Below are 144,179 nucleotides of genomic sequence, written 5' to 3'. Positions count from 1 at the left end.
AATTTTCCTGTAACCAATCATCCTCCACAAAAATTCTATCTAATCGACTTCTCCTGTTACTCGGACCAAACCAAATAAATTTCCTCCCCGCTAGTGGCATATCAAATAAATTGTAATTTCTATAAATTTATTAAAAGCTTCGATCTCAGTCTTATTGAAATGACATCCACTTCTCTCGCTCAGATTTCTAATAGTGTTAAAATCTCCAGCCATAAACCACCTATTCATATCTGTTCTCTTTTCCCACTCAATCGCATTCCACAACATGTATTGATCTCTACCTTCACATGGAGTGTAACCCCCCAGACCCGGTCTGTATGTTAGACCCAAACCTAAGTGGTCACATATCCCATTCAGAGGTTTTTTTTACAACTTATAGAACATTAAATATAATATAGAACAAAATATTAATAATACAGATATATCCAAAACGATAGCAAATACATGTCACCAGATACAACGGAAAACATATAGAGATATATGTTCGTACAAAATAAGTAGTTGATCTCCCCTCATGCCAAATCTGCTAGCTTATAGTCTGCTGTTATCTGAAAAAGGGTAAAAACTATAGAATGAGCTAAAAAGCTCAGTGTGCTCCAACAGTGTATTAAAAACATATGAATAAAATATTCCAGTAAAAACAATTTATCAAACCTGTTTGTTTTATTTTAAAATATAAACACTACCCCATCCGTCACGTACCAAATGTGTAGGTTCCCCGGAACCATACACCCCGTTACGTCCAGTAAGGCCCTGAGCACACAACCGATGAGCCTTCAGGTATACTTCCTCCAACATTACCCCCCAATAAAACATTTTCCGTTCATAACGAATATTTATATCAAACATTAAAACATAATTCAAGTCAAGTAGCAGATCAGATTCCATGTCAAGTATCATATCAAAATCCACGTCAAAAATCAAATAAACTATTTATGTGATAGTTTAAAACAGTAAGATAACACTGTCAGTAAACACACTTGTAACAGTTTGAGAAATTAGATAGGGAAACCTATCACTGGGTTTGTCGATCACGCTCTACTGCAGCGCTAGATCCTACGAATTGGAAAAATCCATATTGGAATCCTAATATAAATAATCTTTATTTAAATAATATACGGAAACCTACGGATAATTCTTGTAGTACGCGATCCAAGCTGATCTGACGAACGAACAACTCCAGACCTCACTGATCCTATTTCAGGTGAAACACGGGTACCTTTATAAAATATTTTACTGAATCAATTCTTTAACCAATTCTCAAATAAATAATCAAAATACTAAGCCTTTTTGGGTTCACATGCTTGATTCGGGGATTTCGGGTTTGAATTTGACAAAACAGACTTCGGAATCAGATTCAGGACGTCGAAAAACATAAAGTATGACCTTCCAAAATCCTGAATTCTTGGTCAAAATCAAAGTTAACGGGTTTGACTGACGATTCAAAGAGTTTCGGGTTTGAATTTTGTGAAACCGACCCCAAAAACGGATTCGGAACGTCGAAAAATGTCAGGATAGGTATTCTCGAAAAAGATTAACGGTTGTTTAATGGCCGGTCAAAGCCGGTGAAGGTCAACAAACTGTCAATAATTTTACAGAAATAACACTTTTTTTTAAATAATTACCAAAATAGCACCCTTTTTGAAATAATTCCCAAAATAGCACCGTTTTGAATTAAATTCCCAAAATATCACTTTTTTGAATTAAATTCCCAAAATAGCACCTTTTTCGAATTAAATTCTTAAAATAGCACCCATTTCGAATTAATTCCTAAAATATCACCTGTTCAACGGGTCGGGCCGGGTCGGAACCGGTCAAACACATTGAAAAACCGGTTAAACCGGTCATTTTAGCCTTCCCACGCGCAGTGGCGGCGCGTGGGGGCTCTCCTGGCTGCGTAAAATTCACGGAAAAATTTCTAAAAAATATTTTGAGCGATTTTGAGATACTTATAAAGATCGGTTCAAATTTTTGAACGGCGGAGAGCTCGGTTTCATCAAATCGGAAACTTTGACCGCTTCACAACCACACACGTCGCCGCCGCCAGAGAAAAAAGAGGATGCTGGTGGACTCTAAACGGCACAAGGATCACGATGGTGCCGGAGGTGTCGTAGACGGAGAAACGATCGGCTATGAATTTAAGATTTTCTCGGCGATTGAGCTAAAAACAACGTCGAGGCTTTGACTGGAAATTCCTGGCGTTTGGCAGTTTTTCGCTTCAATTAATTTAAGGGAATTGTTACTCACTCGATAACGAACACGATTGTGGTTTCAAAACGACGATCAAAATTCGGACGGCGTCGGGATCGTGGTTGGAAAATGAGCTTTGGGAAGGGAATTTGGGATGAATTGGTTTCTGATTTTCAGAAACCAATTCACGCATATAATACCACATACCTAACATTTTAGGGTAAATTCAGGGCTTGGTCCCTGAATTTCCTTTAACTCTAAAACAAGCTACGAATTTTTAAAATCTTTTAATTTAGTCCCCTAATTTCACCAAATTACTTAATTAAATCCTAAAATTACAAATATTTTTTTTTCAAATTTTCGGGTTGTTACATGGAGCATACACATTTACTATTGAAATTGCCGAGTTATCCACCATATCCTTCCCACTTATCAGTATGAATCTGTAGTTAATGATATTGCTTTCCACTTTGAATCTGTTTTTATCCCAAATTGACAGTAGTCCCCCAGATTTCCCAATAGCTTTTGAAAATCTAAATTTAAATTCATCGTCACTCTACATACACCCTATTTCAACTTCATTAAAAACCTCTTTCTTCTTCTGAATCAACGCAAATTCAATCTTATGAAACCTAATAATCCTCCTAAGTTCAGAGATTTTAACTATAAAACCCATACCTCTTATATTCCAGGATATAATCTTCATCCTGGTCCCTCCCCCTCCAATATCAATTTAAAAGGTAATGGAAAGCGATTGAGAGACGTCTTCCGATTCCTCCGCTGCTACAATCTCCCGCACTAAAATTTCTTCAGAACCTTCAAACTCTATTCCCATAGCTCTTCCAATCTACAAAGTTTTCTTTGCTTCCCTCTTTTGTCTCTGCCATCTAGCTTGAAGATCGAAATTTGATAAAGAACTTCCTTCTATTTCAGTCCATTCTTCCTCCCATGTAATATTCTTCTTGTTATTCTTTCCACGATTGCTTCTGCTCTTCCTTGGATTATTTGTTAAAATGTCTTCAATACTTTGTAAAGAAACATACTTTTTATTTCTCCCGACCCTCGCTCTTGTATTTTGTCTGTTTTTATTCATCTCAAAATCCTCACCCAACTGCATAGGGACATTTTTCCTCTAGACCCGATCCTTCCCTTCATCCTCCGAATTGGGCTTCACTATAATTCGATCTGTTAGCATCACATCCTCAATATCTCCTTCCATCTTATTTGAATCTTTAGCATAATTAGTTTTCAGGCCCATACCCATAATATCCTCCATTATCCTATCATTACATTTACCCTCCCAAATAGATAAATCTTCATAATTTCCTCCCTCCTCCACGTTGACACACGAGATATCATTTAAAAACCTTTTATCATTAACATCAGCTTTCTCCACGTTTTCAGCCTCCCTATTTATTTCCCTTTGCATCTTTCCAATGTCAACATCATGCGTTCTCAGCCCCGAGATTATTTCTTCTCCGATATTCCTTTCTCCCAAAACCTCACCCGACAAATAGCCGCCTCCTGATAGGTTTCCCATGCAACATAATTGGTCTTCATCTTCCCTAAACCACTTTTCTATAGTATCTTCCTCCGATGAAGTCTTACTTTTTCCAGCCGACGACAGAGAATCACCGGCCATCTGAAACTCTTTTTTATCTCTCGTACGAATTCTCGTTTCACTACTGGCGATTATCTGCTCCACAATTCTAACTTTAAACACCTCTCGACCCGCTTCCAATTCAATTACATCATCGATTGTTCCTTTCCTATCTGTGGCAATGAGGATTGTTACCTCGTCGTATCCCATCTCTTGCAAGGCATTTTAGTTAATAGTCGGTAGTTTAGTTAAAACCATATTAAAAGTTTAATGATAGAACTGAATTTTTTACTGATCTATAGTTTAGTGACTTCCAAGATAATTTACCCTTAAATGAATTAGGAAATAATATTTTTTTAATTACATTTATTTTTAGTTTAAGCCCATATTTATCTTACACATAATATAGGAATGGACATGAGGTGAGACATATTGAATTTTTAGTTGCTCTGACCCAAGCTAAGAAAAGACCATTTACATTTTCCATCATTTCGTCTCGAGTGATTGTGGTATTCCATCTGTCTCAAAATTTGAGGTGGGTGTCCGCCCTTAACCCAAGCAATTTCTAGATATTTCTTTTTTCTTTCAAACATGAATCGTAGTTGTTATCTATTGTCACTACCGTCGTTGCTCTAGTGACTTTAGCTAATAGCTTTCACCATTAAACGACTCATCTTCTCCTCTTCTATCTTTTTGTTCTATCAAATTTCCAAAACTCCAATTGAAAAGCTTATGCACAATCGACATTGTTGTAGACCACCTTCATCGATGGTATTCTTCAGTTGACTATGACTACAAGAGCAATCACCTATTCTTCCTCTACAATTCATTAGTTTAGTTTTTTTAGAAACGTCTCAAGAACTATGAAATCAACTCAAACCTTTCGATTTTCTTCATTGTTGATATGAGAAACCAACTATTGAATCATGACGATTTTAAAATATGTGATATCACTTGTTGTCTTCTCCCCCACTGTTCAAATTTTAAAAATGGTTCTCCAATCACTTGGAAACCCCCAAAGCTACATAAGAAAAAGAAAGGGAGAGGGTGAAAAGAAGTAATATAAAAATGAAACAAAAGACCCTAAACCTAACATACATTATATATAATGGGTATTATGGTAATTATCTTGAGACAAGTCGATGTGAGTACACCTTAACTTAATTCTATTCTGACATCTAATTCGAAAAATCCAGCCGATTTGATTTTTTTTTAAATCCTAATCCGATAAAATTAGGTCGAAATTCGACAGGTATAGTTTTTTCCCTCATGTATGGTACATATATATTAATATTACATATATATTGTGTATATAACCTTTTTGTATTACCTAGGGAAACAACCAGGAACCAAGCTAGGAATCGAGTGGTTAATGGTATTTAGATTTAGAACCAGCTGACCCCTTGCCTTTGAGCAAGATTGATAATGTAACACCTTCAGATAAATACGGGTGATTCGTTTCAATTCGATCCGATCTGAGGTGTCACATTAGGGCCACCGGAGCGACCCAGACTGAAAATCCTGGAAAATTTAAAACTTTTGTTAATCCATTCAAGACTGTAAAATAATTTATAGATAAAATACAAATTCAGAAAATCATTTATATATTAAAAATAGAATTCAATAATATCCAATAATAAAACAAGTTTCAGAATCGATTATAAAAACATAATACAACCTACATGCCCCCTAATTACATGCATTGTATTCTACAAGCAATGCTGGTGGAACTTCTTCACTGATATCGATAAAAGCACAGGATTGGAGCAGGAATGGCCGAAAGAAATTAAGAAAGATATGTGGATTAATGCCTTTCGAAATCTACAAAGCAATGACATTGTTTGGCGAGCCCCGTGGCAAATCCAAAGGGAATTCTTTTACAAATGTGGAGATTACAACTGGATAATGATGCTCGGATTAAGGGGAGGAATTGGATATGCACCACTTCTGGTCATAAGACAATATGAAGGTCGTCAATTTGTACCTGTCACTACTGGATTACAGTCGTCTGAGTTCGCATTCCACAGCAAAAATTATAAAAGAAATATCATGGAAGCCGTTACAGCTTGGAAAACAACTTTTCGTATCCGAGCTAAAGCAGCAAAAGAAATGCTAACTCCTGATTATGAAGAATGGAGATCAGCCAGAAAAAATGAAAATATTCCTCTACCAGATCAAAATGAGGACATTTCTATGGAAGATCGCATTAAGGTGGTTCCATCAGAGATTGAAATCCTGAGAGCTGAGTTTGAAGCAGAAAGAGAAGGCTGGTCGAAAGAATTAGAGCAAATGAGACAAGATAAAGCTATGTTGGGTGTTGACATTGACTTTCATTCATCACAATGTGCAATGTTGAGAAAAGATAAAGAAAAAGTTGATGATGAATTCAGAGCATTACAGAAAAATTATCAGGAGTTATATAAATCCCGGAAAGCATCAGGATCAAGCCAATCAACGGTACAGATGACTAGAGAGTTGAACATCGAGAAAAGTCGAGTTAAAGATCTGAAAGGAAAGAATAGCTGTCTACTCAAAAGCCTTGAGAAAGGAAAGCAAAAAATGGAAGATTTTGAAGTCGACAGAAGAGAGCGAATTATAAAACACAAGGCTGAACACCGTGAGATCATGAATGAAATGCGAAGAGAAAGGGATCGAGCCAAAGATTTAGAAGAGATGAAGAATGACGTCGTTGATAAATTTGAAGGTGAGAAAAATATCATGTTCAAAGGATTTGAATCTGAAATGAACCAGCTGATTGCTGAACTTGAAGTTAGAGGCCAAATGATGGAAGAATACAATATTGAAAAAGAAAAATGGGAGCTAGAAAGAAAAAATTTCAACACCAGACTTGAGGTAGAGCAGGAAGTGGCTAGCAATTGGATGCAAAGATGCAGAAACAAGGATGTTCAAATCCAGAAGCTTAATCAAAGAACGCAAGAAGCACGAACAAAACTTGAAGAAGATCTGGATCAGTCTAGAAACAAAAACTCAGAGTTTAACGCTTACATTTTGCAACTTGAAGAATCATTATTTCACGAAAAGGTTCGTCTAGGGCCTAATGATCTCAAAGAAAGTAATGAGGAAAGTGCTTCACTGCGAAGACGCATTAGAGATCTTGAAAAAATTCTGCACAATTGTCAAGTCAGAATCACTGAGTTAGAGCAAACTCTTGAAGGAACGAATGAACAATGGCAAAAGTCAACAGATTTCTATGTTGAAAGAAGTGAAGAAAGAAGTAATATGGTGTTCGAGGCCATGGTACAAATGAGCGAAGTTGCTAGATATGTTGGGGAACTAGCTGTTGAAGCCAAAATAATTGAGCATCAAGTTGATCCAGTTTCTAAGTACGGAAAGAAGGTGTCATGGTTAATGAAGAAATATAGAGCTTAATAGGAAAGCTACGCTTATCTGTAGTTATGAACTATTTAAAGAAACTTTTGTATGCCGATGAAAGTTGTTCTATGACAGTTAACTTTTTGGGATCAATACCTTTTTGCATACATACATTTTGCATACATTCATCATTCATTTCATGATTTTCTTTATGAATAATTTTTATTATTAAGATAAAATTCATTAATTAAAAATTGAAAAAATAATATTAAAAGATTTTCAATCGCAGTTATTCTGGCCAAAAGAGAAATACAACATCACTACGGTACTAGACAAGCTACTAAGAGAATTATGGAGGATAAAATACAACGTATTGAGGAACAACATAATAAAGAACAAGCAGAAATGAGAATGAAGCTGGAGAAAATTGAAGCCAATATTGCAAATTCACAAGACAGCATGATGAAGAAAATAGAGGACATGTTTAAGAGACAGGCTATCATTGGAAAAATACATGAAAATCATGTATCTTTCGACCAAGAACCTATATATCCTCTAGGTTTTCCACCAGAACCAATTTATCATTCTGGTACTACACCTATACAAATCAATGCTCGTACATCAGCATTTCAAGAAGCCAAACCACATGAAAACCAACAAGTGGATCCTGCATCTTCAAGCAAAAATCCGCTTATATCATATGTGAAAATAGGGGATTTTAATACTGAGCATTTGATCCCAGATTTGAATGAGCTAAATGAGAAACAAAAAGTAAATAAAGAATTGACCAGACATATCAAGAGCTTAGAAGAACGAATGAAATCCGTGGAAATAACTGAATCATTCTATGGGTTTGACGCTAGTGAGTTGAGTTTGGTTCCAGACTTAATCCTCCCTATCAAGTTCAAAGCTCCCGAATTTGATAAATATGACGGTACTACATGCCCTTCATCCCACATTACTATGTTTTGTCGCAGAATGGCAGGATATGTGAAGGACGAGAAATTGTTAATTCACTGCTTTCAGGATAGTTTGACAGGACCGGCTTTAAAATGGTATACTCAATTGACCAAAGCCAACATTAGATCCTGGAAAGATCTGGCTAAAGCATTTTTAGAGCAGTATCGCCACGTAACAGACATGGTTCCTGATAGATGGACTCTCCAAAATTTGGAGAAAAAGAATAATGAAACATTCAGACAGTATGCCCAGAGATGGCGTGATACCGCAGCCCAAGTTCAACCACCTTTGTCAGAAAAAGAGGCTACAGTAATATTTGTCCATACATTGAAAGCTCCTTATTTAAATCATCTAATGGGGAATGCAACCAGAAATTTTGCAGATTTGGTCATTTCTGGAGAACTCATTGAAAATGTCTTGAAAAGTGGCAAAATTGAATCAAATGAGGGGTCTAGTTCCAAAAGACCCATGTACCGGAAAAAAGAGAATGAAGTTAACAATGCAAACTCTTACAACAAAGATTCATCAAAAAGTGTTACAATAACCCAGCCAAGGGTTAAGAAAGAGGAAACAAACACAAATCGAACAGAGTCCAGAGGATCTCGAAAGGAAAATGAAAGGTTGTCGTTTACACCTTTACCAGTACCATATGCGGAGATATATGATTCGCTGTTAAAAGCAGATGTCATACGACCCTATCCTTTGGTTCCCATGCAACCACCATTCCCTCCTTGGTATGATACAAAGGCACACTGTGTTTACCATGAAGGAATCACGGGTCATTCTATTGAAAACTGTTTGGCATTCAAAAGGGTGGTTCAAAATTTGATCAACACTGGAAAGTTGGAATTCAATACACCATCTGCATCAAATCATCCATTGCCAAATCATGGAGATAAAAACGTGAATGCAATTCAGGAAGAGAACAGAAAGAAAGCAAAAACTGACATTTCTGAAATTAAATCTCCGTTTGTTTGGGTATTCCAACAACTCTCTTTAGCCGGTATAATTCCACAACAATTCAGGCCAAAGCAGAATGAAGGCAAGAATTATTGTGAATATCATCAGGAGAAGGGCATAAATTCAACTATGTCCTGAATTTAGGGATTGGTGCAAAAATTGATGAACAACAGAGAAATAGAATTCTTTGAAGAAGAACCAAGGAATAAAGAAGATGATATTTGCTCATCAGAGGATTCTAAACCTAGTCAAAGAATAAATGATCCTGTGATCATTAATGTGAATCATCTACGTGATTCCTGCACCAATAAGCCGAAAGTAGTTATCACCACTCCTCTACCATTTCCATACAAAGATACCCGCAGGGTACCTTGGAATTACTACCAATGTTTCAATGGTAGGAGGATCTGTTTCTCTAGAAAAAATAGAAGAGAAAATACAGAGTCTGAGTACAACATCGACGTCTGAAGCAATAAGCGAAGTCGGTTTCTTTACAAGAAGTGGGAGATGTTACTCTCCCGAAACATCCAATGCTTCAGAATAAGTGAAAGCAAAAGGAAAAGCCATGGCAATACCTCAGAAGGTATTTGATGATGAATCCCCTCCAGCATTCAATGAGCCTGTGACAGAAAAACAAGCTCAAGATTTTAAAATTCTTGAAACATAGTGAGTATAGTGTGGTTGAACAACTACACAAACAACAAGCGAGAATTTCTATTCTTGATCTATTGATGAATTCAGAAGCACATAGAAATGTTTTGATGAAATTCTCAATCAAACATTCATCCCTGAAGATATATCCCTCAATAACTTGACAGAATTGTGGGACATATAGCCGCTGACAATTACATAACATTCACGGATGATGAAATCCGGAAGGCGGAATGGGTCAGTAAAAGCTTGAACATCACGACACATTGTCATGGTCATGTGTTGCCAGGAGTATTGATTGACATGGATCCGCTCTCAACTTGATGCCTCTAGTCACACTTCAAGAATGCCTGTGGATCAATCACACATAAGAGTTATCAGAATGTAGTGCGAGCATTTGATGGTACTCAAAAGAAGTGCTTGGAAAATGGAAATACCGTTGTTAATTGGACCAGTCGTGTACATATTGACTTTGTGTGATGGACATCCACCCTACATATAATTGTCTATTAGGGAGGCCATGGATTCATTCAGCAGGAGCCGTTCCTTCTTCATTACATCAGAAATTGAAATTTGTTGTTGATGGACAACTAATATGCGTAGGAGCTGAAGAAGAAATCATTGCGTCGGTAACATGATGTTCCATATATCGACACCAATGATGATGCTCTTGAATGCTCTTTCCGAGCTCTTGAATTTGTAAATGCAACCTTTATTGCAGAAGGAAGTAAAATTCCATATCCCAGATTGTCTGATTGCACCAAGATGACGGTACAACAAACTTTAGGCATCGGAGCTAAAACTGGGAAAGGTTTAGGAAAGAATCTTCAAGGGATTTCATTTCCTGTCAATATACAGATGAAGAAGGATCGTTTTGGGCTTGGATTTAAGCCCAATTTTCAGCAAAAGAACAAAGAGATGAAAAGAAGATGTGAAGACAGAAAGGCAAAATTGAAAGGGGAGAAATCCTTTGGGAACACATGTCTTCCCACAGTTGAAGACCATATTAGATCAGGAGAACAATTAATGTAGAACGGCTTGTTGAAGCCTTTAAAGAAGAAAGTTGACAAAGATCAAGACATAGTTGAAAAAGCTATGAATGGATTATTTATCAACATGATCATGAATGACAACAAGACTGGCAAATACTTGGATAGGATTCGCCCATGTTTTCCTGGAGAAACACTCAATAATTGGACCACTAAAGATCTTCCTATAGTTTTTAATATTAACGCAGAGTAATATTCAGAACTAATCTTTATGTTTAGCTCAAAAATATGAAAACTTTTTATCTTGTAAAGGAAATTATGTTAATATAAGAAATTTTCTTTAAAATTGTCAGATGGCAATCATTCTTTACATTTTCTTACATTTTTACATTTATTTATTTCATAAATTCACTATTCTTTCGGAAATATGTCAGACTTAAATTTGCAGGTGTCACCGTGTTAATAGCATGTTTATTCCTAAATTAATCAAGAGATAAATTTAGAGCAACCTATATGTCTGGAAGAAATCAATGGGTGTGAGGATGAACTGGAATGTGATGTTCCTACTGAACTATTAAGATTGGTAGAAAAGAAGACAAACAAATTCTACCCCCAAAAGAGATCGAGACTGTGATTTGGGAACAGATGAAGAAATGAAAGAGGTGAAAATTGGTACTACTCTGACAGTCCAGATAAAACAAAAATTGATAAATCTCCTTCAAGAGTTCAAAGATATCTTTGCCTGGTCTTATCAAGATATGCATGGTTTAAGCACAGATATAGTGATACACAAGCTTCCAATCAATCCAGAATATAAACCGGTCCAACAAAAGCTCAGACGAATGAGGCCAGAAATGTTGTTGCAGATCAAAGAGGAGTGATGAAACAGATCAATGCAGGTTTCCTCCAGGCAGCTAAATACCCAGAATGGTAGCCAACATGTTCCCGTACCAAAGAAAATGGAAAGTTCGAATGTGTGTGGATTACAGAGATCTCAACAAATCTAGTCCGAAAGATAGTTTTCCATTACCCCACATAGACACATTGGTGGACAATACTGCAGGGCACGCATGGTTTTCATTTATGGATGGCTTTTCAGGATATAATCAGATAAAAATGAATCCTGAAGACATGGAAAAAACAACATTTATAACCAGGTGGGGCACATTCTGTTATAAAGTGATGCCATTTGGATTGAAAAATGCAGGGGCAACATATCAAAGAGCCATGGTAACTTTGTTTCATGACATGATGCACAAAGAGACTGAAGTATATGTAGATGATATTGTTGCCAAATCCCAAACTGAAGAAGAACATATTCAAAATCTGAGAAAAATTTTCAAGAGATTGAGGAAGTATCAATTAAAGCTTAACCCCGCAAAATGCACTTTTGGGGTAACTTCCGGGAAACTTTTGGGATTTGTGGTCAGCAAAAAAGGAATCGAGATTGATCCAGATAAAGTAAAAGCAATTCAAGATCTTCCACCACCCAATACAAAAAAGAAGTTCGAGGCTTTTTGGGAAGATTAAATTATATATCTCGGTTCATTTCTCAATTAACTGACAAATGTGATCCAGTGTTCAAATTACTTCGAAAGAACAACCCTGAAGTCTGGAATGAAGAATGTCAGGAAACTTTGGATATTATTAAGAAATATTTATCCAATGCCCCAATTTTAGTATCACCAATGCCTGATAGACCATTAATTCTCTACTTAACGGTCTTCGAAAATTCGATGGATGTACTAGGACAGCATGATGAATCTGGAAGAAAAGAAAAAGCTATTTATTATCTGAGCAAGAAATTTACTGATTGTGAAATTCGATATCCACCAATACAAAAATTATGTTGTGCCTTGGTGTGGGCTACTCGAAGACTCAGACAATATATGTTATACCATACTACTTGGTTGATATCCAAACTTGATCCTTTGAAATTCTTAATGGAATCACCAGCTTTGACAGGCAGAATGGCTAGATGGCAGATGTTATTATCTGAGTTTGATATTGTATATGTCAACCAAAAAGCAATAAAAGGAAGTGTAATAGCTGATTTTCTGGCCAGTCGTGTATCAAATGATTATAAGCCTTTGAGCTTCAATTTTCCTGATGAAGATTTGTTATGTATATCCATGAATGAGAAGTTAGAACAAATGTCACATCTGCATCTTGGAAGCTTTACTTTGACGGAGCATCTAATACCTTGGGACGAGGAATCGGGGCAGTGTTAATTTCTCCAGAAAATGTTTATTATCCCTTTACAAGTAGACTGGAGTTCTTTTGCACCAATAACATGGCAGAATATGAAGCTTGTGTCATGGGATTGAAAGCAGCTATAGAAAGAAAAATCAAATGTCTCAAAATATATGGAGATTCATCGTTAGTGGTGTATCAATTGCGAGGAGAATGGGAAACAAAAGATCCCAAATTGTTGGAATATCGAAATTTTACCCTCGAATTAGTGAAAGAATTTGAGAAAGTTACCTTCAATTATCTCCCTCGAGAAGAAAATCAAATGGCAGATGCTTTGGCTACATTAGCTGCTATGTTTCAGGCAACTAGGAAGTTGATATGATGCCAATCAAAATGCAAGTATATGAAATTCCTGCACATTGTTATAGTGTGGAAGAAGAGGTAGATGGTAAACCATGGTATCATGATATTCTACAATATATCAAAAATCAAGTTATCCACCAATGCATCGGAAATTGATAAAAGAACCTTGAGAAGAATGGTTGCTGGATATTTTCTTGATGGCGAGATTATGTATAGAAGAAGCAATGATCAAATGCTATTGAGATGTTTAAATACCAGCGAAGCTCGAAGCATCATTGAAGAAGTACACAGTGGAATATGTGGAACACATGCAAATGGTCTTTCCATGGCCAGAAAAATAATGAGATATGGATACTATTGGGCTACCATGCACACAGATTGCATTGATTATGCAAGGAAATGTCATAAATGCCAGATATATGCAGACAAGATTCATGTACCCCCATCTCCTTTACATGTAATGACAGCACCCTGGCCATTTTCTATGTGGGGAATAGATGTCATTGGTGCAATCACACCTAAAGCATCGAATGGACATTGTTTCATCCTTGTGCAATTGATTATTTTACCAAATGGTTTGAAGCTGCTTCATATGCCAATATTAAGAGGTCCACAGTCTGCAAATTCATAAGAAAGAGATAGTTTGCCGGTATGGCCTACCAGAAAGGATCATTACAGATAATGCTCTGAACTTGAACAACAAATGATAACCGAACTTTGTGCACAGTTTAAGATCAAACATGCAAACTCAGTGGCATATCGTCCAAAGATGAATGGGGCAGTTGAAGCAGCAAATAAGAACATCAAGAGAATCATTACAAAGACCACTGAAACTTACAAAGATTGGCACGAGAAGTTGCCTTTTGCTTTATATGCATACCGAACTACTGTCGAACATCTACTGGGCAATACCGTTTTCTTTAGTTTACGGGATGGAAGCAGTCTTACCAATTGAAGTTGAGATTCCATCGCTTCGAATATTGAGAGAAATAAATTGGATGAATCTGAATGGATCCAGCTAGATTTGACCAATTGAACCTTATTGAGAGAAAAGATTGAAAGCTATTTGCCATGGACAGATGTATCAAAACGGATGATGAAGTCTCATGAAAAAAAGTACATCCAAGAGTTCCAAGAGGGTGATCTAATATTAAAAAGATCTTGCCTATACATAAAGATTTCCACGGGAAATGGATGCCTAATTGGGAAGGGCCTACGTTGTGAAAAGGCCTTTTCCGGAGGAGCATTGATCTTGGCAGAAATGGATGGAAAAATTCTGAGAAATCCAATAAATTCGGATTCTGTCAAAAATATTATGCTGAAGAAAAAAAAGAAAGAAACAAAAAAAAAAAAAAAAAAAGAAAAAAAAAGAGAAAAAGAGAAAAAGAAAAAAGAAAAAGGGGAGGTCAAGGTGAAAACTCGCAAAGAGCATCTTGTAACCAAAAGGAAGGATTTGAGTTGAAAACCTGAAAAGGCGGCTCAAATGCAGGTTGATATTAGGCATCTGGCAATTGAACCCTCTTAAGATTTTGACAGTTTGGAAGAAACTTCACATCTACAAGCATGTTGACAACGTTTGAGATCTTCCAGACAAAAGCTTACATCATTTCTCTAAATTGTGTCAACTTGATTAATTTAGAAATACTTATGCTAATAATTTGTTGAGACATTTGAATTTTTATCAATCTTATGTTTGTCAGAACTTTGAATACAATTCTATCTATTTCAAGTTCAATTTATTTGAGATTCAATTTATTTTTGAAAATTCAATTTACTTTTATATTAATTAACATAATTTTGAAATAATTTAAAGATTTCTGAATATCACTTTATGTTAATACTTTTAAATACATGGAATACAAAGTAAGCAAATCATCACCATCTTAAAGCCATGAACATCAAGATTGTTACACGGGATGCTACCGACAACAAGGTTGAATCCGCCAAATCTACTCATCAATTGCTCCAACCGATCACCATTCAGTTCTTGCACATCTATTTTCAAAGATATACTAAGACAGTAGAAGGCGATCTTTGCAGCACTGATTCCAGCAAAAAGAAACAAGACATTGATATCACTGTGAAACATGTCTCTATACAGATCATTGTGTATGGTTTTTAAGAAAACCTAGAAGTATTTCCACCTCATCAAGTTCAAGTGGAGCAACTTTATTCATTCCAACCCATACTAGATTTCATTTTCAGCACTCATTAAGAACATACTTCTGGACACTCGAAGGAAGGCCATCATTTCTTTGTCAATGGAAAAGCATCAGCACATGGAGGAAGCAGAATAAAGAGAAAATCTGTTCTTAATTGGCAGAATTATGAATATAACCCTTGTCAGTGTAGTAGCATGAAAATGTTTCGAATCTACAAATTATGGCTTTACATCTAATAAGTACTGTGATATCCCAGTCCAAACCTTAACTGGAAGATGAATGTGCTCATAGCATCTTCTGGAAGTGTTCTTTGAGTTATCTGATCTGATTTGGCAGAACCAATCATTGAATTTGGAAGATGAATTTGCTAATAGCATCTTCTGGAAGTGTTATTTGAGTTATCTGATCTAGTTTGGCAGAACCAATCATTGAATTTAGAAGATGAATTTGCTCATAGCATCTTCTGGAAGTGTTCTTTGAGTTATCTGATCTGGTTTGGTAGGAACTACAGAACCAATCATTGGAATTAAAAGATGAACTGCATGATCGTCTTCATTAAGAAGCTTCTTTTCAAGCTTCTTTTTCTTATTCCTTTCCAAAAAAATCATAGCCCAGGTTTCGCCTTTTCTTGTAATTGGGATCATCACATAATGGCTTCCCATCTTTTACCGGAAGAAGTGCGTCAGCATCTTTAGTCATTTGAGCAGCACATATAAAATCTATCAATTTTGCAATTGATGAATCTGGACCACATTTCTCCAGGGCTATTTGAATTTTCAGCCTCTGAGAATCCTATTTTTGTCAAGAATAACAGTTTATTCTCCTCATCAGAATCAGAATTCAAGATTTCTTGGTATTAAAAGAACTATCGATATCTGTGAAATCATCTTAAAAAGACATTTCATAATCAGATGAGTTGTTATTAGAATCAACATGTCACATGAAGGCAAGCTTTTCAAGAGCCTATACTATTGAGTTTTATTCTCAAGAAGTTTTGTATCTACATCTACATTTGTCAAAGATGACAGTTTATCTGATTTGAAGAAGAAAGATTTATTGGGTTTTTTACAATTGAAGAAATACTCAATTCACCAATATGAAATCAAATAACTTAACATTCATGCATCATATTTAGGTGTTTGCAAAAATAGGTGCATTTTCATTCATTTTAATCTATGTTGAATTTTTAACAGGAATTTCAAAGATTTTAGCAAAGATTCAAATCTATCATTTGATAGATTGACATTTCCAGAGAAAGTTCATAATGAGAAGAACTCATCTGAAAAAAGGAAGAAGAAGTTCATAATGAGAAGAATTTGTTCAACCTTTTGTTCAAATCCATCACTTGATGGATCAGCTTTTCCAGAGGAAGTTCATAATAAGAAGAACTCATCTGAAGAAGGAATAAGAAGTTCATAATGAGAAGAATTTGTTTAACCTTTTGTTTAAATCCATCATTTGATGGATCAGCTTTTCCAGAGAAAGTTCATAATGAGAAGAACTCATCTGAAGAAGGAAGAATAAGTTCATAATGAGAAGAATTTGTTCAACCTTTTGTTTAAATTCATCATTTGATGGATTAACATTGCCAGGTAGAGTTCATAATGAGAAGAACTCGTCATCTGAAGAAGAAGAAGTTCATAATAAGAAGAGCTTGTTCAACTTTTTGCATAATTCTATCACAGAAGGAGATAGATTAGCATCAGCCTTTTCTAGAGAAAGTTCATAATGAGAAGAACTCATCGAAAGAAGGATGAAGAAGTTCATAATGAGAAGAACTCATCAAGAGCTTATTCAACCTTTTGAATGACTCTATCACAAAAAGAAAGAGGTCAACATCATCCCCAGTGGAAAGTTCATAATGAGAAGAACTCATTTGAAAGAAAGAGAAGAAGTTATTCAATTCTCCATGCATAATCAAGTAAAGCCAAATGGATAAAAAATTTTATTATCTTTTCATCTTTGCCCTATTCTTGTTAATACAAGAATGAGCAAAGAGGGGCAGCTGAAGATACTAATTTTTTACCCATATTAATTTATTATTATTATAATTATAATTATAATTATCATTATTATAATTATTATAAATATTATTATTATTATTATTATTATTAAATACATTAAATATTATAAATAATAATAAAAAAATACAAGCCAGATTTCCGGCCCAAATCAAACTGAAACCCAAAACATTTAGGGTTTTAGTTAGGGTTTCCTAACTCTAATCCCGTGTGCCGCCGCCTCAATGGTTTCCAGCCGCCTCAACAGCTTCCAGCCGCCTCTGCTGCCAGTGCCACGCCTCCATCGAAGCCTCCAGAAGACCCAGATGGCCACCCACGTTGCTACTCTAGCAGTGAGTCACCACTGGTAGTCCGGTGACTCACCGAATGGTAGTCTATTACCCGGTCCGATGACCACACCGGTGATGGCTATAAAGCCATCACCCCATATGCGAGCAAGAGACAGAGAACAACAGACCCCAGAGAGACAAAACCGAGAGCAAAAGATACAAAAATAGATACCAAATCACAACAACCAGCAACCAAAAATAGAAGAAAAGGGAGGAGAGAAGCTTACCGAGGAAGCCACGACCACCAGAACCCTCCAAACGTCACCAACAACCTTCGAAAACCGAAGGTATTTTCCTAAATTTGCTCCGATTGGGAGCTTTTTAGAAGGAAAGAGCACCGGAACCGTCCTTAGGACGGTCCGATCTATTTAATGGTGGAAAAATAAAATTTTTCGGCCACCGGATACGGTGGTCGGCGGTGACAGTCACGGCGGCACACGGTTGCCGTCCGGTAACCGGCTTCCCTCCGATGAGGGAAGCTAGAGAGAAGCGAGAGAAAAATTTTTTTCTCTCAGTTTAGAGAGAGAGAGGAGAATGAGAAATGAAGGCTGGCCCTTCGGGCCAGCCGTTTTGGACCTTATATAGTCCTTCCTGAACGACGTCGTTTCAGGAAGGACTATATGTGCAAATTAATAATAGTTAAATCCTTTCCGCAGTCCTCCAAATTTGTAAACTTTACATTTTAGTCACTAAATCGAATTTATAATCCTTTTAATTTGATCTCTAAATTTTAATTTCATTTATTTTAGTCCTTTATATTAAAATAATATATTTAGGATAAATAACAGATTTAATCCCTTAATTTTAATAAATAATATTTTAATCCCTAGTTTATATTTTTAATTTATTTTAATCTTATATTCGAATTTTAGATAAGTTTATTTTAGTCACTAAATTATTAAATAAGAAAATAGCATATTTAATCCCTATAATTCTGATTAATTATGAATTAGGTTTTTAATTTTAATTTCACTATAATTTAGTCATTTATTTTAAGTTTTTTTATTGCTTTTAAATATATAGTTATAATTGTATTTTTTTTAATTTTACTTGTTTATATATTTAAATGTTTTTATAAATATATAATAAATAAATATTTATTTTAAATAAATTATTTTAATATTTATTTTTCAATATAGAAGAAAAGGACAGTCTTAATACAACTGGATGTCCTATTCTGGTATTTTAAAATTAAAAATTATAAAAAAATATTATTTAATTTAAATTAATATTTATCAATATCAAAGAAAAGAGCTGTCTTAAGGCACCTAGAAGTCATTTTCAGATATTTTTAAATTTTTTAAATTTATTTTATATATATAATTTTGAAATAATAGAATTATAAATTAAATATGTTTTGATTTTTTTTAATTTTTAATAATAGAGACAATTTATAATTAAAAAGTACCAATTTTGGGCGTTGTAGGGGTGCTAATCCTTCCCTAAACGTAATCGACCACGAATCCCTTTTTATTATTAAAAAGAGCGAATTTTTGGTTATAAACGCAGATCAGTTCATTTTTTTATTAGTGTTTTCTTAAAACTCTTTTAAAAAAAATAATTTTTAGGTATTCGACCTACCTGACCCAAAAGGCCAATGGCGACTCCCAAAATTTTTTAAAAAACATTTATTCACATAAATTTTCCCGCCAAATTTAAAATTTCGTGCCCGGACGAAAACCGGTTACGACACATACTTTGTTATTTACTTCTGATCTGATCTTCTAGTAATTGTGTTATCTTTGCCACTCTTATTTATGCTCTTCTTATTTCTTGGTACCTACGTATAAACCACTTACACGCTAAGTCATAAACTTAGTGAGGCATAAACATAATAATGATGCATTTCTCATAAATATAAATATGCAATCTATAAATGCAATCATTTCACATATGATTTCCGTATACATGATAACAACATAATAACATATATATCATTTCACAACAGAGCATACATAGTATCATATCAATTGATTTATTTACTCTCTTTGAAGACCATGTATTAGCCCATGTATACTTTTGAGAACTTAAGATATGTGAGTACACTGAGGTTGTGCACCACTATGCTGTCACCACAACTCGTATAAATGTCCCGAATGACCGGTCCATAGATTCTGAAGAACCTAGGTAATCAGTCCATATGTCCCGAAGAACATAGGTAAAACCTTGACCCTTGGTATGTCAACTATACCCCTAGCTCTCATATCACATAACATGGGCATTATCATTTATAACAGTTCACATTACTTAATCATATCATTTCTCTTATAAACACATATCTTTTTTTTTCAGTCACGTATCACATGCACGTGTAATCATTGATCTTATAATCACATGTTCCTTCTCTTCTGTAACATACCACATGTATGTGTAAACATATATCTAATATCATATAACACGTATCACAAATGCATGTATTCACATAGATCATTTCATATGTATTAATGCACACATAGTAATCATATAACATTTTATAAGTTACTTTTTACCATAGTAACTCAATTATTGGCTCATTGTAAGCCAATGCTTGATCAATCACATAAGTACAATTTAAATTGCACTCACCTTAACCTTGATTTGATTCAATCCTAATCCTTTGATTATTCTGAAACTTGTTTAGGCTCAATATCTACATAAATATAACATTTCAAAACAATTATCAGAAGCCTAAACCATAAACTTAATGTTAATCCCTTAAGCCAGTTTAATGAACCAAAATTCCATTTTTCATTTAGGGGGAATCTGTTCCCCCTGCACAATATGGAATTTACGTTCAAGCCCAAAAATCACTGTTAATTGCACGAAAATTCTATATTTTCACTTTAATTCTTCATATTTCATCCCCTTTCATATTCTTAACTCAAATATACATACTTAAACTAATTTATATCCATTTATTTCATCTTAAACCTCAAAATTCTATTCTCCATATAGAAATCAATAATCATACCAAATTTTCCATGTTATCCAAACTTAATTCTAACACTTCTAACTTCTTATTCTCATAGATGACAAGTCAAATTCAGCTTAAAATTCAACTTATCAACTCTATTTCAAGATTTCATTCAAGAACTCAAAATCTTTAATCTCTTCTATACCTTTCATCTTGTTGTTTTAGGACAAATTAAGCTTTCCTTAAGCTTAATTATCATCTAATGATCAAAACCCAACCTTTAATTCAACAAATAATCAACAAAATAGAAAACTCTTACCTTTGTCTGCTTCTACGGTTGGAGAAGAAAATGAAGAAGAGAAAGAAAAAGATAACTATTCCCTCACGTGATTCATTCATATAAGGGAAAAAATATCTTTCTTATCAAATGACCATTTTACCCTTTAATTCTTTGGATAATTACTAAAAACTTTCACGAAATATCCACAAATAAATCATTGAACTATTCAACTATTCTGCTTTAATCACCAAATTCTTAAATTTTACAATTTGGTCACTAACCCGTAATTTGGGATGTTACAAGTCGGGTTTCGTTCGTAGGTCACCAGTGAACACGACAGTTTGATTTTCACGGGAGAGAAAGACTAAAAAGTTGGCCTGGTATATTTGAAATATATCATATATTTGTGCAATAAATATTTAATTGCATCCTAGTTTGAACAGCTAGGGCATATGTTTACTTGCCAGAAGATGTGGGTTCTAATCCTTAGAACAACACGTTATAATTTCTTGCTTTCGTCATTTTTTTACTAATCAAAGAATAATGAGTAAATTTAAGGCCAAGTCCCTGAATTTTTCTTCAGTTAGTGTAATATTTTTACGTAAAGTGCTAAATTGTCCTCAAATTTCATTAAGGAAATATCGTAATTAACCCGAAAAAAATTGAGGTGTGACAGATAATCTACCTTACTTCAAAGCTTAATTCTAATTTGTATTCGGTGCTAATTAAATGGATGTAATGATAATTTTTCTTCAATTGTTCCAAGATGCAACCAAATTGAAGGAGATTATTTGTAGTTTCAGCTTTTAAGTAGTTAAATTGACTAAGTCTGAAATTCTAAAGAAAAGGGAGTTTGAGGATGATAAAGATGGAGTATAGTTCAAGACTGATAAAGATGGTGTTTCTTCGGCAAATATGTCCGTGGATTTGTTGGAGGCATCTGCGTTGGGAAGTTCAGATGACAAGATAGGGTCTTCCATACCCTGTGGCAGAACTTTTGATGTAGCATGCTATGGTGAAAGCCTTGGATATTGTATTAAGGATAGTGCTGGGAAATCGATCGAGGTCGGTTGTTTTTCGAATAAGGTAGGGAGAGAGTTGGTTTTCAAATTCTCGATCATTCTAATCATGCGGGGTTTCAAGGAATAGATGTTGATGGGGTTACAAGGATGGAGGATAAAGTGTTGGAGGTAGGGGTTGTTGAAGGCTATCCAAAAACTGGGTTTCCTCAAGGGATGGGCTTATCGGTCGAAGCTTCATTGGATTTAAATAGAGATAGTCAGGTGGCTTCAGGGGGGGAATGTGATGGAATCAATTTGGGTTCATTTAACTCAAGTGAAAAAGATTTGTCCATTAGAAAAAATAAGAAGAAAAAAATTCGATCCCTATTGGATATTCAGGAAAAAGTCCTATCGAAAGCTAAAAGAAAAAGAAGAGATCGGGCGTTGAAGAGATTCAATTTGATGAAGTCAAATCTAATCTCCTTTGAATTATCAGGTAGATCTCCTTCAGATTCAGATTTGAAGAAAAGGTGGGCTGCTGCTTTTGTTGAAGGGGAGAGTTAACTGTCATTAAGTAAGAAACTTGGTTTTAAGTTTGTTGGTTCTGAAAGTGATGTTCTCAAGGATTTAGTGTCTCCAGAATATTGTTGAGTTTGGTGCATGACTGTCAGGGGTTACGGAGGTCTAAGGTTTTGGTCTTGAGGTTTTTGACCGTGGTTTTACGAAGAGCTGGAGTATATTATTATTGTTAGTCTAATTATTGATACTTTCTGTTGTGTTACTTGTTCTCGATAGTTCACAGCCAATGTTGGATTTTTCGTTCAATTTCTTAGTTGTTATCTCCTCGGGTCTGTGTATTTGCCATCATGCAGCGTTTGTTGTTACCTTCTATTATTTTTGAGTGACTTCAAGTTAGCCTCGGAAAGTTTTAGTTTCTGATTGTTATGTTTATTGAGGAGCATCAAATATTTTCCTTGCCAGATGATTTGGTCCAGCTGATAAGACTTCTGTTGTTCGATCCCTGGAATTATGTTTCTGTCCTTGCTCGAGATTTGTGATAACTTCTGCAATCTTGGTGCTGATTCCACTAGAAGTCTTGCAAGCTTTCGATTATTTCTCATTGTTTGAAAGTCTGCAACCTCTTAAGATCTCCGTGCTTCTTCACAATTCTTCTTCAATGGATCAGATTCATTAAGTGAGTATATCTAGTTCACAGTGCTTGGCATCGTTTAAGTTCAGGTTACTGTTGCTAGTTCGTTTTTGATGTTATGTCCTTTACATTAGTTTAGCTGGTTTTTTAATAGTTTGTCTATGTTCGTTTTTTAATGAGTTGGGTTCGGGTTTTTGGTACGGCGGGGCCATGGGCTGTCTGATGTAATAATTTTTGTGTATTAGATCCTTACCACCTCAAGGTTCACTCTTTTTTCTCTATTTAGAGTTAGGGAGGTTTTTTAATGAGGTTCTTGAGGTGGTGTACTTTGTAATTCTTTCTAATACAAATCTTTTTTTTAAAAAAAATTAACATCAAATTCATTTATATGCATTAGGGAATCACGCAAACCAAGAGCCAATTGCATTTGGATGTTGTCGGGGAAAAATATCAATGTTGCTCTCGCTTTCTAGTCTGTGGTATCTAAGCTTGCAGCGTCATGACTCCATTTATTCCCCATTGTACTGATTACCTTAGAAAACACTTAGATAAAGGCAGTCAATTGCATATGATCATTGAATCCTTATTTGTGGCCCTAGTTATAAGTAGATAGAGGCCGATCTAAATGTCTTTTGAGTCTAATAGTAAATAAATCGATTATTGAAGAAAAAGACTCGAAACACGAAGTGGAATTATTTCGCTTGCACAAATAATGGGTTACATACATACAACCCCACCTCTTTAGCTAGAAGAAAGGATAAGGAAAGAGAAAAGAAAAGAAAGAGGGTCATGTCTTTGTTTTTTCTAGCTAGTTTGCTTATCTTATATCTACCTGTTTCTGCAAATCTCCACTACTAGAATTGCTCCAACCACTAATAGACAAATAACATTCCCTAACATTTGCCACAAGAGAAAACCTTTTAGCCTGTCTTTTCCAGCTCCATTGATGATGGAACTTCCAAGCTTTTACTGCCTCCACTTCAACTACTGTGTTTCTTCTTTCTCTCTCTCTCTTTCGCTCCCTTAGGGTGGCTGACGAGTCTCCCCCATTTCTCTCTATCTTTCTGGAACATTCTAGGTTTAGGTCTTTCTTTGTCTAAATAGGGTTGTCTGGATTGATGAATTCTTGAATCTCTCTCTTTCACAAACTCATGAATTGAAAAGAAAATTGAGAATCTCTAGTGCAGAACAGTGTTCTGATAGGGTACTATATGTTTTTGGCTGATATGTCTTTATAGTGGAATATTATGGAGAAGTAGCAGGTTTAGGGCTTTGTTTCTTTCTCCTCCAGCATCTGGCCAAAGTTTCATATAAATTTCCTTTTAGTTTTACAGGTATGGAGAATTTAATAGATCCCATGGAAAATGGTGTATTTAAGCTGGAGCTTTAGCTTAAAGAAATGGTATCAAAAGGACCCTAAGCAAACTATTTTCATAGTATTAAATTGTAGCGCAACGCAGTGTAATGATCGTATCGTAATTTTTTTAAGGTTACCGCAACATCGCAAATCGTTTCCGCAACATAAAACGTAGTTATTTTTAGGAAAATATTACACCATAACGTCCGCGACACTCGCAACCGCAGTTTGACGCTACTACTTTTTTCAAAGAAATAGGTAAGTATATAGAAAAGGTTTCGCTTTGGGAATTTTTTAAGGTTTCCAGGTCTTTCTGCACTTCACCTCACTTAAGTAGATGCAGGTCTCTGAAGATTGTTCTCACTGTTGTACAGCATACCCCTTGCCTTTGGCCTTTGGATCTCAATGGAAGCTACTGCTTTCTCTTTCTAAGTTGTACCTTGTAGACATTGTAAGGTTATGGACATGGAGATTTGGACTTTGCATCTAAATAATTTTAACCAAAATTATTACGATATATTATTAGATTCATAATTAAAATAAATCTTAAAAAAATTTTGCACATACTCTCTATATGCAAACCTACCTCTAAAGAACAACATTAATATAAAATTATAATTCAACGACTCTCCTCTCCCAAAAGATATGAAGAAGGCATATTTTATTCTATTACAGTCCCTATATTTTCTATATGCCTGCTTGTGCACCTTATCTAACCAGGATAAAGTATTTGATTGGCATGTTGAAATATATCCTCTTAGGTAATGTATAGACTTTGAAAAACAAACATGGAGCTTGAAAGTGGAAAAAACTTTAATGGAAGGGCTAAAGTGGATTATCCATGCATGTATTTCAATCATTTCCTAAAAGTTATCCTGTTTTTTTAATGCACTTAATGAACTAACTTCATCACCCCACTAGAGAGTAAAATATAAATGATGCAAAAATAAAATAGAATTCTAAAGAGAATTCACATGTTTCACTTCTAAATCAATTGCTCAATCAGTTATTGTTAGGATTGTTTAAGGTTTATAAACAATAAAAAAAAAAGTATCAAGAGGGGTGAATTGGTCTTTTAAAAAATATGGGTGTGAAAGAAAAATAATAGGAAAATTTGTACAACGATTCATAGTGGTTTCACTTCTAACCAATTATATATCCACTACCTTAACTCCACACTAGGAATTTCTAACAAACTAATTACTAATTTATTTTTTAGTCTCAAGAGCAACCTTTACAATTTCCAAATTTTTCAAAGGCTAAACTATAACTACTCCCTTTTTACAAATGATAAGAAATGTAAATAAGAAAATCTCACAAGGTAGGTGTTTACAAGATTTAAGTTCACAACAAAAAAAATCCTAAAAATTTACAATTAAACACAAAACACTTATGTACAAAACACAAAAAGGAAAATAAGAGTGAAATGATTTGTCTCTTGATCTCTTTTGCTTGGATAGGTATTGTAACATTCTCCAATTGTTATTGACTTTGTTATATGTTGGAATGAGCTTGTGGTTGTTTCTAGATTTGGGGCTATTCGGGAATTAATTTCTACAAAATAAAACTGCCCAACACATGGAGTATCAATACTCGAGTTTAGAGTATATGTAGTTCCTTTGTTATATTTAAAAATCTAGTCGTTAATGATTGTTGGGCTTGACCAATATTTATACTAGAATTTCGCAATATCGGTACTACTGTGTAAAGTAGTATCGATACTCCTAGAGTATCAATACAAATTTTACATTCTAGAATTTCAACAACTTTGAAAACCATAGGTAATATCGATATTATCATGAGAGAGTATCGACACTTCTCTTACTTTTGGTATCGATACCACACAAACAGTATCAACACTACTAACCCAAAATATTATTTTGTTTTTCAAATTCTTATTTAATTGATTTTTAATTAATTTTAAAAGTTTTGAACAAATTCAATCAAGATAAAAATATTTTACCCTTATTTGTTATATTAAAATATAGGTTGAACAGTTTTCTCTTGTCTCCTCCCCTGGGATACCTTGAGTTTAACATTGATGGTGTTGATAATAAGCAGGATCTGTGACATTTTGGGAAATGATAAAAGGCTAGTATTACTTTTCTTTTTCTTTCTAAATTTGAGGGTTGTGTTGCTCCGACTCTGACTGAAACCCTTGCAATTAGAGAAGTTTTTATAGTATTTATTGTCTCAATGTAGGTCAACAGCTTTCCATTCATCATTGGAAGTGATTGCAATGCAGTAGTTGTTTGGTTTTCTGATGTCTCTAAAGCACCTCAACCCTACAATATCACGACCTTGAATATTTCCAGACTCATCCCTTCTAATATCAACTCACATTCAACATTGAGGTTAGTCAAAGAAAGAATTCTCAGAGTTAGGGGTTTCATTAATTGAATTATAGTTTAATCAAGTTATGAGGAAATTTTTAATGAACCCCTATACCTAAATTACTTGTAACATAAACAATGAAAAGCTTAAACATCTCATGATAATTTCATAAACAACAACCATTGACTCTAAAGTCCACAAGAAAATTCCAAATAGACTAAAAGAAGAGGGGGGAAAAGCATGACTTTAGTACAGAAAGCAAGCAAGCAATACATAGTATGCCTCTAATATTTATTGTTCATAGATCGAAATAAAATAGAAAAACCCACGTTTGTTTATAGATTTTTATTGTTCCAGGCCTCCCATGGTTTGCCAAAGGACTGGGCGTGTGAGCTGGTGCTTCTGAAGCAAAAAAATATATAGGTTTATCAGAATTTGAAGCATTTTGTTATAAGATATTGATTAATGGCAAGATTTTCCTCCCGCGCCCCGGAGGGGGGGGGGTTTACCTCTTGGTTAATTCCAGTGTTTTGTAGACAATTGAAAATCGAATCCGGCCACCACTTATTCATAATTGCCAAGGATTCATCAATCATCTGATCCCCATGAGTCTTTGTGTTGTCGGCCTGCGAGAAAGGACTATTCCTGTTGTGAACTTGAACCCCATATTCTTTTCCAGTCTCTAAGTAACTCCAAGAACCGAACTTGTTCAGATTATTGTACCTTGGAGACGACATGCTCTTTGCTTTTGTCCTTGCCCTTGCCCTTTCTCTTGCCTTTTCTCTCGAATCCCTTGCCAGGGGGCGGAAACTGGTTCTACGTTGTCGTCCTTCCTTTTTCTCTTTTTTAAAATGTTTCCCCTCAGAGATGCTTCCTTCAATGGCAGCGTTGTCGTCGATTCCGGACACCACTTCGGCCTCGGAAGTCGAAGATGAACTCTTTGAAGCCACAAAGCTGAAGCTGTTGTTATTGATTAGCTTCTGGATTTGGGGCTTTGACTGTATGAGCAACCATTCAATGGTCCTACTGGCCTTATCATACCCCAACATATCTTGAAGTCCAAAGAACTCTCGAGCAACATCGAGAGACAATCTCATCCTTCGATCTCTCGGTCCATTCGCCGTGTTAATCTTACTGTGCCGATCCGTCTTTGATCCCCTCCTCGGCATCTGCTGCAGGCGATGATCGGTCGTATTATTACCACAACCTTCAGGCATGTTGATAATAGTCTCCGAGACTGAATTCTCAGTCACCAAATTTTTCTGAAGAAGAAACTGCTCATCGTCATCACGGTGTTGGCTCACAAAAACATCATGGTCTTCGAGCTCTAGCTCCCATTGACTATAACAAGGAGAAGGGAAATGAAAAAAAGAAAGAGGGAGATCATCTGGTTTGATATAAGGGGTGGTACCATCAGTACAAAAATGCCTGTTGAGAATCGAATGGTCGATATAAACGATTGGGTCATTGTTACCATTGCTATTTGAAGGAAACATATTTTGAGAGAGTAGTTTGAAAATTTAAAGAACCCTAGCCTCAGGTAAACCTAGGTAGATGGTGGGACTAGGAAAACTGAGAACGACACTCGAGAAACAGCTCCAGCGGGTTCCATGTTTCATACCAGTTTACATATCTGCAGACAAAAGGAATATATATATATATATATATACAAGTGGTTTTGTAAGAAAATTAATGCAAAACCCGAAGTGTGTTATGTTAATGTCATTTTTAGGTAAGGCAGCCAAAAATCAGAGAGAAAAGAAAGCGGGAGAGTTACCCTTTGCAAGCAAGGACGATTTTGAGTTCAGCTTGAGAAAGACGGCAAAGCTGATGTGCTGGATCCCTATGGGTTCTGCATCTGTGAGAGAAAGAGGGTATTGAATAACAAGACTTGTGAGGAGCTAGAGTACCCAAAGCCGAATTTATAGGGTACAAAGCACCACTCAAATTACACTATTCTATATGAAATAAAAACAATTGAATTATTGAACAAAAGTTAAATCTTCAATTTATACATAATATAAAAAATTGTTTTAAATTTAACATTATTTCAATTGTTGCTAGCCTCTATTCTTATATTTTCATTTCTTTTACAATAAGATGATAATTTTGTTGAATTATTTCAAATAGAATATATAATTTTGAGTTTAAAATCATTATTATATTATATATTGTCACCATTTTCATTAAATCAACGATCAAACTTAACCCTCAAGGATCAAAATAAAAAAATCTAACATAATAAACAATTTGATCAAAGAAAAATACTTAGATTTCCAAAACAAAATTACAATAATATATAATGTACTAAATAGATAATTTATTCTGTTAAAATATCACGTAAAAATTTGACATTTTATCTTTTTAAAAATATTTTTATATAGTGATGTTGAGATATTTAATTTTAAATTAATTTTTTTTAAACATGAACCAATCGACTTCGGTGGTAAATGAATTGTTGATATTTCCTGAGGTCTTGGGGTTTAAACACCATGAATGTCATGGGTATGAGTGTTCAATGTCTAATGGTTAATAGTTATTTTTTGACATATACTACCTTGTACTAATACCATATTAATAAAAAATGATTATTTAAATTAAGATTTTTTGGGATAAATATTATCCATGAAAGGAAGAGAAATTTTTGTTTTTAATGAATAATGAACATACAATCTAAAGAAAAGGAAAAGTGTCATCGGAGAACTTTTAGTTATTTAATCCAAATATTATTAACCATTTAGAATAAGATCAATGGATTAAAAATGACTAAATTCATAACTTAGCATACAATACAATACAATATAAATAGTAAGAGAAGAAACATATGTAAAAGAGAGATCTTTTTCTTAATCTTTTTATGGAATAGGAAGGAGCATTAACTTAAAACTCTGAAAATGAAAGGAATAAGTGGTTGTGGGTATTGACTAATACGAAAGATATTAGAGATTGCGTAAAATTTTATTTTAAGAAACGAAATTATAAAATTTTAGGAGAATAAAAAATAAATTATCAATAAAATGTATATAAAAATTTTTAAAATATATAAAAATTTAGAATTTGTAAGGAATTACTGCTCTTATCCCAGAGATAGAGAGCATCTCTATGAGGGAAACGTCGCTTTCCACAAAAAGTGGAGCCATTATGGTTGTTTTCGTTGGTCTTCACTCTTCCACGCGTGCTTACCCCTTTAGCTTTTCTGTCTTCTGATTTGATGCTTATGTTATGTACCCTAAATTATGCATTATTTTCCATTTAAAGGTTAAAATTACGTGTAATTTAAGTATCATAAGTTATAAAAGCCATTTAATAATTTTAACTGGATATTTTTGGATAATTAATTAATTAATTTAATATCTATATTTAGTAAAGTTTGCACATTTTATGATTTCTATTTACAATGATTTGATATTTTAACGATTAATAATATATGTTAAAATTATTAAATTAAGGTATCGGATTGATAAAATGTATTAAAATCATATATATATAAAATTAATTTATGTAAATAAACCTATACAATTTTGAAATTATAAAAAAATATACATTTAAATATGAATATAAGATGATCTTTCAAAAAAATATATATGAATATAAGATTGACTTATATGATTACACACTCCATATTCACGATCTGGGCTAACAGGGGTAGTTCAGCGGTGCGGCGTCTAAAAATCGGTTAAACAAGTGACCGGTTAAAATTTAGATCGATTATGTTATATTATTTAACCGAAAATATTATAAAGTACAATAACATATTAGGTAGCGCTTATATAATGTAATAGGTAGCGCTTATATTGACCTATTTTATAAGTAAACCGGTATATTTATACTGATAACATTGTAAATTTACCTATTACATTATAATATGTTGAAAGTGTCTATACTTTTTTATAAAAAGGATCGATACTTTTTTTAAAGTTATGTAATTTATGTTTCAATTTTTTAATAGTGTTTCATGTTTTCCACAATATTAATTTAATAATTTCATTTGCACAAAAAATTATTTGATTGTTTTAATATTTTATAAAATAATATTTAGAATTTAAATTTAACAATATTAACCAAAGATAATAATAAATATGTAATATATATGTTTATTGTTTTTAATTTAATGATAATATATATCGTAACATAAAAATAAATCATTAGATATATATAATTACTAAATTGATATCTTAAAACTCACTCAAAAGATAACCTTAAATTAATATTTTCTACAGTGAAATAAGTATGGACACTTTTATAAAAAGGATAGATATTTTACAATATAAGCACTACCTATTATATTATATAAACGCTACCTATTACATTATATAAACACTACCTATTACATCATATTTTTACCTATTATATTGAAAGTGTCCATACTTTTTATAAAAAGGATCGATACTTTTTTTAAAGTTATGTAATTTATGTTTCAATTTTTTTTAATAGTGTTTCATGTTTTCCACATACAATATTAATTTAATAATTTCATTTGCACAAAAAATTATTTGATTGTTTTGATATTTTATAAAATAATATTTAGAATTTAAATTTAACAATATTAACCAAAGATAATAATAAATATGTAATATATATGTTTATTTTTTTAATTTAATAATAATATATATCGTAACGTAAAAAATAAATCATTAGACGCCTATAATTACTAAATTAATATCTTAAAACTCACTCAAAAGATAACCTTAAATTAATATTTTCCACAGTGAAAAAAGTATGGACACTTTTATAAAAAGGATAAATACTTTACAATATAAGCACTACTTATTACATTATATAAACGCTACCTATTACATTATATAAGCGCTACCTATTACATCATATTTTTACCTATTATATTGAAAGTGTTCATACTTTTTATAAAAAGGATCGATACTTTTTTTAAAGTTATGTAATTTATGTTTCAATTTTTTTTAATAGTGTTTCATGTTTTCCACCTACAATATTAATTTAATAATTTCATTTACACAAAAAATATTTGATTGTTTTGATATTTTATAAAATATTATTTAGATTTTAAATTTAACAATATTAACCAAAGATAATAATAAATATGTAATATATATGTTTATTGTTTTTAATTTAATAATAATATATACCGTAACGTAAAAAATAAATCATTAGACGCCTATAATTACTAAATTAATATCTTAAAACTCACTCAAAAGATAACCTTAAATTAATGTTTTTCACAGTGAAAAAAGTATGGACACTTTTATAAAAATGATAGATACTTTACAATATAAGCACTACCTATTACATTATATAAACGCTACCTATTACATTATATAAACGCTACCTATTACATCATATTTTTACATATTATATTGAAAGTGTCCATACTTTTTATAAAAAAGATCGATACTTTTTTTAAAGTTATGTAATTTATGTTTCAATTTTTTTAATAGTGTTTCATGTTTTCCACCTACAATATTAATTTAATAATTTCATTTACACAAAAAATTATTTGATTGTTTTGATATTTTATAAAATAATATTAATTTGGGTCGATACTTGTTACATTGTTAATTTACCTATTACATTATAATTATTGGTTTTGATGTTTTTTGGGTCGATACTTGTAGTTATTGTACATACCTAAATATGTACTGCGAATTTAATGTTGTACCCACCCTTTAACTACCACTACCAATACCACATCCTATTGAAAGCAGCACGACTGAAACATGTTCAAAATGAACCTTTGCTTACATCTCCATCAACTCTTGGACCACTGAACTTGCACAACAAAATTTTTGCCATGGATAATACTGATGTAGACAATGTTAAGCCAACCGAGGAATGCCATGAAGTACATAATGTTGATGAATCTGATAGATTGGTTGGTCAGCTCTTCTATTCACGTGATCAAGCTTGGTACTTTTATAAGGGATTCGCACGGGAACATGGGTTTAGTGCACGTAAGGGAACAACACGGCTTGACGTGGAAGGGAATGTGAAGACACAAGAATTTTGTTGTTCCAAAGAAGGGTTTCGAGTATCAAAAGTCAATACTGTTGATCATCAACATGCTCATACGCCAGTAACAAGAACATAATGTAAGGCTAGAGTCGTAGTTACAGCAACAAATACAAACGATAAGTGGGTTATAAGTAAGTCTGATCAGAAACATAATCATGCATTGTGCACACCTGCTATGACACCATTTATGCGTTCTAATAGAGCTGTAAGTAAGGCTGATATCGATGAGGCAACAACATTGAAAGAGGTCGGTGTTGGCACGTCACAAGTAATGAACTATTTAACGCAGCAGGCAGGGGGCTATCATAATGTTGGATTTACACATAAAGACCTCTACAATGCACTTCAAAGAGGTAAAGCAAAGGAAATCGTCGATGGGGATGTGAATGCGCTTATTGCCTACTTTGATTATAAGAAACATGATGATCCTGGGTTTTTTATGACATACTCGGTAGATGAATCGGGGGCATTGTATAATCTTATTTGGTCGGATTCTACATCGAGATCGGATTACACATGCTTCGGTGATGTAATTGCGTTCGACACAACGTACAAAGATAATTTGTATGGTCGACCAATTATGCCTATTGTTGGTGTTAATCATCACCATAACACAATTGTGTTTGCCACTGCCATAATCGCTGACGAGTCGTCTCAATCTTTTGAGTGGGTGCTACATAATTTTTTAGAAGCCATGATGAATAAATCACCTATTTCAGTTGTCACCGATGGGGATAGGGCAATGCAGAGGGCTATCAAATCTGTTATCCCTTATGCTAAGCACAGATTATGTTCTTGGCATCTTTCTCGCAATGCACAAGCTAACATTGGTGACCCAAAGTTTACAGCAGCATTCTCAAAATGCATGGCTTCCTGGTGGACAACCAAGGAATTTGATATTCAATGGCGTTCGGTTGTTTCAGAATTCAACGTCCAAAAGCATCCATGGGTGATTGAGAAGGGAAATACACAACACTTATGGGCACAAGCATATCTAACCGGTCATTTCTTTACCAATATTCGCTCAACACAAAGGTGCGAGTCTATGAATGCTTCACTAGCTATTGCACTGAAACACAAGAAGACATATTTAGATGTTGTTCGTGTAATTGAAGATGGAATTAGTAGAATGCGTATGAACGAGTTGAAAGCGGATTACTTAAGTTCCCATACGAAGCCCTTCCAGATCACAAAACTGGTCAACATTGAAAGCCATGTCGCTGCGATTTTTACCCGCGAATCTTTTCGTGTGTTCCAAGATGAACTTATACGGGAGACATTGTACCGGATTGAGGCAGAGATTAAGTCCTTATCAGATGAATGTCAACATTATATTTTGTCAAAGTACGCAGAAAAAAATAGGAAATTTGAAATTAGTTTTGATTCTCGTACGAAAACTCTAATTTGCTCCTGCAAAAAATTCGAGACCGTTGGACTTCCGTGTTGCCATCAACTTCACATTTTGAAGCACTTGGACTACACATATTTGCCCGGGACTTTGATTCAAAGTAGGTAGACTAATGATGCGAAGGCTTCTGCACCCAGTTATGTTGATTTGAATGTGTCTCCAGAAGTGATGCAAATGGCAAGGTTCGCTGCTCTACGTTCAACGTCAAGTAGGTTATGCTACATTGCATCAAAGACAGACGAGTCTTTCAAAACCGCAAGAGATGATATGAAAAAACTAATAGAAGAATTAGAAAACTCGTTTGGTTTGAATGATTCAGTCAACCAGAGCATTGTAGTAAACAACATCCGTGACCCTCAACGAAAACAACGCAAGTGAAAAGAAGTGCCGAAGAACAAGGTCGAGAAGAAAATTAGGCGATGTGGGTACTGCAACGGTGAGGGACATAACAAACTAACATGTCCTCAAGTCAAGCTCAGTTTGAGTACAAGCACACAGCCTACATCAACTGATTTTTTCGAAGACGGAATGGAATGACAACGATCTCCATATATCGTAAGTATCAACATGACTCCTATTGTGTATAAGAAACATGTACATATAAATATTTTAAATGAAGGAAGAAAAATCGCGTTACTTAAAATTAGCGAAACAATATTAAAAAGTGTCGATATAGGTTGTAGACCTATTTGCTCATAAAACCGATATATTTATACCGGTTATATTATAAAATTATCTATTACATTATAATTCTGGGTTCCGATGTGTAAATGTCGACACTTTTTTGACAATGTATCGACACATTTTTCTTCCATTCTGGACATAAAGTACCGACACAATATTAAAAAGTGTCGACATAGGTTGTAGACCTATTCGCTAATAAAACCGGTATACTTATACCGGTTATATTACAAAATTATCTAGTACATTATAATTCTTGACATAAAGTACCGACACAAAATTAAAAAGTGTCGATATAGGTTGTAGACCTATTCGCTCATAAAATCGGTATATTTATACCGGTTATATTACAAAATTATCTATTACATTATAATTATGGGTTCCGATGTGTAAATGTCGACACTTTTTGACAAGGTATCGACACATTTTTCTTCCATTCTGGACATAAAGTACCGACACAATATTAAAAAGTGTCGACATAGGTTGTAGACCTATTCGCTAATAAAACCGGTATACTTATACCGGTTATATTACAAAATTATCTAGTACATTATAATTCTTGACATAAAGTACCGACACAAAATTAAAAAGTGTCGATATAGGTTGTAGACCTATTCGATCATAAAACCGGTATATTTATACCGGTTATATTACAAAATTATCTATTACATTATAATTCTGGGTTCCGATGTTCAAATGTCGACACTTTTTGACAAGGTATCGACACATTTTTCTTCCATTCTGGACATAAAGTACCGAAACAATATTAAAAAGTGTCGATATAGGTTGTAGACCTATTCGCTCATAAAACCGGTATATTTATACCGGTTATATTACAAAATTATCTATTACATTATAATTCTGGACATAAAGTACCGACACAATATTAAAAAGTGTCGATATAGGTTGTAGACCTATTCGCTCATAAAACCGGTATATTTATACCGGTTACATTGCAAAATTATCTATTACATTATAATTTTGGGTTCCGATGTGTAAATGTCGACACTTTTTGACAAGGTATCGACACAGTTTTCTTCCATTCTGAACATAAAGTACCGACACAATATTAAAAAGTGTCGATATAGGTTGTAGACCTATTCGCTCATAAAATGGTATATTTATACCGGTTATATTATAAAATTATCTATTATATTATAATTCTGGGTTTCGATGTGTAAATGTCGACACTTTTTGACAAGGTATCGACACATTTTTCTTCCATTCTGGACATAAAGTGCCGATACAATATTAAAAAGTGTGAAAACTTTGTTGTGGATATCATGGAAAACAATGATATAGTAATGTGTTTCGATACATTTGCAAGCAGATGTAAAATACATTAATAACTAGTATTGATATTTCAACAATCCTCAAATGTATATGTATATAGAGAAGCAAATATGGAATAATTAATGAAAATATACACACAATATAATCACACCAAAATATACATACACAAGAATGTTCAAATAATGTACAGACAAACGAAATTAATCCGATGAAAAAGGGTTATTTCTAACGAAGTCCGGAACATTAGAGGCCTTCAACAAATTTTCCAAATACTCTCGTATGTTTCCGCCTTTTTCTGAGGACATACATAAATAATTTCAATTATCAAACTAACGAGGTGCAATTTTACTAACAATAAACTAAATTCGCATAAGCATGAATAAATTTGTGTCATACCTAGAGCATTGTCGTTCGAATGGGAAGCAGCGTCAAAGGTATGCGGACATATGTAATTGTATTTCTATATAAACACATAAGTTGTTAAAATAATTAATGTCTGAACACCTGTTCAACTGGAAAAACATATTGCATAAATGCAACTTACCGGATTATAAATCATTTTTTCCGTTGAATCATCGACCAAAAGTGTATTTAGCTCGTTAAAATTTGGACACGCGTTCCAAACATCATTGAGATCTTTACAGTAGGTAACAGTATCGTATGTTTTGCATTTTGCTTGATCATGTTCACAAACAGTCGAACATAAATATGTAGGAATCATAGACAACGAAAAGTCAGCAAACTGTAATGACATTCATCTTACCCACACGAATAGAAAATGCTCAGAAAATAAATGTAGTTTCTCAAGTACACGGTCGACGTTATGCCTGATATTGTAATCAAGTTTGAATGTTAACATTCAAATATATATTAACGATTTTGACTATAGTAATTCAATTGCTCCAAACATGTTCTAACCTCAGCTTTGAAGACCAAAGGGCAACAACAAAATTGTCGACACAAAATTGCATAAATTCAAATAATCCTGTTCTGAGGACAACATCTACAACATGAAGAAAATGAGATTAAAGTTCTATGCTTATATGTTAAAATAATGGATACAAAAGAATATAATTAAAACCTGCAGGCCATCTTGGGATGTAGGCAAGGACACCATTGAGATCAAAAATTAAAAGTTTTCTTGAAGGCGGCGTTGCAGACACGATATACTTGTTTGGATCATCATCATCATCATCGTCAGCTTCATCTTCATTGACCGCTTGGTTGTCCACATCTGTTAAAAGAAAATAAAATACAGTTCAGAACGTGTAAATGTTTAGAAACATAAATAATGAATTACCTAACTCGTTTGATGTCGTTGACGTAATTCGTCACGCAACATGGAGACTTCATGTTTCAATGATGAAATATCGGATCGCATTCCACTCACAAGGGAATCAATATGCTCCCGAAAATTGACCATGTATTCCATCACGGTCTTAATTATGACATCCTCTGCAACTGGAGCTTCTTCCATCATTGCGTCTCCACTTGGTTGCTCTTCTTCATGGCCAACGGGATCCATTTCCTCCCTCTCTTGATCTAATCCGACCTCCTTGACACGCTTTCAACCGAGTTTTTCAACAAAATCATATCCCGCTTTTTTAATAAATACCATGTCAATCTTGCGGGTTAATCTAACAGGGCGTCATGCGAAAAATCAACTTCCTTCTTCTTCAATAGATGGGTGATGACATATGGTAGTGTAGTTGAAATTGTTGCTCCCTTTGTGATCATATATACAATTGTATTAAATATGAGTTTTGCAATGTTTGGAGCCGTTTTGGATTTGGATTTATACTTTGCTATCCACCAATAATCGCTGTCTCGAAGCGTTGAATATTTTCCCCCACTAGGCCGGATATACCATGTGAGCATTTTGTGAAACACTCTCGACTCTACATCGAGGTGAATTGGGCTATTTCTAGCAACCTGTTTAATTGTAGACCAATCTACACCATTTTCATCTGAATCCCCTTTATTCGCTACACCTAAACCCTCCGCAATAGTTTCCGGAGATATATATATATCCTTCCCCATGACATGTGTATTAATTCCTATTATATTAGTCTTATTAGGCTCGTGCTGTAAGGAAGCATTGTTGTAGAAGACTCTAACTAGGTTGGGATAATATCTTGGTTCTACACCAAGGAATTCAAGCCAACCCCAAGATATAAATGTGGATTTAAAACTAAATGCATATTTATCATCAAACAAGAAACCCATGTCAATGACACGTTTGGGACGAATCTTCTTTACTTTAAAACTCGTGTGCCATCTTTGTTTCTCCATATCGGATCTAAAGTTCAGAGTTTCGAAGGACCTGATTTCCTCAGAAGAATCGTTTGTTTCAGAAGGAGATTGTGGTTGAGAAGAACTGGGTTGAGAAGAGCTTTGAGAAAGACCGCGCTTCTGACGCTGACGTTTTGGAGCTATTTTGGTTGGATGCTATTACAATGGAACACAAACACATTCAGGAAAAAAACTCCAATATAGAAATCAATCAAACCCATAAAATATCGATAAATTTACCTGAATATATGATCGTCACTGTTATGATAACGCTAGTATTCTTCGGAGAGGAAGAGTTATCTTCTGCCTGCTTGTCTTTATGTTTAGGGTTTTTCGATTTTAGAGTACTATATATAATGAACAGTGGAAAAACACTTGATATTTAAATTAGTATCGACAAAATATTAAATAGTGTCGATATATTATTTAGACCTATTCTCTCATAACACCGGTATACTTGTACCGGTTAGATTGAAAAATTACCTAATACATTATACTTATGGGTTTAGATGTTTATGGGATCGACACTTTTTATATATGGATCGACACTTTATGGTTGCACCCTGTTTGCCATTCAATCTGGACCAAAAATATCGACATAAACTACAAAAGTGTCGACACATTATTTAGACCTATTCTCTCATAAAACCGGTATACTTGTACCGGTTAGATTGAAAAATTACCTATTACATTATACTTATGGGTTTCGATGTTTATGGGATCGACACTTTTTATATATGGATCGACACTTTATTGTTGCACCTTGTTTGCCATTCATTCTGGACCAAAAATATCGACACAAACTAAAAAAGTGTTGAAACATTATTTAGACCTATTCTCTTATAAAACCGGTATACTTGTACCGGTTAGATTGAAAAATTACCTATTACATTATACTTATGGGTTTCGATGTTTATCGGATCGACACTTTTTATATATGGATCGACACTTTATTGTTGCACCCTGTTTGCCATTCATTATGGACCAAAAATATCGGCACAAACTACAAAAGTGTCGATACATTATTTAGACATATTCTCTCATAAAACCGGTATACTTGTACCGGTTAGATTGAAAAATTACCTATTACATTATACTTATGGGTTCGATGTTTATCGGATCGACACTTTTTATATATGGATCGACACTTTATTGTTGCACCCTGTTTGCCATTCATTCTGGACCAAAAATATAGACACAAACTACAAAAGTGTCGATACATTATTTAGACCTATTCTCTCATAAAACCGGTATACTTGCACCGATTAGATTGAAAAATTACCTATTACATTATACTTTTGGGTTTCGATGTTTATGGGATCGATACTCTTTATATATGGATCGACACTTTATGGTTGCACCCTGTTTGCCATTCATTTTGGACCAAAAATATCGACACAAACTACAAAAGTGTCGATACATTATTTAGACCTATTCTCTCATAAAACCGGTATATTTGTACCGATTAGATTGAAAAATTACCTATTACATTATACTTTTGGGTTTCGATGTTTATGGGATCGACACTTTATGGTTGCACCCTGTTTGCCATATTATAAATTTGCCTTTTACTTTAAAGTGAATTTTGTAGTTATTGTACATACCCTCAATATATATGGAATGGCCATTCATTCTCGCACATGATGACAATTATGATGACATTTGGTATAATACAGACAACAATCTCCATATATCGTAAGTATCAACATGATCCTTAATGTGTATAAGAAACATGTACAACAACATACTGCTAACTTTTCTCATCTCATTCATAATTATATTCACATACAAAATTATAAATCGTATACAAAATTATAAATCTTATACAAAATTAACCCTACATTTACATCATTGCATCCTTTTGTTATTCTTATGTATCATGGAAGCTTTTGTTATCTCCTGTCTTCGTTGATTTTGATTGTGGCTTACGAGATCGTTTAATATTCACGATCGATCTCACTCTCCAATAACCTATATTCAAATTGTCAGAACGTTAAGTATTGTAAACTATAGCATTCAATCTATGACTTTTAACAATTTTACCACAAACGAATTTTTCTTTCCACTTACAAAATCACCAGTTGCCCCTGTAGAACCGATCGATTCCATCCACATCATCACATACATGCCGCAATCATGTCTGTTACAAAATTTGAAAACCACACATGTCAATTATGATGAATACTGCATAAATTAAGCTTTCTATTTGTGATAACATCTCATACCCATTCAATTGCTTATTCTTCTTATGCTCCACAAATTTGAAATTTTTCAAGGGATACTTTCCTAAAGATCCACAGGATTCAACCCAAATGCGTTTCTTATTATAAAAATATAATATTTTAATCTGCATTAAAATAGAAGAAGTTATGATCCAAAAAAATTATGCATTATAATTTACATAATGTCCTTTCATACATACATACATACTAATCTCTTAGCATCCTTCACTCTATGTTTAGCTGCTTCAGTTGTAAACATACTATCATATATTGTTGCAACACGATCTACCATATCCAACACCAAAAAAAATTCAACATTCTATATCTGAAAACATCATTTGCAATTGGTATGGTGTCTTACCTTCTCACAGTCGGTGAATTTCACATAGTTATTCAATATGGGACCCCAGAAGGTAGCAATACTCTCAACACTTTCTTTGTTGTTGGCATCCAACGCCTGCTGCTGCAATTACACAACAAACATTATTAATTTACCGTCTATAACACTACTTATCTCCATTTATTAATTTAACTCACCGCTAAGTGGTATGGAAGGTAGCCAATCCTCCGGAGTGACTTCTGAGAATCGTAGCATACTGTCCAAGCGAGCAAATCAATAACCTAAAAAAATTAATTACACAATCAGAACATATTCAATAAGTTTTAACATTTTCTACTTTCTACTTACCACACCGTCAACCCATTCCGTAGGCTTCAACGTTGCAACGTCGTATACACTAGCGAATTGATTTCCCATTGAGATTACAGAATATCTGTATGAATCATTAGGATTAATATGTTGTCATGAAATATTTAAATATAACTCACAAAGCAATATATTTCACTTACTCCGATTCTAACTCACTATTCCATAAATAATCACAAATTGCAGCTTCGATGTCATCAATTCCGCTTGGAATATCCGCTTTTTCAACCTACAATTTTGCATACAAATTTTTGTCACAACAACATAATAAAAATCAAATTAAGTTTTCTTTTATTCAACTTACCTTCTGCTTCTTCTTCTGGGGTGCAGGACATTCCGAATCCAAATCTGTTGCTATAACACTCTCCGGTGTATAAACGACATCGACTTCCTTCCTCCTCATTTCTTCCATCTCTTCTTCTTCCTCCTCCCTCTTTTCTACTTCATATTTTTTCAGTTCATCGTATTTTTTTTCTACATAGCTCTTCATCTCTTTTATTTCACCCTTCAATTGATCTCCTTCATCCAAGTATTTATCAACCACCCCTTTCACCCCCGTAAGTTCACTCCTCAATTCCACAACCTCCTTCACCACTCCCTCAAATTTTTCACCCGTCACCATCTTAATATCACCCCTTAACACCCCAACTTCTTTCACACTTCACCCCTCAAACCTCTACTTCTTTCACCACTCCATCTATTTTTCCTTCCACTACCCCCTTATGCCTCTCAAGTGTATCTTCGACTCTCTCAAGTTTCTCTTCGACTCTCTCAAGTTTCTCTTCGACTCTATCAAGTTTCTCTTCGACTCTTGATTGTCTTTGCATGATATCAAATTGGATTTTTTTGATATCAGCCAATTCAGACATCAAAATGTCGAAGTTACTATGTTTTCCCTCACCGTCGTCCCACTCACCGTCATCCCCCAATACAACCATCTCTCATTTCTTCTCCTCTGCTCCACTGCCTCCTCTACATCCTTGCCAATAACCTTCAAAATTAAATTACAATATTAAGACATTGATTATATTCTTAATATTATTTAATTACATTTATTACTCTTTCTTGCTTCTTCGCTCTATCCAACTTCAACTTCACCATCACTCTAACCACCTCTTCCTTCCCCCATGCACGGATGTGTGCCACTCCGGGTTCTTTCATAAGCCGGCACTGCCTCACAGCCCGACCAAAAATTTGAACAGTGTAACCTGCATTTATAATAAAATTTATATTTTATATAAAAACACAAAAAAGTTCTTCAACTCATTTACCTCTAAGATTGCTATGCACCCTTTGAGGTATCTCTGGCTGCCCTTTTTAAAGGTGATTATTGATTCAATCAATCTCGAATGGATATATTCAGCCCAATTGAATTCACCCTTCAAGCCTTCATCGCAAATGAGCTTCATATGTTCCTTGTTCGTTGACGTATGACCCGTTGGACAAAGAAAGATACCGACAAGGTATAATAGAACTCTGGCCTTCAGCTCATCCCCAACGTAAGATCCACTTTTTATTTCCTCTTCAATTTTAGCATATGTCACCTTCTACTTCAAACCATATTTGGAGGCAAGTGCTTTCCAGTCCTTACTCTTACAGACTTCTACAACACTTTTGCCTTCATTTTCTACCCCCAATACGGCTGCAGCACATGGGATCCCGAGAGGAAATGAAAAATCACCATACTTAGCAATACATTGTCTGACATCAAATTGCGCCATCAAGGATCGACACAATTCCCTTCGAATAGGTCGATCCCTTACTCCTACCAACGATCCAAAACCTATTTCTCCCAGCACATTCAACTGACCCTTCTCCTTAAGGTGTTTAATTAATGAATTCACCCTTTTAATACTGCATCTTGTTGACACTTCCTACATTTTTTAACAATATATAATGTTATAGTTCTTATATATTTTGTATCAACGTATTTACAAGTTTAATGAATACCTTATTTTCATGTGCTTTCCTCCGTTTTTTGTATTCTTTACTATCATTCCTTGACTGTGTGATGTAAGGTTCCTTTTCAGCATCACTCATTGAATTCCATTTGGACCTCACATCTTTTGTCACCTAATATTAAACATAAACGTTTCTTAATCAATACATTAACACTAAATACTACTCAATGTCAATTTCATTTTACATACCGAACCGCTCTGTGTGTCATCTTCCTTCATCCTTTTGCATTCGGCCATACTGTCAACATTTAAAATTTGTAATCAATTTAAAGTTTATCGATACTTTAATCCAATTACCATTTCAACAATAATAACAAAAAGACATTGATACTTACTAGAAGTACATATATCCACCCTTTGGTTGCTTTCGAGTCTTGGCCTCAATTTCAAAGTCATCTGCGCCACCAACAATTTTTCCACCCATTGACTCCATTTTTCCTTCATATATCAGTTTACGCAAATCAAATCAAATACTTGTTACGTACACTTTATTCAATATACAAATATAGATAACTACTCTTGTGGTAAAACGGTTTTCTTCAAAAGAATTTGAATGGCCACTACAAAATGTGTCGGCACATTTATACAACCTATAATATCATTTTTTACCTATAATATTTAATAAAAGTATCGACATTTATATTTTACCTTGAATATCACTTTCTACCTGTAATCTTTCTCAAATGCTTCTTTACTCTAAAACCCCAAACAACACATAAAAACCCTATTTCCTATTACTGTAATAATTAAAAACTAGGGTTTCAACAACATACTTTTCGATTCGACTGCAGCAACAAACAAACAAACTTCGCTTTAGAAACGCCTTCTGATATGCAGCAACAATTACGCTTCGATTTCAAAAACTCGTCCGTTCTATATATTTTCAGAGGATATTTAGATATGGCCTTTATATTTTCATCGGATATGTTATTTATATTTAATCGATACAAATACAAAAGTGTCGATACTTTTATATCAGGTGTCGATACTTTCGAAAGGATATTTACCTATTTCTTTGAAAGTGTCGATAATTTATTACACGTACTTACGAAAGTATCGACACTTTCAAAATATCCGGTATCATTTTATCGGTTTTATCATTTTGGTACCGGTTTTATCATATTTTTACCTGTTATACCGTTGTGGATCGATATATTTTTTTAAAGTATCGACACATTATAGGCGCTAAAACTGCTTCTCTTTTAAATTCACAAAGTGTCGATCCTTATATAAAGTATCGACACTTTCAATATATCCGGTAACGTTTTACCGGTTTTATCATATTTTTACCTGGTATATCGTTTTGGATCGATACATTTTTTAAAAGTATCGACACTTTATAGGATTTAAAACTGCTTCTCTTTTAAATTCACGAAGTGTCGATCCTTATATTAAAGTACCGACACTTTAAATGTATCCGGTAGCGCTTTACCGGTTTTATCATTTCAATACCGGTTTTGTCATAGTTTTACCTGTTATATCGTTTTGGATCGACACGAACCGACAAGTTAAGTTTGCTGGTTGCACAATTTTTTAATATTTCTTCATGACTTAGACCTACTACATTATTATTAGTCAACATTTCCGGTAGCGCTAAACCGAATTTGTTAAATATCTTTTAATGTATCCAGTAACGCCGTATATTAGCCGTATATTAACCCGCCTTTCCTGAGACAATCCCGGCCAACAGACACATTTTGCTCGCAAGAAGTTGGATTGGCCTAAATAGGTATAATCAACCCAAAAAAGATTGATATAATTTTTAGGGTAAACTACTTCAATGGTCACTAAAGTTTTGGTAAGTTTTCGTTTTTACCACTGATGTTTCAAAAGTTACAAATCGGTCACTAACGTTATCGTTTGTTACAAATTGATCACTCGCCGTTAACAGGCATGATGGAAAACACACGTGGCCTGTTAACAGCAGTTAACATGCTTACCTATATGGTATAATTACACAAATAGTCTATGTTATTTATATATTCTTTCAATTTGATCATAGTTTTAATAAATTAAAATATATTTATTTTTAATTCTTATAAATAATGATATACTTTTAAAAAAAAGGAAATAAAAATTTAAAATTAGTTATAAAAGCAAAAAATTAACGTTTTTTTTAATGTTAGGGTAAACTAATAAAAACAAAAAAACTAACGTTTTTTTAATAAAATTAACATTTCCCCAAAACTTTTTTTAAAATAAATACTAATATTAAAATCTTGTTTGTAAAGAAAAACATTTCACTCGGTACATAAAATGTTTTTAAAATTAATTTTATTAAGTCTTTCATTGAACAGTCTTATAATTTAATTTGTCATTAAATCTTTTAAATTAAATTTTATCACAACATAAATCTTTTTGTCCATTCCCTAAACAAGCATTAGAAATCGAAGTGTCGTTTTTAAATTAAGTCAGCAAGGAGTTTAATGCCCAGCTGATGCGAACTTTACTTCAAGTCGAAGTGTCGATTCTAAAAGTTATAGTGGAAGCTGTATCGAGTTTCTGCAATTTTTATACTATTATGATGATACTACTATTTAACATTTACATTAATTATAGTAACATATGATCACCAATGTTTTCTCCTCGGCAGTTTCGAATTATTGTCGTTGAGGAGTTTGTTAAGCAGAATTCTTGGTCGGAACTTGTGCCTAAGCTGCGATCCTCTATTCAAAGCAGTAATGTCATAGGCAATGGTGCAAACATGAATGGAGTACCATCAATGCCCTTACGGTTCTTCATGCCTTTGTTAGACCTTTCCAGATACTTTTTTCCCCTCAATACTATGGAAATTTATTACAGTATAATTTTATGCTTAAGGTTTACTATCACGAGTTTCTTTATTGAAGTAAATGTGGCATAAGCTCAAAGGTAGCTTGAAGTAACATATTTTGAGTTCAAGTTATTTCTCTTTCCTTTCTTATGACAGTACTTTTTTAATCCTAAAGTTGCTAAGGAGCCAGTATTGCCGCAGCTGGAACTATTTGCAAAAGAAATTCTTGAACCTTTGCTGACATTGTTTCAACATTTCGTTGAAAAGGTTGTTGTTTCTAAACTCCTTTTTTTCCCATCCTAATTCTCCAGTGTCTGTTTAAGAACATATATCTGAATCTCCATCATAAAAGATATTTGGTCTGTAATACAGGCTACAGCTACTCATAGTAAAAAAGAGCTGGAAACTGAGAAGATCCTTCTCCTTATATGCAAATGCTTATATTTTGCGGTGAGGGATATCTTTTATCCCTTTTAACTCAGGCAGCATTGGATGAATTTGATTAATGCCTTTTTAAAAACTAGTTTCATCACTATGTGGCTATACAGACTTCAGAAGTTTAATGATCTGATTAAGAATCTACATGTATTTTAAAACGATTTACCTATTGTCATGTTGTTTAGGGAATGGACAAAAAATTTATGTTGTGATAAAATTTAATTTAAAAGATTTAATGACAAATTAAATTATAAGATTATTTAGAAAATGAAAGACTTAATAAAATCAATTTTAAAAAAATTTATGCACCGAGTGAAAAAAATTTCTTCACAAATGTTAATTTTTTTTGTTTTTATTAGTTTACCCTAACATTAAAAAAAAGTTAATTTTTTTGTTTTTATAACTAATTTTAAATTTTTGATATCCTTTTTTAAAAAATATCATTATTTATAAGAATTAAAAATAAATATATTTTAATTTATTAAAACTAGGATCAAATTAAAAGAATATATAAATAACATGGACTATTTGTGTAATTATACCATCCAAGTAAGCCTGCTAACTACTGTTAACAGGCCACGTGTGTTTTCCGTCACGCCTGCTAATGGCGTGTGACTAATTTGTAACAAACGATAATGTTAGTGACCGATTTGTAACTTTTGAAACATTAATGGTGAAAACGAAAACTTACCCAAACATTAGTGACCATTGGAGTAGTTTACTCTTTTTTTATTTAACCACCAATATCTGATCTTTTGATCGAATATTTTATATAGAATTTTGCAAAGACCCATTATAGAAGTGACCCTCCTAATCATGTTGGCTCCATACACAAATGTTAATTTTTAAATTCTTGGTCTTACTTAAAAGATATAATATATCATCTCATTATATCGATTATTGTTGATGATATAAAAATTTATTGATTATTTATTTTATTCTCGTGATATTATTTAATCATTTCCTTTAAAAGTTATTATTATCGTATATAAAAATATAAAAAGATAACAAAAAATTTTATAATAATATTTATTATTAAAATAAGAAATTTTAATTGAATTCATTATTAGACAAAAATCTTTATAATAAAGTTTATTATTAAAACCATACTAGAACAAACTTTTATTATTTTAAATTAACTTTTTAGCATTATAATTATAAGAATACTAAAAAAAATGAATGAAACATAATTTAATATGCTTTTCAAAGATCAGAACTTGAACTTTAAAATTAATTTATTTATTTTAAGGTAAATTATAAATTTGGTAACTTAACTTTACCCTCTCTCCTATTTACTCACTATACTTTAAATCTTTTTAATTTTCTTATTGACTTAATACATTGAGTTGTTTTGGTCACTCAGTCGTTTTCTCAATAAAGACTATAAATAAATTGTTATATAGATGCAAAACGGTGACATTTTGGTGAATTTTTTTTAAACCAACGTCATTTTAACATCATGAACTATTTAATGTCAAATGACCAAAAAACTCATATATTAAGTTTAGTGAAGAAATTAAAAACTTCTAAAGTTAAATGAGTAAAATAGGATAGATAATAAAGTTTAATAGTGAAATTTGTAATTTACCCTTTATTTTATCACCATAAGATTACCTCCTTCCTTACCTTTTGCGATTCCCAGCGTGGGAAGCAGCACAAACTCAGTATCGAAGAAAGAGAGACGTTAAAATTTCGGTCTAAAATATTACCGGAATTAGATTATCTGTTCCAAACCGCCATTGCACTGTTTCAGTATTTTACCAAAGTTAGGCTAATGTAGTTTATACCTTTCCGGAATTGGGAATTTTTGGTACGGTTTACGAAGCAAAACAAAATCAAATCTTAAAAAAAGCTCGTATTTTTCTTCAGAATTAACCATTAACGGCTACCCATTTGTTGTTGCCCAATCGAAATTTCGTAGCTCCTCCGATCCAGATTATATCTTCGACAACTATTTATGGGTTCTTCTATTTTGGTAAGTTTCAATTACCCATTTTTTAGATCCTTGTTATTTTTGCTCGTTGAGTCCTTTTTTACTTTGTTTTTGGTTCAATTATTTGTTTGGGATGCAATTATGACACTGAAACTAGCCCAATTTTTACAATTTGGTTGCTTTAGTTTTCCCCTATTTTTTTAGTAACGAGATAAACATCTACTGTAAATCTGTTTCTTTTTTTCTTTCTTTCTTTTTGATTACAGGAGTTTTGAAAGAAGAGAACTGTTTTTAATTGAGTAATTTGGTATTTAAGGGTTTAACTTTCATGGAATTTATAATGGAAATGGTGGCCGAAGACGATTAAGATTTGGCCTTTTTGATTAATGAGGGAAGCTGTTGAAAAAGCACTAGGAAATGAGTCGATCCCCTTCGTTTTCTGTGAACTCGGAGCTTAGTTTAAAAGCTAATCCGGATGCTTTGCAACGATGGGTTGTTGCCTTTTGTATCATTAGATTTGATCTCGAACAAGGTCAGCTCATAGAAGAGTGTTATCCACCTGGTTGTCTCACTCAAGAAGAGGAACTTGAGGTTGCTTTTAGTTCATTTCCAGATTCCGTTTCGCAGCACAAGAATCGCTCGAGCATCCACGATTGCATCTTCTTTTTCAGATTCCGAAGGCAGAATCATTCAAAGCAGGGTAACGTTACTTCATCTGAAATAACTGAAATTGATGATAATGAAACAACCTCAACACCAGACGAGGAGAAATTGATTCGGAGATCAAGAAGTATTGGTATTAGTAAAAGTTCAAAATACTTGTATGGTTATGTATTCAATAGGCAAAGGCATGACGAGAGGCTAAAACGTGGTGGGGAACAAAAATCCGTAGTAATTTTGTCTCATGGCCCTTACTCTAGCGTGTTTCGACCTTTGTTACAAATCATGGGTCCTCTTTACTTTGATATAGGAAGAAAAGCTATTGAGCATATTGCTGGTTACGTTTCCTTGTGGCCTAGTCCTGTACCTGGTAAGTTAATGGAACTTCCGATTGGGAATGCAATGCTCAAAGTTAACTTGCCACCTGCTCACAGCTTACCTTTGGAGAGTGGAATGTCATATTTAGAATCTGCTTCATCTATGGCTCCTTTTCTTCCCAATAATCAATCAGTGCCTCAAGGTCTATTTCATGATTCTGATATCTTCGGAACATTCAAAGGGCTTTTATTGCAACTTTGGTTATTGTGGGAGTTGTTACTTATTGGTGAGCCAATTCTTATAATAGCAGCAACTCCTCCACAATGCTGTGAGGCTGTTGCGAGTCTCGTAAGCTTAGTTGCACCTTTACTTTGTAGCGTTGACTTTAGGCCATATTTTACCATCCATGATCCTGAATTTGCTCAATTGAACGCACTTCAAGAAGGGGACAAATATCCACCTATGGTTTTGGGTGTCACAAATCTATTTTTCCTTAAAGCTCTTCGCAATATCCCACACATTGTGTCAGTTGGAAGCCCTGCACCGAGCTCAAGTAGGGTAACCATTGCAAGTAGGTCCACCGAAAGAATTCCTGGTAAACCAGAAGGGTTTGGTCTCCAACAGCTTTCCTTGAAGAAGTTCTCTCCTTCTAGTTTGTTGAATGCTGTGAAGCTGAGGAGAGATGGTCCTCTCTGTCTCATGACTGAACATAAGGAGGCCATTTGGAGCACTTATGTCGCGACTACAAAGCCAGACACTTCTATCTTGAATAGGCTTATTGATGCTGGAATGTCACCAAGGGTTGAGGAATCTATGTCTGTTGTTAATAATGAGATATTACGTCGACATTTCTTGGAGCTCACCACCAACTTTTTGGCTCCATTTGGACCATATTTTAGGGCTACTACTCCTTCTGAAGGATCTTCTCCATTTGCTGACCCCCCTCCTCTACCTCCATTTAATGCTGATGATTTTCTTATGAGCTTATCAGCAAGAGGGGTGGGCAAGTTTCTCTCCAAGCGTATGAGATCTAACTGGCTGGATCTTTATAGGTAATATGAATGTTTGCTTCCACTTCTCAGCTTTATTAGTTGTTTTTTTATGTGTATTGCCTTTGCATGTTAATTTTGTCATCCAGCTTTTGCATGCAATATTTGGTTACTGCAGTCTATTAATTATTATACATTTGAGCTAGAGATGCATTCTCTTTTCATTCAGGCGTTTTCTTAAAGGACCCAACTTTATGCCATGGTTTCAAAGGCGGCTTGCTGTTGCGGAAAATGAACAAAATAGATTGTGGAGGCAGGCAAGAATGAAGACTGACATATATCTCCTTATATCTAGACTGCCTGAATTGGAAATTGTTGACTGCTGTAATGCAATTGAGAGGCATCTTCTTAGAGAAATACAGGTAATTTTACCCTTTTTCAGGATGATATTAGATGTTTGCGACTGATATTGACTGTTTCAATGCTATTAAGAGTAATCTGCTTGGAGAAATGTTAATTAGTCCGAGAGAAGCTGTTAGTCTTACATTACATGCTCCTGATACATGTTGACACATAGACCTTGTTCTCCTTTCCACTTTTTCTTTCCTTCAATTCCTCTCCTGTTCTTCTTTCAAGTATCCAAGACTTACACTCTCAAATCTTCATGATTTTTTTTTTTTTTTCATAATAGTTCTCTCTATGTTAACCTTGTTAGTTTTCCTTCCCTGTATTTTTTCTCTCCAATGTTATAACTCTGCTACCATCAATTCTGTAGTGCCAGAAACTATTGACCTGAAATCAGAAAATTAGGAGTCTCACTGAATAAGAAATTTTATTGCTAGATGCCAAACAACCTTGAATCCAAATATTAATGCTTCATTTTATATCTTTAATATGATGGTTGCTGAGGTATAAAATCAGTAAAATTCAAAGAGTTAGCAGAATCACCAGTCACATTTCCTTGAATACATTTTTTTGGGGCCGGAGGTGGGGGGTGGGGTGTTCTTATTCTTTTTATCCTTTATCTCAACATTTTTATACAATAAAAGAGAGTGAAATATGAGATAATGAGAGAAAGAAGGAAATTTAAGGACACACAGAAAGTGATATTCTAGAGTAGTACTAGCAATAATTAAATACCAGAGATGAAAACAGAAAAGAAAGAAAGTGGAGAATATTTCAATGTCTCGATGAATAATTTGGAGCGAGTAATTAAGTGATGTTGGATTACATAGTTCGACATTTATTAAACTAGGCTTGCAATTGTCCATGCACACCTATTGGCTTTAAGCCTAACTGGGCTTGACAAAACATATGTGATTGCCAGTTCTTTTAAATGTTTCAACTTTAGCGGTCTAACTTTGCTGCTGTTTCACCTTTCCATTTGATATAAGCAAAAGCAAGCTGGATATAACAAACAATATTTGGCCAAAAATGAGCAGATAGTTCAAAGAAAACTTCAAATTCATATAAACGATGGTTCGTGGAATTAAAATGGCATGCCTTTTTTTTGTTTTGGAAGCATAAAATCGGCAAAAGCATAGAGCAACGAACAAAAGTAACTACCAAAAAAGTGTAAATTTTCACTAGACTTGATGTCTTGGTTGAAGAAGCTTATGCACAACATTTTTTGATGATATTTTCCTGTTCTCTGGGTTTTGAATGATTCATTTCACCTTTGATCTCATCCTAACTGTGTCTTCTGCTAACAGCTCTAGCTTACTGACCATCAATTTTGCAATCAAACTTCCTTTTTTGTCATTTGTTCTTCAGTGATCAGCCATAATGTAGCAACTCCTGGCTTCATTATTAGTATTACACTATTACTATTGTTAAACAGATAATCGTTCAGCATGCACATTGCATATTCGCATAAAAAAACTGCCTGTGCGAGAGAGATGATTTGGCCATGTGCAAGTAACTTTCATTGTTACTGCCTCATGGCATGAAAGTATTCTCTTTTACTTTATTTTTCCCCTTATGTTGTATATGTTACAAATAACCGCAAAAAAACTGAGAATTCTAGTGAAGTGGTAAGTGGAGAAAACGGACCATTGCAATAATTATTTTCTTGTTCATCATCATAATAATTTTGTTTGATCATTCAAGTTATGGAACAAATTTGTTGTTTGAAATCATAGTATAATTTAAGTTCCCTTTTCGTTTAGAAGGATGGTAAGATATGCTATTTGGAAAATTCTTAGTGCTTTATCATATGCGATCTGTTGCAATATTTATTACATAACGTACTTTTAGCTAACTATTAGAATTGTACCGATGTAATCTTCAGCTGCAGCAATCTGGAAAGGCCGTATCAGACTCTGCAGCATTGTGCCAGAAATTGAATGGTGATCTACAGGCAGTGTTCAACGTGCTTCCAAACGACATGCAGCAGCTTTTGCTTTTAAACCCCCAGAGAGCAGCCCTTCTACAGGGAAGTTCAAGTCCAGAACTGACAAAACTTCCCGGTCGGCCTTCGATTCAAGTTGGGTTCTATCATCCAGTTCACCAAGATGACAAAAAGTATGGCTCCGTGATTCTCTTGTAGCTTCGTCTCCATATTTGGATGGAGATTCCCCCGACTTTTGGCGTAATTGTTCATATAGGTGGGACTAAATACAATTGCAACTCTGTTTTCTGTACAATCATTGTGTTATGCAATTCCTTAGAATGTTTTATCTTTATTTTTTATTTCCTCAGTTGTTTGAGAATGAGAAACAAGTCTTGAATCCACCCTGCCCTTGAAGCATATCTGAGATTGATTTATTTGCAGAACATACAAAAGAATTTGAAAGAGTTCATGGATATTATTGCTACTCTTTTGGTTTTCAGGCCACAGCTCTCACGATTATTTTGATAAGGGGAAATGGATGTTAGTGATCGAATTTGACAATGTTTCTCATTCAGTCCTTTTGATGGTGTGGTATTATCAAAATGATAAAAAAAATTCAAGCTCAAGGACTAATCTGGATTAAAGTAAAATTCAGGGATCAAAACTTTTTCCCTTTTTAGTTTCACCATTGTTTATCTTATAAGTGCCTTGAGCAGATATTACATGCTGAAGGATGATCTGTTTAACAATAATAATACTACTAATAATGATGATTCTTTTCTGCATTTAAGAATTCATTCTTTACATCATTGTGACATTTAAACACAAAAAAGTTCAACCTTGTTGTGGGTAAGGGTAAAGTAAATAAATGGTCCCAATTATGGGTATTATTTTGCTGAGTTTTCCGACTATTAAAAGTAACAAAATAATCTTTTGATTATAGGGTGTTATTTTGTTGAGTCTAACGATTATTAAAAGTTATAAAATGGTCATCCGATTATTCATTATGTTCCAAACTTATTTTTTTCTGGTTAAAAATTTAACGAGTGTCCGAGCTAAACGTAAACATACTGACTGAGATATGTTAGTCGTTTGAGATTATGAGATCATATTTTATCATATATCAGTTAGTAGATTAACATCTAATTAAGATCATCATCATTTTTTAACAGAAAATGACGTGTTTATAACATAATAAATAGGCGGATGATCATTTTATAATTTTTAATAGTCGATGATCTCAACAAAATAACGTCCTATAATCGGAAGATTATTTTGTAACTTTTAATAGCCGAGAGCTCAATAAAATAACGCTCTATAGTCATGAGACCATTTGTACTTTACATAACCCAAAACTTCAACTTTAATCACCTATATTTATATAAACCTCAAATTAATTAACTCCCCAATTAAATTGAAAACATATTTCAACTAGCTGAATTAGTGTAGATTTTTTTATTCAAATTATTCTATTTGTGAATTAACTCATTTCAAATTCAATTTAATTTTAGTTTATCAGCTCTTGAATTAATTGAATAAATTGTATTTTGATAAATTTTAATAATAATAGTTTAATTACTTTAATTTTAAATTACTTTTAAATTATAATATTTTTGAATATATATAGTCAACAAAATCTACTTTATTAAGATTGTAATCGATCTCCTAATGATTACACTTTGTATTATATAATCTCACTTCCCACTATTGGTATATGGTCATTTTTTTGGTCATCAAAGGAAAAAAAATATGCAAAACTAGGAATTAGGAAGCATGCATGGACAGCTACACTCTCTCCCCTGCAATCACGGTCACAGTGCATCTGGTGCGTTGTTGAACCATGAACAATCCAACTCATATCCTCGAGCAAGCGTTGCCAAAACGTCCGTAACTCGATTACCTTCTCGGTAGATATGTTGAAAACTAATTTTCCAATTCCGTTGTAAAACAGTCAAAATATGCGCCAAGATTGTGTGTTTATCATAACCATCATGGTAATGCTTAATCATATGAATAGCTTCCAAGATATCACACTCCATAATCACTTGAGAGGCTTCAAAATCCCAAGCACACGTAAGTCCAAATAGTGAATAACTCTTTACTATTTTAGATAAGTAAACTTTTTGATTAAATGTATAATTCCATTTTCATTATTCATGTCCCATTCTTTACGTTTTTAAAGGAATTATATTTTGATCATTGGAATTTGATTATCAAATACAATAACGAGTTCAATATAAACGTAGACATCCGATATGAATATGTATTTTTCTTCTTTCATAGGTAACTGAAGCCGAAAATTGAAGTATGAAAGTAAATCGTGGAATGAAATAATATTATCCTACGAGAAATGGAACCAGGTAAACAGATTGTTTCTTTAGCTGAATCAACTTCTAAATTCTCACCAAAAACTCAAGACAGGAATATATAATACAAAATTGAGAAAGGAGAATCTAAAACAAATAGCTAAGTCCTTAGCAGCAAAATTCTGCATAGATAAACAGGTTCAGTCTCGCGAGCAGAGAAGCATAGCAATGCATCTTCTGATTATGTAAAACCTACCTCTTCCTTCCTTAAGAAACCCTCCATTTGCCTTGTATTGATACCTTCTATTTGCACCTTTCTTCATTTGCTCTTCTTTCTGTTGCTTGGATGCTCTCTACTGGATATGGATAGATGGATGGATAAAGTGTTTCTCTTGTCTCGTTTGGTTTTGGGGTTTTGCATGCGAAGAGCAGAGAGTGTGTTGTTATACGGACGGAAAGGTTAGAGGTCAAAGATAACGTTTTTGATTGCTATCATCTTTATTGTAATTGCAGAAGAAGTAACGAGTAAATACTTAACAAGTAGCCAATCACTTGAAGTTGATCTTCCATGCACTCTGATATACTGTCAATTGGGGTTAAAAAGAGAATGAGTTTGGATCCCAGCTCACTGGCATGCCCAGCGATGTGTAGGCATGCCTATGCCTTGGGCCAATTTCATGCGCATCTTTGCTTTTTCATTTCTGTTCGGAAAAGATGCACTGGTAATTTTGTGTATCCTCCGGGGGGGAAAAAGCAGTTTGGGAGCTGGCATTTATATCATTTTATATTTAACATGTAATCTAATATAGAAATGAAGATATGATCTTTTCAATATGTAAAAACTGCTGCCGAATCTTTATACATATATGATTGCAGTAATAGCTTGCTTGTCTTTGACTATAATAGTTAATGTAGAATAAAGAGATGTTTTTTTTGTTTTGATGTGTTTTCACTGCCATTTTTCCACTCTTTTTGTTCAGCGACTGTATATATGTCCTTTCTTTCCCATTGAAATGGGATATAATTCAATCATTTCAATTATTATGGCAATGAAAATGACACCGAATCAAACAAATCCCATTTCAATAAAACCAAATAATGATAATAAAAGTAACCACTGGTCAATAAAGCTGGGGGCAAATATTTCCACCGCACTACTTTATTGTGACTCATGAGCGTGCTCAAAGCACAATTCATTTACTCCATCATGTGCTCTATCAATTACATTTATATTTATATAATTCTTGGTGTGCTTAAAAAGCATATAATATTACATTTTATATATCCATATTATTCTTTTCGACATTGAATTTATGTAACGAGGAGACAAACGATGATTGGAGTTTGACAGTCGAAAGGGACAAAACTGTGTATTCTAAGGAGCGATGAGTGCAAAAAATCATCTAATTGTAGGGGATCCACTAGACCTCCAAAGAGATTAGAGAGAAAAAAAAGGAATCTTTATACACAAATGCATGCATACATACGTACATATGTGTGTGTATTTATAACAAATGTTAATATATACATACAACATTTGATTAACATCTTCCATCTCCCTGGCATACTGCAAACAGTACAACATCTCCTGGATCAGGCATGTTTACTTGCCATTTCAAACAAGATGTGTAAACACGTTCTCTTACTAATTACAATGATGTAAAGGATGATCCAACTATTCATTCACATACAACAAAAAAACCATCCACCAAGTATCAATATCCGGCACAACAACATACATGCCAAATCCAAAAGCAAAAACATATGGAAACGCATGGTTCGTATGTACTCGGATCAGTCGGAGGAGACTTCAGGGGTAGCCTGTCCCGTCTTTTTCAACTTTAGAGCCTTCTTCTGACTAGACTGGCGCTTCGGATCAGGCACCACAAGCAGCAGGCGCGACATCACGAATGCTAAGAGTTCTTCGTGATGGGAAAATGTGAAGTCCAAGTGTCCATACTCGAATTCATTGTATGATACGTCTACACCAGCTTCTTTCATCAACCTATAGTGTTTTTAACCATTGATGAACTGATTATCTGGTCCTTCCGCCCAGCCACCAAATCGACCGGAATATCAATAAGAGAATAATATTCGCCCAAGTCTATTGGCTCCGGCGAACCATATACCTCCATATTGACTGCTTTCCCAAAATCATACATTCTAAATTTCTTCGTTCTTTTTATTTGAGAAAGGTGATGAATCACACGAAATGACAGGCCCGGCATGTCATTCATGTTATAATGAGGTAATCCCAGCACCGCAACCCAATTTGAGCTATCTCCACCGAAGCCATAACTCAATATAGTTTGAACCAGTCCCCCAACGGCAGGGTAGTTATAGAAGTCTCTGACCAACTTGTTGAACAGCATTCGAAAAAATCTAGTAGGTATATATAAGGCAGGCACAAAAAGTGCCAGGATAGGAGCAAAAAGAAGACATGCATAATGTGCCATTGTAAAGAAAAAACTAGTCTCGTCATGGAAACCTGCGGGTGAAAGCAAAATTAATCTTGAGAGCCTGTGAGGTTTCCTTTCTATCCGGCGTATTATAACATACATCAGCATAGCAGCTCCACCCATGCTATGTGAGATTGCACAGAGATTGTATGGCTGCTCATCATTGATTTCTCCATCGGGTTGGCTAAGTTTCAATTCAGCGGTTTTAACTTCGTGAATCTTATCTATCATAGATGGAACATCCTCCGTTCCATGTTCATTTATGGAGAATCGCCAATATCTGACCCAAAATAGCTTGCTTTAGTTAAAAAAAAAAGATAGATAGATAAACAGATGGATAGATGAACCTGGTCCCCTACCTAGCCATCACATTAGTCACATAAAACAGGAGAAATAATGTTGAAATATTTAATTCTTCAATTTCAACTTCAAATGTCTGAGAAATAATAAAACCAAAGATACTGACAGTTGAATCATATATACTTACTGCCTTAAGGAGATATTTTTATCAACATGCTCTCTAGAGACTAAACCACGGAAATTGCCAAGGAATACATCGTAGCCTGCAATTCAAGCAATAACATCATTCACCACAATTTTAAACCAATGTACTATGAGTGACAAATAGTTTCAAGTATAAAATAAACCTTGATCAAATGCAGCAAAAGCTGGAGAACCAACAACGCCATTGGAAACCCAACTGACAAAACAAATCAATCCATAGCCCAAGTGAAATATTTTAGAAAATAAGTTATAATTAGTAGGAAAAATAAATAATATGGTTTCAACAACGATAATGATAAGAACACAATGAAAGGGACTTGTTAATTGATGTCACATGCATGCTTTCAAGTCTTTAATGGTCCAATGATCTTCTTCCCTCAACTCATTCCTGTCTAAGGTGACGAAATAAAAAAACATAAGAACTCACTAAGTACTGATATTTATTGAACGGAATCCCAAGAATAATGACTGAAATGATTCCTTTGATGAAAAAAAATAGTGGGTGGAACTATTGAAAAGGCATCTTTTTCCCCTCTAGAAAGAAACCATTAGACCCAAAAAGTGGATATGAGAGACACTACCACTTAAAACAACACCAAAGAAATACTGGTAAACATCTTTGTTTTCAAACTATAAGACATGAGCAATGGATGTAAACATGTAAGCTACTTTGTAATATACTTTGAAATGAGAATCACAATCATTCTTCTAGCATGGTTGAGGGGCATTTTCTTCCTTGCAGAAAAGGGAATTCCGTGCACTCAGTTCATAACACTTTGCATGCTCAAAGAGCTAGGTTTGAAGCCCCCCTTCCCACCAAAGTTTGAAAAGGAAAAAGAGGAAAAAGAAGAAAAAGAAAGAAACAGATTCTTCTTTCTTTGGGTTTAATATGTCATTCTTGATGGAAGAGAATTAAGCGATAGTTCGTCTAGCTAATTACATTTTCTAGGGGCTGAGGCCTGATATTGTCAATCAAAGAGGTGGCCTTTAATTAAACTAACAGAACAAAAGCTCACTCAATTAGAAAAAAAATATTATATTTGAGAACCCGGTTTTCAAGATACACATAATGTTATCATAAAAAATACTAGTAACAGTAACCTCTAATTAAACTACCAGATCAAAAGTTCACTTAACTAGAAACATAATTATATTGAAGAACCCGGCTTTTAAAATACAGATAATGTTATCATCCAAATTACTAGTAACAATGAAACAGTTTAATTATGTTAATCAAACATTAAGCATTATGGTTCAGGGTTGTCAGTTAACTACTCTTGGAAAACCATTGGAACAATACCAAATATAATACCAGTTACAAGACAAATATAACTGAAAAACCAAAACCCACAAATAACTTCCCTCACAGAAGGGTCAAGCATTTAGCTTAATTTAGTCCATAACCAGTGGCCAACCAGCAAGGAAATCACAGAGGAGTCATAAGAAGCCCGCAGGTTGTTACTTACCCCATGGATGAATCCATAATACCATGTTGTAAAATGACAGCCTTCCGAGCATCACGTCTGCAATATCAGATTAGAGGCATCAAAAAGCATAGTATTCAACCAAAAGTGATAATCCGAAAAGAAAATGAATAATTATACCTTGGTATTCTTTCTAAAACGATAACATATCCATCATTAGTGATAACATTAATAGCTTCATATGGATACCTAAAACAGGAACATGGGATAAGAAACAGAAGCAGAAATACTGTGGTAAAAGAAAGAGAGGAAACAAAATCGAAAATAACCTCACACTTACCCAAGCTCTGTTATGACATCCCGACACGTCCTCGCATCGGTGTTAAGAGCATGGTGAAGAGCAAGATTCCTTTCTCTAGGAGTTGGATCATCAGCTCCCAGAGTAGAAGTGGGAACTGAAGCATTCAAGGCATCAACATCAATATCCTTATCACCGGCTGTGGGAGATGAGAACCATTTTCCAAAGATTTTGAAAGTTGCATACGGGGAGAACACAAAATATGCAGCCTTGTGAAACATATCAAATATAGCTTCTATGAAAATCTCAATTGCTAGGTGAAGATCCTGATACACATAGCATAACAATGAGTTAAGGTATAAATAAATAAACCCAAAGAGGCAATAAAGACAAAAGCTCAAGAGGAAGTAAGATGTAAGAGTATATAAACCTCGATGACTCCTCGTCTCCTGTCAATGGTGCGCTGGACAACATGGTCCTTCGAAGTGTGTCCTTTCCTGAAGGAAGGAAATGTCCTAAGATGGGGGCTCACTGTAGCTAAAGGAGCCATTGATTCTTGATTACTTAACAGAAGGAAAAGAAAAGATGGTATCCTCAGCAGAAACCTAACAGGTAATAAAATCCAGGAAAATATGTATGCCACCCAGTATGTCCAGTGCGAATCATGATGGATGTGACTGCTTGTTCTGCAGGTTCTTGACCCATGAGATGATGACGGTAAAGGGTCTATTCCATCATCAGGCTCATCTTCTGCAGACGAGTAGTCTGCACTAGAATTATCATCCACAGAAAGCTCATGGATGAACTGGTTGAATGAGGAAACACCACTGTAATAAACAAGAAAGCCAAAATGTCAATCACTAATTGGTATTGCAATCTGTTAATCTGGTAAAGAATCTATTATAGTCACATTTATCACAAACTCAACAATTCATCTTCAGTGTGTGCGGATTGAGAACGAGGAATAATTTTAGATTTAGAGCGCAGAACATAGGTTGTCAAGTAGCAACAAAAATATTATGGCTTTTTTTTTTTTTGCATGCAGAAGATCAAGGAAACCGTTACTCTGTCTTCTTAACTGTTCATTGTTTACTCAACAATGAAAGCAGTGTGGAAATTCCCCTCCTATTTGTAGCTCCCTCTCCCTCTCTCTCTTTAGATGACAATTTCAAACAATAGAGAAGTAGAAACCTGAGAACTTTCTGATAAACCACTTCCTATTTAAACTATTGTGCTGCTGCAGTCATGCAACAAATTTGAATCATGATCAGACAAATAAAAGCTGCTATATGCAAATTTATAAAGCATATCCTTAACAGGAAAGTTATAAATTTATAATCAAAACCATTCTATTTGGCATTTAAGAAGCCAATTAGGAGTCTGGCTACATTGGACCTATGATGTAAGAACACACTAGTGTCAGCAAACAATGGTAGACTTCTCCAGCAGAATATCTTGAAAATAAAAATCAGCAGAACTTGTTTGATCTCTCCCATTTAATCTTTTAGTGCTCCAATAAATACTTGACAGAAAGCAAAGACAGAGCCAAAACTAAGAAGCAAAGTTTGAACTTAGATGATGATGTTAACGAATTAAACTACTCAGGCAAACGGTTTTACTTAAGCTTACAAGTGGCTAATGCAAAATTGAAACATAGTCCATGATACTCGAGCAATTTTTCTTTCATCAAATAAGAAACTTACTTCTTCATCCAGCGTGGAAATCGAGGACCATGAAAAGTTGGTCTAAGCTCCCATCCTTGAGCACCATCAAGATTATTTCCTTTACCGACAAGAATGGCCAATAAAAATGCTGACACTCCATTTATCAACCTTGCGATATTGTTCAAAGACTCGTACGTAAAAGTCTTCACTGACCTGCATAAAAATAAAAAACACATTTTCTATTCATATTCCAACCTAATGAAAACACTTAGGCTCTATTTGGTGGTCTTTTTTTTCATTTTTCTTTTTCAGTAGAAAGGATAAGGAATATATATATATATATATGAGCTAAAAACAAAAGAGCAAATAGAAAAAGCGAAAGACTCGATCAATCAGTGATTTAGGAAATGGAGATAAATTACTGAAACAATCACAGGGAGATGTACCATGCATGCAATAACAATACAACAAATACTAAGGTTGTTAAAATATAATTAGGCAGTATCATTAACACAAAATTGGGAAGAACAAAATGCTTCAAAGGCAGTTCAAAATATTAAATGACACCAAGCTGAAAACGGATAAGCCTCAAGAAGGCTCTAAAACGGAGCAAAAAGAAACAAACTAATGTCATTTATAACTCATCAAGTTAAATATGTTTTCAACTTCTACCAGCCCCAGTATCATCTATCCAACACTAATTCCTTGGCAAAATAAGAGACTCCGGATAGTAATAAATATTTCATATTGTCAATAATTTAGACTGGTAAACTAGGTTCTTTTTCTTTGCCTTCTAAAAGAAATTAAGAAATTAAATATTTTCAGTAAAATTCTTCTTTTTATCTCTTTTCAGAATGAGGTAATCAGGGTCAATTTGATAAAAGTATTTATATTGTTGCTTTTAATAATAATAATAATGATGATGATGATGTTAAAATTCTAAATAAACAATACCCAGAAATTTGTATCAATGATTTCCTCCCTTTTCTTGTATTTGATACAGCTAATAAAAGCTCCAAACTACTTCTTTCTAAAAGTCGTGCCAATAAAATCTTAACGACGGTCCCTGAGAATTTCCTAACCAATAAAAAAAGCTACAAAAAAAGATCCCAAAGATATATAAGCAAGCGAAATGACCTTAGACATGCATGTACCGACATTAGTATAAATATACGGAAATTCAAAAAAGAGAAGAACTCACTCTTTGGTAACCGCGAGGGCGTTGTCGACTAATTGCCGCATAATAATACTCGTCGTTCAAGTCTTTCCCTTTTCCCAAAAAAAATGATCTTTTCGATTTCAAGAACAACAAAAGAGAGGCGATCGATCAATAGACTATGCGTAGAATTTCTGAATCGCCGAAACGATGATAGAGAAAGATGGGGGGATATAGGGATTGTCTTTTCTTTTCACAACGGCGAATCTTCGCGTAAAAAAATGAGGTCGGTTAATAATATCCAGCACACACGCGCCCCTGTTTTTTGAGTTTGTGGCGGTTTAAGGGTGCTTCCACGTAAAGGATCGTTATTTATTTGAAAAAAAAATGGTCATATATTTACATTTATTTATAAGGTAAAATACACAATTGGTCCCCATTATAAGATACTATTTTTCTGAGATCTCACGACTATTAAAAGTTATAAAATGATCCTTTAACTATAAGGTGTTGTTTTGTTAAGTTTATCGACGGTTAAATGTTATAAAATAGTCATCCGACTATTCATATGTTCCAAATTTATACATTTTTGTTAAAAAATAAAGATCGTCTGAGCTGGATGACAATTTGTATGTTCTAAATTTGTATTTTTTTATTAAAAAAATAAAAAAATGTTTGAGCTGGACGTTAATCTGCTCATTAGGATATAATAAAAATATGTTTTTAAAATTATTTTAGTTTTATTTTGTGGATCAAATCTCTGTTACATTATATTATTGAGTTAGTTCTTAAAACATTATGTCATCGAGTTAGTGCTTGAAAGGAATGACGGTGCTAATAGACACCATTAAATTATGATTTTATCATATCTCAGTCAGCAGATTAACGTCTAGATTAGATGACGTTAAATATTTAATAGAAAATAACGAGTTTGAAACATATGAATAGTCAGATGATCGTTTTGTAATTTTTAATAGTCGAGAGACTAACAAGTAACACCCTATAATCAGATGATTATTTTTTAATTTTTAATAGTTAGAAACTCAATAAAGTATCACTCTATAATTAGGAGACCACTTGTATAGTTTACCCTTGTTTACATCAATAATCTATGCCGATATTATGTGTTTGAATTTGTTTGCTTGTGGATGCCTAAAACTGAGTCTCGAATGGTCTGCTGAGCTGACTCAGATAATTTATTGGATAATGGTTGGTTCAATTATTATTTTTTGCTCCGCGATCGAAAAGTTGCGGAGTTCAAAACGCTTTTGGATTTAAATGGATTAGGACATAATTTGCTGAATTTTAAGTATTTATTTTATCATATATCTACTTAAATTTAAATATATTTTAATTATTTATTTAATTATATATTATAATAATTAATTATAATTATAATAGTAGAATAATCATATTTTTAACTAAAAACTCTAATTAAATAAATTTGAGTTCTTTGATATAAATATTAAATGTGGGATTGAATTCCTATACTTTAAAACAACGAGACATGAATATGTTTATTTTTTAATTTGATTATTTATTGTTAAATCTGAATATATATATATATATATATATATATATATATATATATTTCAATACCTTAGTAGTATTATGACTTCAAGCAGTTGCGTTTACAAGGTGTGTATACATCATAAATAAATTAAAAAGATTTTAAACAAATATTACTTTATAATCATCATATACTACTTATATATATATATATATGCGCGTGAGTGATTAAATATATTTACTAACCAACTTTTTATTGTGTCAAAAATAAAATCTATACGTGGATTGGACCAAAATACTTGTCATAGTATTATAATTAACTAGGTATGATTTTGGAATGAGAAATGCTTGAAACAAAAGCTATTAAGTTATATTTAATGGGATGTTGACGTTTGAAGATAAGGTTTGATGAGATCGTGAAAAAAAAATCATAAAACTGCCATATCCTCACCACGTGGAGTGAATGCAACATAGGAAACAAGAAGTCGTGATGCGTGGAGTAGAAGAGGGTGCTACTAATTTCGTTTATAAGATATTGTTTTATTGGTTTAAATTTTTTAAATGAATTATATACATATTTTTCATTTCATTATAAATTTGTTGCTTATATGTTAAAAACTCTATCTATATCTATTTGAATTGAATTCCTCGGTCAAGAGTAAATACAATATACATAAGGACATACTAATCTAGACCCCGACATACAATAACATGCATCTATCATTCAATACAACATGACACATGCCAAATTCATAAGCTAAAAAACATGGGTTTTGTAGTAAATATTTGGAGTTTAGGAGCTGGCCTGTCCTTTCTTCTTCAACTTCAGGGCCTTTTTGGGGCTACACTGGCGCCTCAGAGCAGGCTCTTCAAGCATTAGGCGAGACATCATGTATGCTAAGATGTCCTCTTGGTTAGACTTTGTGAAGTCCAAGTGTCCGTACTCAAATTCCTTGTACGAAACATCTACACCTGCATCCGTCATCAACTGGTAGTGCCTTCTAACCATTGCTGCACTAATTATCTTATCATTCCGACCGGCAATCAAATCGATCGGAATATCAATACGCGAATAATTTCCACCCAAGTCTATTGGTTCGTAGATCCATACACTTTCACATTGGCTGATGCACTCCCATAATCATACATTATAAATTTCCCCTTCCATTTCATTTGTGCAAGGTGATGAAACACGCCTAACGAGAGCCCCGGCATGTCGTCCATATTGTAATGAGGTAAGCCCATCACCCCAACCCAGTCCGAGCTATCTCCGCCCAACATATAACTCATTACAGTTTGAACCAGTCCCCCAAGGGCAGGGTAGTTATGGAAGTCCCTCGCCAACTTGTTGAACAACATGCGGAAGAACCAGGTCGGTATATACAAGGCTGGCACAAAATATGCAACGATCGGACCCAAAGGAACAATGAAATAATGAGCCACTGTAAGAATAGAAATTGTCTCCTGGTGGAAGCCTGCAGGCGAAAGTAAAATCATTCTTGAGAGCCTGTGAGGCTTCTGTTCGATCAGGCGCATAACGAGATACATCAGCATCACAGCTCCACCCAGACTATGAGCCATTGCACTAAGTTTGTACGGCTGTTCATTATTTGTTTCTTCATCAGGTTGAATAATCTTTAATTCAGCAGTTTTAATTTCATGAATCTTCTCTATCATGGCCGGAATATCTTTTGTCCCATGCTCATTTACGGTGTACCACCAATATCTGAGTCAAAATAGTATGTTTTAGTCACAGTTGTCGTAAGAATGAATCTGCTCCTACCTAGTTATCACATTAGTAAAAGAAGGGGAGAAGTGATATATTTCAGTCTTGAATTTCCAGTTTTAATGTCAGAGAAACTATAAATCAAAGAAATTGACAGTGAAATCAGATATTCACTTACTTCCGTGACGATATTTTTTTATCCACATGCTCCCTGGAGACCAGACCACGCAAATTCCCAAGGAAGACGTCGTACCCTGTAATTAAAGGAATAACATCATTGCTCTGCAATTTTATACTACTAATGCTATGAATGATATAATCTCTTTCAAGTATAATACAAACCTTGATCATATGCTGCAAATGCTGGAGAACCAACAATGCCCTCAGAAACCCAACTGCAAATCAACGTATGAAAACAGCCAATTCACGTATTTTAGAACAGGGGAACATGAATAAATTACAATTAATTGGAACAATAGCTAATATTGTTACGAGGATTTAATAATAATTACAAGAACAATGCTTAACACAATACAAGAGGAGAGGGATCTTAAGTCATGAGAAAGACTATATAAAATACACATGAGAGCAAAATTTGGATATATATGTTTCCAACATGGGTACACACTTTCTCTAAATAAATGAATATATTTTTTCGGTGGAACATACACCATATCCATTTTTGAATATGACAGAACAGGTGTTGAACATGAGTGCTTCGGAGATGAGGACTTCAGGTAAGATAAACGACAGGTACATTGATCCTCTCCTTGAGTAAGACGCGCAAGTGACTCAATGAGTAACATTATTTATCAAATAGCACCCACAGTACAATAAAATGATTCATTCAATGCATTAACCGGTAGAGCTATTAAAATATGAGCCTCTTTTTCTAAAATGAAATCATTAGGGAAAAAAGTTGAAGTGAGAAACCGTGGTAATTTAAAATGTGCATTGTGCAGAAGTCTTAATTCATGTAAACCACCACAATGCATGCCCAAAAAAGTGAACAACCAGCAAAGAGTGACAGATAGAGTGCAGATTGTTACATACCCCACAGATGAATCAAAAATACCATGCTGTAGATGGACAGCCTTCCGTGCATCACGTCTGCAATATCAGACTAGAGGCATCAAGAATCGTAGCAGTCAAACAAAGATGAAAATATGAATAGATAACAAACAATTATACCTTGGTATTCTTTCTAAAAGAAGAATATATCCATCGGCAGTGATAACATGAATAGCTTCATAAGGGTACCTAAAACAGGAAAACGTGGTAAGCAACCAACAGGAGATATGCAGAATTTCAGGAGCAAAAGGAAAGGGAAAGAAAGAAAACAGAAATAAGACTGCACTTACCCAAGTTCTGTAATAATATCCTTACAAGTTCGAGCATCCGTGTTAAGGGCATGGTGGAGAGTAGGATTCCTTTCTGTAGGAGCTGGATCATTATCCCCAAGAGTAGTAGGGGGAATTGAAGCATTCAAGACATCGTCATCAACATCCTTAACACCAGAGGTTTCAGATGTGAACCATTTAACAAAGATTCTGAATGCCAAGGATGGGGAGAGCACAAAATGCGCAGTCTTGTGAATCATATCAAATATAGCTTCTATAAAAATCTCAATTGATAGATGAAGGTCCTGATTGTCATCACATCGCAATAAGTAAAGTTACAAAAAATAATGGAAAAAAGTAAGGCAATGCAAAACAGGAAATAATGTAGTATGATGTAAGTTCTTGAAGAAACCTCAATAACTCCACGCCTCCTGTCAATGCTACGTTTGACAACATGGTCCTTGGAGGAGAGTGCTTTCCTAAAGGAGTGAAAATTTCTAGCATGTGGGCTTCCTGAATCCGAAGAAGCCCAAATATTTAACAAACGGAAAAGAAGAAATGGCATCCACAGCAAAAACCTAGCAGGTAAAAAAATCCACGAAAATATGTATGCCATCCAGACTGTCCAATGCCGAGCGTGATTGATAGCAAAACTTGTTTGAGAGGTTCTTGACCCATAAGATGATTGTGACGCAGGGTATGTTTCATCAAGATCGTTTTCTTCAGAGGAATAGTCTACACTTGAAGTATCAGAGTCCACAGAAAGCTCATGGATTAACTGGTTGAATGAGGAAACACCACTGTGGTCAACAAGAAAAGTCAAAATGTCAACTACCAGAATTACCTATATGGTAAAAAAGCTGGTACAGGGTGATAATGGCTTATCATAAATTCAATAATTCAACCCACTGCATTTTCTTCATGCAGGACTGAGAAAACCGTAGGTGCAAATTCCAGATTTTAGATCATAGAACTAGAAAATTAAGCAAAAGAGAACTAACGAATTTAAGAAACTTCTGATGACACCACTTTCTGTTTAAGGCATTGTGATTCTGCAGTTATGCAAAAATCTATCTTCATGACCAGCAAAATCAGAGGTGTTGTAGGCAATTTTCATAAGCAATAACATCTAGTAATATTCTTCAAAGAATGACCACACCTTTACATTAAAACAAATCTTATTCGGATCGAACTCCAAGTATAGATTGTAAATGGACACGGAGAATAAAAAAAATCCTAATCAGAATGTAAGAAGCTAATTAGGATAGGCTCTCCAGAAGTACATTGGACATAGGTTGAAAACACACGCTAAAATTGTGTGAACAAAGATGGGGCCAAAGCAAAGAAGCAAACTACTAAATGCTAATGTTACCTATTTAAATCACTCTGGTGAAGGTATTCTACTTATGCACATAAACCTTTTGAGACTAATTTCTTCTCTCATCAAAACTGTATATAAAAAAAAAAGACACGTACTTTTCCATCCAGCGTGGAAACCGAGGTCCATGGAAAGTTGGCCTAAGCTCCCATCCTTGAACGCCTTCAAGAATATTTGCCTTTCCAAGTACAACGGCCAAAAAAGTGAGGACACTCCATTTATCAACCGCGCAATATTATTCAAAAACTCATACATAAAAGTCTTCAGCAACCTGCATTAAAGATAAAAACAAATCGGTTACCCCAAATAAAAATACTTGGGCTTCCTTCGGTCGAAACTTTTGTTTTATGTTTTTTTTCCCTTTTTAATACATACAAAGTAAATAAAAAACCGATTGAGTTTAGTTCGGTTGACATCATTGCTGGTACAACATACAGAGTTGAGATTGAGAATGCTGACTCAATATCCCTCTATTTAAGGGTAGGGAAGGGTCTAAACATGTAACAAAAGGAAAATTAATGATAGGAATAAAAAACAAACTCAACATAGTTCCGGGTTCGCCACTTAAAAGAAGTAGTCTAGACTCTAGAGAGGATTCATCCCTTCAAGTAAAGAGGTGATATATCAATAGGAAAGTTAGGAATATACTGTATAACCAAAATATATGTGTATGTGTATGTTTACAAAGATTTTAAAAAATATAAATTGTTAAACTACAGATTATCTACCTAACTAGATGTTTCTATCCGAATAGTTTTTTTCTCTTATTCTTTTTAAGTTTGAATCGACTAAAACATTTAAAATGTGTTTTTTTCCTGTAAACTATTTTTATTTAATATTAATAATAAAATATTTTAAAAAGACAAATGGGTAGATTGGCTAAGTAGGATTTTTTTTTTTGCTACTTTAATTATCCTAAGCGACCTACCAACAATTTTATAATGAAAAGATCATATATAAATTATTAATAATATATAATAATCTTATAATATTTTTTCAATTTTAAAGTATAATAAATTACTTTGACTATTGCACATTTAAAAAAGTTATATTTAGAAGAAGTAAAATAAATAGTGTTTCCAAGTAGGGGTGAACAAAACTCGACTCGAAAAACAGATTTTTTCGATTCGACTTGATTCGAAAAAACTCAACTCGATTCAAATAATTTAAGTTCAAATCGAGTTACAAAATACAGCTCGAATAACTTGAATAGTAAGTCGTAACTCGAATAACTCAAAAATTTTAGAAATTAGTGGATTGATTTTCAAGTTTGAGTCGAGTCCCTGGCTCTGTATGATATATGAATATCACATATAAAAAATATGAAGAAATGTATGTGTATTGTATATAGTTATAAAAATCATTTAAATTGGAATCAAATAATATCAAAATATTACAAATATTTACAATTAAATTTAAAAAAAAAACTCGAAAACTCGACTTGATTCTAAAAAATTTCAAGTCATGTTCGAGTTATGAAATAAGACTCGTCAACTCAAATAATTCGATTTTTTTACTCAACTCAACTCGATCGAACGCTCACCCCTATTTCCAAGACATTATACATAGGTAATCTAATTTTTTTAAAATTTAAGAGGCCAAATATAATTTTACCATTTTTTCAAATAAATAATAATATATTTTAATAGTATTTTATTTTTTCAACTACGTCCCTGACTTCAAAAACTTATGAGAAATCTATCTTATTTCTTCTTGACTAACGTTAACTCGATAAAGTTTTGGGCCAAAACATATTGAAATTTGAAAAACATTCACCAATGGCAATAGAGAGCTGCAACAATAGAAGAAGAATTTCATAAACAGACACTTCTTCATACTTATGTCCTTTTGAGACGTGGTAAAAAGATTAAATAACACACAGATATTCAATATTGAAAAGTTGAGTCACATATAAGAATAAGGGATTTAACCAACGTGTTTCATTAAATCAATGGGGTAAAGTAGGATTTCCAGAAAAAATCTGTAGCATTAAGTTGCGGCATGCAACCGAATCATATGACTCAAAAAGGCGAGAATTGTAAACAAGTACGACTCCCGGCTAAGCTTCCGCAATTCATTTATATCAAGGAAGTTCTAAATCAGAGCAAAAAGAAAACAATCAGATCAAATTATTTAGGCTTCTAAACTGGGTTCATTTTATTTGTCTTCTTAAACAAGTCAAGAAATTAAACATTCTCTGTAAATTCTTTTTGTTTATGAGAAGAAAAAAAGGTTTCCGCAGCAAGGAAATTATGGTCAAACTAAGAGAGCAATGACGTAATTTCAGTTTCCATTGAGATTTCCACACTGGAAAGACAAAATCGTCATAGTAATTCCAGAATGGTTCCATTTGATAAAATTCTAAATAAGTAATACCCAGAAAATCCTACTAACTACTTTTGATTTCTGCTTTAATGAACTCGATTCAGCTAATAAACGCTCCCAACCAATTCTCCTAAAAATAATGCATATAAAATCTAAGAGTTGATCCCTAAGAAGTCCAGGCTCAATCAAATAATCTCCTAAAATTCCGGGAAAATCCATAAATAAGCGAAATAATCGTATAACAAAAGAAAGGTGGATGCAGAAAACTGATCCGAAAAATGCGTATACGAGTACACGTATGAATATAAGGATAGAGAGAAAGAAGAAGACTCACTCTTTTGAAATTGCGAGGGCCTCGTCAACGAGTCTCCGCATAATAATTCTCTAATTTTTGCTTTTCTTGTTTTCGATCTCTCGATTTCCACGACTACAAAAAAATCGTAAAAGAAAACAGAACAAAACCGAAATTCAATAGAATTCTGAATCGGCGAAACGGAGAAGGAGAAAGAAGGGGGGTGGGGCGGGAAATCAAGAGATCCTTGAAATAAAGTCTAATGGTTTTATATTGCTTTTAGCAACCGACGATTCTTTCCATACGAAATGACCTAGTTACACAGAATCGTAGAGCCAAGCCGCCAATAGTCTTCGTTGAATACACGTGGAGGATTGTGATTGGGTGACGTATGCGGACCGGATTTAAATGAGTATGGAAACGTCGGTCAAATGCGACCGTCGGGGCGTTGAATGGAATGAGTTTGACGGCTTAGATCCAGTATGGGATATTTTATTATTGGATAACTTTTGGCCCGCATATATGGTTGACGTGGAAATATGAGCAACGCATGTGAAGTTTTATTTTTAAAATAAAAAATTTAATTATTTTAAAATTTGTTTTAAGTACTACCAAATTAAAGCTTAACTTATATTATAATTTAAATATTAAATATTAAGCACAATCAAATACCGTAGCAGTTAGATATATTCATATTTATATTTTGTTCAAAAGTTTTATGGTATATTTTTATATTTATATTAGTTTTGAGATAAATACAGTTATTAATTTTTATATAAATAAATGAATACTATTTTAAAATAAAAGAGATTGAATGACACTATTATAAGAAATAAATTATGTTTTGTTGATAATAAATATCATTGAAAATAATAATTTGTATTTTTTATGGGATAATTTTGAAAGTTAGCAGTTTGTAATGTGCATAATGAAACGTGTATTTAATAGAAAAAACCAGGTAGTGGTAGCTTTCAATCTTTTAAATGAACTTTGTAATGGAATTTGCCATAATTAGCAATATGAGTTTGGGTATGAAAACATGGTAAGGCATAGTGCATCAAATTTGAAACTATACCATAAAAGTTTCCTACATTATTATCATGTGTCTACATGTTATTTAAACACATCATGATGAGGACATGAACATTGGTGGTCCAACAATTTAATGTCTAATCCTATCTCGATCAACTTGGGTCAGACCAAAAAGGGGAAAAATAATCAGCATATCTTACGTATTTCAAAAAGGGGGCATTATTTACAAGACACGTTCAGGGATGTAAATAAAAATTTAGCAATGAAAGCCAGTAGGTCCCTGTATGCTAAGAAATCTCATGCAACTGCTACTATGTTTCCAGCCATAGTTATCAATTATCACCCACCCCACACATTGATCGTCCCTTCGTAGAGTAAATGCAGTGTGTTCAATATTTTTGTTTGCAGTCAGACTGGGGGATTTAATCTGAACGGAGGACTGCCGTACCCGGTTTATCGTCTTCGTTTCTTTTAGAGAAGACAAATTCCGAAACCAAAGCCAAATGATCACTTCCTATTTTCTGTATGGTAATAGAACCAGGGTCAGATGGGAAATGAATATTGAGAGTAATATGCCTAAATTATCACCCTTAAACAGATAAAAAAGGAACAAACTGAAGAGACCGAAAGAGTTGCAATATCTAGAAACAAAAATATAAGAACTCAGAACCGCTCTACAATCCCCCTATGTTGTATTAGAATTTTTCACAACATATCATTAATTGTTTTCGAGCAAACGCTTACAAGAAGGATAGTGGTTGGAAACAATAAGATATACATCCATTGGAATTATTACCCAAAGTTTTTTCTTTTGTTTTTAATGTGAAATCGGCAGATGCTTATATTTCCGGTCAAATTAAGGTCAGCAGCTCCAGTTTCATGCAGAAAATTGTGGACCCTAGTGTTCCATATATGATATAACCCAGTATGCTCTCCGAGATTTGTTTGTTCTTAATATCTTAAATGGCTTCATCAATTTGATGGCTGAAAATGAAAAGAAAAATGCATTCATCAATTCATCCTAAGAGGTCAATGTCGAACATGGCTTATGTCCAAGTTTTTTCATATGTTTGGAGGGTCCTAAGAGGCTTATATTCCAACACCCCATATTTAAAATTGTGGACCACTTCAAGAGAAATGAAAAGTTGAAGCAACACAGAGCTCAATCACGTTGTTTTAATCAACATGTCTCCCTCCAAAGACAAAAGAAAAGGATTCCACAGTTAAAAAAGTAACAATAAATACTCAAGAAGCAAAGACTCGTAAAGAACAGGGCGGTTGGTTATATATTGTTCTTACCTTCCATGGAAGGCCACCAGTCCTTCTGAGCGTATCAATTGGAAGAGTATCCAAAACTCTAATAGGTAGAATGCCTTCTGAGTACCTGTACCAAGTCAAGCAATCTTAAGTTTTGCTCATTGTCAAAAGCCGCGATGCCACTATAATATAATTACGGAGTCCAGAAAGCCTTGTACCATAAATAATCAACAGTTCCAAGAAACTTAGAGTGGTAGGAAGTAGCTAAAGGTTCACCATTCGAGTCCCGTGTATTTGTAGAACCCTGAGAAAATAATAACCGTTACAAACTCCCCAAATAACTGGAGATGAACGATAATAATATAGAACAATCTAATTATTTTTCCGTATACGTATCTAAATGTGTCCATGCATACCTTTACCGTAGCATAAGAGCTACTAAGCTGCAATGGGTGCATAACAAAATCACTATTAGCAGTTCCTGCTGCAGCTTTAACCTCCTCGTCAGTCCAGCAATCATTCAAAAGTCTGAAATGAGAATTACTGAATTATATTAATCAGAAATTACCGGAAGAAGAAATGAGTTTGAGACGAGGAACTGATGGGAAAATATTATAGGCCAATTATCATCAATATCATGTTACATGCATAAACACACACAATCTGAAAGCAATTAGGAACAATGATAAGGTGTTGAAAAGGAAAAAGTACTTGTCCAGAACAGTAAATGAATTCAATTCGCTGTTAGCACCCAGAACTTGAGAAGGGTGGCAACTTCTCTGGCCTGACAACTCTCTTCTGTTATACAACTTGATGTTCAGCTGCAAAAGGAAAGGACAGGCCATATGTTTAAATATAATTAGATTCCATTAATCATCACTGGCAAACCATGAAGAAGAGAATTTTGTAGCAGAACAGTTTTCATGGATAAAAGGTTCAATAGAATGTTACCTCTGACGTTGACAAGAACTTGTATATTGCACTCTGTCACAAACATTGGAACAATTAGCATTTACCGAGAAGTATAGTTGCATGGTGATAAGAATATATATGTAAATAGAACAAAATTCAGATGCACGCCTGAGGAGTGCTATTAAAATCGCCACCAAGCACAACTGGGGCATTTCCCCATCTGTTGGAGAGTTCTTGTGCCCTTGAGGAGAAAGAACGAATCTAGAAACAAAGGTGGTTAAATTAAAAACAAGGGAAAATTACCAAAGCAAATTGAAGCCATTTAGTATTACAACTTAGAAACAAATAATGGAGAAAAGAAGCTGTAAAATGCAACCAATGTCATCTTCTGCCAAATGGCAAACACACCTCCCAAGACCAAAACAATCAATTAGATAAGTTAAAAGAAGCACGAAGATTGAACTTGTTAATTCTATAATGAAGAGGGACATCCCCATAAGGGAAAAGACATAACATAAAGCGCGCTACGAATAAAAGAAATACAATGCACTAAAAACGGTGGCGTCTTTAATACGCACGCTTCATTTTGTTTTTTGCATATATAATATAGTTATCTCTGTCCTTAATATTATTTAATTTTGGCTAAATAGCATCTTATGCTCTCAATTTTAAAATAAAAATCAATTTGATCCCTGAACTTATTTTTACATCCAATGTGATCCTTAAATTGAAAGAAAAAAAATCAATTTGGCTCTCTAACTAATGAAAAGTTATGTTGACCATTTAGATACTGGTGTAGCGGTTCATGGTGATGGCATAACAGTCCATGGTGGATAATGACGTGGAAGAGGAGTTTAATCGATTTTTTAGAAAGTTCGAGTGTTTAATTAATTTTTATGAAAATAAAAATAAAAATTAAGAAATTATTTAAATTTAAAGTATAATAATATTTTTATGCTTTTTCTTTTTTGAATATTACTTAAACATAAGTCTATAAGACCATAAAAACACAAATTCGGAGCTTTATATGCTAACTTATTATACGATATGTTAGGGCTCACGAATAGTCCTTTGAATTACCCGAAATATGATTAGATGTATGTATGTATAATTGGTCAAAGGGTCAAAATATTTTTTTCTTAGTGTAAGGATCACATTGAATGGAAAATAAATTATTGTATTTTTTTTCTCCAAAAATTTGAAGGCCTCAGGTATCGTTAAGCCTTTAATTTTTCTGTTATACTATCTGCTGTGTATAATTTAAACATGACATGCTTCTGTGCCAAAGCATAAAAGTATACACCAAAAACCATATTGGAGAAGTTATAATTCATTCTGGCTTAAAAGATGGTTAAATGATAATTATTTTTATACATGAATAATGCAAAGAGACTTACTTGACCTAGCTTTACTTCTCCACGGCTTGGGTTATACAGCACATGGATGTTACCAGCAACTAGTCTTCTAGATTCATCTCTGCACATCTGTCTGTATGTAATGGAATCAAATATGGAATGGACAAGTCTTCCATGAACGGCATAAGCCAATATGAACATGTTAAAAAGGAAAATGGAATTTAACTTCAATCTTATGCAAATTATTTATAGAAACGTGAATAAAACAGGTAGCATTTTCAGCTTAATATTGAGTAAGCCAACCAGTAATACTAAACGACTTAGAATATTAAGTTCAAACAGAATCTATGTTAAGGCATAATCTTCAATAACTTCTCAGTGTGATATGCATGCATACCAGACGATGGTAATATTAATACTCCTGCCCCACTTCTTTGTAGCTTTTACATTATATGCTTGTCATACAAATAACAGCTAAAAGACTAAGAAAGAACAATATTAATTTAAGGTAAAGAATTAAAACTGTGGATCAAATTCTTATAATATGGTATTCTTCGAGTCTGTGTGAGTAGAACATGCCCGAGTAAGATAAGTGTTGGCGAAAACGGGTAAAGAAAACAAAAGAACACGAGAATTTTACGAGGTTCGGCAATGTGCTTACGTCCTCGGTGCCTAGGCGGCGCTAGAAGTTTTTATTCAATGATATTTTAGGTCTAGGTTACATCTCTATTTATAATAGAAAACCCTGGTACATAATTACAAAATTAACCCTGTACCGTACCGCGGGGGCTGCGCCCCCGCACCCCCAACCCATATAATTCGTAACCCCACAACGAGACTTTCTTTGTAAGGACAGTTGATGTTCGCTTCGCTCACTCCGCTCCATCTCCTGTCCTCTTTACTGGTATATTTATAAGCCATACCTAACAAATCTCCACCTTGGCGAATATCCTGCCTCTTGGAAAATTCAATGTGGGTTGGGTTACCTTAATTCTTTAACAACTCGAAACATTCAACAAGTCCAAGCAATGCTTGAACTTGTCTGTCGTAACTGGCTTAGTGAACATATCAGCGGCATTTTCATCAGTATGTACCTTCTGAAACAAAACCTCTCCATATGCAACCAACTCTCTGATCTTGTGGAACCTTACATCAATATGTTTAGTTCTAGCACGATACACCTGATTCTTAGCCAAGTGAATAGCACTTTGATTATCACAAAGCAACTGAACTCCACCTTGTTGAACACCAACTCCTTCACTAACCAGTAAGCCATAAAGCTTCTTTTGCAGCTTCAACCGCTGCCATGTACTCAGCTTCAGTTGTAGATAGAGCCACAATAGATTGAACAGTAGACTTCCAACAAATAGGCCCTCCACCAAGAGTAAAGACATACCCTGTCGTAGATCTTCTATATCCAAGTCACCTGCATAGTCTGAATCCACATATCCTACAACCAAAGGATTATCCCGCTGACTCCCAAAAACAATTCCATGTCCCACAGTACCCTTTAAGTACCGAAAGATCCACTTGACTGCTTCCCAATGTTGCTTACCAGGTTTAGACATGTACTTACAAACTTGACTAACAGCATGAGCTAAATCAGGACGAGTACATACCATCGCATACATCAAGCAGCCAACAGCATTAGAATACGGAACCTTTGCCATATCTTCAGCTTCCTTATCTGTCTTGGGGCACTGTTCTGATGAGAGCTTAAAGTGATTCGCCAATGGAGTGCTAACTGGTTTTGCGCTGCTCATCGCAAACCTTTCTAGCATTTTCTCAACATAACCCCGTTGAGATAGCCGCAGTTTCCTTGAGTCTCTGTCCCTGCAAATTTTCATTCCAAGAATTTTCTTTGCAGCACCTAAATCTTTCATATCAAATTCCTGACTCAATAAAGTTTTCAAACAGATAACATCATCCATGTTCTTCGCAGCAATCAACATATCATCAACATACAGTAATAGAAAAATAAAGAATCATCATCAAGGCTCTAACATAGACACAACAATCATACTCACATCGGTTGTAGCCAATCTTGATCATATAGGAGTCAAACCGTTTATACCACTGTCTTGGAGACTGTTTCAACCCGTACAAAGATTTCTTCAATCTGCAAACTAAATGCTCGTTTCCAGATTGAGTGAAACCTTCAGGTTGCCGCATGTAGATCTGCTCCTCTAAATCACCATGCAAAAAAGCAGTTTTAACATTCATCTGCTCTAAATGCAAATCCCAACTAGCCACCAATGCAAGTACTGCTCGGATTGAAGTGTGCCTGACCACAGGAGAAAAGATTTCATCATAATCAACTCCTTTCTGCTGTGAAAAACCCTTCGCTACCAAACGAGCCTTGAACTTCTCCCCCCCTTTTTCTGTTACTACTGGTTTCTTCTTATACACCCATTTGCAACCAATCGGCTTCTTACCCTCAGGAAGGGGAACTAACTCCCATGTGCGATTGTGATTTAAAGACTCCATCTCCTCAACCATGGCTGCCATCCACTTGTCGTTTTCCTGACTAGTAACGGCATCATGAAAAGTAACCGGATCATCACTGCTAACAATAAGTGCAAAAGATACCAAGTCTTCAAAACCCAATCTGTTCGGAGGCTTTATATTCGTCCGTCTCACCCTGTCTCTGGCGAGACTATAATCCTGCAAATCATCCGTAGTGGAACCACCAGAAGTCGGTTGAGAAGTTTCTGGTTTCTCAACTGGAAACTGCTCGAAATCCACCACTGTCGTGTCTTGCTTCTGCTGCAACATGGATTGTTCATCAAAACGACATCTCTACTAATCACAACTTTCTTCGCAACTGGATCCCAGAACTTGAATCCTTTGACACCTTTCTTGTAACCCAGAAAAATGCACTCCTTCGATTTTGCATCAAGTTTGGATCTCTCATCAGCAGGTACATGCACATAAGCAGGACAACAAAAAATCCGTAAGTTATCAAAACTAACATCATGACCAGTCCATACCTCTTCTGCAACTTTCCCAGCCAGCGATGCCCTTGGCGATCTGTTGATAAGGTAACACGCCATGTTAACAGCCTCAGCCCAGAAGTGTTTGGGAAGCCCCGCATTCAACCGCAAACATCTGGCTCTTTCATTCAACGACCTGTTCATTCGTTCCGCAACACCATTCTGTTGTGGTGTCTTGCGCACTGTAAAATGCCTCTGAATCCCATGCTCCTTACAGAATTGTAGGAACTGTGAATCTGTGTACTCCGTACCATTGTCAGACCGCAAACACTTGATTTTTCGTCCTGTTTGGTTTTCTACCTCAGCTTTCCACAACTTGAACTTCTTAAAAACTTCAGATTTCTGTTTCAAAAAATACACCCAAACTTTCCGTGAAAAATCATCAATAAAAGTAACATAGTACCTAGATCCACCCAAAGACGATGTCGTGGAAGGCCCCCATACATCAGAATGCACATAATCAAGAATCCCTTGAGTTGTGTGCTTCGCAGTCTTGAAACGGACTTTAGTCTGTTTACCAAGAACACAATACTTGCAAAAGTCGAGCTTACAGCTTTTGACACCATGCAACAAGTTTCTCTTGTGTAATTCTGTCATACCACGTTCACTAAGATGAGCAAGGCGCATATGCCACAATTTTGTCGTATCATCACAGGACTCAACAGAGTGAACTCCACCTGCAACGGTACTCCCTAACAATCTGTAGATATTCCCTGCAGTCATCTTGCCTTTCATCACAGTCAATGCTCCTTTAACAATCCGAATGGTTTCCCTATCCTCGTCAGCCTTAGGGATAAAACCATTCTTGTGCAAAGTGCCCAAGGAAATCAAATTCTTCTTCAAGTCTGGGATATGTCGAACACCACTCAACGTCCGAACGGAGCCATCGTGCATCTTAATTCTGACATCACCAATACCAACAATATTGCAACATCGATCATCACCCAAATAAACCGAACCAGAATTAACCGGCCTGTATGTCGAAAACCATTCCCTATTTGGCGTGATGTGATAAGAACATCCAGAATCAAGAATCCAAGCATCCGTCAATTGTGTCGTTGAAATAGAAAGCATATCACCCTCACTGCAATCAGAATTATCATCCTCAACCACGTTCACAGACTTGGATGAGCCATCACGCTTCTCATCAGTCTGCTTTTTCAACTTCGGACAGTCTCGCTTCATATGTCCCGCCTCCTTGCACTTGTAACAGTGAATCGTCTTCTTATCCCTGGATTTGGATCTGGAATTCCGCTTCCCGGACCCTGCCTTCTCTGGCTTCCGTCCACGATCTCGATTACCCTTGACATATAAGCTATCGGCTTGAGAGCTTTCCCCTGCATTCTGCTTCCGCTGGTTGTGAGCCAACAAGGCTGCAGTAATCTCCTCAACATTGATAGTCTCTTTCCCATATGTAAGAGTAGTCACCATGTGTTCGTAAGAGGGAGGCAACGAACACAACAGAATCATCGCTCTGTCTTCATCCTCAATTTTCACATCAAGCCGAGCCAGATCAGAAACGATTTGATTGAAGACATTCACGTGTTGCGCCAAATCGTGATCACCCTGCATCTTCAGCCCATACAGCCGCTGCTTCAGATACAGTTTTGTCGTTAAGGATTTGGACATAAACTGACTTTCCAACTTCCTCCAAATTTCGTCTGGAGACGATAGATGCATGACGTGATATATGACCTCGTCCGCCAAGCATAATCGTATGGTTCCTGCCGCTCCCTGCTGCAATTCTTCCCAATCTTCCTCATCCATCGACGCCGGCTTTGTAGATCGCAAAGCCTTCAAGATCCCTTGCTGCGCCAATAGATCCTTCACCCTCGTTTGCCATAATCCGAAGTTACCCTGACCATCGAATTTCGCGACTTCGAATTTTGCTCCTGACATCTGATACCAATTGTTGGCGAAAACGGGTAAAGAAAACAAAAGAACACGAGAATTTTACGAGGTTCGGCAATGTGCTTACGTCCTCGGTGCCTAGGCGGCGCTAGAAGTTTTTATTCAATGATATTTTAGGTCTAGGTTACATCTCTATTTATAATAGAAAACCCTGGTACATAATTACAAAATTAACCCTGTACCGTACCGCGGGGCTGCGCCCCCGCACCCCCAACCCACATAATTCGTAACCCCACAACGAGACTTTCTTTGTAAGGACAGTTGATGTTCGCTCACTCTGCTCCATCTCCTGTCCTCTTTACTGGTATATTTATGAGCCATACCTAACAATAAGAAAGGTGCATATTTTGCAAATGGTGATTATCATATAGAACTGCTAAAAAACTGAAATTAACGAAGAAAAAAAAATGCTACCTGGGGAAGAAGGATTAACGAACAAGATTAGTGCAGATATTTTCTGAAAGTTTTCAACTTATGTTAGCTGACAACTTTCTAGAGCTTTGGATCAGGGACGGACGCAGAAGTTTATGTTAAGGGGCGAACTTCTAAAATTTTAGAAGGGGACGAAAACATATTTTCAATAGAAGATACATAGAGAAAATCTAAAATATATGGTAATTTTAAATTTTCAAGGGGTGAATGCCCCATCCGCCCCCCTCGGTCCATCCCTGCTTGGGATCAAATTTGTTGGAATTATCTATAAGATTTTAAGTACCGAAAAGAAAGCTTGAAAGCCTTGAATTCAACATCCAGAGCAACGCTGCAAGAAGCACCTATTACAACATTATAAAACACCGGTACTAATTCATGCCTACCTCAAAAACAGAAAGCTGAGCAACATTATCACGAAGACCAAATCCCTTAAATTCGATGCTTTCCGTCTCCAACAATCGGAACCTGACCACAGAAAGGAATTAAACGATACAAAATCAAGCAAGTCAAATTTTCAGACATTAATCTTCAAAAAAAAAAATCAGACATTAATCAAAGATGCTATAACTTGCTCACTTGGAAGGTTTCCAAAATGTAGCACACCCATCAACATTATCTCCTGTGCGCCGCTGTCATACATTTCATGTCAAATTTCATAATTGTTCTGATAAATAACTTTTATTAAAATGCATAGACAGAGTAAACCTCCAACAGAAAATTTAACCTTATAAGAACCAACATATCCTGCCTTCTCCATGGTGTTCCTTAGATCAAAGTACTTGTCCACCTCCTAAGGCAATTAACTAGCACCCTTTAGTTGAAAGTTTAATCATTTGAATGAATTCTGAATAAAAGAAGAAAAGATAGAAAGCTTACTTGCATACAAATTATATCTGGGTTCCATCTCATTATTTCTTCACATAAGACCCTTTTCCGGTAACCCCATCTTATGTAATCTGAAGGAACATTTAGGTACAAATCCTTGTGTTTTGAAGCATTTCTGTCTCCCAATATGTTATACGATGCCACAGTAAATCTATCTGGAACACAGATTAAGCATTAAAGTAAATTAAATCCATAATCAAGCTTTCTATTTCATTAAAAATACTGCTAATTAACCGAAAATCTTGATTGATGGAGACGAAACAAATAACTGCAACAAATTCATTAAACACAATAGTCATAGCTTCAATAGAAACCCCGAGAGAAATTCATTGAAATACAACCAATTATTGCATTCAAAATTGTTATTAAGCTTTTGTATGCAGCTTAAGATGCTTGACCAATGTAATTTATATGGAAAAAAAAGTACTGAATCGTTTACCTTGAGAAGCTTGAGGTTGTTGAAGTTCGATCCAGTGGCGGAGGATCTCAGGAGGAGTATCATACGATGTGGACAGTGGTAGGTGTCGACGGATTGGGTTGCTACAGCCAGTGCCGTATGATCCAGTCGAAGAGGACGATGAAGAACTTGTTGGGCCAACCATGGAACAAGAAATGGCAGTGATGGGCTTGAAGAAGATGGGTTTATGTAAAGGTTGTCCGAGAGTTGAGGAGGCCATTGTCATGGGACTAAAGGGGTAGAGCCAAGAACAAGCGGAGCACCCCATGGAAGCAGGTAGCTAAAGATAGAAAGGGATAAAAGGCTCAACTGTCAACTGCCCTCCATTGGGCGTTTGGCGCCACTCTTTATGGATATTTATCTTCTTCTTGTTGTAAATTGTAACGCTCATTTTTATTTTTATTATAATTGATAAAATTTAGGAAAAATCCATTAACTTTTCTAATTAAAATATCCCAATAGGCCAATACCAATTAAAACAAAAAATATAAATAACAAAATTGTTTAACTTGTTAAAGAAATTTAAGTACATAAAATTTGAATAAAATTTTACTATTTCATTTCAATTGTGGTTTGGTGTTCAAATGGATAGTTATTTTTAGGGTAAACTACACTGGTGATCACTTAACTATTGTCCAAATTCATTTTGACTATCGATGTTTTGATTTAATCATTCAGACCATCCAACTATTTAAATGTTTCAATCAAGCCACTGACCGTTAATTTTCAACTGAGATGGTGACGTATTAGTTAACAAAATTGGCACAATTATACATTTTGTCCTCAATATTTACATATTCTATCAATTTAGTCATAACTTTAATTTAATTTAAAAAATTAACCCTCCAATACGGAGGTGCCATGTGTCAACAAATTATTGTGACACATTTCCAAATGACACGTGCCACCACATAATTTGGAAATGTGTCGCAATAATTTGTTGACACGTGGCACCTCTGGATTGGAGGGTTAATTTTTTAAATTAAATTTAAAATTAGAACTAAATTGATAGAATATGTAAGTACTGAGGACCAAATGTATAATTATACCAATTTTTTTAACAGAAATATCACCATTTTTGTTAAAAAAAATTAACGACCAGTGACTTGTTAACAACATTAAAATAGTTGAGTGGTATGATTGATTAAATTAAAACATCGATGGTCAAAATGAAATTGGACAATAGTTAAATGGTCACTAGTGTTATTTACCCTTATTTTTATTTTTAAAAATAAAAATAATAAAGAATGCAGTTGACAACTAGTATCAAAATCTGTATAACCACCCGCTAAACAAAATTAAAGAGAAAACTAGTGATCTGATCCGTAGAAAATGACATAAACACTAGAGTTAACATTAAACTTTCAACATCGATTGTTTTGTCCTGAATCACTAAATCATCATCAACTACACGTCCACTAACTAATTAATGGATAATTTGCATATTTAAATATTAAAATTTTGTTCAACTTGTTATTTCTCTTAATCTTTCAACGTGACCACGTCCAACGTTAATCTCCATGTCATGACCTCAAAACTTTGAAAAAACAAAATTATTATTAAGTCCCTAATTTTTATTTAAAAAAATTCATTGGTCCCCTTAAAATTAAAAAAAATACTCTTAAATTATTAAAAATTCATATTGATATATATATATATATATATATATATAATTAAATTTCTAAAAAATATATAAATTATATATATGCAACTTAAATTATCACATATAGAAGTATACAAACATGTGAATTTAAATACGAATCAAATAAATTCAAGGGTAAAGTATAGTAATGGTCACTGAATATTTCTGAAGCTTGCATTTAGGTCCTCCAACTTTTAAAATTTGCAATACAGTCCCCCAACATTTATTCCGTTTACAATATGGTCCCCCAACTTAAATCACTGTTAGAAAATTAGGGTAAATTATATAAACGGGTCATTGAACTTTTCAGGCACTTGAATTTAGGTCCCCAACTTTTAAAACTTGCAAAACAGTCCCCCAATAATTTTATTTTCTTATTAAATATAGATGTATAGAAAATATAAATGATTCAATTTATATTTAAATGTATGAATCATTTTATTTTTGATATATTTTATTTTTCTTGTATAAACTAGTATTTAAATATGTTTATATTTTAATCAAAATATTTCAATATACGAATAAAAATATATTTATATAAATGTATATTTATATTTAGATGTATAAATAAAAAATATATTCATATTAATGTATGAATCATTTATATTTTTTGAATATTTTATTTTTAATAAGAAATTAAAATTATTAATTATATTAGAAATACTCAACTTAAGATTATATATATAATCATGAATTATAAATATGAAAAATATAATTATTAAATTTAGTTTAAAAGTATATAAATCTTAAATTTATTCTTTTAAAATATTGTATCAACTAATATTTAAAAAATATATTAAACCTATCAAACAATTTATCAAATATAATATTTTTATTGTAAAAAATATAATATTTTCCCATCATTTATTGTTTTCAAATTTTTTGCCGAAGTTCAAATCTCATTATTTCCATTTCCATTATTTTTTTTTTCTGGCATTGGTCATACTATTAGTATATGTATTATTGTATATCTCTTAACACAAACGATGGTGTTAGCTTAGTGGCTCCACCCTGTATCTTTCATTTGCGTGACTCAGGTTTGAGTTTGCCCAAGACCTAAATTTTACTTCTTTGTAACTTAATTTTCTTCTAATTAGGTGGTGACATGTGTCACCAATAACATATATCATGATCATGTGTTAACACATGTCAGATCATGGTTAAATGATTAATTTATTAAATTTTATTTAATTTAGGACCAAATTGATAGCATATATAAATAATTAGGTGGTGACATGTGTCACCAATGACACGTGTCATGATCATGTGCTAACACATGTCAGATCCTAATTAAATGATTAATTTATTAAATTCTATTTAATTTAGGACCAAATTGATTATATAAATAATAAAGACTGAATGTATAATAATGTCAATTCCTTTTAACTGCCACTTCATCATTTGTATCAATTGGTAACGACTAGTGGCTTAGTTGAAACAGTTAAATAATTATGTTGTATGATTGATAAATTTAAAAGATCGATGACAAAAGTAAAAAGGGCTAGATAGTTAAGTTGTCAACCTAACACTTTTATTTATACGTCAAAATAACATTTTATAAATTTAAAATTCGAATTATTTTAAACCTCTTCTATATCCTAACTACTTTTTTTAATTAAAAAATTTCTCCAACAGATAAGAATTATACTATTATATTTATATAAAAAATATGTATCACATGAAATAAGATGAAATTAAATAATAATAAATCTGACATAATTGAATTTAATTGAATTATTTTGGAATTTAGGGTTTAGAATGAAATTGAATTACTTTGGAAATTGGGGTTTAGAATGAAATTGAGGACTATTTTGCAAGTTTTAAAAGTTGGGGGACCTAAATTCAAGTGTCTGAAAAGTTCAATAACCTTTTATATAATTTACCCTAATTTCTAACGGTGGTTTAAGTTTGGGGACCATATTGCAAACGGAATAAATGTTGGGGGACTGTATTGCAAGTTTTAAAAGTTGGGGACCTAAATGCAAGCTTCAGAAATGTTCAGTGACCATTACTATAGTTTACCCTAAATTCAATGGTTAGAGATGGTTGTTATACTGAGAAATCTCAGTTTCGATCATGAAATCTGTAGGGGTGTTTGAGTATTCGTTATCAAATGGTTGTGAGCCTTTCAAACATATATTACATTGTAATCACTCCAACCTATTAAAAAAACTTATTTTTTAAAAAATTAATTTCTCAAGAACTATAAAGCTAATAAAATATTGATAAGATATAATTGATATACAGACTAACTACTCTTTTCTTGATTTTTATTTGTATATTTTTTATTCCTATTTCTCAATTCTTTGCTCTTGGTTTTTTCTATTTCTTATGGTATTTTCCAAAAAATGAATTGACAAAAAAACACGTAGTACGAAACTAAAATTTGATACTCTTTAAATATTTAAATAGCTGAAAGTTTTTAACAATCTCGCATAATACTTTAGATATTTTTATACTTCTATTTTATTCTATAAATAAAAAAATAAAACCCCACTAATTTATATCTTGTAGGGGTTTCTTTTCCAAATTAAATGTCAAAATCTGCTACCATAATTTAATTTCATTTTCTTTCCCCAAAAAAATCAGTAGAATTAAGATTGTTATTAAAATTACATTCAGAAATTAATTCCTTCAAATAAAATATCCAATCTATTACTGTATATCATAAATTAATTTCCTTTTCGTTCTAAAATCAAATGAAATTACTAGTGAAATCTGAACATTATTTTCTTTTACTAAAATGTTAATAAATATTGCACTAAATGAGACAGCTCATGTTGATCATATTAAATCCAAGAATGAGAAATAGAAGATTCACGTAAAAATTACAACATAATCAGAAGAGGAGTATACCAAATCATAATCACAGTTGCATCTTTAAAGAATATATGCTGCAATGACATCAGTTATAATGACTTTTTAAATACATATGTGTATATATATAGTCTATTTTTTTAAATTTTTAAATGAAAATCAGAAGAATTTTAGTTCAAGTTGATTATTTCGTATAAGATTATTTCAAATTTAAGAAAATCAAGTCGTTCTAAATTTGGCCCATCGAGGGTTGTGAACCGGATTGTTTTTATATTAAAATTATTTAATTTTAAATTAAACCATTTTGAACTATTTTTATTATGAAAATGTTGACTCCGTTTCTGCTTCAATTTAGATTAATCTACTTGATTTGTTTTTATATCAAATTCCACAGCGATATGTATATTTTTTTGGATTTGAATTAGTTTCGTCAACTCCGTTAGAAAGAACATTCTTATATATAAATAAGTTCATACATCAAACCGTTTTCTATTTAAAATAAATTAAGTATTTTCCTACAAACTTTCAATGGATAAATAAATTAAGTATTTTCCTACAAACTTTCAATGGATCAAATAACAATAGGTTAAATAACTTTTAATTAAATACTAAACAGTGAGGTTGGTTCAAGTGGTAAGTAACTTGATATCATTTAAGCAAGTTTTGAGGTTGATTCAAGTGATAAGTAGTTTGATATCATTTAAAAAAGTATTGAGTTTAAGGTCTTGTATACGTAGATATTTTCATCAGAAAACTTATAAGCTAAAATTGTGTGACACGAGTCGGTTCATTTTAATCATGACAAAGTCTTAGGAAATGAGAGAGAGAAAACATATTAACTCTTTAAATAGATAACGGATGATAAAAAAAAATCATACACTTTTCTGGGTGCAATGGAGAAGAAGACTTTGAGACTAAACTTGGGCAGAGAAGTTGCGCACAATTACAACGTAAACTTAGCGTGAATGTACTATGTATAGGACTCGCACATGGGATTCATTGGATGGTCCCATTGCCAGCCGAGAATCGGAAGTTTGAAAGTCTACGCCTTGCATGCATCCAAATCGTCAAAGTAAACCACTCCAATTATTCCAACCCATCTGTCATGTCGCCGTGGACTTTGTTAAACAAGTTCATAAACCACGTACATGAACTTACCCGGAAGCAACCATCTCCTAAGTCAACTATAATTGTTTGCTACCCACTCTCCCCCTCCTGTATTCAAAAATATTTTTTTTAAGGTGAGTGCATATGTATTAATAATATAATTTTTTTTTATAAGATAAACATAAATAAAATTTTAAGATATGTACCATTAATAGAATGAACAAATAACATAAACAATTTGAATTTCAGTATGGACACATCCTCACCTCCGCCACTACCTCCTCGCTTCATGCTTATCTTCCTCCAAATCCAACTTGCTAATTTTTGTACATATATTGCATTCTTTTATTGACTTTACAAAATTTCGGAAATTTCGTTCACATTTGAATTCATTATAGTAAAATATTGCTGCTACGTACTTTTGGATGTTAGCTAGCATTGACTTCAATATTTTTTGCCTATAAAGAAGCTTAATTGTTGTAAGTAAGCATAAAACCTTCTTTTACTATCAACTAGTATCTCAAACGAAGATCCTAGCGAGAGAATAAGGGATGGGACGCCCTGATGCAGACCCTGAAGCACAAACGGAATACGAGCTTCACCCTCAAGAATATGATCCGAACCTCGAAACGACTACAAATGCAGCCGATGAGTATCAAGCACAAACTTATCAGAACCACAATGAACAAGGCCAACAATACCAAATGGGCGCACCTGGTGGTACTGATCCCCAGGCTCAGCCCCCACAATATCCACCACCAGCACAGCAGCAGCCACCGCAATACCCACCACAACAACCGAACCAAGCCTATCCTCCTCCGCAGCGGCCCGCCCCATACCCGCCTCAAAACATGCAGTACAATCCGAATCCAGCATATACTAACATGCCAAACCAGCAGCCAGCAGCGGCTTATCCACCTCAACCGGTGCAGTACCCGCCGAAAAGCCCACCTACAAATCAGATGTATGCAAATGTAGGTCCTCAAGTGACGCCATCTCAGACTGGTTACGCCCCTAACGTTTCACCACAAGCGTTTCCTCAACCGAATTCTTGCCCCCTGATCAGGCTGGTATGCCGCCTGCTTCACCACATAAACCAGCCGTGGCGGGGATCCCGGTGGGGCCTGGTGGAGGCTACGGTTGGAGAAGTGGTCTTTTCGACTTCATGGATGATCCGATGAACGGTAAATCTTCTTTAAAATTTTCAATATCGAACACGCCGGGTTCATGGCATGCACAAACAAAGACAAAAACACACGTCCTCGCTTCACAATTAATGGCTAATGTATATTTTCTTTTTACTTTTCAGCTCTGGTGACAGCCTTCTTCCCATGCTTGACATTCGGCCAGATCGCGGAAATTGTGGATGATGGTCACACAAGTAAGCATATTTATACATAAAATTTTGATATGATAAAAGAAATAAGTGTTTTAGAATAAAATATGGAAGTTCTAATGATTTGGTGCTGTTGAATGTTGATGCACTTAACAGCTTGTGGAACCAGTGGACTGCTTTACGGTGCAATCGCCTTCTGTATAGGGATGCCGTGCCTAATGTCATGCACTTACAGAACCAAACTAAGAAGCAAGTTCGGGTTGCCGGAAGCTCCGGCACCCGATTGGGTCACCCACTTCTTTTGCGAGTGGTGTGCTCTTTGTCAAGAATACAGGGAGCTTCAACATAGGGGTTGGGATCCTTCTATTGGTAATGATACAATTCATGCCTCATTTACTGATAATATAATATATTTATTACGACAGTAATCATGGATCGAAGAAATTATTTATTAACTTATTTATGTTTTTGTAGGATGGCATGGAAACCTGGCGAGGAACCAGATGCAACAGCCGCCGCCGGTAATGATGGCACCGATGAACCAAAGAATGATGGGTTGACGATGAGAAGCTGTTTTATTTTTTCGAATGATTTTTATCTGTTTTTATTTTACTGCTTTGTTTATGTTTGTATTGGCTTCATAATGTGTAATTTTTATGTCGGTTTTATATGATTTCAATTATATTTAAAGTGTTTAATTGTACGAATCAAATAATCTTAATGAAATTTTAGGTTCAAATACTATATAAGATATAAGTGTTCATTAAATAATTAAAAATCTTTAAACAAATATTACGTATTATTGTTTCATATCTCTTTGACAATCAATCATTCCCTGCATTAAACGTGTTTCTTACCTAATAATAGCATGATATTATCAGCAATTTTCAAGATTGGTTACATAATCCGATATGTCGTATCCTTGCGGTAATTTAAAAAAGAAAAACAAATTAAGAAGTTTAATTTGCTGCGATGAAAATAATGAACGGTGGTAAATGCTAATAAAATCAGGAATCTGAGGGTTATTTTCCCCTTCATTTCTAACCGTAAAATTATTACTATTTTTTTTCTTCTTGGAGTTAGAAAAATATATTAAAACCCTTCCTTTCAGCACACAATAAATGAGGAAATAATCCCTTTTCTCTCAGTGCTTGTTGATTCCTCCAATTTCAGCAATCCACCGTCATCATCCTTAAGGTACTTTTATTCATTCCCTCTTTCTATGCATTTACTAGTATTTTGTAGATATCAATGGGATTTTGTTCATCGTAGGATACAAGGGTTCAAATTTTAAATTCGTTGAATATTATCTTTTCGAAAATAATCATAGGCATCAATTGAATTAGATAATTAGGGTGAATTTTCGTACGAGTTTTGTAAAATTAACATAGCGGTAAACTTATATTTTAGTCTTAAAATAGAAAAAAATTATGATTTGATTATTTACAAATTGTGGTATTTTTGTCTCCGGTGGAAAAGATGACAGAGATCTCACTGGGAACTCATACAATAAAATCTCATGGAATCAAGGTGGCCAGAGCAAATTTACATAGCTGGTTGATGCTGATACTTCTCGGTGTGATCGACGGCCTGCTGAACTATATCGAGCCATTTCACCGTTTCATCGGACAAGACATGATGACGGATTTAAAATTCCCCTTCCATAAGGACACTATTCCGATGTGGGCTGTACCAGTATGTGTATTGTAACTTGAAATCTGTATTGTAGCTTTCAAAACAATCATAAAAAGTTTTCTAACCCCATTTGAATTAGGTTATTGTAGTATTCGTGCCTTTCATGATTTTCGGCTTATACTACTATTGGAGAAAAGATATTTATGATCTTCACCACGCCGTACTAGGTACTTGTTTCACTTTTTTTACTGTAATTAAGTTGATACGATCATGGTTACTTATTGAAATGTTTCTTGATATGCAAGTTAGGTATTCTATATTCTGTTCTTCTAACTGGAGTTATTACGGATTCTATCAAAGACGCCGTTGGTAGGCCGAGACCGAATTTCTTCTATCGGTGTTTCCCCGATGGAAAGGCGGTGTGTGCTGCATAGCAATGTATTTTTTTTCCTGTAAGGCAAGGATTCATTGCTTGCTTTTCCTTCATTTATCTCGAATATTGTCGACATGTACAGGTGTTCGACCAAGTTAACGGGGATGTCATATGCCATGGGGATGCAAAGATTATAAAGGAAGGATACAAAAGTTTTCCTAGTGGACATACTTCATGTAAGATCAACATCCATTTTATTTTTCTAGATTTCTGGAGTGGTTTTAATCATGCTGCGAGGAACATAACAGTTTTGTGGTTTGCCCCTATGCAGGGTCCTTCGCAGGTCTTTGTTTCCTTTCATGGTATTTATCGGGAAAGATCCGGGCATTCGATCGTCAAGGTCATGTGGCAAAAAATTGTATCGTGATTATCCCAGTACTCGTTGCTGTTCTTATCGGTATTTCTCGCGTTGACGACTACTGGCATCATTGGACAGATGTTTTCGCCGGAGCTCTTATAGGTCTCTCCGTTCTACACTAAACTTGGACGACTAATGATTTTCCTCTACTGAAAAAAACTAATAAATGTTCCATTCATTTGTTTTGCTGGTGCAGGATCATCAATGGCAGCATTTTGTTACCTGCAATTCTTTCCCTTTCCTCATTATCACGATGGTACGTGTAATGTTCATCGGATACTTCATTTCCTCGAATACATTCGTGTCTTACATATTTTAATTCAAATATAGATACGGGAACATTGCATTCGAACACTGTTATATATTTCAAAGATTAGTAATTTACAAACGGATGTTCATTCCTTCTTAACAAAATCTTAATTTTGATCAACTAGGTTGGGCACCTCATGCATATTTCAAGATGATAGCTGAAATGCAACGTAATGTTGAATCTCCAGAAAGCACCGTCACCCCTCTCCAAACGAATCAATCAGATATTGAAATATAAACTATGTGATTAGTAGAATCGGGTTCAACAGCTACATTAAGCAGATTTTTCAAAGTCAATGTTTGGTACGGATATCTGTTAGATTGAGATATATATTCATTCTCCTTTGTAAGAAAATACGAAAATTCTGAATGCAAATTATACTAACTCGGAATATTTATTTATATGTATACTATGTATAAATTTTAATATTAATATTGACGTTGTTTATCTCTCACCTGATTATTATTTTCCCTTATATCGTCATATTCCATTTACTAAACTAACTGAATTTGTAATTTCAGAATCTTAAAGGAACATGCAATTATTGTAGCTGATATGTCTTCATAATTTGTCGTAAGAGAATTAGGAAAAGTACTATGGGTATTGTTTTGTTAAATATTTTCACTATTAAAAGTTATAAAATGGTTATTAAACTATAGGAAATTACTTTCTTGAATCATCTGACTATTAAAAGTTATAAAATAGTCACCAAACTATTCATATATTTCAAACTCGTCTTTTTCTGTTATAAAATTGACAGTCGTTTAAGAAGGACGTTAACTTATTAACTGTGATATGATAAAATATGATCACATAATTGTTTTAGCTGTATTTTATGAATCGAATCTTCGTTTATATTATGTCGTCAAGCCAATGCTTGAAATATTATGTTGGCGAGCAATGTTTGAAAGCAACGACAATGCCAATAGACATCATTAAAATATGATTTTATCATATCTCAATCAGTAGATTAACGTCCAACTCAGACGGACGTCAATTTTTTAACGAAAAAGACGATTTTAGAACATATAAATAGTTGACTAATCATTTTGTAATTTTAGCAGTTTAGAGACTAAACAAAACAACATCTTATAGTTGCGAGATCAGTTTATAACTTTTAATAGTTATAAGACTAAATAAAATAATATTTAATAGTAGAGAAACCATTTTTATACTTTACCCAAAAATTTAATGCAATTGGTTGGGTCGCGAGTGTAAAAGAGACGGTTTCAATTGAAATCTAATTCCGAATTTTGATATCCATTTTTCTTATAAAATAAGAATATAAATTTAAATATTATATCTTAATAAATTGAAAGTTTTTAAACTCTTTATATTATCATCAAACATTTTGAGAATAATCTCTTTAAATATTAAAATAACTTAGCAACCAACAATCTAACTTGTAACCAAAGTCATTCGATCTATAATTATGTTATCTACTTAATGCATCCGACTCTGAATTCGACCAATTTTTTTCTCAGATGATAGTTACCATTATGTGCCCAAATTTTAATCTTTCATCCGCAGTAGTAAAATTAAAAGTAAAGTACAAAATAATATTTCGATTATAGGAAATTATTTTGTTGAGTTTTTTGACTATTAAAACTTATAAAATGGTTATTCGGCTATTCATATGCTCTAAGTTCGTCTTTTTTCGTTAAAAAATTGACGGTAGTCTGAGCTTGAAGTTAACCTGCTGACTGAGATATGCTAAAATATAATCCCAAAATCTCAAACGACTATCATATCTCAGTAAGCAGCATGTTAACGTCCAACTCAATCAACCATTAATTTTTACAAAAAAAAAAAGACGAATTTAAAATATATAAATAGTCGAGTGACTATTTTATAGCTTTTAATAAATAAAATATTCAACAAAATAATGTCAAATAGTCAAAGAATTATTTTATAACTTTTATTAGTGTATCAATAAAGTACATCTTATAGTCCAGTATGCAATCCACTAACTAAAGCAGAGTCACACTAGTGCTACCCACAGAAGATCGTTTTCAAAGATCTGACTGCACTTTACTTATAACGCGTTTCACGACCTAAACAACAAACTTTAGTTTGATCACATTAATTTCTCCAACTCCCCCGTTTATGTTCACCTATCAATTTATCATTCAACTTACAACCCATCCCTTTGCTATATCACATTTCCGTCAATCTGCTTTTCACTGATCAATCATGCGACTCTTTCTTTAATTTACAAACTCCTCCGTTTGCTTATTCTCATCAGCTTAATGCCATTGTCCACCTTAATCTCGTTATTTAAAAACATGAAAACAGGCAAAGTTCCAGTGTGGCTGAGCATGAAGAGGTACAGGACGAGGAAAAAGTACCAGAGGCTCAAACGCACCGTACTGCAAAACTCTACCCAAGAAGATGAGAAGATGTCAATGTTGGAAGAGTTTGATCCAAGGGGAACGACGGTGATGGTTGCTAGTTTGCGGATTGAGCCTTTGAGAAGATGGAGATGATGCATTGCCTTGCGGCACATGTTAGACAACTTAATAACAATAATGGTAAAGTTTACTTGTATCACAGGAGGCTCCCAAAGCCTATCTCCCAATGTTGAGAGAAGATAATTAGTACGTTTAAGATCTGTAAGGGCGAGTGGGTTTTCGGGTTAATAATTTACCTTAATCGTCCTTTTCTTTTCCATTTTTTTCAATTATTAATGTTTAATATTTATGGTGAAGTATGACTATAAGGAGTTGCTTTGTTTAGTACTCCAACTATTGAAAGTTAGAAAAATGACCAATAAACTATAGAATGTTGGTTTGTTGAATCCTCAAACTATTAATAGTTATAAAATAATCATTTGACTATTCATGTGAACTAAACTAGTCATTTCCATTAAAGAAATAATGATAGTTTGAGAAATAATGATAGTCTGAGCTGGAGAATATCAAAGGACTATCGTATCTCGTGCTTCCTAAAATATGTTGGGCAGGAAGGTTTACCTGAGTCGATGTTTCGTAAGAAAAGTTGTTCGTGAGAGACGGTGTAAAGATAACTGCACTGCAATCGTTGTCGTCTTTAAGCAGTTTAGTTTCAGGCATGTTTTCTTGTTATGAAGAATTTAGTTCTTATTTGACTGCAAAAGCTGTAGAAACAAGTGTTCACGGGCAGTGATACTATGCCAAATCACTTAGTTTTGCATTTCATGTTAGATGAACTAGAGACCTTTTGACAGGCACTCAGAACCAGTTCTTGGTTGAATTCACAAAATTTTTATCAGTCTTATGAAAGCTGTTGAATATTATGTCATTTCAACTCATTTTTCTGTTGAAATATTTCTAGCGTTTGTGTTCGGCCATATCGAAACACTGCTATAGAGGTCTGAGCATTTTAAATGAGTTTTAAAAATACACCAATTCCATTTAAGATGTTGGCTCTGTTGCTCTAACTATCCTTTTTTTTTCTTGCAGTACCTGTGTAACACTTACGTCCGACAAAATTTTTGGACTTGAACGCAAACATATGACCCTCAAAATACATGAAAGAACTTAAAAAGGAATTGGACATACCAAAATGTTGAAAACATTTTTGTGTTTCGATATAACAAATTAAATTTAAATGAATTTTAAGATTTTACAAATGATTTTCTAAGTATATTCGATTCAATTAATCGAATATCAAATTATTACTCCAAGTCTTTTAAGATCAATTTCAAACCTTACTAAATGTGTAAAATTGTGTTTTATACTTAAACTATTTTTTAAACAATTTTCACAAAGTATTTTGAACCTAAATCAAGCCTAAAATCAAATTTTCAAAGTTATGCACCGATGCACCAATCCATGCATCGATGCACCATCCATGCATCGATGCACCATGGAATTAATTGAACATCGAATGCATTTTATGCATCGATGCACATACCATGCATCGATGCACTTAGTGCATTTGATGCATCGATGCACTCATGCTTTTTCAAAACATCGAATGCATTTCATGCATCGATGCACTCTTAATGCACCGATGCACTCTTAGTGCACCGATGCACTCTTAGTGCACCGATGCACTGAGAGTCCAACAGTCAAAAATATTTGAATTTTACACTGATGCACCGATGCACCTAGGGTATGCATCGATGCACTGACCCTCCCAACTGAATTTATTAATTGTTTTCACACTTAAACGACTATATTGACTTCACTAAGCATCCCCAACGTTCAGAATCATTTGAAGGAGTATTTAAACAAGTTCTGAAGCCATTGATCAATAACAAGAAAGAAGAAATCATAGAGAAACAAGAGAGAAAGCATCAAACATCAAGTTTGTGCAATTCAAGCCAAATTTCCTTTCAATATTCATTTTGCTTTCAAGAAAACAATTTGTGCTCAATTGTAATTATCTTTAAGTGTTCTTATCTTGTTCTAGAACTGTGCAAATAATCTACCTTGTGAGGATTTCCTTGTAAGTTTGCAAATTTGTAACCTTCTCTTTGAGAAAGAGTGTTCTCAAGAATTGGGGTATATTCTTGAGGGTGTTGTAAGGTTATCTCTTTGGCCTCAAAAGAAAGAACAAATTAGTGAATTTGTTGGAAAATCCTTAGTGTGGATAGCTAAGGTAGTGGACGTAGACTTTGGTTGAGAAAGTCGAACCACTCTAAATCGCTATGCAAATCTTTTCAATTTTCTGCAAAAGCTTCCACCGAAAATTTTAATTGCCAATTCACCCCCTCTTGGCCGATTCCTTCAATCGATTAACTCAACAATTGGTATCAGAGCCTCACTCATTTGAAGGTTTAACCACCTCTTGAGTCAATTCGGGAAGAGTTAAATCGATAAAGATGACGTCCACTTCCGGTTCATTCTCTATGGAAGAGTCCAGACTAATTGACGTGCCTCCACACTTCAACGGGACAAATTATCGTCGTTGGAAGAGGTTTATGGTGATATTTATCCAATCATTTGATATGGAAGCTTGGATGATAATCGAGAAAGGATATTTCTCTCCTACGAAGAAGGAAAAGAAGTGGAGTGATCAAGAACGGAAGAAAACTCAACAAAACACAAAGGCTATGCACATGTTATGTTATGCAATTGATCCTAATGTATATGAAGGAGTTTCTTCTTGTTCAAGTGCCAAGGAAATGTAGGATAAGCTTGAGGAGATCTATGGAGACAAGGAAGAAGAAGAACCAATAAAGGTGATATCTCTATTAGCTCTCACAGAGCCAAATGTATCTTCTAACTCAAATAAATTAAATTCAAAATCTTTTAATGAGTTACAAGATGCTTATGATGAATTATTTTTGGAGTTTGAGACCATGAACTCCAAATCTAGGAATTTGATTTCTAAACTTATAGCTAAAAATGATCTTTTTTTGAAAGCTAAAACAAACTTGGAAAAACAAAATGAAATGTTGAAAAAGGAGTTAGAGCTTTCAAAACTAAAATCTGAAAACTTTGAAAAAGAAAATTTCAAATTAAACAAACTTCTTCTAGAAACGAAAATGGATTTTGAAAATCAAAATGAACTCTTGAAGAAGGATTTAGAACTTTCAAAAATGAAATTTGAAAATATTAAAAAATAAATTTTAATTTGAAAGTTAAGCTTGAATGCTTAACAAAAGAAAAAGAGATCATTTTAAATTATTCATCTAGTTCAATAATGACAATATGTTCACATTGTCATTATCATGGTCATAAGGAACATACTTGTCCTTTAAAGAAAGGAAAAAGGTTTAAAATTAGACAAGTATAAGTTCCAAAAGGAACAAGGGGCATTGAAACTAACATTCACGGATCCAAAGCAATTTGGATACCAAAATCTACTTAAATGTCTCTTGTAGGTGTGTGGGAGCAATGGTGATGAAGATGATGATATTCAAGATGCTCTTGCCACACATGAAAAAGAAATGGGTAACTCTAAACTTAATATAATTATTCTATTTGGTTGCTCATTTAGTTTATGCATGCATGAGGTTTTAAATATTGAATAATTATGTTTTATCTCATGTATGTTGAAAAATATTGTATGATGAATATAGTAATTTTTGGCAATGTTTTATAAACTCTAATTCATCATATTAATTTTTGGTCAAAATTGTTTTTAAAATATAATGGATATCTCTTTAACAATTGATATCGATTTTTCAAGAACTTTGGTTTTGCAAAATTTTGACCTTAAATTTTTCTTAATGTTTATGCATAGATTTTTGTTTAAAAAAGTTTTAATGCATAACATTTTCAAAAACTTTATGCATGTGCTCTTAATCTCAATAATCAAAATTGCATAATGTTTTGTATGTGAATGGATTAAAGCATAATCTGAATAGGTGAATTTGACAAAAGATACAATGTCTTATTTTTGAACTAAGTGTTTGCAAAATTGATTGACATTGCATCTACTTTGATTATGCTTGTTGGTCATAGAATAGGAAACATTTATATGGTGCATTTAGATTCCATTGATATGACTAATTTATACCTAGTTGCTAAGGATGAGCATGATAGTTGGTTATGGCATAGGAGACTAGGACATGCTAGTATGAGTGTTTTGCAACGGCTAATTCAAGGAAATTTAGTTCGAGGGTTGCCTAAGCTTAAATTTGATAATAATAAAATCTGTGATGCTTGTGCTAAAGGAAAACAAAAGCGAGTTTCTTTTAAATCCATTAATTTTGTGTCAACTAGTAGACTATTACAATTGATCCACTTAGATCTTTTTGGGCCATCTAGAACTACTAACTTAGGTGGAAAACAATATGCATTTGTCTTGGTAGATGACTATTCTAGATATACTTGGGTTATATTCTTAAGTACTTTAGATGAAGCATTAGAAAAATTCATCATGTTTTCAAAAGTAATCCAAAACGAAAAAGGTTACTCTACAACTAGTGGCAATAATCAAATATGTAATTTATTATAACTTGCACAATTAAAAACTTATTAAACTATCACATCTAGTATCCCTATCAAAACATGTTGCATTTAAGTCAATCTGCTAACATTGATTGTCGTTCTTGCACTACTAAAAACTTATTAAACCATCACATCTAGTATCACTATCAAAACATGTTGTATTTAAGTCAATCTGCTAACATTGATTGTCGTTCTAGTGAAGTGCCCATGCTGCATGTGTGCTGTTTCATTGTTCCCAAAAGACACAGAAGAAGGTCATTCTTTGAAAAAGAAAACAAACAAAGAAAACTCAAGAAAAATACACCATGAAATATCCTTGTTTAAAGCAAATGTTTGGCAGTAGATTGCCAATTCAGAATTTTAAATATAGTTGATTCTAGAAAGAAACAAAAGGACTACTTCAAATAACCCACAGATGTAAAAGATAACTAGAAAACCCTAACAAAGCATGTATAATCTATGGTGCACAAAATTACCTCACATTAACAATATCATCAATCTTTAATCATTTTCGCACACTCTGTTGCCAGTGTAATTGCACTTGTGCTTACAAGCAGAGGTTGCACCATTTTCTCCTCCAAGATACTCGTAATCTGTCCCTTCCTCACATTGATCTCCCCTTGAGCATGTCGGTTCCTCAGCTCAGTCACAATAGCAATAGGGTTCAACCCAGTATTCTTGGCCAACGTGTAAGGAATAACTTCAAGTGCCCCAGCAAATGACCTCTCGCAATAGCCCTCCATCCCATGCAACACCTTAGTGTAAAGTAAAAAAGGTGGGGGCACCGCCTACAACAAAAAAGGTGGCACAGCGCACGCCTAAATGAAAATTAAAAAAGGGAGGTGGGCATCGGCTTGGTGTTTTTCAACATTTTTTTATTAAAAAATGTAATAGGAATAATTATATTTTAGTCCCTGTACACTTTAGGGTGTTTACAAAATTAGTCTTTAAGCTTCAACTATAAATACCCTAACCCATTTAGCTTCAAAATCATCCCAAATCATTTCTTTCTCCCAATACTAGAGAGATTTCTTGTGAGTAGTGAATGTTTTGTAAACACCTGTAAATTTTCTCTCTTTAGTAAAAGATCTGCAGCAGTCCGGAGACGTAGGCATAATTGGATGAACTCCGTTATCAATTTCGGGTATTATTTTTCCTCTTTTATTTCACATTCTCACTAATCTGGTTATAGGGAAATTACTCGTACTCGGTTTATTTCCTAACAACTGGTATCAGAGCTTTAGGTTATGAATTTTGTCATTTTTTTGTGAGATTACTATTAATGTGAATAGTAAAAAAAATTGTCGGTGATGCGAATTTGTCGACGAAGGTGTTCTAATACACGGTGGTTCGCAAGAATTGTCAGAAATGATCCAAACGAAGCCAGATTCGAGTGGGAGCAATGGCTGCAGACGAAGGGAATGTGAAAATTGAGAAGTTCGATGGTGCAGACTTTGACTTAGGAAAGCAATCAGAGGGTATAAAAAATGAAGAATGAGCTCTTTTTGACAGACAAGCCCTCGGAGTTATCCGATTAACGTTGTCCCGAAATGTTGCTTTCAACATAACAAAGGAAAAGACCACAGCGGGTCTTATGACGGCTCTCTCTAGTATGTATAAGAAGTCATCGGCCTTAAACAAAGTTTATTTGATGATGCGATTATTCAATTTGCGGATGGAGGAAGGGGCATCAATGGCTCAACACAATCATAACCCAGTTGAGTTCCGTAGAAATTGCATTCGATGATGAAGTTCGAGCTTAATTCTCTTATCATCTATACCAGATGATTGGAATGCTACTGTTACAGTAGTAGCAGCTCATCGGGAAACATCAAATTAAAATTCAACGATGTTCGAGATCTGGTATTGAATGAAGAAATTCGACGGAGAGAATAGGGTGAAGCATCATGCTCTTCAGCCTTGCACACGGAGTCTAGAGGGAAAACTTCATAAAGAAATTCAAATCGTGACAGATCAAAATTGAGAAGGGGAAAATCAAGAACGGGAAAAAAAGATTTTTCCAGTTATAATTGTGACAAGAAGGGTCACTTTAAAAGAGATTGTCGAGCACTGAAGAAAGATAACGGCGCACACGAATCTGCCAACATGACAGAGGAGACAAGTGATGCCATGATTCTAAGCGTCAACGGTTTGATTGAATCATGGATCTTGGATTCAGGGGCATCTTTCCACTCCACCCCATGCCAAGAAATCATGGAGGACTATGTCAGTGGTGATTTTGGGAAGGTTCATCTAGCTGATGATGAAATCTTGAAGATTATCGAAAAAGGAGATATCCGACTAAAGTTGCCAAACCAGACCACCTGGAAGCTGACAGGAGTGAGATATATTCATGGCCTCAAAAGAAATTTGATTTCTGTAGGACAGTTTGATGGAGAAGGATATAGTACAACATTTTCAGGTTGTGAATGGAAGATTACCAAAAGAGCACTCGTCATTGATCGTGGTAAGAAGATTGATACTCTATATATAACCTCAAACTTAGAGAATATCATTGCTGCAGAAGATACTGATGGAAAATCAAACCTATGGCACCATAGGCTTGGCCATATGAGCAAGAAATGGATGAAGACACTTTTATCAAAAGGGAAGCTGCCGGATTTAAAGAGTGTAGATGTTGGACTATGCGAGGATTGTATCTTTGGCAAACAAAAGAAATTCAGTTTTGCAAAGATTGGTAAGACACCCAAGGTTAAAAAGTTAGAGTTGGTTCATACTGATGTATGGGGACCATCTCCAGTTTCATCTCTTGCAGGCTCATTATATTATGTCACCTTCATCGATGATTCTACGAGGAAGGTGTGGGTTAATTTTCTGAAGAAGAAATCAGAATTCTTTGATACCTTCAGAAAATGGAAGATCATGGTGGAAAATGAGACTGATTTGAAAGTCACGCGGTTGAGGTCTGATAATGGAGGAGAGTACAGAAACAGTAGATTCAGAGATTTCTGCGCAAACAATGAGATCAAGATGGAGACAACAGTTCCCATGACACCACAACAGAATGGTGTAGCAGAGCGCATGAACAGAACTCTGAATGAACGTGCCAGAAGCATGAGGATACATGTTGGATTGCCCAAATTACTATGGGCTGAAGCTATCAACACTGAAACTTACCTGATCAACCGTTGGCCCTCAGTTCCCTTGGATTGTGGAATACCAGAGGAAGTTTGGAGCAGAAAAGAAATAAACCTTTCACACTTAAGAGTGTTTGGTTGTATTTCTTATGTAAATATAAATTCCGCTGAAAGAAGTAAACTTGATGCCAAGTCCAACAAATGTGTTTTTGTTGGTTATGGTGGTGATGAGTTCGGTTACCGGTTTTGGGACTACGAAAATCGAAAGATCATCAGAAGTACAGATGTCATTTTCAATGAGAATGTGATGTACAAAGACATGCCAACCATAGAATCAAGTAGCTCCAATACCAAAGCTAAAACAAAGGAATTTGCTGAGTTCGAGGAGATTTCTGGAAATGATGTTCAGATCAATCCTAAAGCAGTTCAAGAATATCCACACACACCAGAACTGAGACGATCCTCCAGAATTCCTAAACCAACCCAGCGTTATTCACCTTCTTTGCACTACTTGTTGCTGACTGACAATGGTGAACCAGAGTGCTATTATGAAACTATGCATGTGGAGGATTCATTTAAGTGGGAGTCTTTCATGAAAGATGAGATGAAAACTCGCTTATGTCAAATCAGACGTGGGAATTAGCTGAATTACCATCAGGCAAGAAAGCGTTCCATAACAAGTGGATTTACAAGATCAAAGAAGAGCACGATGGGAGCAAATGCTACAATGCGAGATTGGTTGTCAAAGGTTTTCAGCAAAAAGAATGTATTGACTACAATGAAATTTTCTCTCCAATTGTAAAACTGCCTACAATCAAACTGGTGTTAAAAATTGTAGTTGTAGAAAATCTACATCTTGAGTAGTTAGATGTGAAGACATCATTCCTTCATGGTGATTTGGAGTAAGAAATCTATATGAGGCAGCCAGAAGGCTTCATAGAGACAGGCAACAAAAACCTGGTATGCAGGTTGAAGAAGAGTTTGTATGGTTTAAAACAAGCTCCTAGACAGTGGTACAAAAAGTTCAATAGTTTCATGAGTAGCAGTGGTTTTACCAGATGCCAAGCAGATCATTATTGCTATATCAAGAAGTTTGACAACAACTTCATTATTTTATTGTTGTACGTTGATGACATGCTCGTTGCAGACTCAGACATGCAAGAGATTATAAACTTGAAGCAAAAATTGTCAAAGCAGTTTGCAATGAAAGATCTGGGCACTGCAAAGCAGATTCTTGGGATGAGGATCAAGAGAGACACAAAGTCGGGGACTTTGATATTATCACAGGTTGAGTACATCAACAAAGTACTCTTCAGGTTCAACATGCAAGATTTTAAACCAATAAGTACACATTTAGGTGTTCATTTTAGACTCTTCAAAGAACAGTCACCAAAGACGGAGGAAGAACGTGCACACATGGTGAAGGTGCCATATGCCTCAGCAATTGGAAGTCTGATGTATGTCATGGTTTGTACTAGACCAGATATTGCTCATGCAATGGGAGCTGTTAGCAGGTACATGAATAATCCAGGTAAGGTATACTAGGAAGCAGTCAAATGGATCCTCAGATATCTGCGGGGCACTACAAATAAAGTACTTTGTTTCAAAGGTGGAGATACGATACTGACAGGCTATGTAGATGCTGACTTAGCCGGAAATTTTGACATCATAATGAGCACTACAGGGTATGTTTATACTCTAGGAGGTACTGCAATGAGTTGGGTTTCTCAACTACAGAAGATAGTTGCTCTCTCCACAACTGAAGCAGAATATGTCGCTGTTACAGAAGCCAGCAAGGAGATGGTTTGACTCCAAAGTTTCTTGGAAGAGTTAGGCAAGAAACAAGAAAACAATGTCTTGTATTGCGATAGTCAAAGTGTTATCCATCTAACAAAGAATTCGTCTACAATTGCGATATCATTTTATCCGATCTCTTCTGGAAGATGGGATTTTGAAACTTGAAAAGATTAGTGGAGCTTAAAATCCGGCAGACATGTTGGCAAAGACGGTGACCACGGACAAACTGAAGTTGTGTTCAGCTTCAGTTGGCATACTAGAATAACAAGACTAGAAATGCTGCTGCATTGATCAAGGTGTGAAGAAAGGTTAAAATCAGTCTTCAAGTGGGAGATTGTAAAGTAAAAAGGGTGGGGGCACCGCCTACAACAAAAAGGGGAGGCACATCGCACGCCTAAATGGAAATTAACAAAGGGATGTAGGCACCGGCTTGGTGTTTTTCAACAAATTCAGTGCCCTAATTTTGTATTAAAAATATAATAGGGTTAATTACATTTTAGTCCCTATACACTTTAGGGTATTTAGAAGATTAGTCCTTAAGCTTCAACTATAAATACCCTAACCCATTTAGCTTCAAAATCATCATAAATCATTTCTTTCTCCCAATACTAGAGAGTTTTCTTATGAGTAGTGAGTGTTTTGTAAACACCTTTAAATTTTCTTTCTTTAGTAAAAGATCTGCAACAGTCCGGAGACGTAGGCATAATTAGCTGAACTCCATTATCAATTTCGGGTATTATTTTTCCGCTTTTATTTCGCATTCTCACTAATCTGGTTATAGGGAAATTACTCGTACTCGGTTTATTTCCTAACACTTAGAGCAAGCACCAAGTTACCTGGACAACTCAATCTCCGGAGCACCACCACTGGCAATCAGAAAACCTCTTACTAGCCAAACACCTAACCACACACAAAGCATCATGTAAACTCCTCTCAGCTTATTCAATAACCATTTGATTCGAACCCTAAATCAAAATAGTAATAGTCATTCCCATATCCTTAATCCTAGTAACCTTAACAATCTTCGCATCTCCAAGTGAAATCTCCTCAACAAGATCAACATGGCCCAACTTCTCGGCTTGAAAATGCTCAATATTAGCAATAGGTAAAAAATTCAAAGTCTTGGTGATAAACTCAATGTCATCCCTCTCAAAGTCCTTAATAACCATAATCTTAGCTTTGGCCAAATAATGTTATGACAAATATGTAACTGCATCCCTCACAATACTCTTCTGAATCAACAAAACATTACAATTCGTTGCCCTTATCTTCTTAATCATACCCAAAATGTAATTTCGTTACTCTTTTAATATCCTTTCCATTTGAATGTAATTTGAAACTACAAATATTATATTCCATATCAGGGATTCAAATCGCGGTTGTAGTAGAGTTTTCGGTCATGTCGCGTTTACTGCGATTGCGGCCATAGAAGGCGTGATTGTGGTCATAGCAGGTATATCGGAAGACAGCACTACCGCTATTTCGAATTCATGTCGCGGACCTCTATTTAAAACCCTGTTCGATATCAGTTTTAAGTGAGAGAATCTGAAATTGAATCACCGCAATTTTTGCGTTCTCCATTCTGGTCGATCCTCCAGTTGCATGACTCGCTTTCTTATTAAAAACCAACCCTTTAACTAATTCTGTGTCGTCCACTGTGCCTCCCAGCTTTTTCATGATCTTGAGGAGAACTTTGAGAGTATTTATAGCGGACGAATAAAAAATAAATCTCCCAAAAAATTAAGCCAACCAAGAAAACCTATAGAATCACATATAAAGAAAGAAGACTAATGAAAGAAACTTGTACCCGAAATTCTAATACAACGATAATCATGATAGTTTTTATCAGAAAAAAAGTAAAAAAAAATATTATCAACACAATAAAATACCACTAAAAACTAATAAAATCAAACAATTATCGACTGAAAAAAAGATGATAATGACAGAGGAGTCGCCGGACAAAACCACCATTGCTGCCCATGGTGCAAAAGAAATATGGAAACAACCTTAATTGCAACATAGAAAAAAATTGTAATAACTATACAAAGTTTTCTATTGATAATTAATAAGATTTTTAAACATAAATTTAATATAAATAAGTTTGGAGGATAAAACACGAATAAAATGATATTAGTAGTTGAGAGATTTGTTGTTTTTTCTTGGGTGTTAGATTTGAATGCTACCTATATAGGAATTGAAATTGAACAAATATTATTTGATGTTATCTTATATTACCCCATGTCTACATATATATATATATATATATATATAAAAGTTTGGAGGATAGAAAAACAATTCAATAAGTATAGGGTAAAATCAGATATTATTCCAAAATAGAAACCCGGGAACAGCCCGCAGCCGCAAAATATGGTTCCTCAAATCAAAACCTAACAATCTCAAATGGCCACTTAAGAATTTCGTAGGCTCATCCTTTCAACGCAAACGTAAAACCCTCTTCACCCAAAACCCTAAGGCATCTTCTAATGTAACCAGATCCCACTGAAAAAAGATCGAAACTTAGAGCACCCCCCTGAAAAAAGAAGATAAGATATAAAAAATGTCTTGTTATTCAGCTATTTTTCAGGGCTATCTCAGGACAACCGCCATGTCTGTGCGACCCACTTCCCTCCTGCTGAACAACACCACTAAAACCCTTTTAAAACCTTGTTTGTTTTCCTTCCCCTCCTCCAGAACCCATTCCCCTGGTTCTTTCCGGCGTTTGCATTTAAGGAATGGATTCGTTAGGTGCGCTAAGTCTGGGTCTGCCGCTTCATCTTCTTCCAGGGCTCTTGCCTTGGATTGGAGGAATATTTCCTTGCCTTATTCGCAGCATCAAAGCTCCAATTATGGTCGCTATGCTTACCAGGATGTTTCCGGTGATGACTCGGACCATGAATTTGGGTCTTCACAGTCTCAAATGGTTGGTTTTTTTAGATACCCTTATGTTAGATTTTGGTAAATTTTCGTTTTTTCTTTATTCGTGCCGCTGTTAAACTAGAGGAGGGAGATGAGTTTCTTATACCTTTTTAACTATATAATACGAGGTGTTGGCTTTTGCAACTGAAAAAGAATGTTTTTTCAATCGCTTATCGAGTCAATTATCAGTTTTATGAATAGTCGGTTGACTGACTTGGGAATGTTTTTCTTGCTTCTCAAAATGACTACTGGGCTTGTCTTGAACCTAGCTGCGAACGAGAAACCTGTTCTCAAAGTTTTTTTCTTCTATTTATTGTCAGGGTGTTTCAACGCTTGACAATTTTGATGAATGGAGATGGAAATTAACTTTATTTCTTCGCAACAAAGATGAGCAAGAGATAGTATCTAGGGAGAGGAAGGACAGGCGTGACTTTGAGCAACTTTCAGCTCTGGCAACAGAATGGGTTACATAGGTGTTTTAACTTCTCTCATTGTATACAATCTCTTTTTATTTAATTTTCCCAATTTTTGCTGTTGTGACCGAGTTCATATAATCTGTTTCTGCAGTCGTCATATGCAAGAGTGGTTGTTTTTAGTAAACTTCCGCTTCCAAACTATAGATCTGACCTTGATGATAAACGTCCACAAAGAGAGGTACCTTCATCCAGCATTTTCCAATTTCTTTCTTTTTTGGGTTTGAATGTGAATGCAGACAAAGAATGGACTTGATTCTACTTGAGTTCTTTAAGGACTTTCACAATAGTTATGCAGTATTTGCATAAAGTCGGCAGTTTTTGTTCAATACCAACTGACGTCTCTGAATAGTTCTTATTGCTCATGTCTGTTGTATCTTTTTTCCTGTCACGCTCTTCCTAAAAACTTCTTACCTTACTATCAGGTAGTCTTACCTTTTGGCTTACAAAAAGATGTAGACCTTCACCTCAAAGCTTACCTTTCTCATAAGGCTATGAGCAGTGGTAGTTTTTCTGATAAGCCTTTACTGAGATCAAATAGTGGTGGAAGAACTGCTGCAGATGAATTACCTATTCAGAATCCAGAGCTCCTTGTTCAGAATACTGTTGCAATGGAGAGAATTCTTCGGCGGAGAAGTTTGCAACTACGTGATAAGCAACAAGAATGGAAGGTTTTGTTTTTTGTGATTTCTTTGCTATGCTCATTAATCCTATGTCCTACCTGGCATTATGTTATCTTTTTATTAAGATATTTGTCTGTAATATACATGTAGTATTCCCTGCATCAGTATTTGTGGCATCTCTCGTTCTGTTTGTGGTGTCTATGATTAATTGCGTTGTCCGTGATTTTTTTTGTTCTTCCCTTGCCCCTTCTTTATGTTTTTCTTTTTGATGGATTTGAAACATTTAGGTCCTAGTAAATTTGGAAATAGTCGGAATATTGTTCAGTGTATATTTTAATTGGTAATTGAGAGAATATATGCTTGTGCACATTTTATTTAGTTATTGTTATATTTACCCTGATGGAAGGTTCCTTGTTCAGTTGTTCCTAGTATTGTTCATTGCAGTTTGAGCCAGCTATAAGTGCATGTTGAAGTTTGGCATGGCTTTTTGTCTCTTTATCTTTTTTCTAGATTTCCTTTGTTTCTCTCTTATGTTATGTATTTTATAAGCATGCTTGTCCCTTTCTTTCAGTAATTTAAATGTCTGCCAATATCTGTCTTCCATAGGAGTCTCCTGAAGGACAAAAGATGCTTGAATTTCGTAGAAGCCTACCGGCATTTAAAGAGAAAGATGCATTGCTAAATTCTATCTCACAGAATCAGGTGAAATTTATGTCATTGTAATTCAGTTTTGTTTCCTACTGTTGCAATTTATATAACACATTTATTGGTCTACTTGGGTATAGATTAATCAAAATTATGATCGGTGCATGCTGTAACATGTAAACCTTGATATCCAATAACAATAGAAATCTATGCGAAGTTCCTAATGGACATCCCTTAGTGGGCATCTATTGTTCTTTCAACAAAATGAAAGAAGATTAAAACAAAAATATTTATAGGATTGATTGCCATGAGAGAATTGATCAGCTCCCTTCCTTTTATTTTATCATTATTTTGCTTAGTCTTTACTTCCGAATGTTGATGTAAAAATGGTGTGATGTACCTTAAGATTTAGGATAAGACTGAAACTGAAGTATTCAAGGCTCTTTTATTTTTATTGCATTCATGCTATCATGGCCATCCATATTGTTTAAGAAATTATGTAGTGCTCTATATTCCATAGTTACTTTTTGTTGTGCATTCTTTTCTTCATTTCTTAAATGTTGCTCTATATTTTGATCTTTTAGGTGGTTGTTGTCTCTGGTGAAACTGGTTGTGGTAAAACCACTCAACTTCCTCAGTACATATTAGAATCTGAGGTTGAAGCTGGTCGTGGAGCTTCCTGTAGTATTATATGTACTCAGCCTAGAAGAATATCTGCTATGGCTGTTTCTGAAAGGGTTGCTGCAGAAAGAGGGGAGAAATTGGGAGAATCTGTTAGTTTTTGCAATTATGTCATTTGTCTCATTTTAGTGATTCATGCTTGTGAAATGTGAATTTACTTGTGTATTCTTGCTGATTAATAATATGCTATGTTATTCTTTGAAGGTCGGTTATAAAGTACGCCTTGAGGGAATGAAAGGGAGAGACACCCGCCTTCTTTTTTGTACAACTGGTATTTTACTTAGGCGACTACTTGGTGACAGAGATTTGAGAGGTGTAAGTCATGTTATTGTTGATGAGATTCATGAACGTGGAATGAATGAAGGTGAGTTTAGCATCTTGTTCTGAATTTTATACTGTTATAGTGATATTTTCTGTTATATTAACCACTGGTTGCATGTCTTTCAGATTTTCTTCTCATTGTGTTGAAAGATCTCCTTCCACGTAGGCCAGAGTTGAGGTTGATTCTGATGAGTGCAACCTTAAATGCTGACCTCTTTTCTTCTTACTTTGGGGGTGCCCCAACAATCCATATTCCAGTAAGCTTTGATATGATAATTTGAATATTGTACCTAAAGTATTAAAGTGCAATCTCATAATTCCTTTGAGCAATTGATGGTGTGTTTTTATCACCATGGTGAATTCCTTCTCCATCTTCAATGTTCCTATTAGCATATGCTATTTTGTGTAAATAAGAGTTGGATCTCAGTTAGCAGTTGCTTTGTCATTTGCATTTGTGTTTGTGGTCATGCAAGTGTGTGTTTGTAGTCATTTTGAAAATTCTGCTGGGGTTTCGTTTGATGCTGTAATTCATGTCCGATAACAACCATAGACCAGCACTGATCACTGGTTTAGCAGTAAAATAGTCTGATATGGTTACAAAATGCATGAAAAGACAGTTCAGTATGACAACTATGAGCCAAAATTATTGCGTGGACAAGAAAGTAACTCATAGATATGATGAGCATAGAATATGGTGGTGATGAGTCCTATAGAGATTAGAGGACTGATAAATAGTGAAGATAATTGCGTTACTTATTTTCTTGATAAATAAGGTTTATGGTGACAGATAATGTAATTAAGGAACAAAATTGAAGTCTAGGTATGTAAATTTTAAGGCTATAAGTTAGTTGCGAAAACCTATTAGCTTAAGCTATACTTTGTTCCTATGTGAGCCACCAGTTTTCCTCTTGCTGGTTTTCTTGTGTTTATTCATTTAGCTAAGAAAGATAGACCAATTTTTGAATGCAGGGTATTTTAGTCTAACCTCATTTTTTTTTCTCTCCGCCCCAACTTGTTTAAAAAATAAATAAAAATTTGTGATGTTGATATCTGCTCTGTGGTTTAATTTTGTTTTTCAGGGTTTTACATATCCTGTACGAGCACATTTTCTAGAGAACATTCTAGAGATAATTGGGTACAGGTTAACTCCATATAATCAAATTGATGATTATGGTCAAGAAAAGATGTGGAAAATGCAGAGGCAGGCACAATCTGTTAAAAAGAGGAAGAGTATGCTAACTTCGGCAGTTGAGGTATAAAAATTTGCATGGTCATCTAGTCTTTGTTGCATGATTTTGGTTGTCTAAACTGAAAATTGTTGTCAACTATAGGATGCCTGTTTTTTGACAATTACTTCTCTTCTCTTGAACTTGTGGATAGAATGTACTTGAAGATGCGGACTTCAGGGGTATAGTTTACACACTCGGGAATCTTTATCCTGTTGGAATCCTGACTCAATTGGTTTCAATCTCATTGAGCATGTTCTTTGCCACATAACAAAGAAAGATAGGCCTGGTGCTGTTTTGGTTTTCATGACTGGTTGGGATGACATAAATTCTCTAAAAGATCAGCTCCAAGCTCATCCTCTCCTGGGGGATCCTAGCAAAGTGTTGTTGCTTGCATGCCATGGTTCCATGCCTAGCTCTGAGCAGGTGAATACACTTTACATATCCTGTGCATATGGTTAGTAGTATGGTTAATCTATGTACTCTTGGGAAGATGATCATTAACCATTCTTTGGGTTGTTTGCCTTCCTTCACTTCCTTTTTTACATTTCTCTTTTCATATATTTTGGGCATACAGAGGTTAATATTTGAAAAGCCAGAAGATGGAGTGAGGAAAATAGTTCTGGCTACTAATGGCTGAGACCAGCATCACCATCAATGATGTGGTTTTTGTGGTTGATTGTGGAAAGGCAAAAGAAACATCCTATGATGCACTAAATAATACTCCTTGTTTGCTTCCATCTTGGATATCAAAGGCTGCTGCCCGGCAAGTAAGACTTCTGATATTTATTTAATTATTATATCTGCATTAGGGATTTACATCTGAAGTTGGTTTTCTATATGTATCTGCAATACCGGATCTACTTCTAATAGTCGCCAATTTTCTGCACGTGGTCCATTGTTTTGAACACGTGTGAAAATCATGTCTCAGTCATGGTCTTTTTGCTGCTTTAGGTGGCACACACCTGATATGCTATGAGAATAAACTTTATGGCAAGTTTCTTAGGAATTATTTTTATCAACTCACATGTAATCGGGGGAATTTAGCCTTCTATAGTGTCAGTATTCAATTTGTGCTTTGAGCTAACTTACAATGTTTTGTCATAAGAATGTTTGCTGCTACTTGGTAGAACTTATTTATAGTGATTAGTTTTTTTTTTTTTTTGATTTATTTTATTGTTCTATTGACAGTTTGACCTCAGTATCCAGACTAACGCACGGCATTCTGTTTTTGTTCTTCAGAGAAGAGGAAGAGCTGGTCGTGTTCAACCTGGCGAGTGTTACCACCTCTATCCCAAATGTGTTTATGATTCTTTGTCTGATTATCAACTTCCAGAGCTTCTAAGGACACCATTACAGTCTTTATGTTTGCAAATCAAAAGTCTAGAGCTTGGAGGTATTACTGAGTTCCTTTCTAGGGCATTGCAGCCTCCAGAACTTCTGTCGGTAATTTCCATTTACTTCTAATTCTTGGCATTATCTATATGATATTGTACGTATTGGTTTATGCATTTTGTTTCTTTATAGGTACAAAATGCTGTTGAATATCTGAAGATTATTGGAGCTTTAGATGAGAATGAGAACTTAACAGTGCTAGGTATTGGAATTAGTTATTCTAAAGGGCCATTGGTTTTTGAACATGGACATAAGTTTCTTTGATAAAGAAAGAACCATGAATCGTTTTGTGACCTTGCAGGGCGCAACTTGTCAATGCTTCCGGTTGAGCCTAAACTTGGGAAAATGCTGATCTTGGGAGCTATTTTCAACTGTTTAGATCCAATAATGACTGTTGTTGCTGGTCTCAGCGTCAGAGATCCATTCCTGATGCCATTTGATAAGAAGGATGTAAGTTTTGACATTTGTTTCTAAAGGTGGTCTCAGCTATTTTAATTGATTTTTAATAATGGAATAAGGTTAAAGGTTTGAATATTCATATTCCCCAATAACTTGAAAAAGTGTGAAGCTCCTTATTCTTATGTTCTTTTCTTTCTCACTTTTGCAGCTTGCTGAACAGCAAAAGCCCAATTCTCCGGCCAGAAGTACAGTGATCATATTGCACTTAGTCTAGCCTATGAGGGTTGGAAAGAAGCTGAAAAGGAGCAGTCTGGTTATGAGTATTGTTGGAAGAATTTTCTTTCTGCACAAACTCTTAAGGCTATTCACTCTCTACGAAAGCAATTCTTCTATTTGCTCAAGGATGCTGGTCTAGTTGATCAAAATATAGAAATCTGCAATAAGTGGAGCAATGATGAGCATCTTGTCAGGGCAGTCATTTGTGCTGGCTTGTTTCCAGGATTTGCTCTGTTGTGGTGAGTTGTGCACCATTTTCCTTGAATATTCGTTCTCATCTATTTTGATGTTTTAACGGGGAAGGAGAATAAAAGTATAACTATTTATCAAAAACTTATTTGTCTGGCCACTGTCTTGAAGTTTATCCATCTTTTAGGACTATTAATAGTTTTGTTGTTATTATTATTATCATTATGGAATATGCACTTATGCAATTGCATTCCGCAGAACAAAGAGAAGTCAATTGCACTGAAAACAATGGAGGATGGTCAAGTTCTTTTACATGGGGTAATTTGCATTCTACATCTTTAGTCTTCTTTTTCCTTTTATAATTCATTGTTCCATGTAACAAGTTTGAGTGGAAAATACCAGTTTCATCCTAGTGCTAAGTTTCAATATTCTTATTTTATTAATTGATTGTTAACTTGGTTGTCTGCGCATGATGTAGAATTCAGTGAATGCTGAAGTTCCCAAAATTCCATACCCTTGGCTGGTTTTCAATGAAAAGGTAAAAGTGAATGCAGTGTTCCTCCGTGATTCAACTGGTGTTTCTGATTCCATAATGCTCTTATTTGGAGGGAACATTTCTAGAGGTGGACTAGTAAGTTCCTCAACTGAATTGTTATATTTTCTTGCTTCTTTTCTTCTCAGTAGAAGATGATTGCCTCACTTAATTCGGTCTTATTGGCATATATTTTACGTTGAATCTTTTCCTGGGTGTTGATAGGATGGACATCTAAAAATGTTGGGAGGATATTTGGAGTTCTTCATGAAACCTGCTTTAGCTGATACATATTTAAGCCTGAAAAGAGAGCTAGAGGAACTCGTTCAGATGAAAGTAAGTATTAGCTTTGTCTTATAGGTCCAATATTTTTTTATAATATTTCCAGAGCTACTTTGATTTTCGGTTCTGTTTTCACCTGAAACTGGATTTCTTACATCAAAAATCCTAGTTTCGCATCATTGTTTAATGTTTATGCATCTTTTCAATTCACTGACAAAATTTAGCATCCTTGTGTATTCATAATTTGTGGGTGGCATGTTGGCAGCTTTTGAACCCTACATTAGACATGCATTCAAGCAACGAGCTCCTCTCTGCTGTAAGATTGCTGGTCTCAGAAGACCAATGCGAAGGTAGATTTGTCTTTGGCCGTCAGTTGCCGGCATCCTCAAAGAAGATGGCTACGGTAAAGACACCAGGTAAAGGCGAGACTGATAATTCAAAGAATCATCTGCAAACAGTGCTTGCGAGGGCTGGACATGGACCACCTGTTTACAAGACAAAACAGCTAAAGAACAACCAGTTCCGATCCACAGTGATCTTTAATGGGCTGGATTTTATGGGGCAGCCTTGCAGCAACAAGAAGCTTGCTGAAAAGGATGCAGCTGCTCAGGCTCTGCTGTGGTTGAGGGGTGAAGACCATTCATCTTCCAGAGATCGACCATGCATCATTGCTTCTGAAAAAGAGCAAAAGCAAGAGGAGAACTTCAGTCGGTGATGATGCTAAGTGGAGTACTAAGGTATTTAGGTGATAATGTGTCTTCATTGTCACTTAGCAACGACGCAGAAATTTGACAGTCCTGGTGAACCGCAATGTCGGAGTTAAGTCTTTCACTTCAGTTTCTGCCTCTTAAAGGGTATTACCTTTCACCCCATTAGAAAAACAAGGGCCTAGATGCCGGCAAGTCATAGGTTCAAAAAAAGCTGGAGATTTCATTTCTGTTGAATTTGGAAAGGGTATTACCTATGACGGCTCTCATTTACCCAAATTTATTGCTGGACAAGGTGAGCGCTATTACTTCATATATCTTGTTGCTACTATTTCAGCCATGAGTTACAATTTTTTTGTGGGAACTAGGAGTTGACAATAGTTATAGATTTATCCGACTTTCGCATGGTTATCATGCGAAAGCCTTTACATGTCACTGCTTGTAATAAACCTACACCGACTAGGTATAATATGTATAATAGTTGTTATATACTCAAGTAAAGAACATACGCTTTACGCTTTGAGTTCATTAGATCTTGTAGATATATCCTCTTTTCTTATATACCAAAATCACTATGAACATAGTGCATGTAGAGGAAAGATTGTATGAAACATCATGTCGCTTTCATTCAAATTATGCAATGCAAATATATTATAATAGTCACCGAGGTAAGAGCTACAGGGGGTGGATGAATTCTTTGATAGCAATAACCACCATTGTTTTTAGGGATTAAATTAAATGGTCCTTCCTGGATATGTTTAATCGAGGTAAATCAAATAACCATCTTGGTTACGTTGTTCAGCATGGCCACCGACTAGTTGGACAAAACATTCTAGTGGATTCGGATCTGTCATAAAAAGAACTTTCTACCACAACACAAGTAGGTTCAACAGTATCATCACTCTTCTAGTTAAAGCCGCGACTGTGAGACCTTAAGATTATTCCATGCATGCAAAGCTCAGGAATGATCAAGGTACAAAACAACTAATAGAAAACCAATCTTTGTCACGAATGGATTATTTTGAATACCCAAGCCCATAATGGAATAAATTCTACAGTGTCTGGCAAAACAGGCAGTAAATATGCCTACATAATCACCAAGTTATCTCGAAGATTATATTTGGCCTTGAAGCACGCCCCCTGTTGGCCTTGATGTTCTCAAGCACAATGGCATTCTCCATGCGTGATTCAGTATCAGTTTTCTTCCCAACAAAGCCATTCATTTCCACCAACATTTCTTCTACCTTTCTCTAGTTTCCTTTTAACCCGAGAAATGGAAAAAACCTTGACCGGGTTTCAAGTCGCGGTCGCGTTTTCGGTCATTTTGGGTTTATCGTGATTGTCACGGGCGCTATTGGATGCTATTGTGGGTGTAGCGGATAACTCGGATGGCGGCGAAACTGCTATTTCGATAGCATTATCACGTTTTCGGACCGTGATTTGAAACCTTGACCTTGACTACATTAAGTTAATCACACGTCTTAGTTTAGTAGCATTGTCTATGCCAATCCTTTAGTTCAAATTCATAGGTTGTAAAGAAGTGGGGAGTTTTGTTGTATGGCGGGTTAGGATGCGGTTAAAAAATAGCGGAAATAAGTATGATCTAAAATGTGATAAAGAATATAATATTTTGGGTTAGACATAATCTAAAATGTATTTTTTATAATATTTTCGTTGTAATCTAAGATATTATATTCTTCATAATATTTTCGGTTAGCAACAAAAAATGTGACTCTTCGTAACATTTTTTGTTGCAACCTAAAATATTACGAAGAATGTCACATTTTAAGTTACATTCAAATTAAAATGTTATGTTTTTTAATCAAAATTTTTGTTATATCTATATTTACCATTTTCAATCTTAAATTAGATCGCCTTTCTTTAGAATTTTGCAAAACAAGAATGCTTACATCCAAAGAGAACCGGAGACAAGAAAAGAAGGCTACCCAAATCCATCTGCTTGAGGGAGCTGACTCATTAGAGGGCATTCAAACCTTATCACCATGAGTTAGAATTTAGAAGCCACAAAGGCAAGTAACTTAAACCTGCACAACGAACCACAATTCTATAAACTGACCACTACTACTACACAGAAGAGAAGAGTACAAGCTCCTGCAGCTGAGAGAGATGATGAAATCAGCGGCAACTTGCGAATAGGACATCCGAAATCGTAATTCAGAAAGGTTTGGAGCATTTCCAAAGGGAATCGGTCAATACAATAGTGGGAGATGATGTGTTTGAAGCAGTTTAGTATTTCTTCATTGTGCTAAACTTCTTCGGTTCACTTGATTTTTGTGTATAATTAAAGGGGTTTAAAAAACATTTAAATTAAAAAAAATCATGAACTTTTTATGTCAAGAATAATCATAATTACAATACATCATTAGGATACAATTAATAAGATAAATAATAGTAATATTTAACTTCATTCGATGCTCCTTACCTAGCTTTACATCGATTTCTAGTTTGTAAGAAAAGCGACTTCTTTTCTACCTATTCCAATTCCATCTCTCAGAGACATTTTAGAAAAATCCCATGGAAAACATTAATGTTTCATAGCAGTGATTAACCATAGCTAGTTCCCTGAAACCCCAACAACTCCAAATCTCTCTCAGTTTATCCTCTGAATTTGTTCAAAAGCGATGAATTCTGATGAAAGGCCTCAACAAGTAACAGGCGTTGTTATAATAACTCTTCCACCATCAGACAATCCTTCTTATGGCAAAACGATCACAGCTTTTACTCTTTCTAATGATGATGTTTTACCTCAATCCCTCCGAACTCAAAAACCCGACCAGAATTTGCCAACGACCCATGTTGTAACATCGCCTCCACCTTCACCCCAAAACCCTCAACATGGATTCTCATTCTCTAGGCTCTTTTCTGATAACCCAAGGAGACTGTTGGGCTTTCTCGGTATCTCTCTTTTTGCTCTTCTTTTTTGTAGCTCGTCCTTCTCCAACACTTCTGTGGAATTAAGGAATTCCAACGACAGTGATAATGAAAAGCCACGGTCTTTTATCTTTCCTCTGTATCATAAACTGGGAGCTGCTGATACGGAGCTCAAGCTGGGGAGATTTGTGGATGTTGATAACGAGAATTTGGTGGTTTCAATTGATAGTGTTCCTATGGGAACTCGGAAGGTCAACAAATTGGTGGGTGCTACTGCTGCTGTAATCCATCCATCTGCTACTACTATTTTGCCTGTCAGGGGAAATGTTTATCCAGATGGGTATGTGTAAAAATCTTGTTTCTTCTCTTTGCATCATAGACTAGAGAATAGTTGTTGATTATATAGCAATTCAAGATTTTTGCTTGTGGTATGGTGCAAAATGGACTTAGAAAGTTTTTGTTGGATATTACAGGCGACCAGCTTTATGATGTTCCTTTGTTGTGCATTTGAGAGTTATAGAAAGCAATGTAATTGTCTAGCTTATAAATTTAAATTACAGCCTTAGAAGGATGATTCTTCTTTCTGTAACTGTATTGATTAGTCACTGCTTTTGATAAGCATTTTTGATTGATTTCCAACAATAAATAAAAGGATTGCTGCAATAGCCCTCGCTTTAAGTTTCCTGTATAAAAGCTTTACCCTTTGCTTTACCCCTCTATTATGCAACTACAAGGAAGAAGGATATTTATAAATGCTCAAACCAATTGCAGTGTATGTCTGGGAACTTGTATTATGAAGATATCGACATAAGCAATAATTACACATCCTGCTGTCTTCTTAACTAGGGTTTTTATAATTTTACAGATTGTACTTCACATACATGCTTGTTGGGAATCCTCAAAGACCTTATTTTCTTGATATTGATACTGGTAGTGACTTAACATGGATACAATGCATGCTCCTTGCAGCAGTTGTGCCAAGGTAACACATTTCTCACTATATACTAGTCTCTGTCTTGTGCGTATACTGATAGAAGCATTAAGCAATCACTGCCATTCATTCTAGAAGTGTACTGCTAGCTGATGTAATAAATTTCCAGTTTCTCCTTGGATATTTTGTTCAATGGAACTCCTAATATCACTTTGGCCATCGGAATAAGAAATAAACCATGTAGATGATGTAATCCAAACCTTTTTACATATTTCTTGTGATAGGGGTCATGTATACTCTAATGGATACAGTTGATGTAGGGAGCAAACCCTCTATACAAACCAACAAGAGTCAATATCATAACACAAAAGGACTCAATGTGCATGGAGGTCCAAAAGAATCAAAAGCCTCAAAATTGTGAAACCTGCCAACAGTGTGACTACGAGATTGAATATGCTGATCATAGCTCATCCCTGGGGGTTCTTGCAAGAGATCAGCTTCACCTATTGACTGCAAATGGATCAATTACCAACTTAGATGTTGTTTTCGGGTATCCTTTCTCAACAAGCTCCTTCAACATACTGGACTATTTGGTAGTCTCCTGCCAATGTGTGTAAATAACTTTTGTATTTATTCCCAAGGTGTGCATATGATCAGCAAGGAATACTTTTGAACACTCTGTCAAAGACAGATGGAATTCTTGGACTAAACAGGGCTAAAGTTAGTTTGCCTTCTCAATTGACAAGCAAGGGAATTATTAACAATGTGGTCGGCCATTGTCTTGCAACAGATGTCGCTTCCAGTGGATATATGTTCTTAGGTGATGAATTTGTACCAAACTGGGGCATGTCATGGGTCCCTATGCTTGGAAGCCCTTCAATGTGAGCATGAATCTCAGAAAAATTGCATCTTGTTTGTTATTCCTTGAGAAATTTTCTTGTTTTTAGCACATGGGTTTTATATCTAAGTAACTTGTAGAAACTGATCTTTTGATTAATAATTTTTTTTCAGAAATAGTTCACTATAATGTTTTTGACAAGGCCAAAAAGAACAAAGGCCATGGGTTGATACTTCATTAAAGCCTATGTACCCTTGTTGTTCCATCTTCACTATGTTGTAACAAAGGATAGTTTTTGGACATAAATCCTTACTAATGTGATGCTACTTATTATAAATGTCACAATCAGCATCTACACTACTGCTTGACCAGTTTCTTGGTATGCTTTGTGCAGCCACTTGATTTAACAATTTTTGCATCATGTGTTTTTGCTAATCATTGTCCCTCCCTCCTTTTCCATTTATTTTCTTCCCTTAAATCATTTCATTTGTAATATTCTGTCTTTAGCTTCTGCAATTTCCTATCCTGCTGTTTGGTTCTAGTTCAGCTTTGAATTCTTCTGGGTTTTTTTCTTCTCATTTTTCATATCTTCAGAAAATTTTACTGCACGCAACTTGTGAAAATCAATTATGGAAGTAGCTCCCTCAGCTTAGGCGGACAAGACAGGAACATTGGCAGTGTTGTGTTTGACAGTGGGAGTTCTTATACGTACTTCACAAAACAAGCATATGATGAATTGGTCTCTTCTGTATGCATTTCCATCTTTAGCTTGGACTGAAAGATAAACAGCCAATTTTTCAGAAACCATTACCATCTCATTATATGACTTCTTGTTGGTTGCTGCAGCTTAGTGAGGTTTCTGAGTTGGGATTTCTCCAAGATGCATCGGACCCAACACTTCCAATTTGTTGGCGCGCTCCGTTCCCTATCAGGTAGCCTAACTACTGGCTCAGTTAGGTACATTTTCCCTTCCATATTGTCTCAGCCGTGGAGAAGGTTTCCACGTAGCTTGTTGAAATTCCTTTTGTAAGGTTAAGAAATAAGAATTGCACACAGGAGGTTGTGCAGAAAATTATCAGCAATGCTTGCATAAGAAAAGCAGTTTTCAGTTTCTTATTTTTTAGAGATGAAAGGAGAGATGGATTATATCTTTTATATTGTAGCTTTTGATCTTTCAAGCAAAAAAGTTTGCTCTTTCTTGTGCTACTACCACCACAATCATGTCACATGAACTATAGTTTAAGCATGATGATCACCTTTGAAGATGGTTAACTTTATAACTTTCTTCATACATTTCCTCGTAATAGCTCCAGTTACTGCAGATGATTGTTTTTTGTTTTGTTTTGGAGATCAATATTGTAGAAGGATTAGAGAGATCCAAAGCAAAATTCTTGTACAAGCTTTATCAATGAATTATCAGTTATTTCTTTGACATAGTAACACGATTCCTAAAAATTGCAGCTTTGTGGATGCAGATCTGTCATGGATGTTAAAAAGTTCTTCAAGACTTTAACCCTTCAGTTTGGGAGCAAATGGTGGATAATATCCAAGAAGTTCCATATTCCTCCACAAGGGTACTTGATCATTAGTGTAAGGACTTCCCGACCACTATACACTGGTTTCTTTATGTTGTTCCAGCCCTTCATTTCTCTCTGAGGACCTGTGCTTGACAGACATCCAAACATGGTATAAAGATATGGAAAAATCTTCAGTAGGAAAAAAGACAGGGCCCAACCGGGTTCGAACCGGTGACCTCTTGATCTGCAGTCAAATGCTCTACCACTGAGCTATAGACCCTAGTGTTTACTGTTGCATTAAATAACATACTCATTTGCAGTGTTTTTATACCATTAAGAGATATACATAGTCAATGCTTAATATATGAGAAGTTGCAAGACCAAATTTGAATGTAGGTGTCCTGTCCCAATAAACAGTAGGATAAAGTGATGCTACTGAAAAGGATAGACCATTAGCAGTCTCTGTGGAAACTGTGAGGATGTGAGTGAATGGAAGATTAAAAATAGCAAGTTATGTTGTTCCAGCATGACCAGATACAGCTTATTTGTTTGGGGGGGAAATAGAAATTATGAACATACCCAAGTCTGAATAACATAGTTTCTTTTTTCACAATGTACATTGGAAGCCCTTTATGATGTAGTTTCCCGTAATGCAGAATAAAGGTAACGTCTGCATGGGCATCCTGGATGGAAGCAATGTACATGATGGATCCACATTTATACTTGGAGGTAAGAAAGTTGCTTATTCAGCTTATTCTTTTGATTTACAATATCGTTTTGTATGTATGTACGTGTGTTTTCTCCTTGATAGTTATTGAGAGGAACTTGTAAATCTCACTTGGTAAACACATGTTTATGTTTGCTTATCCACATATTCTTCGCTCTTGTTTGAGAAAAATAAACTGTAGTGGTGGACAGGCGTGTTCTTTATATAAATCCAATGAATTGGTTTATAATAATACATTGTATGGTACGTATGTTTTTTGCAGACATATCGCTGAGGGGGCAATTGGTGGTTTATGACAACGAGAAGCAGAGGATAGGGTGGACTGAATCAGATTGTGGGAGGCCAAGAAGATTGAAGACTCTCCCCTTCTTTGAAGGATAGTGACCTTATATTATAAGACACTATTATAATTTTAAGTAAATGAGAATGTATGTATATCCAGAACATATTAGGCGGTCTGGAACTGATGTTAAAAAAATGATTGAATTATATATTAATTCACAAAGTGTTATTAGAGGACTACATCTCTCTTTTATCGTATAAAGTTGAAACAAAATGCATATTTATTCACTACAAAATACCTTGGTTAAATTTGATTGGATATGATGGGACTTGCCATTTTGGTTGATGCGCGGAACATTTCTTCCCCCAAAATGTATTAGGGTTAGTTTAATTTTTTCTCTTTTTCTTTGACCGTCGTTAGTTTTTTTTCCCTTCATCTTTGTGATCGTGATAATACTAATCTTGTTGTTAGTCGTCGGCCGTTGTTATTTATTATTTTTATTTTATTTTATTATAGTGTATGTTTGCTTTTTTCTTTTTTAAATTTTTAATAATTTTGTTTTTACGATACGTTTTCATCTGTCCTTATGACACGTTTTCGATCGCTTGACCGTCATTTTCATTTATCATTTTTCTCAAGGTTAGATTTGACATCGTCATGACTTATCAAAATGACGCTTATTTGTTATCATGTTGATATTTCTTACTTTAGACCTTCTAATTAGATTTGGATACGTGATTTGCATTCGTTGATAATTTTTTTACGTCGCTCGACTCTGATTACAGTTTTTCGGTATCTTTCAATAGTTTTATCTCTTTTTGTGATTCGTTTGTCAATACAATCAAATATGTTCATATCTACATTTTATTCCAATTTATTTAAGTGGCTAACTTTCTTGTGTTGATTACTATAAGAAAGTATCATTATAATGTATTTAGTTTACAGTTGTTTTTAATAAAACTAGTATAAATCAATAGTTAAAATTATATTTTAAAAAAACAAGGAGATGATGTGGATCCATATTTATACTATTTTTTATAAGAAATATTTTTTTATAAGGTAATTACAAAATATTTTCATATTTAAACATAAAAATATCATTATTTTGTAATTACCTTAATAAAAAAATTTAATAAAACTAGTTGCCTCTATTAAAAAATTACCTTAATATTGAAAAATTACTGAGTTTCACATTGATTTACAGTAAAAATCAGTAGTTAAAACTATATTTAAAAAAATCTACCCATTTTCACTCGGGCTTTAAATCGAGATAATGAACCAAAATTTAACTCCAAACTTCCACCATCTCATAAAAGTAACTATGCAAGTCGACTTGTTAAACTATGAGGTTTGAATAATAGCCCAATTAGCTTTAATTTTCCATCATCTTCGAATTTACTTCAAGGTTAATGTTTACGACGACAACATTACAATAGATTGTCCTGCTTTAGATTTTTGTAAATGGTGAACCTGCTCTTTGTGGATTCAATTTCTATGAGGTCAAATTCGCAACTGAAGCGAAATTTAACCTTCGAATATACTTTATTTTTTTTCTTTTTATACTTGTTAGATGTGGATATTTCAACAAATAATTTAATTCAGACTCGAAATGGATTCGGATTGCGAGTTCGGATTCAGATTTTACATAAATTATCATTGCCCTCGATAGATATAGCTGTTCAGTTTAATTGTTTGTTTTTTTTTCCAAGCCAGAATGTAATACTAATAGTACCTCATCAAGAATTTCTTGAATTTGACGGGCAAGTCAAAATATAAGTCTAAACAAATTTCTTAACACTGAACAAGACCAAGTTTGTGCAAAGGAACACTGCAGCAGAGGAAGCAACAACAACAACAAAAAAAGACTAGAAATAGATTTCTTAAAGCTAGGACATCATGACCTGATTGCTTGACTCTAGGGCTTGAGTGGCGAAAAACCTCACATCCACGTCAGGATCCTCACTCAATTCAACCAAGCATGGACGGATTGTCTTCTCCACCACCTGTATCATTACTGCTCATCAAAACCAATTTTACTGAATACTAATAATTCCAAAATCCAAAAAAAAAAATCAATAACAATGAATACAAGGTTTATCTGTCTGTTTTTTCCCTTTTACATTTTGCATATAACATTTCTCTCACCCTTTTTTTAGGTAGGCATTTGTTAAATATATGAGAATCTGGCCTAATATCACGGTTAAGGTGCCGCCAAACATATACCATTTTCAAGAACCAGAAGAAATTACACTAAGCACTCAACTTGTATAAGGGAGGGGAGATGATATAAGTAAATCTACCACGTGACAGAGTAAGATAAAATTACTCACAGATTGATCAACAATTGGAATTAGTGACTGCAGCACCTTGGCCACGTTAAACTTGATGTTGGGTACCCTGCGTCATGCAATTTTTAGCTTCATAATCATAATCCAAGTCAAATGAACAAACAAATAAGCTTCAAAATCAAACTCCATGTGCACAAACATTACCTATCTTTAGAAGCATTAATAACCACAGGGAGAAGTTTCGAACAAGTGATGTCTGAGCCCATAACAGGGGCAAGTAGAGAAATTGCATGTAGAATGGTCATCCGATACAGATAATGAGGATTGTTATTATGTCCAAAACCTGTTGATAGAATTACAAAAGATACATACTGAGAACCAAAATCTTTAGATGTCTACTTTTTTCTTCGTTTAGAATTACAAAAACACATAGTACTGTTAAGCACAATAACCTGTGGAACTATATGTTGCATTGCCCAATCTGGTCCGAATTCTTCAGCCAGGCGTTTCACATTATTAGCAGCAGCATCACGAATGGAATAAACCTACAATGAATATCAACAAAGTTGGCATTATTTTGTACTATCACAACATTACGTCCTAGTATCACCCTCTTAAAGATAGACTGGAAATCTGTAACCAAAAACCTAAAGCAAACAAAAAATGGCTTTTTTCTCCCACTAGAAACCAATGATTTAAATATAAAATTAGTAAGACCATCGTCCAACTGTCAAATCTTAAATATGCAGGAAGCAATTAAATACCGACATTGACAGATATTTAATTATGACAACATTAAACTAGGATAGAATCATAAAGAAAGATGCATGACGCCATTGATTTTTGCTCCCAAACAAAGTTCTTTGCACCTTATCTTTCAACCATTGCATGCAGAGGGCACCAAGTTTGTCATCAAAAAAGCCAACACCCAACTGACTTGCCAATAAGGGGATGTATTCTATTATCGCAAGCCGAACCCTCCAGTGCCTATCCTCTGCAAGCTCCACGATTGCTGGTAATAGGGACTGGGACAGCAGATCAATTCCAATCACCTGCGATGACAGCTATATTAAGCTAATATGCATATGAATATAAGAGAGAGAGATTCACTAACACGAGCATAGCGAAAGTGGTAGGGCACGGTGAGGTTTCAGTAGTGATCCAAGGTTCCACAAACCTCAGTGCTCTTGTTTGAACCAAAAAGTTCATTTATAACACATCATTAAAACAAAATCCCAGAGATTCATGTTAGTCAGGAAGGAAACTACCGTAACATGTCACCAACAGAAACCTAACATCTTTATTTAAGGGATTGACCAAGCATGGAAGAATTTGAACCACTAATTTTTTTATTGACAAATTGACACGTATGCAACCAGAAAGATAAAACATGAGGTAATGACCCTACTTAGTCACTCAATCTAAAAGACTAGTTTACTCTGAAACATTTTAAAATATTATAAGTGACTGAAATTTCGACAGTCTGAATCCCTCGCAATAAAAAGGTTCAGCCTACAGCTTTCAGAAGCCTTATGGTTTGGAAAGTAATTTCATGGTTATTTTGGCTAGATCGAGGGTCACTGTTTTCACTTTAACTTAGTTGGAAAAAGCTTTGGCAGTTAGTCCAGTCACAGGCATAAGGCTTCCTTCCCCCTCCCAGACAAACATAGAAAAATACAAGTCCACAAATCAGTTTCCGAGATTGTTTGATAATATAAAAAAAAACTGTTGAGCAGTATCACCAAAAGATGGGGAAAACTGTAAATAGAAGATAGTAAAGAAAATGTTGATATTGTTCTTGATAATCGATAAATTACATCTTAAAAAAATAACCACCTGGTTGACTTGATCTAGCTTGCTAATAATATTCAATCGGACATCTGGAAATTCATCTTTCAAAAGAGAAAGAAATATTGGAAGCAATTGCTCAATGGTCGCATCCTACAACCATCAAAGAAGATTATGTTATACTCCAAAAAACAAGGTATGCAACATGCATAGAATGAATGCAATAGAATAGAATAGAATATAACAGTAAGAAACAATGTTTTATGGAATCAACATAAGATCCAACAATACAGAATGACTACCTTCCCTAAAACAGGTGCCATTCCCATTATAACTGAGGCCAAAGCAGATCGAACATGCTGGGATGAATCTGTTGATAGTTCCTACAATAGGAAACATTAAATAATTTAGACAGTAAATAGCTAGAATGTGTAAAACTAGATGACAGCTACAGACAAAGAAAAAACTTGGATTACAAAGGCAAAGAATTCTAAGAGCATTTTTTACCTTGACACACGGAAGAATGTGCTGAATTGATAGTTCTGGATTCAGAATTCGGCAAAACTTGGTTACTTTACCAGCAGCAGCGATCCGTACTTCAGCTTCATTATCACGAAGTAAGCGCACATATGCAGGTACTAGGTCAGACCTAAAAACATGTAAACCTCACAACATCATTTGATGATTAATAATAAACCCGTCACTAAGATTATGTCCATCCGAAGTAAATGCTAACAATAATCACTTCCGAATGACCAAAGCATGATAATTGAAAGATAACCCAAGACAATAGCATCAAATTCCAAATTAAATAGAAAGGAAACAAACAATTCATCAGTAGAGATCGAGGGAACACGAAGAAGGAAAAATGAATTTCTAAATTAGGGATAACTACATCAGTCGGAAAGAACAGAATATAATGATTATTGTCACATGATTGAAGAGATTACCTGGTAGGCTCAGGTCCAACAGCTTCACACAACTCATATAATTGATTGGCGACCATGTAACGGACACGCCAAGACTTGTCCTAGAACCCCAAGTAATACCATTTCAAAAGATACTCACATATAAATTACCAAACTGAAGAATGGTAAAAGGAAAAAAAGAAGAAAGGTAAAAATGAAGAGAACAATAATTTCCATTTAATTTCACTTCAAATTTGTGAGAATTGAGAAGAACCAGATATAATGACTTAAATTAACTAGAAATCATTCAAAATATGTGCACCAAACATAAATAGAGGATACATTCTACAAACTGAACAAAAGATAGTAAAAAACACTGAACAAATGATATGAGATATTCCACTAGGGCAGTGAAACACAGATTGAAGGCCCTCATGAAAAAATGGTAACCATGCTACTTGTGGTGGAATCATAGAGAGTGATAACATATTTTTATTCAAAGATATCTGGAACTTTTTTTACAGATGCAATATTGGTCATGCCAGCAAGATGAAAAATGACACTAGTGCTTTTTAAAACAGCTGAGATCCAAGAACATCGTGCGTTCAGAAGAACAGTGGCTAAGTTTCATCTTCAACCTTAGGAGGAATGGGTGAAAGAAGTTCCAACCTCCTCAATAACTACATTGTGATAGAGGGGAGACATGCCTTTCAGAAGTTTTCTAGAGATGCAATGAACTTAGACAACAGGATCTACCTGTGAGAAATTGACAATGACAGGGAGAATATGTGCGACACAATCCTGGGGCTCTAACAACTTTCCAAGAGCTGCACAACCCTCAACAGCCAATAGGCGAACAGAATCTTGATCTGCGGGGATGAAAAAGGAGAAAATAAGTTTTCGAAACCCTGCAAGTATGAACTTTGCAACAATACCGGAAAACTAAACATGCACAATAAAATACATGAGCATGTAAAATCAGGGATAAGTTATAGAGATACAGGGTGATTATTTAAGCATGCAAAAATAGATAAATTTCATCATTATTTGACAAAAGTGTTCTGAATGAAGCAGAAAAAAAAGGTTATAGAGGCCTGTGTTGATAAAACTGCTCAAATATACTATGATATAATTCTTTTGGGTGACAGCCCATGGCCATTGCTCATAAACAAACCTTGAAGTTATCAAAGTATAAAGAAAGTAACAAAATCACAAAATGGCCAGATTTCTTTTTGTAATACATTAAAAAAGTAACAGTCCTTAGAAGTGAACTGATAACTACCCCTTTCCCCATTTTCCGTCCAACAAGTTTAAACCTAAAACCATCCTCTCTAAAGGAAGAAAAACATCATAAAGGCCAATAAGCTCTCCCCTCATGATTTCTGATTAGTATTATTTAACTCAAATCACACATCGTGCACTTTTATCCATATAATGTAATATAAAGCATATATCCAACAATAATTTAAAAGTAAAACAAGTAATCATAATTTTAATGAAATAGGTAAATTAGGTAAGCTACATACCATCTTGTGTCAAATCATCAAACATAGACATGATATCAACCTTCAAGTGAGGTGCTTCTACAGTAGCAGCAAATTTTCCAAGATTGGTCGCAGCAGATCTCCTAACCATGGGCATGTCATCTTGGCAAAGCTGACTGTATATCGCTCTTAATTCAGTTTTTAGTGCCTCAGGAGCACTAGGGTATGCAATATGAAATAATCCGCATGAGGAAACTCGAGCTGTAAACCACTCACCAGCAGCCAATCTCTGAAAGTTTGACAACCACATTCAAATGAAATGTGATCCTACTTTTAATTTTGTTACTTAGGATTACAGCTAAAAACTAATTCAAGCATATATCAAGAATAACATGTCCTAGCCGATAGTTTACAGCAGACCAGCATAATATTTTTAAGAACATGGCCTCGTAATTGATGAAATACATGTCATTCCTTGTTTCAAAAAGAAGATAGAAAAACTATATCATGCATCCAGATTGCAACACATCCACGGTTTAAATTCCTAATTTCTATCTCAATAAGCATGTCAAACAATTGAATATATAATACATTATGCATAAGAAAAATGGTAACACAAATCAGAAACCAACCTTCACAAGTGGAATAAAGTACTCAACCAAGTCCTGTTCCCTCATCTGTGCACCAATTCTACACAATGACTCCACAGCCTTGTCCCTCACACAAGTTTCCTCAACAGTGCAAAGAGTCTCCAATGGAGGTAACAATACATTAGCATGTTCCACACCTCCAACATAAGGAATGAAAACTCCCAATTCCTCTGCCATGGCAAGGAGAACTTCATCATCATCATCATTGTTCTCGCTCAGAAAAGGAATCAATTCCTTCCGTGTCCTCTCTTCTCCAAGCGCCCGAGCAATAGTAGAGAGCCTACGGATCGAGTTCAAACGAAGCTGGATATCTTCATTCTTGAGCTCATCAATCAACACCGCAATGGGGTACAAAGGTTCATCAATCATTGCCATGTTATCTCAGAAGATTTTACACCTAAAAAAGTATCAATAATCCCAAAAAGATTAATAAAAGTTAAGAAAGCCGAACAACAACGTTACCTAAGTCAATTTTACACATTTTCCTTCATTTTCTAAGCATACAAGCATAGGGTTAGAGAGTGAGAGGGGAGATATAAACCACGCACTAATTGCAACAAATTTGGATAAGAAGAAACCCTAGTAAATGCTAAAATATAGTGACCCAGTCTATAAAAAACTCGAAAACGTGACATGAAAAATCTTGAAAGCAGAATTCGGCTAAAGCTGAAAACGATCAAGAAGAAGATCTATAAATCCGATAACAAAAGTTTCTTACAGTGAAAAAAAAACAAGGAGAAACTATAGTACCTTTCAAGGGTTTCGAGTTAACAGCAAGACTATTTGAGGACAGATCTGATCTTTAAGCTGAGAAGCTAAGAGACAGAGATTGATCTGTAAAATATGGCAGATTTGTTCAAATTCAAGGTTCTTTTCTTTTCTTTCTTTTCTTGTGAATTAATTTGCTGTAAATTACTCGACGCCACAACTTTTTCACTTTTCTTATAGAAGGTGGTTGATTGTCTAGAATCGAAATCAATATTTTATATTAATCACGATTTAAATAATCGTTATAAATATTTGTCAAAAAAATAATCGTTATAAATACAGTATAAACTTAATTAATAATATATTTTTTGAAATAATACAAAATGATTATAGTTTATAATATATTATTTTTTTAGAATTTTTGTAATTAATAAATAATACATACACATTATGTAGCTCAAACTTAAAACATAACATTAATATACTGATTGATAAACATTAACTCATGTATTTAAATGCTGACGGATCTATCCTTAAAGAGAAAACTAATATGTATCTATTTTAAAATTAATTCTTTTTCATAACTATTTATTTGATTAATATTTAAAAAAAACTATTTATGTTTATCTTATATAAAAATTTTATATTATTAATATTTATATATTTGTACCTATAAAAATATTTCTAAATTACCATTATTATATTCAAGTAATGTACATTTTCATATAAAAATTACAATGCCTAATATACAAGTAGTGCCCTAGACTATATTGCGGACACCATCACCGCTCCTGTTATCACCGTTTGAGTGGGCTCTTTTTAGTTTTACTGTAAACTACAATAATGTTGTTTGTTGGCCCAATTCCTCCATCTCTTAAAATTGAAATTAAAATCATCTTTAAAAGTAGGATAAATAATATTTGCCTCTCAACTTATCGTGCTCTTATTTTATTTTTTGAATAAATAATGTCTTCCAGACCAGTTCTAACACCTGAACTTACTTGCCCTGAAATATCCTGGCGTTCCTCTCCCTCCAGACATAGTAGATAACTGAGTTCCACGTAAATTTTAAGATGACAGCAAGCAAAGACTTCCCCTTAAGCAAAGACTTCCCCAACCTCTGAATCCCAGTCCATGGCCCTCCACTGCAAACTACAAGCACTCGACACTGCAGACCACACCGCTTTAGAGTAGGAGCAATCAAAGAAAACATGGTCCCTCGCTCATCATCGCAAAGAACACAACTCCTTGTAATTTGGAGACCAAATGATGGTAGCCTATCCCTTGTAGGCAACTTATTCAGCATGGCCATCCAAGAAATCACAGAATGTAGCGGAACATGAAAAGTACGCCAAACCAAGTTGTGCGGCTTCCCAAATCTTGGCAACAACAGTGTTCGGGTCTAATAGAACCTATCCGGGATAATCATTCTTAACTTCAATAACTGCTTCCGAGTTCAGCTCCAGTCGTTCTTAACCTCTACATGCCAAAATTCCATCCCCTTCAACACGTATTCGTAGAATCAAGCTACCCAAAGGGATCCCTCCTTCATCAAAATACTTTTGATGAGTTGTATAAAGCAAGTATTGTTCCAAACAACCAGACCTTTAAGTCTCAGCCCACCTTCTGACTTACGATAACAAATAGAGCTCCAGCCCACTCTCACCTCCTTCCTGCAATGTCATTATTCTTCCAAAGAGCCGAGTGCAAAACTGATCTTTCCTCTGCAAAACAGCCTTAGGAAAGGCTAATTGTCTGCTACGATAATTATGAATGGTAAAGATAACAATATGGATAAGTTAAACCCTATCCGCATATAACAAATGTCTAACAACCCAAGTTTAAAATCGAACCTCTATCTTATCGTTCTTTTGATCATTGTTTTCAAATTAATCTTAAATTTTGATTTTGTTTATTTTTTAATGATTTTATATGTTAATATTATGGAGAGTGAGAGGGATTATTAATAAATATGAAGATAATTTTTTACTAATATTTTAAAAATAAATTATTAATAAAAATATTAAAAATATATAATAATTTAAAAATTTTACATTACCCCTTCCAAAACTGTTTGCCAAAATTTAACTTTATTTAATATAAGAACGAACTTCTTCAATGGATATTGTGGCCGTTTCCCAATCTATTTGATAGATTTAAGAAGAATATAAAAAATGGAAAGGTTATTTCACATTCGATACTCATATTTTAAGCAATTCTCTCAGTTTTTTTTTGGGATAAATATTTATCATAATTAAATTTAATCAACAGGGTTAAGTATAAAAAAATACAAAATAAACACAAGGTGGTTAAATAAATTGAACTGATGACTACGAGAAATTATATTTTGGCTTAAACCTAAATCCGGACACATGTATATATTTATGTAATTTACCATGAAAAATATACATGTCCACGTTGATCATACGAAACCGAAACGAGCCGCGTTTCGATTGTTTCTTCTATTTATTTATTTATTACTACAAGGCGGGAAGCGATTCAGGCCGCCACGTCAGCTCCGAAATATCGGCTGCGGGTTCAAACAAACCTCCTAACGCCACAAAATCGCCGCTATTACTATGGATATTGTTGTTGGTACCCGAATCGCCGCCGATTCCGAATTCAAACGAGTCGTACATCGGAATGGGGAACTCATTCCCCATCATTTCCGCAAATCCAATGCCCCCTGAAACACCTCCTTCCTCCACGTCCAAGGCGGTTTCAAATATCTGCTCCGCCTCGACCGACGGGAAACTCGGCGGCAAACCCAGATCATCATCCGAAGCTTCGAACAGAAAACCGAGCTCCGGCCGTGGCTCGTCGAAATTCAATATCATTTCCGGTAACTCCGCTTGGCCCGGAATTAGGATCTCTTCTTCGAAACTTTTGATGACCGAGTCAAGTCCCTGAATCGCAGGAACTGGTCCTGAGAACAAATCGGAATCGTCTAAGATGTTCAGCAAATCCTCCGGGATATGTTTTGTCTCCGGCAACTGAACACTTTCATCATCTGGGTTAAGCTCGACATGAGTAGCCTCGGCAGACACGGAAGTGGCATCCGTATCATCCTTTTCAACTCGTGCAAGTTTTAAATTGGGGACCGAGTTAGCATCTGACTCAATATCGTCAGCCTCTTTCCGATCTCTCTTCTTATTGCCTTGGTTATCCTTCATTACCACGATATATTAAAAAATAAATATGAATTTACAGAAAAACACCTTAGTTTTCAATTCAGTAGGTTGCTGGTAGAAGGAAGAGAAGATGGGAATTTATAAAGGGCCAAAATGGCATAAAATTTGAAGTGCCGAGAGTGATTGGCTAACAACAAGAAGAAGGGTTTTAGAGAGAGAAAATGCGGGTATTGGGTGAGTGGGGAAGAGATAAAGATCGGGGAATATATAGTACTTGGAAAATTTTAATTTCAATTTTACCTTTTTTATTTTTAAATTTTTTATTAAAAGAAAACTCGGATTTGAAATTTAAAATAAAATTTTGTTTAATTATGATAGAGACAGGCGCGTGTAGATCGGAGCGAGCAGATCTCATTGATGAGTCATCCACTGCTTTTCTTTTTTTTCTTTTTGGATTGTCTGCTTTTTCTGTCAAATTAAGTAATTAACTAAATTTGAATGTAGGACTTTGAAGTCCGTTTCGAAGGGTGGTGGTGGTGGTGGTGGCGTGGGCATCGCTCTCTTTTGCAGGTCTAGCCTTTTTCACTATTTGCTTTTTATTAGTATTATTATTTTAAATTTATTTGCCAATTTTAAAGCTTTTGTTTTTGACATGTTCTCTTGTTTCTTTTATTTGGAACGTTCAAAACCCCTTCAAACTATTCTAAAAATAATAATTATGCTTTTTCATTCAATTGAATGTTTAAATTGATAATCAAAAAATAAGTAGAACTTTTTATCAATATTAATAGTTTTTTTTCTTATTGATACGAATTTTAATGTCAAATAAGATATAATTTTTTTAAAGGATATTGATATTAATTTTAATGTTCATCATTGATTGTTTATATTTTTATTTTAGTATCATATTTTTGTTTTATTTGACTTTTTAAAATTTTAATAATTTTATTTTTATGACATATTTTTTTATATTTTTATTGTACATTTTTATATTTTTTGAAACATTTTTTATCGGTTGTTCGATCATATTTTTCTTTCGTTTAATTTTTTAAAGATTATATTTAATGTCGACATGACGAATCAATATGGCTCTAATTTATTTTTTTGTTGATATTCTCTTCTTTATACTCACATATTAGACTTTGATACACACAATTTATATCCGTAAATAGTTTTCTCTCGATCGTTTGATTCTGATTTGTTGGGAAATAAACCAAGTACAAGTAATTTTCTATAACCAGATTAGTGAGAATGCAAAATAAAAGCGGAAAAATAATACCCGAAATTGATAACGGAGTTCAGCCAATTGTGCTTACGTCTCCGGACTGCTACAGATCTTTTACTAAGAGAGAAAATTTACAGGTGTTTACAAAACACTCACTACTCACAAGAAAGCTCTCTAGTATTGGGAGAAATAAATGATTTTTTTGGGATGGTTTTGAAGCTAAATGAGCTAGGGTATTTATAGTTAAAACTTAAGGACTTAATCTTGTAAATACCCTAAAACCTAGGGATTACTTGTGATTATCCCATTATCATTTTTCAACAAACATCTACCAAACTTTGAAAAATTATTTTTCAAAGAAATATTTACCAAACTTTGAAAACCATTTTCAAAGAAACATTTACCAAACTTTGAAAACCGTTTTTTCAAAGTTGGTTACCAAACTTGAAAACCATTTTAATACTTTCAACAATCTCCCACTTGAATACTGATTTTAATCTGTCTTCACACATCGATCAATGCAACAGCTTTTCTAGTCTTGTTACTCTAGCATGCCAACTGAAGTTGAACACAACTTCAGTTTGTCTGTAGTCACCGTCTTTGTCAACATATCTGCCAGATTTTGAGCTCCACTGATTTTTTCAAGTTTCAAAATCTCATCTTCCAGAAGAGACCGGATAAAATGATATCGCAATTGTATGTGCTTTGTCCTGGAATGAAAAGACGGATTCTTTGCTAGATGTATAGCACTTTGACTGTCGCAATACAAGACATTGTTTTCTTGTTTCTTGCCTAACTCTTCCAAGAAACTTTGGAGACAAACCATCTCCTTGCTAGCTTCCGTAACAGCGACATATTCTGCTTCAGTTGTGGAGAGAGCAACTATCTTCTGTAGTTGAGAAACCCAACTCACTGTTGTTCCTCCTAAAGTATAGACATACCCTGTAGTGCTCCTTCTGATGTCAACATTTCCGGCTAAGTCAGCATCTACATAGCCTGTCAGTATCGTATCTCCACCTTTGAAACAAAGTGCTTTGTTTGTGGTACCCCGCAGATATCTGAGGATCCATTTGACTGCTTCCCAGTGTACCTTGCCCGGATTATTCATGTACCTGCTAACAGCTCCCACTGCTTGAGCAATGTCTGGTCTGGTACAAATCATGGCATACATCAGACTTCCAATTGCTGAGGCGTACGGCACCTTCACCATGTGTGCACGTTCTTCCTCCGTCTTTGGTGACTGTTCTTTGGAGAGTCTGAAATGAACACCTAAATGTGTACTTACTGGTTTAGCATCTTGCATGTTGAACCTGAAGAGTACTTTGTTTGATGTACTCAACCTGTGATAATATCAAAGTCCCTGACTTTGTGTCTCTCTTGATCCTCATCCCAAGAATCTGCTTTGCAGCGCCCAGATCCTTCATAGCAAACTGCTTTGACAATTTTTGCTTCAAGTTTATAATCTCTTGCATGTCTGAGCCTGCAACGAGCATGTCATCAACGTACAACAATAAAATAATGAAGCTATTGTCGAACATCTTGATATAGCAACAATGATCTGCTTGGCATCTGGTAAAACCACTGCTACACATGAAACTATCGAACTTCTTGTACCAATGTCTAGGAGCTTGTTTTAAACCATACAAGCTCTTCTTCAACCTGCATACCAGGTTTTTCTTGTCTGCCTCTATGAAGCCTTCTGGCTGCCTCATATAGATTTCTTCCTCCAAATCACAATGAAGGAAAACTGTCTTTACATCTAACTGCTCAAGATGTAAATTCTCTGCAGCTACAATTTTTAACACCAGTCTGATTGTAGACAGTTTCACGACTGGAGAGAAAATTTCATTGTAGTCAATACCTTCTTTTTGCTGAAAACCTTTGACAACCAATCTCGCTTTGTAGCGTTTGCTCCCATCGTGCTCTTATTTGATCCTGTAAATCCACTTGTTGTGAAGCGCTTTCTTGCCTGGTGGTAATTCAGCTAATTCCCACGTCTGATTTGATAAAAGCGAGTACATCTCATCTTTCATGGAAGACTCCCACTTGACTGAATCCTCCACTTGCATTGCTTCATCATAGCACTCTGGTTCACCATTATCAGTCAGCAACAAGTAGTGCAAAGAAGGAGAATACCGTTGGGTTGGTTTAGGAATTCTGGAGGAGCGTCTTAGTTCCGGTGTGCCTGGTTCTTCTTGAACTACTTCAGGACTGATCTGAACATCATTTCCAGAAATCTCCTCAAACTCAGCAAATTCCTTTGTTTCGGCTTTGGTATTGGAGCTGCTTGATTCTACAGTTGACCTGTCTTTGTACATCACATTCTCATTGAAAATGACATCTCTGCTTCTAATGATCTTCCGATTTTCATAGTCCCAAAACCGGTAACCGAACTCATCACCGCCGTAACCAACAAAGGCACATTTGTTGGACTTTGCATCAAGTTTAATTCTTTCAGCATAGTCTATGTGTACATAAGAAATACAACCAAACACTCTTAAGTGTGAAAGGTTTATTTCTTTCTTGCTCCAAACTTCCTCTGGTATTATGCCATCCAAAGGAACTGAGGGCCCACGGTTGATCAGGCAATCCGGCATGTATCCTCATGCTTCTGGCACGTTCATTCAGAGTTCTATTCATGCGCTATGCTACGCCATTCTGCTGCGGTGTCATGGGAACTGTGGTCTCCTTCTTGATCCCATTGTTTGCGCAAAAATCTCTAAATCTCCTATTTTTGTACTATCCTCCATTGTCAGACCTCAACCGCTTGACTTTCATACCATTCTCATTTTCCATCATAGCCTTCCATTTTCTGAAGGTATCAAAGACTTCTGATTTTTTCTTCAGAAAATAAACCCACATCTTCCTTGTAGAATCATCAATGAAGGTGACATAATATAATGAGCCTGCAAGAGATGGAACTGGAGATGGTCCCCATACATCAGTATGAACTAACTCTAACTTTTCAGCCTTGGGTGTCTTACCAATCTTTGCAAAGCTGACTTTCTTTTGTTTGCCAAAGAACCAATCTTCCCCTTTGACAAAAGTGTCTTCATACCTTTCTCGCTCATATGGCCAAGCCTTTGGTGCCATAGGTTTGATTTTCCATCAGCATCTGCTACTGCAATGATATTCTCTAAATTTGAGGTTACATAGAGAGTACCAGTCTTCTTACCACGAGCAATGACGAGTGCTCCTTTGGTAATCTTCCATTCACAACTTGAAAAGGTTGTACTGTATCCTTCTCCATCAAGCTGTCCTACAGAAATCAAATTTATTTTGAGACTAGGAATATGTCTCACTCCTGTCAGCTTCCAGGTGGTCTAGTTTGGCAGCTTTAGTCAGATGTCTCCTTTTCCGACGATCTTCAAGGTTTCATCATCAGCAATATGAACCTTCCCAAAATCACCATTGACATAGTTCTCCATGATTTCTTGGCATGGCATGGAGTGGAAAGATGCCCCTGAATCCAAAATCCATGATTCAATCGGACTGTTGACGCTTAAAATCATGGCATCACTTGTCTCCTCCGTCATGTTGGCAGATTCCTGTGCACCGGTATTTTTCTTCAGTGCTCGGCAATCTCTTTTGAAGTGCCCATTCTTGCCGCAATTATAACAGGTAAAATCTTTATTTTCTGTTCTTGATTTTCCCCTTCTGGATTTCGATCTGCCACGATTTGAATTTCTTTCTGAAGTTCTCCCTCTGGACTCCGTGTGCAAGGTTGAGGAGGTTGATGCTTCACCCGATTATCTCCGTCGAATTTCTTCGCTCAGTACCAGATCCCGAACATCGTCGAATTTTAATTTGTTGTTTCCAGACGAACTGCTGACTGCTGTAACAGTAGCATTCCAACTGTCTGGTAAAGATGATAAGAGAATTAAAGCTCGAACTTCATCATCAAATTCAATTTCCACTGAACTCAATTGGGTTGTGATTGTGTTGAGTTCATTTAAGTGTTGTGCTACCGATGCCCCTTCCGTCATCCGCAAATTGAATAATCGCCTCATCAAATGAACTTTGTTTGAGGCCGATGACTTCTCATACATACTGGAGAGAGCCGTCATAAGACCCGTCGTGGTCTTTTCCTTTGCTATGTTGAAAGCAACATTACGGGATAACGTCAGTCGGATAACTCCGAGGGCTTGTATGTCGAGAAGAGCCCAGTCTTCATTCTTCATGCCCTCTGGTTGTTTTCCTGAGAGGGGTTGATATAGATTTTTCTGGTATAGAAAATCTTCAATTTGCATCTTCCAAAATCCAAAGTCCGCACCATCGAACTTTTCAATTTTCACATTCCCTTCGTCTGCAGCCATCGCTCCCACTCGAATCTGGCTTCGTTTGGATCGTTTCTGACAATTTTTGCGAACCGTCGTGTATTAGAACACCTTCGTCGACAAACTCGTATCGTCGACCGAATTTTACTATTCACGAAATTCACTATTCATGTGAATAGTAACCCGAATAGTAACCTCACAAAAAATTGACGAAATTCACAACCCAAAAGCTCTGATACCAGTTGTTGAGAAATAAACCAAGTACAAGTAATTTTCCTATAACCAGATTAGTGAGAATGCAAAATAAAAGCGGAAAAATAATACCCGAAATTGATAACGGAGTTCAGCCAATTGTGCTTACGTCTCCGGACTGCGGCAGATATTTTACTATGAGAGAAAATTTACAGGTGTTTACAAAACACTCTCTACTCACAAGAAAGCTCTCTAGTATTGGGAGAAATAAATGATTTTTTTTGGATAGTTTTGAAGCTAAATGAGCTAGGGTATTTATAGTTAAAACTTAAGGACTTAATCTTGTAAATACCCTAAAACCTAGGGATTAATTGTGATTATCTCATTATCATTTTTCAACAAACATCTATCAAACTTTGAAAAACTATTTTTCAAAGAAACATTTACCAAACTTTAAAAATCTTTTTCAAAGAAATAAAAATCATTTTCAAAGAAACATTTACCAAACTTTGAAAACCATTTTTTCGAAGTTGGTTACCAAACTTGAAAACTATTTTTTCAAAGTTGGTTACCAAACTTGAAAACCATTTTAATACTTTCAACATGATTTACGATTGTCGGTGATCTTACAATAATTTAATCTTCTATTGTGGTTCGTTTACCGACGTATTAAGATTTGTTTGTATCTATCTTTTGTTCGAATTTTTTAAATGAATTTTAACATTTTTCTCGTATGGTCTTTTTATTATGTCGATTGACTAGTTATCTTGTGTTATTAGTTATATAAAAACATACTAATTATGTGTTTAATTTTTAAACTTCATTCTAACTTTGAATATTTTCTCAATTTAATAAAACTAGTTACTCTATTTGCATAAAATTTGTTTTTTAAAAATTGTGAGTTTATTTATTTTTAAAAAAATAAGATTTTGAAAACATTTTCTTTTTTAAACAAATTTAAAAAATTTCCTGAGTCGAACATTCCAAGCTGATCCAATCTGCCGATAATGCCGTCGACGGTCGTATTTTAACTCGGCGCCACGTGTTTTGCCGCCTTACTAATCAGATACGGAAGCAGGATATTATCCACTGTTTTTTTAAGGTGTCTATAATTTATTTTTACTACTATGAAATTCTGAGAGCCTTTGAAGAATACGACACGTGGAAGAGAGATCAGATCACATGTTAGGGATGGTGTCGTTATTGTTGCCGTCAATCATGTGATGTCCGGTATTTCTGGTGTCGTGGGTTACACGAAGGGGCAGGTGAGATTACCATCAATAAAAACTTTAGATATTTTCTTTCAAATTCATATTTACCTAAATACCCTTGTACAACAATATAAAATCAAAATAAATAATATTAGGGTAAATTACAATTTTAGTAACTAAACTTCCTTCTTTCTCCTATTTCGCTCACTCCTATTTCACATATTGCATTTTTTTAATTTAATCACAAAATATTATACATTAAATATTTTTAGTCATTCAACTGTTTGCTCACTAACTCTGTGATGATTGATGATATGAATTTTTTATTTTTTTAACTAATTAATATTTTATTAATATTATATTATCCCACCCGAACTTCCACGGAGAATTCTCTACTCTTCCACATTGTCGGTACCACATGGATCTGGACTCCAGGGCAAATTCGAGCCAATAATCCAGGGGTCAAGATTAATTGGTTCAAAAAGCCAATCAGAAAATTACTTTGCATTCTACCATATTTGTTACAATGTAGGGTAAACTCCTAATATAAATGTAACCCCCTAGACCCGGCCTATGCGTTTCGACTAAGTCTAGTGGATCACATTATGATTATTAAAGACATTTTTCGAAACCGTTATTCCATCAATATAAAATCACATTATAAATAACATGAAATTATAAATAAATTATACTATCAAAATCCAACTCGTAAATATAGTACCAATAAATAATAATTTAATTTAAAACATGTCTTCAAATTCAATATCACAATAAACCGAGCAGTATTAGCAAAAGAGTTATCATTATAAAATCCGATATTTTAAAATAAGGTCCAAGTCACTAAAATAAAGTCAACTTGCCAGATAAAAACATTACAATCTGATTTACTTCAAGAGATATGTTGATCCTCCAAGTGCTCGAACCAAGGTATCTAACCAACAGTATCTGAAAGGGGAAAACATTTTCAAAAGGTGAGCTAGGCTCAGTGTGTCCCAACATTTCCATAAAATCACAATAGGTACAAATCATAGTCCAGTAATCTCACAAATTCGTAAAAGAGTTTAACTTTTTGAAAATCATAGTTTAAACCCTTTTCCGGTACACCATCAGTATTTCCCAAAATTATTTTCCATATAGCTTACTTTATGCACATAGCAAAAAGAAAGCCAACTTAAGGATAGGCTTTGAAGTTGTATCCTTAAACCCAAGTCAATAAGTCCATATAGCTTACCCTAAGCACACATCAAAGGAAAGCCGACCTAATGAAACATCTTGGGGCCCTCAAGAGTCACATTGGGCCAAGTTAGCTTGATCAGAGCTATTCCATCGTAATTCAATTCCAAAATTCAATTGCACCGTGACATAAATTCCATAAATCCAAAAACATGGTAATCATATACCATTTCAAAACAAAAATTAGATAGCAGCCATATTCCATAAATTGTCACATTAAATTGGTACATTTCCATAAAATCACAATAGGTACAAGTCATAGTCTAGTAATCTCACAAATTCGTAAAAGAGTTTAACTTTTTGAAAATCATAGTTTAAACCCTTTTCCGGTACACCATCAGTAGTTCCCAAAATTATTTTCCATATAGCTTACTTTATGCACATAGCAAAAAGAAAGCCAACTTAAGGATAGGCTTTGAAGCTTGTATCCTTAAACCCAAGTCAATAAGTCCATATAGCTTACCCTAAGCACACAGCAAAGGAAAGCCGACCTAATGAAACATCTTGGGGCCCTCAAGAGTCACATTGGGCCCAGTTAGCATGATCAGGGCTATTCCATCGTAATTCAATTCCAAAATTCAATTGCACCGTGACATAAATTCCATAAATCCAAAAACATGGTAATCATATACCATTTCAAAACAAAAATTAGATAGCAGCCATATTCCATAAATTGTCACATTAAATTGGTGCATCAATAAAACAATAACCAATGAATTCGGTGTACCACATATTAAAATCAATAAAACAGTTCAGTAATAAGTAGGGAACACACCTCGACAATAGATTCAAATAACAAATCTATTGATTGCTGGTTTCACCACGCTCTGCTACAGTTTTCGAACGGGTGAATACTGGCACACGTGGTTTAACTGATCTAGAAGAGCTGGGTCGAGCTGTCGAACGATCCGGAGAGTCTCTTGTACCTTCAAACAATAATATTTATCAGTCCCAAATCCTATTTAATTGTTCAAAGCTAAACTTCTTACGTATATAAGCATTTTTTGGGTTTGACTATCAATTTGAGGTATTTCGAGTCTGAATTTGGCCAAACAGATTGCGGAATCAGAATCAGGGCGTCGAAAAACATAAAGTATGACTTTCCAAAAATTCAAATTCTTGGTCAAAGTCAAAGTCAACCACTTTGACCGTAGATTTGGAGACCTTCGGATTCGAATTTGACAAAACGGACCACAAAAACGGATTCGGCACGTCGAAAAATATCAGGATAGGTATACTCGGAAAAGATTAACGGTCGTTTAATGCTCGGTCAAAGCCATTTTAAGTTTTGGTCAAAGAAAGTCAACGGTCAACGGTCAACGGTCGGGTCGGGTCGGGTCAACGGTCGGATCGGGTCGGGTCAACGGTCGGGTTAGGTCAGACCGATCAAACCGGTTCAGACCGGTCAAACCGGTTCAGACCGGTCAAACCGATTCGAACCGGTTGAAACCGGTCAAAACCGGTTAAACCGGTTTCCAGCAGCCACTCGCCCTGCGGCGGCGCGTGTGGCGCGTGAGGCGTCCTCTGGGGCCCTAAAAATCCCGGAAAAATTTCTAAAATTATTTTGAGCGATTTCGAGATACTTACAACGATCGGTTCAAATTTTTGAACGGCGGAGGCTCGATTTCAAATCGGTCGAATCTTTGACTGCACCACCTCCTCACGCGCCACCGTTTACGGCGGACAAGGTTGACACCGGTGAACTCGGAACGGCACAAGGAACACGATGGTGCGAGAGGTGTCGTAAACGGAGCAACGATCAGCGGTGAATTTAAGATTTCCTCGGCGATAGAGCTAACAAAACCGTCGCTACTTTGACTGGAAATTCCTGACGTTTGGCCGCGTTTCGCTTCAATTAATTTGAAGGGTTTGTTCCTCGCTCGATGATGAACACAACGGTGGTTTCAAAACAACGATCGGAATTCGGACGGCGTTTGGATCGGACTTGAAAGTGGAGGTGTGAGAGGAAGAAAATTAAAGAAATAGCATTTGTGATTTCTGATTGTAAATCAGAAATCACGCTTAAATCATCAAGCCTACCGACAGTTTTAGGAGAAATTCAGGGCTTGGTCCCTGAATTTCCTTTACTTCAAAAATGGCATACAAGTTTCCATAAATTTTAATTTAGTCACTTAATTTCACCCATTTTCACAATTTACCTCCAATTTCAATTAATATTATTTTGTAAATATTCGGGTTGTTACAATTCTCCCCCTCTACAAGAAATTTCGTCCTCGAAATTTACCTTACGAGAATAGTTGAGGAAATTGAGCCTCTATTGACTCCAATGTCTCCCAAGTAGCTTCTGAGGGGCCTCGATTACTCCACTGAACTTTGACCATTGGAATTCGTCTATTCCGAAGAACTCGTTCATCTCTCTCTAAGATCTGAATGGGCTCCTCTTCATATGACAAATCAGGTCTCAGCTCTACTTCTTCAACCTGAATAATGTGACATGGATCTGGACGGTATCTCCTCAACATTGATACATGAAAGACATCATGAATACGACTTAGCTCAGAAGGCAACTCAAGCTGATATGCAACAGGTCCTACCCTCTTCAAGATACGAAATGGTCCAATAAATCTTGGACTCAATTTACCCTTACGCCCGAATCTCAATACTTTCTTCCAGGGTGAAACTTTCAAAAAGACCCGATCTCCCACTTCAAACTGTATATCTTTCCTTCTTTGATCTGCATAAGATTTCTGCCTATCAAATGCCTCTTTCAGACGGTCACGGATTAATCTGACTGTGTCCTCCGTCTCTCGCACTAACTCAGGTCCCAACGTTTTCCTATCACGCAACTCAGTCCAACAGATCGGAGTGCGACATTTACGCCCATAGAGCGCTTCATAGGGTGCCATACGAATGCTGGTCTGATAACTGTTATTGTAAGCAAATTCAGCCAACGGCAAAAAGTTCTCCCAACTACCATGAAAATCGATTACGCAACCCCGCAACATATCCTCCAGAATCTGAATTACTCTCTCAGATTGACCATCAGTTTGTGGATGAAAGGATGTACTATAATCCAATCTTGTTCCCAAAGCCGTATGTAACGCCTTCCAAAATCTAGAAGTAAATCTCGGATCTCGATCAGAAATAATAGACAATGGAACACCATGCAATCTGACAATCTCTGAAATATACAATCTTGCCAGCTTATCCAAAGTATAATTTACTCGCACAGGAATGAAGTGAGATGACTTTGTAAGTCTGTCAATAATCACCCAAACTGAATCTTTTTTCGAAGGAGTCATAGGCAAGCCAGTAACAAAATCCATAGTAATACACTCCCATTTCCATTCAGGAATCTTGATAGGCTGTAACAAACCTGATGGATGTTGATGTTCTGCCTTAACTTGTTGACAAGTCAAACACCTAGCCACAAAGTCAGATATGTCTTTCTTCATACCAATCCAATAATACCTCTCTCTCA

The 144,179-nt window shown here is 34.7% G+C and overlaps 10 protein-coding genes, 1 non-coding gene and 3 pseudogenes across 13 annotated transcripts; 6 read left to right on the top strand and 8 right to left on the bottom strand.

Annotated features, from left to right (window-relative positions):
• Positions 1 to 27,028: 27,028 nt before the first annotated feature.
• LOC120140428 (transcription factor TCP18-like) lies at positions 27,029 to 28,667 on the bottom strand. Its single transcript, XM_039155417.1, has 3 exons — positions 28,544 to 28,667; positions 27,276 to 28,399; positions 27,029 to 27,168 (listed from the first exon to the last, which is right to left on the bottom strand). The coding sequence occupies exons 2-3, from the start codon at positions 28,260 to 28,262 to the stop codon at positions 27,112 to 27,114; spliced, it is 1,044 nt and encodes a 347-aa protein (XP_039011348.1). The 5' UTR covers positions 28,263 to 28,399; positions 28,544 to 28,667; the 3' UTR covers positions 27,029 to 27,111.
• Positions 28,668 to 48,191: 19,524 nt separating this feature from the next.
• Positions 48,192 to 53,115, top strand: LOC120140493 (protein DENND6A-like). Its single transcript, XM_039155474.1, has 4 exons — positions 48,192 to 48,500; positions 48,725 to 50,488; positions 50,655 to 50,847; positions 52,716 to 53,115. The coding sequence occupies exons 2-4, from the start codon at positions 48,876 to 48,878 to the stop codon at positions 52,971 to 52,973; spliced, it is 2,064 nt and encodes a 687-aa protein (XP_039011405.1). The 5' UTR covers positions 48,192 to 48,500; positions 48,725 to 48,875; the 3' UTR covers positions 52,974 to 53,115.
• A 3,608-nt stretch (positions 53,116 to 56,723) lies between these two features.
• On the bottom strand, positions 56,724 to 62,740 carry LOC120140485 (annotated as a pseudogene).
• Positions 62,741 to 64,684: 1,944 nt separating this feature from the next.
• LOC120140486 lies at positions 64,685 to 71,358 on the bottom strand (annotated as a pseudogene).
• Positions 71,359 to 72,349: 991 nt separating this feature from the next.
• Positions 72,350 to 82,741, bottom strand: LOC120140488 (carbon catabolite repressor protein 4 homolog 3). 2 transcript variants are annotated; one of them, XM_039155470.1, is made up of 13 exons: positions 82,355 to 82,741; positions 81,907 to 82,070; positions 81,755 to 81,820; positions 81,607 to 81,659; positions 81,414 to 81,495; positions 75,737 to 75,823; positions 74,508 to 74,600; positions 74,379 to 74,411; positions 74,139 to 74,248; positions 73,844 to 73,955; positions 73,646 to 73,731; positions 73,470 to 73,554; positions 72,350 to 72,691 (listed from the first exon to the last, which is right to left on the bottom strand). In XM_039155470.1, exons 1-13 carry the CDS (start codon positions 82,638 to 82,640, stop codon positions 72,593 to 72,595), a joined length of 1,356 nt encoding a protein of 451 aa, XP_039011401.1. In that variant the 5' UTR covers positions 82,641 to 82,741; the 3' UTR covers positions 72,350 to 72,592. The 2 variants fall into 2 exon arrangements, with proteins under 2 accessions (XP_039011401.1, XP_039011402.1); XM_039155471.1 differs by lacking the exon at positions 75,737 to 75,823.
• A 5,720-nt stretch (positions 82,742 to 88,461) lies between these two features.
• On the top strand, positions 88,462 to 89,887 carry LOC120140489 (protein PLANT CADMIUM RESISTANCE 6-like). Its single transcript, XM_039155472.1, has 4 exons — positions 88,462 to 89,122; positions 89,248 to 89,319; positions 89,431 to 89,643; positions 89,749 to 89,887. Exons 1-4 carry the CDS (start codon positions 89,011 to 89,013, stop codon positions 89,832 to 89,834), a joined length of 483 nt encoding a protein of 160 aa, XP_039011403.1. The 5' UTR covers positions 88,462 to 89,010; the 3' UTR covers positions 89,835 to 89,887.
• Positions 88,490 to 88,956, top strand: LOC120140514 (calcium-binding protein P-like). Its single transcript, XM_039155488.1, has 2 exons — positions 88,490 to 88,869; positions 88,917 to 88,956. The coding sequence occupies exons 1-2, from the start codon at positions 88,490 to 88,492 to the stop codon at positions 88,954 to 88,956; spliced, it is 420 nt and encodes a 139-aa protein (XP_039011419.1).
• A 445-nt stretch (positions 89,888 to 90,332) lies between the features above and the next one.
• On the top strand, positions 90,333 to 92,292 carry LOC120140406 (probable lipid phosphate phosphatase 4). The gene is made up of 8 exons (XM_039155393.1): positions 90,333 to 90,472; positions 90,745 to 90,969; positions 91,049 to 91,136; positions 91,219 to 91,328; positions 91,425 to 91,518; positions 91,614 to 91,802; positions 91,897 to 91,956; positions 92,135 to 92,292. Exons 2-8 carry the CDS (start codon positions 90,754 to 90,756, stop codon positions 92,245 to 92,247), a joined length of 870 nt encoding a protein of 289 aa, XP_039011324.1. The 5' UTR covers positions 90,333 to 90,472; positions 90,745 to 90,753; the 3' UTR covers positions 92,248 to 92,292.
• A 6,882-nt stretch (positions 92,293 to 99,174) lies between these two features.
• Positions 99,175 to 105,107, bottom strand: LOC120140423 (annotated as a pseudogene).
• Positions 105,108 to 106,165: 1,058 nt separating this feature from the next.
• On the top strand, positions 106,166 to 130,518 carry LOC120140417 (DExH-box ATP-dependent RNA helicase DExH3-like). The gene is given in 25 exon segments (XM_039155400.1): positions 106,166 to 106,709; positions 107,026 to 107,178; positions 107,273 to 107,359; positions 107,604 to 107,849; positions 108,408 to 108,503; positions 109,031 to 109,219; positions 109,332 to 109,491; positions 109,575 to 109,705; positions 110,528 to 110,701; positions 110,829 to 110,850; positions 110,853 to 111,100; positions 111,252 to 111,307; positions 111,309 to 111,444; positions 111,917 to 112,120; positions 112,202 to 112,271; positions 112,371 to 112,535; positions 112,689 to 112,967; positions 112,970 to 112,983; positions 113,192 to 113,251; positions 113,412 to 113,564; positions 113,691 to 113,801; positions 114,013 to 114,401; positions 114,403 to 114,568; positions 119,485 to 119,494; positions 130,506 to 130,518. Coding segments are annotated over 23 exon segments (3,600 nt in total). The 5' UTR covers positions 106,166 to 106,346; the 3' UTR covers positions 114,497 to 114,568; positions 119,485 to 119,494; positions 130,506 to 130,518.
• On the top strand, positions 116,902 to 121,766 carry LOC120140415 (aspartyl protease APCB1). The gene is given in 10 exon segments (XM_039155398.1): positions 116,902 to 117,686; positions 118,212 to 118,300; positions 118,303 to 118,328; positions 118,598 to 118,827; positions 118,919 to 119,158; positions 119,710 to 119,863; positions 119,962 to 120,047; positions 120,591 to 120,705; positions 121,289 to 121,361; positions 121,622 to 121,766. Coding segments are annotated over 10 exon segments (1,722 nt in total). The 5' UTR covers positions 116,902 to 117,096; the 3' UTR covers positions 121,741 to 121,766.
• On the bottom strand, positions 120,841 to 120,912 carry TRNAC-GCA. Its single transcript has one exon. It is a non-coding gene; the product is annotated as a tRNA-Cys (tRNA).
• Positions 123,517 to 129,675, bottom strand: LOC120140416 (serine/threonine-protein phosphatase 2A 65 kDa regulatory subunit A beta isoform-like). 2 transcript variants are annotated; one of them, XM_039155399.1, is made up of 13 exons: positions 129,511 to 129,675; positions 128,743 to 129,157; positions 128,153 to 128,399; positions 127,383 to 127,495; positions 126,669 to 126,748; positions 126,226 to 126,367; positions 126,021 to 126,101; positions 125,767 to 125,871; positions 124,800 to 124,982; positions 124,367 to 124,475; positions 124,135 to 124,273; positions 123,973 to 124,039; positions 123,517 to 123,645 (listed from the first exon to the last, which is right to left on the bottom strand). In XM_039155399.1, the coding sequence occupies exons 2-13, from the start codon at positions 129,133 to 129,135 to the stop codon at positions 123,529 to 123,531; spliced, it is 1,776 nt and encodes a 591-aa protein (XP_039011330.1). In that variant the 5' UTR covers positions 129,136 to 129,157; positions 129,511 to 129,675; the 3' UTR covers positions 123,517 to 123,528. The 2 variants fall into 2 exon arrangements, 1 of the variants encoding a protein (XP_039011330.1); XR_005517721.1 differs by having other exon boundaries at positions 123,530 to 123,645; positions 123,943 to 124,039; positions 124,383 to 124,475.
• A 1,295-nt stretch (positions 130,519 to 131,813) lies between the features above and the next one.
• Positions 131,814 to 132,830, bottom strand: LOC120140543. The gene has a single exon (XM_039155512.1). The coding sequence runs from the start codon at positions 132,639 to 132,641 to the stop codon at positions 131,949 to 131,951; it is 693 nt and encodes a 230-aa protein (XP_039011443.1). The 5' UTR covers positions 132,642 to 132,830; the 3' UTR covers positions 131,814 to 131,948.
• Between the last annotated feature and the right edge of the window lie 11,349 nt (positions 132,831 to 144,179).

Source organism: Hibiscus syriacus, unplaced genomic scaffold (assembly GCF_006381635.1).
Source record: "Hibiscus syriacus cultivar Baekdansim isolate YM2019G1 unplaced genomic scaffold, ASM638163v2 tig00110785_pilon, whole genome shotgun sequence".
Lineage (NCBI taxonomy): Eukaryota > Viridiplantae > Streptophyta > Magnoliopsida > Malvales > Malvaceae > Hibiscus > Hibiscus syriacus.
The sequence above is the reverse complement of the archived record's forward strand: the minus strand, read 5'-3'. Positions and strand labels throughout refer to the sequence as shown.

What these genes read in the sequence shown, in the direction of transcription:
- LOC120140416 (XM_039155399.1), bottom strand. Translation starts at nt 129,135, where the DNA reads ATGGCAATGATTGATGAACCTTTGTACCCCATTGCGGTGTTGATTGAT. An exon ending in AGCTAGATCAAGTCAACCAG is followed by an intron (nt 124,983 to 125,766) that starts GTGGTTATTTTT and finishes CTGTCATCGCAG; the next exon opens with GTGATTGGAATTGATCTGCT. An exon ending in ATTAATGCTTCTAAAGATAG is followed by an intron (nt 124,040 to 124,134) that starts GTAATGTTTGTG and finishes TGCATGACGCAG; the next exon opens with GGTACCCAACATCAAGTTTA.
- LOC120140488 (XM_039155470.1), bottom strand. Translation starts at nt 82,640, where the DNA reads ATGGGGTGCTCCGCTTGTTCTTGGCTCTACCCCTTTAGTCCCATGACA. An exon ending in ACAACCTCAAGCTTCTCAAG is followed by an intron (nt 82,071 to 82,354) that starts GTAAACGATTCA and finishes TCTGTGTTCCAG; the next exon opens with ATAGATTTACTGTGGCATCG. An exon ending in GAGAAGTAAAGCTAGGTCAA is followed by an intron (nt 74,601 to 75,736) that starts GTAAGTCTCTTT and finishes CTTTGTTTCTAG; the next exon opens with ATTCGTTCTTTCTCCTCAAG.
- LOC120140489 (XM_039155472.1), top strand. Translation starts at nt 89,011, where the DNA reads ATGCCGCCTGCTTCACCACATAAACCAGCCGTGGCGGGGATCCCGGTG. An exon ending in TGTGGATGATGGTCACACAA is followed by an intron (nt 89,320 to 89,430) that starts GTAAGCATATTT and finishes TGCACTTAACAG; the next exon opens with CTTGTGGAACCAGTGGACTG. An exon ending in GGGTTGGGATCCTTCTATTG is followed by an intron (nt 89,644 to 89,748) that starts GTAATGATACAA and finishes ATGTTTTTGTAG; the next exon opens with GATGGCATGGAAACCTGGCG.
- LOC120140428 (XM_039155417.1), bottom strand. Translation starts at nt 28,262, where the DNA reads ATGTTTCCTTCAAATAGCAATGGTAACAATGACCCAATCGTTTATATC. An exon ending in ACACTGGAATTAACCAAGAG is followed by an intron (nt 27,169 to 27,275) that starts GTAAACCCCCCC and finishes TTTTTGCTTCAG; the next exon opens with AAGCACCAGCTCACACGCCC.
- LOC120140493 (XM_039155474.1), top strand. Translation starts at nt 48,876, where the DNA reads ATGAGTCGATCCCCTTCGTTTTCTGTGAACTCGGAGCTTAGTTTAAAA. An exon ending in AACTGGCTGGATCTTTATAG is followed by an intron (nt 50,489 to 50,654) that starts GTAATATGAATG and finishes CTTTTCATTCAG; the next exon opens with GCGTTTTCTTAAAGGACCCA. An exon ending in ATCTTCTTAGAGAAATACAG is followed by an intron (nt 50,848 to 52,715) that starts GTAATTTTACCC and finishes TGTAATCTTCAG; the next exon opens with CTGCAGCAATCTGGAAAGGC.
- LOC120140543 (XM_039155512.1), bottom strand. Translation starts at nt 132,641, where the DNA reads ATGAAGGATAACCAAGGCAATAAGAAGAGAGATCGGAAAGAGGCTGAC.
- LOC120140514 (XM_039155488.1), top strand. Translation starts at nt 88,490, where the DNA reads ATGGGACGCCCTGATGCAGACCCTGAAGCACAAACGGAATACGAGCTT. An exon ending in TATCCACCTCAACCGGTGCA is followed by an intron (nt 88,870 to 88,916) that starts GTACCCGCCGAA and finishes ATGCAAATGTAG; the next exon opens with GTCCTCAAGTGACGCCATCT.
- LOC120140406 (XM_039155393.1), top strand. Translation starts at nt 90,754, where the DNA reads ATGACAGAGATCTCACTGGGAACTCATACAATAAAATCTCATGGAATC. An exon ending in TTCCGATGTGGGCTGTACCA is followed by an intron (nt 90,970 to 91,048) that starts GTATGTGTATTG and finishes CATTTGAATTAG; the next exon opens with GTTATTGTAGTATTCGTGCC. An exon ending in TCTTCACCACGCCGTACTAG is followed by an intron (nt 91,137 to 91,218) that starts GTACTTGTTTCA and finishes TATGCAAGTTAG; the next exon opens with GTATTCTATATTCTGTTCTT.